Raw genomic sequence first — 144,179 nt, forward strand, 5'->3', positions numbered from 1 at the left:
TGATGGTAACACAATTACTTTTTCACATTTGACTTATTATTCTAACCGAGTTAACTAGGTCAAATAGTTTAGTCTAATGGTTGATTAGTTTGGTTTGCCATCAATGCCAAAGAGGGAGATTGTTGGAAATCTGATTGAAAAAGTCATTGTTGAAGATCAAAGAGGTAGATTGTAGTTAAAAGAATGTTTTTGATCATTGTTTTTCATTGATGTCAAACCTACTATTTGTAGGAATGACAATTGCTTATAAGATCCAAGTACTATCACTTAGTTGATTGATGAAGAGGATTTAATCAACAAGATGTAACAAGAGCAGCTAAGGGAAAGGTTGAGTTATGATATTGTAATGAAGTGCAAGGATCAATTAAGACAATGGTTAAATGATGTATTGGTAACATACTTGAAGATACTGAGGTTGGCCACACATAGAAACATTGGAGGAATAAGTTGTAATAAAGTTGACTACAAAGCCTAAATTAAGTTCATTAGTGGGTGTTGAACAAGCTAGTTGAAGCTAAGAAAATTTTTAGTTGGAGCCAAGCAAATGTAAAGTGAAGTACAAGTGTCGAGTGAAGTACAAGTGCCAAGAAAAGTAACAAGTGCCGAACATCAAAAAAAATTTAGTAGGTGCTGAGTGAAGTATAAGTGCCAAGCAAAGTAATAGGTGTCAAGCATCAAAAAAATTTCAGTTGGTGGTGAGTGAACTTCAAATGCCAAGCATCAATAAAAATGTAGTTGATGTTGAGTAACATAGTATGTGTTGAGCACTAGTATTTCAATAGTACTGAGCTACTCCATTATAGGAAATGTCAAATGCACACTAGATTTGATCTGACAGAGGTGCTACATTGAATTTTGTGAACTAGTTGGAGGATAAGGATGATGAGTTAGTGGCACAAAATTCTATATAAACCATTTTTGGGCAAATTCAAAAGGATTATTCAAGAAGTTTCTAGAAAAAACAAAATATGGGTTAGATTCAATGAATCCTGCCTAATCCATATGAATTGAAATTAAACAAGGGAATAATTGAGTAGGAAAAGAAACTCCAAGACTTCTACTTAAGGAGTCACAGAACAAGAAGCAAGAGCTACTGGAGTGCCAAATTGTGAATTGGTTAGAAGGATGTCAAGGAGAAGACATCTAGGAGAAAAAAGAATAGAGCATAGAAATTGTACTTTGACAAGTGGTTAGAAAGAGATGATTGCACTAGTACATTGAGCATGGAGACTTAAGGAGACTAAGCTTGAAAGGAGGGCAAGCTATCAAAACTAAAGAAACTGAAAGCTAGGAAATGTGAAAGAGTTGAAGAGTGATATGAAATTTACAAATTAAGTTGTATGTTGTAATCAAGTTAAAGACTTTCTGCTACTCTCTAGAAATTGTATTAGATATGAAAATCCTATGGACTTAGGTTGGTTTAATATCCATTTGTAAATCCTTTAATAGGATGGCATTCCAAGTGAATGTTCTAAAGTCCTCTAACCAAGCCCACTTCTAACAAGGTGGTTAAATCCTTTAACTAGGTCACATTTAACAATGTGTTGTAAGCCTTTAACAGGGCAGGCCTTTCATAGGGTATTACTTCAGAAGAGTGAGAATTGAGTAGCATGTTACTGGTGGTTTTCTCTAAATTGGATTTCTGCATAAATCATTGTGTTATGTGTTGATATTTTTATATGTTATGATTGCATGTTGATTTATCGTAACTTGTTGAATAGGGAAGTTAAAGCTTGGATGAATGAATGGTTGAATGGGCTCACTAGACTTAGTGAAAAAGTTTGAATAGGACATTTGGACCTTAAATAACTAATTTCCCCCCCTCTCAATTATTCTATAGCATTTCTAGCAATTAGTTCATGATACAAATTTTCTAGTTGCTGATCTCATGATGGAATTATTAGTTGAACTTCATATTGATCTGTACATTTTGAAGGTATTTTAAGAAAGTTGGGATAAAACTATGCCTTTAATTTTGAAGGTGGATCATGATTTCCTCGCTCGGTTTGGTATAACCATGTAAAATATGGAATTTGTAATAATAATGAGAGTGAAATTTGTGTATAGGGGGGAATATGTATAGTGGAGAATTGTATAGAGTAGAGGAGATGTGACAAGAGAAAATGTGTAAAACAAGTAAAAAAAAACAATTTAAAAAAATCAAAATTCATTCATTTGTGACAAAGCCACAATTTTTAGTTCAAACCAAGTTGCAGATCCAAGCATATGGAAAGGAGGAGTTTTGACAGAAAAAAATGATTAAGATATTTTGGATTTTTGAAAAATCTACACATGATAAGTGTTTTTGTCACTAATACCAAAGGGGAAGATTGTTTACCTATGGAAATACATATTGTCAATTTATGACAAAACACTTAGGTCATCGATGAAGGTTGGTTAATATTGCAACCAAGATTTCCTTCAATCAACAAGTTTCAATGTAGACCAAGAATATTGAGCATATCCTATGTTAACTGAACTCTACCACATGAAACAAGTTTACAATATAAACCAAGTTTGTAGTGTGAACCGAGTTTACAATATTCACCGAGCTCTTGGTATGAACTAAGCATCAAGTTCAAGTTAGCATGCTTCAGTGTCACCTGAGTGCCAAAGTGTTACCTAAGCATCCAGTGTTACCCCAGTGCTTGTGTATCACTCAAGCTCACTATATTTCCTAAGCATTAGAAGAACACCCAAGTCCATAGTGTGGCTCGAGCATTAGCATTTGGTTGACTTGAAGGTATAATTTGGTTATTGTAAAGACATCTCCTATTTGAGTCTAGGGTAGAAGTAACAAGTTGGGTCTCAAAACTGTGGAAGTCGATAGATTAAGATCATGCTCTTTTAGAGATAGGCACCTTTTTTAAAAAATGGGCACCCTTATTAGGCTCAAATGCCTGATCTAAATTTCAAAAATTGGACACCTATTTTAAAAAAAATTGGGTGCCCATTTTTTTAAAATTCAATTTTTTTTTATCTTTGGGGATTTAAAAATACATTTTAAATGTTGATTTTACTTTTCAAAATGAGCACCCATTTTGAATTTCAAATAATGGGTGCTTGTTTCTTACACATGGGGTAAGATTTTTTTCCTCCCACCTCAGATTTCAATTCAGGATACGCTTGGTGAGACCAAGCCTATGCTTTGACCTCTCAAGTCTTGGTTAAGGCAATGAACTAACAAATTAGGCCTTTCCATAATTTTTAGAATCCTTTCAATCAAATTTTTTTATGAAATAAAAACCCACTAGAATCCTCACTATCCTAATTTTAGAAATATAAATTTTATAATGTTATGATTTTATTTACTATTTTTGCATTATTTTTTAGTCAAAGGTGGCACCTAAATGTAAAATAGCAAGGTTCACTAAAACTTCAATAACTTCTTTATTTTATGGTTTCTCTTAAATTAATTTATATGTCATCAATCTACATATAATTCTTGTGAAGTTATTTTTTTTTAAATATAATTTTTGAGAAAAGTGAAATTTTGATCAAATTATGGTGTCTGTACATGAGAGGTTTTAAAATTTACCTTTATGGCCAATTAAAATAAAAATAAAAATTATTCATCAAAAAATTAAGGAAAATTATTTTTATCAATCTTTGGGGTATTAGTTAACTTTCTTTAAAAGGATTTACAAAATATTCATTTTTTTGTGTCAAATTATGGTGATCATACATGAGTATGGTATGCTCCTAAAACAAGCATTTTGAAAAAGTGGTTTTTAAAGATCCATATTGAAAAATAATCTATCATATGGGTACACAAATAATTAAATATTCAAAAATTAGATTCTAAGCACTACAATTATTATTTTTGAAGTTTTCTTATATTCAATCTCTAAACCCCTCAAATTTTGACATCAATTGACAAGAAATTTCAAAATCAAGAAAAACACTTCCACTTTTTGCCAAAAAGTGTGACCCAACTTCTTGCACTTGCCCTAGACTTGGAATGAAAATATAGTTTGATGGATATATAAGGAAGGATTTTTTTTTTTCTAAACATGGAAAAACATGAATCATTGAAGAAGGCACAAGTGAATAAGGATGATGAAAGAGCAATTTGATTAGCAAGTGACCAAGTAGTATTAAGGGGAAAAGTAGAGACTTGTCCATCAAAATCAGGTGATCATATTATTTAAAAGGATCTATTTCAAAAAATAGAGTTGTGAAGAAAAGATTAGCCTCTTGATTCATCATAATAGTTGCATTAGTCAAATACTCTAACCAAGTGGACCTAACAGTCCTTTGTTGGATCTCCTAACAAAGTAATTACTTCATTTTATTGTAAAAACCTTTCACAAGATGGACCTAATAGTCTTTCATACTCCTAACAAAGTAGATCTCGAGAAGTGATCAATTGTAAGCCCTAACAAGCCAACTTTATTAGTACAATATTGAAGAATTATGGGTGTCATCCCCACCTTAGTTTTACCTTCTCCTTGAAGGGCTTCTAGGTTACCAAATATTGTGTCAAATTATTATGGTGTTGACTTCTTTAATGCTTTATGTTCACATGTGATAGAAGAATAGATGATCTAATGAAGTAAATAAAAAGTATTCTAAGTGAAAATTTCAAGTGGTTCCTAATTCACCACCCCCCTGCCCCCCCCCCCCCCGCCCCCCCTTTAGTCACATGTTTGTCATTACATTTCAAACAACCATATTTAACTTGTCTCCAATCCGTGTGAGTCTAAGTAATGGAAGCATTAGTTTGAGTAACAAGGAAAAATCCCATTTTGGGGAGCTTAGGAAGATACTTGATGGGCTCTAACTTTTTATTCATCAAAGATGATATCATTGACATTTACAACCTTGAACCAATCATTGACTTACCTCTCATTCATCCAAACCTCATTGATTAATCCTAATGCTAATAAGAATCTAGGCTCTTAAAATTTTAAAATGATTATGAGATAGCATGTTACTTAAATACCATTTAACCCATAGTATCTTCCACCAGTGAACTAGCTACTAGCATGAAAAAGCTAGACATCAAGTACATTAGTCATAAAATGAAAAGAATAGGAGTTATGAGGGTGAAAATTACTATGTGTCGGTGTTAGAACCAATAAAAACTAAAAATAAAGGGTGTATCCAATGGTGAAAACCTCTCTAGGGTGCCTAAGGATGAGGTACTTGATTATCTCCCTAGCTACTTTCAAGATAGATCTCTAGTGCTTATTGAACCAACACAAGTAGTCAATTTGGGTACAGATGAGGCTCCACAAATGGTACACTTAACTCAATATTTATCACCACAAGAAAAAGAAGCTTACACTAAGTTCTTATAGAAAAATAAGATCAAATTTCCATTGACTTATTCAAATATACCACGTTTTGATACTAATTTTATCATGCATCACTTGTCCATAGCTCCAGGTGTCAAACTAGATAACAAAAATTGAGAAAGATGCTTGAGAAATTTTTTAAAATTTTTTTTATTATGTAATGTTGTATCTAGGAGCACCTAGATGGATGTGCAACATGTAAATATTCCCATGGGATATACTTGATGAGTTGTGTTGTAACATTATGATAATATTTCATGTAATTATTTAATATTGGGGAAAAGAATTAAATTTCTAATACTAAATGTGGAGTCAACGGATTATGTAGCACATGGTTTATGAAATACCACTTAGTGGTTTAGTGGGACTTGCTATTATATAAGAAGCCACAAGGGTAGTTGTTGGAATAAGACAAAAGGCAAAAAGGTAAAAGTTGAGCAATACAAGGCTTGATAGGTTACCCAAGAGAGCATTTGTGAAGGTTGGAAGTATGACATGGGATGTGTAGATTCATACTTGTTCACATGGATTTCTTGGTTGTGGCTATGGCTTTGAAGGCTTCCATGGTTGTAATGAAATGATGTTTTAGTTGAATAATACATACTAATGGATGTTTTTGCTGATGAGGGTTTCCCAAGTGTAGACGCTCAAAAATGGTTCACATCTATGGTTTAATCACATTTTCATACTAACTCATCCTATTTTCTCATTCCACTAATTCTAATCTTTTGGCCAACTTGATTATATCTCAAAAATGTCTATCATCATTCATATCTTCTTTAACATTAATTGCACATCATCAAAAATCATATCAACTCAACTTAGAATCACCTCAAGTCTACTTAGAATCAATCTTAATCAACCTAGAGAGTATCAAAAATTCCAAATAAATCATCTGTCCAATCCTAGGCATTGTTGTGGCTTTCAGTGCCTTGGAAACCTATCAATCTATCAAATCTTATCAATCTAAACTTAGTATTGTCATGGCTCTCAGTATTAGGTCAAAATATCATTCAAATCATCTAATCTTTGACATTGTTGAGTCTCTTAGTGTCAAATAATTGCATTATAAAATGCTTAATAACATTGATAGTGTCTATGAATGTTATTATGATCAACCTTATCAACCAATCTCGATCTTATAGAATTTTACAATGTTAGTTAAATGTAATGTGTCCTTAATTCATGTCATGTGTCCTTGGTATACTATCATTTCTAATCAATCAATCAATTTGACCATGGCTTTGGTATATCTATCATCATCCTAGTCAATCTGCATAATCCTTGCATTTTCATCAAAGGATATTGTTGCACTTATTTAATTAAACTGGCCAATCATCCATTAATTTTCTCTATAGGATTAAATAACCAATAATTTAATCATATGTCATCCCAATTATTTTCATCTTATATTGCTAATTATTCTTCCTAACTAACATCCTTGATTAATTAATTTTATTAATTAATTGATTCATCATTCACAAACATAAAAAAATCTTAATTTCATAAGTCATATTTTCCACCATTAATTCTATTTTTGCTAATTTTTATTTATGTGGAATAATGAAATTTGAATACGAATATTCCACATGATATTGACATCATTGTGACACATGGGCATGACACATCATGAATTCTCCATTTATACTTGATGAGTTGTGTTGTAACATTATGATAATATTTCATGTAATTATTTAATATTGGGGAAAAGAATTAAATTTCTAATACTAAATGTGGAGTCAACGGATTATGTAGCACATGGTTTATGAAATACCACTTAGTGGTTTAGTGGGACTTGCTATTATATAAGAAGCCACAAGGGTAGTTGTTGGAATAAGACAAAAGGCAAAAAGGTAAAAGTTGAGCAATACAAGGCTTGATAGGTTACCCAAGAGAGCATTTGTGAAGGTTGGAAGTATGACATGGGATGTGTAGATTCATACTTGTTCACATGGATTTCTTGGTTGTGGCTATGGCTTTGAAGGCTTCCATGGTTGTAATGAAATGATGTTTTAGTTGAATAATACATACTAATGGATGTTTTTGCTGATGAGGGTTTCCCAAGTGTAGACGCTCAAAAATGGTTCACATCTATGGTTTAATCACATTTTCATACTAACTCATCCTATTTTCTCATTCCACTAATTCTAATCTTTTGGCCAACTTGATTATATCTCAAAAATGTCTATCATCATTCATATCTTCTTTAACATTAATTGCACATCATCAAAAATCATATCAACTCAACTTAGAATCACCTCAAGTCTACTTAGAATCAATCTTAATCAACCTAGAGAGTATCAAAAATTCCAAATAAATCATCTGTCCAATCCTAGGCATTGTTGTGGCTTTCAGTGCCTTGGAAACCTATCAATCTATCAAATCTTATCAATCTAAACTTAGTATTGTCATGGCTCTCAGTATTAGGTCAAAATATCATTCAAATCATCTAATCTTTGACATTGTTGAGTCTCTTAGTGTCAAATAATTGCATTATAAAATGCTTAATAACATTGATAGTGTCTATGAATGTTATTATGATCAACCTTATCAACCAATCTCGATCTTATAGAATTTTACAATGTTAGTTAAATGTAATGTGTCCTTAATTCATGTCATGTGTCCTTGGTATACTATCATTTCTAATCAATCAATCAATTTGACCATGGCTTTGGTATATCTATCATCATCCTAGTCAATCTGCATAATCCTTGCATTTTCATCAAAGGATATTGTTGCACTTATTTAATTAAACTGGCCAATCATCCATTAATTTTCTCTATAGGATTAAATAACCAATAATTTAATCATATGTCATCCCAATTATTTTCATCTTATATTGCTAATTATTCTTCCTAACTAACATCCTTGATTAATTAATTTTATTAATTAATTGATTCATCATTCACAAACATAAAAAAATCTTAATTTCATAAGTCATATTTTCCACCATTAATTCTATTTTTGCTAATTTTTATTTATGTGGAATAATGAAATTTGAATACGAATATTCCACATGATATTGACATCATTGTGACACATGGGCATGACACATCATGAATTCTCCATTTATACTTGATGAGTTGTGTTGTAACATTATGATAATATTTCATGTAATTATTTAATATTGGGGAAAAGAATTAAATTTCTAATACTAAATGTGGAGTCAACGGATTATGTAGCACATGGTTTATGAAATACCACTTAGTGGTTTAGTGGGACTTGCTATTATATAAGAAGCCACAAGGGTAGTTGTTGGAATAAGACAAAAGGCAAAAAGGTAAAAGTTGAGCAATACAAGGCTTGATAGGTTACCCAAGAGAGCATTTGTGAAGGTTGGAAGTATGACATGGGATGTGTAGATTCATACTTGTTCACATGGATTTCTTGGTTGTGGCTATGGCTTTGAAGGCTTCCATGGTTGTAATGAAATGATGTTTTAGTTGAATAATACATACTAATGGATGTTTTTGCTGATGAGGGTTTCCCAAGTGTAGACGCTCAAAAATGGTTCACATCTATGGTTTAATCACATTTTCATACTAACTCATCCTATTTTCTCATTCCACTAATTCTAATCTTTTGGCCAACTTGATTATATCTCAAAAATGTCTATCATCATTCATATCTTCTTTAACATTAATTGCACATCATCAAAAATCATATCAACTCAACTTAGAATCACCTCAAGTCTACTTAGAATCAATCTTAATCAACCTAGAGAGTATCAAAAATTCCAAATAAATCATCTGTCCAATCCTAGGCATTGTTGTGGCTTTCAGTGCCTTGGAAACCTATCAATCTATCAAATCTTATCAATCTAAACTTAGTATTGTCATGGCTCTCAGTATTAGGTCAAAATATCATTCAAATCATCTAATCTTTGACATTGTTGAGTCTCTTAGTGTCAAATAATTGCATTATAAAATGCTTAATAACATTGATAGTGTCTATGAATGTTATTATGATCAACCTTATCAACCAATCTCGATCTTATAGAATTTTACAATGTTAGTTAAATGTAATGTGTCCTTAATTCATGTCATGTGTCCTTGGTATACTATCATTTCTAATCAATCAATCAATTTGACCATGGCTTTGGTATATCTATCATCATCCTAGTCAATCTGCATAATCCTTGCATTTTCATCAAAGGATATTGTTGCACTTATTTAATTAAACTGGCCAATCATCCATTAATTTTCTCTATAGGATTAAATAACCAATAATTTAATCATATGTCATCCCAATTATTTTCATCTTATATTGCTAATTATTCTTCCTAACTAACATCCTTGATTAATTAATTTTATTAATTAATTGATTCATCATTCACAAACATAAAAAAATCTTAATTTCATAAGTCATATTTTCCACCATTAATTCTATTTTTGCTAATTTTTATTTATGTGGAATAATGAAATTTGAATACGAATATTCCACATGATATTGACATCATTGTGACACATGGGCATGACACATCATGAATTCTCCATTTATACTTGACTAAAATATGTCATAATCCATATATTCTTATTCCTTATGAATATCCATATTTGGCTTCCATTTTCATGGATTCTTGGCTTTAAGTGTGTTTGAGGTGTCACATGATGCATCATAGATCCTCCCCCATTTATAGCCATGTTTGACATTCAAGCTTTACACAATCCTACGTTTGGCATCTTGTGTCATATGCATCATGGATTCTCAAATTAATCTCTTGCAATATTGCATATCCAAGGTGACAAGTCAATGCTCTCATCTTGCATGTTGATAATAAATTGAGAATTCTTCCTCTCATTCTATTCCTAAGTCTTAAGTCTTTCAGTCCTTGATCCTTATCTCTCTCAAGCTTAAATCACTTCTTCTAGTATTCTCATAGCATTATCATTATCATAGACTTTTTCTTTATAATTTTGTGCATTAGACAATTGGAGCTACATCACATGGAGAAGAAAGAAGGGCATGAGAGCTACAAGTGAAAGAGAAGGTTTTTAACTTTCTTTTGTTTATTTGGCTTTCATGGTAGACCAAAGGGTATTAATGTATGTTTATTGAGTTTGTGATTTTCTCATAGTATGTTAGATATTAGCCCATTTTCTAGTCCTACACCAGGGTATATCTTGTGTCATATTTTTATGGGTATGTTTGTCTATTCTCTTGATCTAGATTTTAATTACATATTTATTTTAGATTTATTATGGGTTATATGGAAATAGTTATAATTTTTGTTATAAGTTCTCTTACAAGTGGCATCAAGGGTATGGTTTTATTAAAAACATACCTCACCATTGGATCTGGGTTGATGTTTCCATAAATTTTGATATATAATATGCCCTACTTTGGCCATGTGAAGAGAAAATGCAAAGCTTTTTTAGTTTCAGCCCATGATGACTATCAAATTCATTCCCATCATAATTTTTGTCACAAAAAAAAAATTGCAGTTGAAATGGTAAAAGGGTTGTCTTGGTAAAATGGTCATGACTTTCTCCTAGTATATTAGATTTCAGACTTCTTGTAGGTGTTGGAAAGATAATTTAGTGCACTTTCACCTGGTGTAGGTTTGATTCTATGATTTTGAAATTTCGTAAGGTTTTAAGAACCCAAAAGTTAGATTTGTGTATTTTGAGCACAAATTAGGGCATAACATGGGCATACAGAGTCAAATTTTGGACATCGAGTAGTCAACAAAAAGATCTTGGAGATCTCTACACATTAGTTCAGATTTGGTGCAAGTTTGGCATGGTTTATTTGGTGATATATTGATCTGAATAATTTATGATATATATTGACTATGGTAACACTATGAGTTTATGGCATTTTATATTTTGAAGATTTGGATTTGATGTCATTGTATACTTGGGTCATATTTTAGATTGGTCTAGTGATGATATGGTTCTCAACATTTTTTTTGGGTATGTATGATGAATTGTTAGATCTGCAAGTTGTGTAGTGTTCTAACCAGTCTATACTTACAAGTTGCATTTATGGCTTGGTTATGGGTTGTCTTTGTCAATTGATATTTCATTATTGATGCATATTCAAGTTGGTGGCTTGAATTTGGGTTGGCTATGCCCTTAGTTATATGATTTTTTGATATTTATTCATGTAGAATGGATAAGATCATGTTACTAGGTACAATCATGGTGGAGAATTGTGGTTGATTATTTTATGCTGATAGATTGGACACTTTGAGAGTTAAATGCTTGGTTCATGGATGTGATCATGAAACCATGGATTTTGGCATGGAATTATTGGATATGCAAGTACATCCTTGGTTCTTGTTGGTTTGGATTCCTAATTTGGTTATGGTGTATATCTTCTTGTTGAGGATCATGGTTATCTGGTCTCTTTTGAGGAGCTCATGATGTGGACTTTGAGTTCTTTGATGGTTTGATGCCTTAGTTGATTCTCATTGTTAGAGGGTGGTTTATTTCATAATAATTTTAGGGATAGCTTTAATATAAAATTTAGTGGGAGCTTATGATAGTGATGAGGTGGTAGTATAGGATTCATTCTTGGTTGGGTTTGTATCTTCTTGATTTGGAGATCTTGGTTTTACTTAGTACTGACACTTTGGTTGTGTGTGTATACCTATGGGATCTTCATGTAGGAGATGTATCTTATGATTCCATGGGTGACTTGGTACCATGATTGAGTGGGAGTTTTTGGAACTTATATATATATATATATATATATATATATATAGTGTTTGCAGATGTTGAACATTTGTCTTAGATCATGTTGCTATAGAAGCATCTTTAACATTTGCATGGTACACTTATTTTCTTCATGTTGTGTGGACATGGTTCTTCATGGTATGTGGAGATGGTTTTCTTCATGGTGTGTGGAGATGGTTTCATCTTGAGGACTCATGAGGATCTTGGTAAAGGTGTGGTTTATGCTTTTATTCAGCATGTTATCCTTGGTGTCAAGATGGTTTCATTATTATGTCATGGCATACTCTTGATACACATTTATAGTTTTGGCATGGTATGGTATTTTCATATGGAGCATGTTATCTCTTTGGTTGAGATGGTTTAGATCATGTTGTCATGTTTATGTTCCTAAGGCCATGGTTGGATCTTTGACATTGATCTTAGTTTAGTTTCTTGGTATTGAGTACATTGATCATTTGTTGGGTACTTCATGAAATTGCTATGTTATTTTTGGAGTTGGCATGGATTGATTGGCTACAAGTTCTCATGGATACTTAGAAATGCTGGTGATACTGATTTATCTTATGATTAGAGATATATATGTTGGGATGGTTGATGGTTTCAGTAGGAGATTCTAAGGGGAAGTCATCTAATATGGACTTGAGAGGAGATTTTTCTTAGATGATTCTTGGTTGGAGACTTAGATATCTTGATGAGCATTCTCATTCCCCACTATTGGTCTACTCGGTAGTTTAGTACTTGAGAAGTATAGCCTATTGTTTCTCTTAGGTGCATTATCTTTATGTTTGTCTTCCATGTATATAGATCTTGAGCTATGGTACATGAGTTAGTTCTAGATAGTTCATTTGAGAGATGGTTAGCAATGGTTATCTCCATGTGTATATGTTGTGTTATGTTGGTTAAGTTTGGGAGATGGTTTTATATTGGGCATATTCCTTAGATTAGAAATGGTTTATGATTTTGATCTTCTTGTGAGAGGCTTGCATCCATGATTAGTTATATGGTATGGTTTGGCTATTGTTGTGACTTCTTGTTGGGGTTATATGGAGGAGATTATACTTGCATAGTTTACATCTAAAGTTGTGTGTAGAAGCACATGATATAGGTTATAATTTGCATGGTTTCTCTTTGCTCTTAGTTATCTACCTAGATGTTTCATTTCAATTACCTTGAATCTAAGATTGGTTGAAGATTGTGATCACTAGTTTGTGCTCATGTATTTCATGTAAGAGATGAAATGGTTATTTCTTTATATCTTTCCTCAATTGATTGTGGAGAACTTGGGAGAGCATTGGAGATTGTTTATGAGAGTTGTTCTTTTAGGTTATTGGTTAATGTATTATGGATATCCTTGATACTACATGGATTCACTTCTTTGAGATATTGTGAATGGATTGGCTATAGATTTGACATTATCTTTTGTAGTGAGAGCTCCTTGGTATATATGTGGTAGACATTTCTCTTAAGGCTTGTGATTGCAAGTTACATATTGGATATGTTAATGATATGAGATTCACTTGGTATACCTTTGGAGGTATAGATAGTTGGATGGTTTGCACTTGTTGTGGGTGCTATTTCAGCTATGGATATTTTGACAATTATGGTTGCATGTATTTAGCTTTGGATTGGGTGTTTGTGCTTGACAAGTTGGTACAAGGTTTTATGATCTTCTAATGCAACAGGTTGGGTGGCATTCTCTTTCAATGGCTTTTATGTATGTCTAGTAGCAATGACATAATAGGAGGTGGCTTCATTCAATTTTAAGATGCTTGATACTTTGATTTTGTTTCAGGTACCAGGATGGAGCACTTGGTGTACTTTGATCCATGATGGTCGGTGTACTAGGAGGTATTATTTTCTTATTCATTTATGTGGCTACTAATTGACCCTATACAATGTGTACAAGAAGTGGGAGATTTTTGAGATAATGGGTGTTGTACACATTGCATAATATTGCTTACATTTTATTATTTTATTTTATTATCTAATGTTGTATCTAGGAGCACCTAGATGGATGTACAATATGTAAATATTCCCATGGGATATACTTGATGAGTTGTATTGTAACATTGTGACAATATTTCATGTAATTATTTAATATTGGGGAAAATAATTAAATTTCCAATATTAAATGTGGAGTCAATGGGTTAGGTAGTACATGGTTTATGTAACACTACATAGTGGTCTTGTGGGACTTGCTACTATATAAGAAGCCACAAGGGTAGTTGCTGGAATAGGCCAAAAGGTAAAAAGGAAGGAGTTGAGCAAGACAAGGCATGATAGGTTAGCCAAGGGAGCATTTGTGGAGGTTGGAAGGATAACATGGGATGTGTGGATTTATGCTCATTCACATGGATTGCTTGGTTATGTGATTGGCTTTGAAAGCTTCCATGGTTGTATTTCAATAGTGTTTTTGTTGAATAATACATGGTGATGGATACTTTTTAAGGCTAGGATTTTCCCTCAATGAGGGTTTCCCAGGGTATATCTTGTGTCACAATTTTGTAGGTATGTTGTTTATTCTCTTGCATGTGGATTTCAATTACATATTAATTTAAAATCTATTATGGGTTATGTGGAAATGGTTATAATTTATGTTACAAGTTTCCATACACATAGCTTGGGTGTCAAACCAATTAAATAGAAATTGAGAAAGATGCATCCTCACATAGCTTTCCTATTCAAACTAGAATTAGAGATATTCTTTGGTGTAAAATTCATAAGATCTATTGACTATGTTGAATGGATATCATACATTGTACCAATTTCTAAACATGAAAAAACTATTTGACGTCAATAGAACATGCCAAAGGATGACTTCTCACTTCCTAATATAGACATGATAGTAGACATGACTAGGGGTTATGAGATTTATTCCTTGATAGATGGTTTTTCTAGATATAATCAGATTAAGATAGGTCCTAAACATCAAGAAAATATTGCATTAACTTGTGCATGGAGCACTTATTATTGGAACATTATGCCATGTGAATTAAAAAATATAGGAACCATCTATCAACAAGCTATGACAACCATTTTTCATGAAATGATGCATAAAAACATGGAAGATTATGTGGATGACACCTTGGACGAGTATAAGAAAAGAGACACTCACTTAAATGATTTAGAAGTCATTCTAAATCAAATGGAACAATTTCAACTAAGGCTAAATCCTAAAAAATGTGCATTTGGAGTCACCTCTAGAAAACTACTAGGATTCATCATTTTAGAAAAGTAATAGAGGAAAACCTTACAAAATTCCAACCAATCATAGATATGCCACCTTCTAGAAACATTAGTCAAATGAGGAGTCTTCAAGGATGTCATCAATCTATAAGGAGATTCATTTTGTAGTTGGTAGATAGAGCTCAAACTTTCAACAAGAGATTATAGAAAGGAGTCAAATGTGTATGGAATGCGGATTGTCAAAAGAGCATAGATCAAATCAAGAAATACCTAGCAAGTCTTCCCATTTTAATGCCTCCTATCATAAGGAAACCACTTATTCTATACATTTTAGTGAAAGAATTTTCCTTGGGGGGATTACTATCAACTTGATGAACATGGGAAAGAAAGAGCAATATATTAAATTAGTTGTACTCTTGTTTCCTATAAGGTTAACTACACCAACATTGAGCAATCTTGCCTTGCAATTGTGTTTGCTTCACAAAAGTTGTGACATTACAAGCTTGCACACGCTATACACCTTATAGAAAAATAGATCCCCTTAAGTATTTACTAGGTAAGGATACCCTCATAGGTAGAGTTTCTAAATGGATGATGATCCTTTCAAAGTTTAACATATGTAGTATATTGAGTGTAAAGAAATCAAGGGACAAGCCATATCAAATAAATTGGCTAATTTACCAATACAAGATAATGAACCTATTCAAGTTGATTTCCTAGATGAGCACCTCATGTATATGAATGAAAGAACATGGAAGATTTTCTTTGATGCATCCTTTATGCAAAATGGTTCAAGAGCTGGTGTATTGTTTGTTTCTCCTCATGGGTACAAGATTCTTAGTTCTTACAAGTTATTATTCCCATGTAAAAACAATATTGTTGAGTATGAAATTTTAAGAAATGGACTTAAGATGGCCATAGAATGGAGAATCATAGAGTAACTCATCTATGCGGATTCATAGCTAATAATCAACCAAGTTAATGAATATCTAACAAAAAATAAGAAATGGGTGAAAATGACCAAGAAACCAGACGAATGCACCTAAGGCTAGCAAATTACTATGATGGATACACCTCACTACAATCTTGGGCCAATTATAAGGCATAACTCCTTCTTCACTTCACGCTTTGAAAAACCTAGGCAGGTTAACCTTGAGGTCCTGAGATATGGTACCAGTGCATTTAAATATAAATCTTAACCTATTTACTGCGGATGAAAACCCCTATATCTCCTAATAACTCATGTAATAACACAAATCTACAGTAGAAAATTGCAAATCTTATGATATTCATAAGTTGAGTGAGGGTTAATTCTTTTCAACCCACTACAAAACACGAAAAACTAAACTGATTTGATTAAAAGATTTTATATAAATGACATTCATATCAGCTTGCATTTGATCTAGTGATCAGTGCCTTATCCATTAAAACATATAGTCATTACTAGCAAGATGACCTAACTTGTTTGCATTATAATCAAGTTTATCAATTGAAATCCCCAAATCCCATTCTTATGCAATATCCCCTTTATACACCTAGAAACCCTATCAGAATGATGAAGCATTTACTTAACTCCTTGAGTCAAAAGCAACAATAGATTTGACATACAACTCATCTAGGTTGTCTTAAATCAAATGAACCTTATCTATTTAATCTCAAAGTTAATAGCACATGAAGAATTAGAGACAGAATTAGAGAACTCAAATAATTCATGTAAATCCCCCTTTTGTATTTATCCTTGGAAAGACCAAATATAGAAACTGGCAACACGAAATGAAGTTCAAGATATGTCACATAATCTAACATCCATTATCATATCTTAGAAAACAATACATGACATGAACTAAAAATCTGCACATAAACAGGTGTGTGGCCTTCACTACTAGAGCTTAGCTTAATAGATAGGAAGAAAAACCATCAACAACCCTAATTTCAATAGCAAAACATTGGAACCCTATTGGTATTGCCCAGAGAAAACTGCTAACCACCTTGCAAAAAAGAAGGAAGAAACATATAGAAAGGAAGCAATTCTCGGATTGAATCTGCTACCAACATCTATACCCTAAAAATTCCTTCCTAAGAAAATGAAAAGCCTCTCTCTACCTTCTCTCTATAACTACAAATCAAATCCCCATGATTCTGGCTCTTAAAGACATAAAGAATATCAAAAATTTGATACATCATCATAACTGATTTTTGATGTTAGAATGAACACAAGGTAAAAGTGAGAATCAGTTAACTGGCCTTCAAAAGCTAAGAAAATATCTTAGAATTGATTTTCTTCACATCTAGACTTCGAAAAGCCTTCATATCTACCTTTTATCTGATCCTAATGTTCCATGATGAATTTTTCTTATTCCACTAAGAATACCCCAAAAATTACAAAATTTCTTATAACATAAACTGTGAATTGCTGTGCAAAAACTAATCCCAAATCTAGAAAATTCAGCTTCTCCTAGTTCCAACGGTATATTATAGGGCTTATTTTGGACAAAAAATGCCCCCATGGTAGTTTGAAAAAATGAGGTCTAGATTGTGACTTTGGCATTTAAAATGAAAAAATTTAAAAATTTATATAGTTAAAACTATATAAAAATTTTAAATATATTTGAATTTTTCATTCTATGCATTGATCTTCTTCTTCTCTAAATTTTCATTTTAAACTCATTTCTCCTTATCCCTCTAATTTTCCATTGCCATATGTCCATCTTTCATTGGACAATATATTTGAAATATTAATTAATGAATATATATATTAATTAATATCCTTTAATTTGGTTACTTCTATTTCTCATAGCACCATGAACAAATTGAAACTTTCTTTACGCTCTCATGTTTGGACTTCACTTTATGTCTTTATGACCTTAGCATAAGGTCTGGCTCTTTGAAATTTTCATTCAAGACCATACACTGAACGATGCCCTTTACATTCTTACGAGCTTGAACATAGGCTCAGGACTCTTGAAAAGTTGTTTTATGCTCTCATGTTCACATCTTTAGCGTGTCATTAGGAGCCTTCAATTTTCAATTTTCACTCATACGAGCATAGCCCTGAAGAAGCATTGAAACCATCTTATGCCCCTACGTTGGCTTGGTCTCATGCTCTTACATGTCATGAGTCAAAACACATGGACTTTGACTTGCAGGCCCCTCCATATGGCTCGGCTTTAAAAAAGCCTTTGTCATAAGACACTAAGCACTTTGTGTGCATTAGTACTTAAAAGTCAAAAAAACCCCTCACACAGGCAATGTGGGATTATTGCCTTCATCTGTTGCATGGGGATTCCTCTTTTATGCCTTGGATGTTTTCTTTTTATAGATTATCAAACATTCTAGACTAGTGTTCTTTCATTGCCATCGTTTCTTATTACACTGGGTGGTTTCTTCTTTGCATGGTGTGGAGTGTTCTTTAGTTTTCCCTTACGAGTGTATGATTTGGATCCTCCTTTCCATGTGAAGGTTTCTATTTCTATCATGGGAGCTCTTTTAAAAAGGCATGGGCAAAAACCTTAGATTGGTGGCTTTGAACCCTACTTACAGCTTCCAACTTAGAGCCCTCTTTCTACATACTCTATCATAGGGTGCCTCTACAAATGGCATGATATCCTATGCCACTACATATCCTCTTTGAATGTTGATTGTTTCTATCTTCAACATGAGTAGCTCCTACCTGGCATCTCTGTTTATGCTTGTTGCTACTTTGACCTAATCATTGCATGGTCTTCTTCAATACGCTACCTTTAACTAGCATGGAGCATCCCCCCTTTGTATTTAAACACTACCTTCACTACGTCTGAGCTTTATTGCTTTCCTTGGTGTTGAACTCTCTATGTGCTTGCTGCTTGATTTGGAAACTTAACCACTTGCTCAGGGTCAATGTTTCCCTTGCTATGGCTTATCACATTGATGCTCTAATTTCCACCAATGACTTCTTTCTTAACAAGGTGTGGCATCTCCTTATGGCATTGTCTTCATTTAACTAGCAGCTTCTTTCATTGTGTGAACTACCCCTTTTATGCATGGTGTCTTCCTTTCAAAATGAGATGCCTTCCCTAAAATTTGTTGCTTCTCTACTTTAGCTGGTGCTCTCTCCATGCTGCTAACTCCTTTGCCTAGGAAGCTTTTGTATCAAAAATGTTATGAGTTCCCTTCATGATCAGAATTTGCATTTTTAGATGAAGTTTGCTTAAAGCCACCAGCATATACCTGTATCCTTCCATGCAATCACCTATTATTCTATGGAAAACCATGTTTTGGATGATCCCTATATGTTCCATTATGAAGTCTATGGCCATGATGAAAATCACCATGTTGTGCATTCAAATACTACCTTTTTTGAAGAACTATCCACTTGCTTTAGCTGCACCAAATTTCCTACACTACCCTGCCTCTACCCACGTGAGCTCTCCCTTTGTTTTAATCTCCATGTCTCATGGGCTCCTCTTTGTGCATGGACTATTTGGAACTGTTAAGTAGCTCATATGCATTGCCAAAATATGCATTTCACTCTACTATTTTCATGCCTATGATGGTAGTTCAAAAACTCTCCTTTGATGGTGCATATTGTTTTTCTCTACCCCTCACCCTTGCATCCATCATGCATGGGATCTTTGATGGTGTATTATCCTAAAATCCAATTGAAAACACATGAAATTTCCAGTTAGATATCAATTTGTGAGCTCAATCTCTATCACTATTTTTCTACATTTCATCTCATGGGTAGCCATGATGGAGTCTGTAATGCCAACTAAACCCAAGCTTCATCTCCTTTATCTTTGATGACTTTAGCAGCAACATAGTTGGGGATTCCACAAGTGGTGCGAAGTAAACCATCATCCATGACTTGATGAGACAATGCACTAAAGCCAAAATATGATATTTTCAAAATCCCATATATGTCCAGAGGCAGACTTGCTGGCTTCAAATCTATATGGTAAACATTTCTACTGTGGCAATTAATCAACATTATTAATGAGTTGCTAGAAGTATCTCCTTGCTTCATCTTCAATTTTTGAACTTTGAAAGATGTGTGCCCAAAATTATAATGATTACAATCATTATAACCTTTCGAACTTAGGGAACTTTTAATCCTTGATATACCTTATTAATCTGATATTGTTTAGCAGGCCCCAAAGTGGGTCTAAAAAAATTTCATTTTCAAACAACTGATATTCAAAACTGATCCATTAACCATCTGATATTAATTTGATAAAAAATCAACCACTGGAAACCAATTTGAAACTCATTTTACATCTTTTTTCCAACTATCAATTTTGTGCTAGGAGGTCCTTTGACTGGCCTTAAAAACTAATCCAAACACCTAACCAGGTTGTGAAAACTAGCACACTGATTCTTTGCTCTACACACTTGTACCATGTCAAATCTCATCTCATGACAAATTAGGGGTCAAAAGATATTGACTGTCAAAGTTGACCTCTCAGAATTTTCTACAAGAAAATGTGTTAGAAAGAAATAAACTAGGTTTGGATTTGGCTTTGAAAACTAGGCAAATGGATACTTGGGAAAATGAAAATTGCAGCATTGGATCTCTGTCATGAGGGGAGTATGGATCTACAATTTAGGCTCATGATGAATAATTGGGTGCAAATGGCAAGCGGTCAAAGTAGGCTACTTGGAATTGCTGACTAGAAACAATGGCAGAAAGGTGATTTTTGCAAATGAAATTGACCTGGAAAAGTGTGCAAATGGATTTTTCAAGACTTGAAACTTTGCACACTTAAAGTATTTTTAGAGGTGAACAAAGTGGTTAAATTCATTTGATCTCATCTATCATGGATTTCAAGTTATAACATCTTAAATAGGGGTACCAAACAATCTACTCCTTCTGACACCAGTAAAAAGATAGAAATTGTGTTTGGAATCACGTTTGAAAACTGATCGAACAGATTTGTCATGAGGTGAAACTTGAAACATAACAAGTCTCTGACATCTAAAATGTAATGCAAAAGGAATTTCAAGACTTTGGTCAACTGGGTCAAAATTATAACTCATCAAGCAAGGCTTCCCAAAATTCAAAATTAATTGCAAAAGCATGAAAATAGTAACTGACCAACTTTGAGGGATTCAAAATCTAGTCAAATGGATTCAAAATGACTCAAAATCTGAAACATAGGCTCTCTAGTATAGACACTAGACACTCCCAAAGTGGTGAATCACAAAAAATTTCTGAGTGTGAGATATTTAGATGCAAACATGGCCTTCCATCATTATTTGACACTTCACAAAAATGCAGATTTGGAATTTGCTCAAAATGGGACTTCACGAAATGGCTCAGAACGTCAATCTAACTTTATGGAACAAGCGAAGAAGCTTAATGGAAGGTGTTAGAAACATTAAACACCTCATGGGGCTCAAACGTACAACCAAGTATATAGGCATCAAAAGTGTTTATAGGGCTTGATTTCTTCAACGGTGCTCAAAATTTGGGCTACAATTTTGAGTGCCAATAGTTGGGACTCAAAATTGAAGCCCTGATTTTGAGAACCATGGAAAAATCAAGCTCTACAAGTGCTCATTAATACAAGTGTACCTAGTTGTCCTTTTGAGGCCTATGAGATTTTTAATGCTTCTAACACATTCAATATATCTACTTGTCCTATAAAGATAGATCATAATTTTGAGTGATTTAACTCCTATTTTGAGTAATTTCCAAATCCATATTTTTTCTTGTGCCAAACAATGACAATAGGCTATGTTTGCATTTGAATATCTTGCACCCAGGAATACTTCATGACTCACCACTTTGGGAGTGTTTGGTTCCATACCAGAGAGCCTATGTTTTAGACTTTGAGTCATTTTGAATCTGTTTGACTAGGTTTTGAATCCCTTAAAGATGGTCATTTATTGTTCTCATGTTGATGAAAATTGTTTAGAATTATGGGAGGCCCTGTTTGACTTGTTATAACTTTGACATAGTTGACTAGAATGAGATAAATCCTTTTGTATTGCATTCTAGAGGTTAGATACTTGAGATGTTTCAATTTTGATGCTAATCACAAATCCGTTTGATCAATTTTCAAACACAATTCCAAATGCAATTTGTAAAATTTTGCTGGTGTCAATAATTGCAGAATTGTTAGTACCCTTGTTCACGGTGTCATGTCTTGAAATCTATGATAGTTGAAATCAAATGGATTGTACCACTCTATTGCACTATGAAAATATTTTGAGTGTGCCAATTTTTAAACCTTGACAAGTCTGTCTACACACTTTTCTAGGTCAATTCCATTTACAAAAAATTCTTTTCTACCAATGTTTTGAGTCTTGCAAATCTAAGTAGCCCACTTTGACTGCTCACTATTTACGTCCAATTATTCATCATGAGCCCTAATCCTTGATTTATATTTTCCTCATAACAATGAACCAATACCCTAGTTTTCATCTCCCCAAGTGTCAGTTTGCCCAGTTTTCAAAGCCAAATCCAAACTTATTTTATTCCTTTTTAACATGTTTTCTTCTAGGTAGTTTTGAGAGGGAAACTTTGACAGTCAATATATTTTGACTAAGATTTTTTCATGAGATGCCATTCAACATGGTGCAAGAATGTGGAATAGAGAATTATTTTGTCGATTCCCAAAGCCCAATCAGACGTTTTGGTCAATTTTTAAAGCCAACTAACAAGCCATGTTAGCAGAGAATCACAGTTTACAGAAAAAGGTCGAAATGAGTTAATTGGTAGTTAAGTGATGGATTTTGATTTGGATCTCTATCAAATGATTAATGGATCAGTAAGACAATTCAATTGTTTAAAAATGAAAAAAATCTAGCCAGACCCGCTTTGGAGCCCAACTAATTATGTCATATTGATAAGATATTGGGAGTCAGATTGTTTTAAATGGGTAAAAAAAGAGGTTTATAGTGAATCAAGCTGTCAATGAAAAATAAATTATTGGAATTCTTCAAATTCCAAAGATATTCTAAAAGGTTTGATTCAAATTTTTTCCCATTTGAATGGTTTATGAAATTCTCCAGGCATAAGTAATTTGTGATCAAATAAGAATGGCACACATCCTTGATATAACATTATATAAGAGACAAGGGATGCATTATTGGGATGTCGAATGTGTCCAAAATATTGGTAAAGATAAGTTTACAAGTTAGTCAACCCCAAACCCATTAGTTAATGATGTAAGAGATCAGCTAGATCCATTTGGCAATAATAACAAGCACAAGAAGTAGCAACTTTGTAAGGCTCTTGGCAAGACAACGACTTGGTTCAAAAAAACTTTGGCCATTAAACCCATTAAAGGACATTTGTGTTTGATTGGTTATTCAACATGTGGTCAAGATGGTGGAGTGAAATTACCCCATCAATATGTTGATGATTTTATTGCTACTACTCTTGATAGGAACAGTTGTCTACAAAGTAGAAGGAGTCAGACCCTCTTGGAAAGTTTCTAGAACTATTATTAAGATTACTGAGTCACACTCATGTATTCATGATGAAATATTGAAATAGCATTGCCATTTGGGATGAAAAGAATATTTTGTGATGCTGCAAACTATTAAGATGGATTTTCTTTTCTAGAACATCATAGGAAAGCTAGAAGCTTGCTAAACGCTTCCACCCAAGATTATCAATTGGATAGTGATAAAAGGTAGCCAATCAAAATATTTTTGAACTATGATGCAATAGGTCACTCTCTAGATAGAGATTGTCAGAATGTTGGAGATGTTGTTAAGTTAGGAAAACCCACAACAAGTCTTAATCTTGGTGTACCTACCTGCAATTCACATGTTGAGCCTCCATTTCTTGGTGACTGTTGGTACAACTACACTGGTGAACATATATCTAGAGAGGAGCAAGGACTATAGGGTAGGGGAGCTCTATGGAGAGTAGCTAGCCATAATATAAAATAGAGCAAAACGTTCATGGAAAAGGCATTGTTTCTAGTGTTCAAGGAAGAGTGGTAGAGATTACCTTACATACTGCCCTATGATGATGTATATCATATAGATCCATTAAGTGATTTATTTGAGAGAAGGGTATTTAGAGTGTTGAATGAGTTCCTACGTCTCACAATTGGCAAGAGAATGATGGATAGAGCATTTTTAAAGGGAATGGATGGGGGATTAATCCCACATTGCCCATGATTATGCTTTTGTATCTATTTAAATGCTCCCACACTTGCCATTCATGTTGTCTTTAAGACAATGGATTTTGTAAGCCAAGAAATTTTGTACAAGTGCGTAAACCAAATATGATGACATCATCAGATGACATGGAAAAGGAATAACCAATCAACACGTGACAAGTAGCAACAACATCTAAGATGTTGGATGAACTAGGTAGTGACACATGGCAGAGGATGTCAAGTGTGGTGTGGATTATGAGCTGCTAACAAGGCATGGGAGACATAGGTTGTGAAGGCACTTCCATGCATGCATAGTCAACATCTTGCTGACTGTAATGGAAGTAAGTGCCTGGGCATTGTAATACCCCAAAATTGGCTCATTTCCATATTAACCAACTTTGGTTTATTGAACTATTCCTAGGTCCTATTTTATTAGGCACATCTAATACTAATAATTGCTACTTGACCTAGGTGTCAAATGCAGAAAACCATAATTTGCATTAATCATATTATTTATTTAATTCCTAAATATCAACTCAAATTAGCTACATAAAACTATTGATTTAATTTGATTTAATTATAAGTGTTCAAGTTTAATTAAATTAAAGTTACCTCTTTAGCTAATATACAAAAGAATTAAATACATTTAATTTAATAAGATATCTCCTCTTTTTAATTATTGAATTTAATTATTCAATTAGTTAAAGTTATCCATTTATGAGGTCATATTCTATTTTATTAACTCCTTTTATCACTCAAAAAGGAACCAATTAACTCCTTTTATCACTCAAAAAGGACTCAGTTAACTCCTTTTATCACTCAAAAAGAACTCAATTAACTATTTTTATCATGTTGGCTCCTAATTTAACCATATTTAAACAACCAAGTATGCAAGGAAAGAATGGGTCTATGGGTAGCTATCTCCAATAATGGACACACTTCACCAAGAACCTAGGCCAACTATAAGGCTATACTCCTTCTGCACTTCAGGCTCTGCAAAACCTAGGTGGGTAGACCTATAGATTCTTTATATGGTACCAGTTATCAAAGCATACATTGAATCTAATGTAAAGCAAATAAAAATCCTTGAATCTTCTATACTTAACCAGGAATCACAAGCATGAAATAAGTAAGAACATAACTCATGAAACTGGCAAGCTAAGTGCAAGTAGGAAAAATTGATCCTAATCCCTTTTTGTGCAAAAAGGTCTCCTCCACTCCTCCCAACTGCCATAAAAATTCAGCTACTCCTACCTTTAAAGGCACCTAATAGGGTAGTACGTGGGGTGTCCCTTTGAATCCATAAACTCTAATGATAGTTGAGACCAGATATGGGATGATATCTCCCCAATTATGTGAAACTTTTAGACTATGGGGTCTATCCATAGGCCTAACAAGGTGCATTAGTGCCTTAGGAATTCTAGGATTGTCACTCAATATGAGGCACCTTAGTTTGGAAGCAAAGTGCCTATCAAATCTAACAAAACTAGCATTTTATGCTTCCTCAGTCATGTTTGCACTCCATAATTGAACTAATAGTGCTTCCCCATCTTGTTCCCTATTTAAAACCATTTCTTTACTGAAATATGTAACCCCTTTAAATAGAAACATATGCATCAATAGGGAGTACTGACCCCAAACCTTCTCCACCTTGCCCTTTACAATCCCCACCACTCCACTGTGAATGTCATTAGCTAGGTAAGATGCAAAATAAAAAATTATTTCTACACCAAAAAAGGAGATTTGGGTGATCATATACATGAAGCTCACAAGAATAAAATCTTCTTCACCCTCTCTGAAGACTCTACACAGGGTCCTGTATATCTCTACTACCCTGGCATTAAACCATGATTTCTTGAAAGGTTCTTTAGAAGATGATGTTATTGCTAGTAGGTTTCCAATTCTACCTATGTGGGCCTTCAGTGCACCTTGTCTAACTATATCCCTTTTTGACATATATTCTTTTTCGAATTCTATCAAATCAATGGGCACATGATACCTAGTGAGAGGTCCCAAACTGAAAACTTCCCTAATCTCTTCTGGACTAATGGGAATTAAAACTTCACCATCCATTCTTCTCACTACCCTAATGGCTTGATCATAACTCCTCACCACGGCCTCAAGAAGGTCATAATCCATAAACAAACTGGGAACAACTAGCTTTCCCAGATCAAAATTCCATATATTGGCATGTGGGGCATATAATTTCCTTTCTGCAAACCATTTTTTGAACAAACTCAAACTAGTTTGAGAAGTTTGAGCATCCTAGACCCAATTACCCTTATCATACAATCCATAAACTATCCTTAGCCTAGGGTTCAATGAGGTTAACCTTTTAACTTGCACTGTCTCTATAGTAGACTCAGGGAGCAACTCAAGAAAGTCATCATACACATTTTTGAGATAAGATGTAGGAATATGAAAACAGAGCATCCAAAAATGGATGAAGCCTCGATTCAGAATCAAATAAAGGAACAAATGATAAAAGAGTTCCATAATATAACCCCTGAAGAGGGTAGACAGATGGTGAAAGATGCAAACATTTTATTATTTCCCAATTGGGATATTGCTGATGCCTTAATTTTTAATTCTGTGTCAAATAATTTAGGATTATAGGATCCAGATAAAGAGGAATTCTTGGGAACAACATTCAGTAATGACCAAGCTGCTCTTGTTATGTGGTCATTAAGAAGAGGATCCGGGACTACTCCATCACAGCCTAATGATTCAGGACTAATAGGGAGTATCATTGTGAGGAGGATCGCTGATACTTCACATGTACAGGCAGCCCACATGAATGTAGACTATTCTAAATTTTCCTTGGCCACTACAGAAAAGGAAGAAAAGGAAATGATTGACCTGCAGAGCAAGTATGAAGCAATGGTGGATGCCTACAATAAAGAAGTAAAAAGGAGAATTGAGTTTGAAAACAAGCTATTGGGAAAAACCACTAGGCCAAAAACAACATACCTTCGCCCCCCAGTTGAACCTTTTAAATCCACCCCTCTCATAGAAATACTAGATACACCCCAAAGGCCACAATACTACACTACTGAGGATTTTGAAGAAGAAAAAGGAAAACTGTGGGCTTTACATGTAGAATTGGAATCCAGATATGAAGATAAATTGAGAAAAGCTCTCACATATTTGGGGGACAAGATTGAATGGCCACTAATTTATGATCAATTGGCCAGGGTGATCAGTATTTGGAAGGATTTGAAATCTAATAATGAGTCTCTAATGCTTATTTTGAATAAATGGGTGACAAGGGAGAAATAAATAACACTTCTATTTTTCTTTGTCATAGATAATTCTTTTGATCAAATTGAAAAGACATTTGATATTGTTTCTGATCTCACTGATTTTAATAATAAAAGGGTTCATTTACAAAAAGTAATAGTTGGCTACTTTGAAAAGTACAAAAGCTAGAAATTTAATTTGTTTCCTCATGCCTTAGATAAAGAGACTAATTTGAAAAGCAAAGATGAATGGGCAAAGGAACTTGATGATTTATTCTATTTAAGAATGAATCAACTCATTAATGAATTAGGGCATGCATGGTGGGCTGCCACAACAGAAGAAATGGTGAAGGCCCAAATATTCTTTGATTCTTTAAAGCAAGAATTTGTTACCATTAATAAGGTTGATGAATATGTGCTAAAAAGATAGAGGGATATTTTACAGTTCAACTAGCCAGATGATACATTATTTGACAAATGGATGACAGATATGGCTCCTGTTGAGCAGTTTGATGAAGATGAAGATGATAGTGATGAAATGCAAGGTGAGGAGATCCAAATCACTTACCCTGTAACTACTCAGACCCAACTGAAAGAAGAAGACAAGGATAATCTGTTACCTTCAGTTACAGACCTGAGACCACAGGATGTTGATATAACTAAAGAAAGGGAAAAGGTAGAAGTTATTTCCCCCATACAGGATAAAGATGGTGAAAGCCCACAGGTGGAGGTTGACGTGCCATCATCAGAACAAACTTCATCATTGGTTAATTTGGTTGTTGCATATAAGGAAGGATCAGAATACCAACCAACTTAGCAACAAGGGAGCGTGTAACAAAAGGGCCCACAAAAGGAATGTCTGATGTAAAACTTTTGTTGTTACTCAAGTTTTTTTCATCTTGTTACAAGTATATGTAAGTGTCTTTTAAAGGACACCTGTCATTTGTCTTTAGCCTGAAGCTTGTTGCATCTCACACTATTTAAGTGAGATCCCAAGGCTAAAGAATGGTCTGAATTCTATTTTCTAAGTACTATGCTTAGTCTATTTTTGGTCCAAAATTTGAGAGAAAATTTATAATGTATTTTTTTTGTCAATTCTCTAAGAATACATGAATATAGAATGAGTTGTGTTTCTTTCTGAAGGTCATTCTGAGTCTATTGTAAAGGATATACCATTTTCAAAAAAAATGAATACAAATTGTGAACTATCCCCATATCAGTTCTTTCTGAATCTTGTCTCCTTTCAATTACTTGGTTGTCTTGATATTGTATAAGTAAAGGCTTGTGCAATTGAATGCAATCTAGTTAGGTTGTATATCTATTTATCACTCAATGGATTAAATAAAAGCTTTGATGAATGTGATATGGTTTCTTTAGTAGTGGAAAGGGTTTTGAATGATGAATTTTAATAAGAATTGCTGATAGAATTTGTTGTAAGGCAACAAACTAGATCTAAGAACTTGCTATAGACTCTAAACCCCAATGGATTAGGCACTGATCAAGTTGATACAACGAAAGGAGAAATATATCATAAATGATTATCAAAATGCAACATCAAATCAAATTTTACTTCTATTTCCTGTAGATCTTCAAAGCTGGCCATCACTTTTCTGCATGGAATGTTTTAGCTTCAGTTAGCCACTATTGTTAAGAACATCTGTAGATCTATAGAAGATTTCTTTGTCATATCTATTTTATGGGATGTGTTTATCAATTTAGTAACAATTATGTATGTGTTTGAGGAATTTGAAATGAGAATCAGAATGAAACTAAGAATAATCCTCATATAGTTGTTCTAGTTTTGAATCATCCCTGGGTATAGCCACCCTAGTTTTGCAAAGCCAAAAGAGTAGAAAACCATCTATGGTTTTGTTGAAGTTGGGTCCAAATACTTTGCATATACAATTGTTAATAAGAATTGGCTAGTCTTTAGATTGTGTATGTACTATCATTTTGGTATTAAGCATTTTGTTGCTTAGTAGTTTTAGTGCATTTTAAAACACCAACATATCACTCAAAGGCAACCAGTTAACTATCTTTTCATGAGGAAGTTACCTTTATGATTGGCTCTTCTCTTCAATCTTGATTGTCCTTTTTAGTTAATCTCGATTGTCGATCACCTCTTGGATTCTATAAAAGAAGCTCTCCATTCCTCATTCTAGAGGATGAATTTTGGAATTTGCATCAAATTTATGCTAAAATTATTACTCAATTTACTCATATTTGCATAGCTTTATTTCTTTCATTTTAATATCATTTAGATTTTAATATGCATTCATTTAGCATACTATGCTTCTTCATTTCTTAGATTAATAATTGCATCTCTCATCTAGATTAATTTCACTTTCATTTAGCTACATAAATCCTTCATTCTAGAGGTCTAGTTACCTGCTTCTCATTCTAAGAGCAAAGGCATAATCCTTCTAGTTAGAAGGCAACAAGTCACTCTATTAGACTTTTTGAATAAACAATACCATGTTTATTTCATGATGATCTCATAGGTAATGACCATGTTGAAGTGTATGTGTAGATCAAAGGTCCACAATTTTGCATATACATTTCTGATGCCCACCATGGGGTAGGAAAAATCAAATTTTCTAGCCTCATTTATTTTGTTTTCTGCACTTTTTATGATTCTATTTTCCAAATTTTCGCACAAGAAATCTCATTTTCATGTGAGGAATTGAGGATTTTTCCTCCTTCATGGCACTTTCTCATGCAAAAAATTGAATAAATGTGCATTTCCTCATGTGATGCATGCCATTTTCTTGCACAGGCCTATGCGTGATCTTGCACAAAATCTTGCAACAACATATGCAAATATAGTATTTAGAGTTTATAATTTAGAATTTAGATTTATCATTATGCATTTGACTAATGATGTTTTCTGAAGCATTTTTATTTCTAATTTCCTTTTTTTTCTACAACTTAATAGTGCTTTGCAGGACATTTTGAAAAAGCTATAATTTTTTAAAAAAAAGAGTTTTTTTCAAATTTTGACTTTTGAATCTTTCATGGATTTTGGATTTTTTAAAGCTATTTTATGGGTACAAAAAAGAACAAAAAAGGTTAAATTTTATTTTCCCATAGTTAAGCTTCCATTTGACTAATGGTGTTTTATGAAGCATTTTATTTCTAATTTTTGGTTTTTGATAGCTTAACAGTGGTTTGTTGGACGCTTGATGAGGATACCTTTTATCCAAACACCTCAAACATATACTAATTGTGTGAATGTAGGACACTTGTCAAAGATATGCATGATGAAGATTTGTTTCAAATCCACATAAATGTTGTGTCTTCTTTTATTTCTTTTCACACATAGTATAAATCGGGCTTGTGAATTTCATAGGGTGCATGATAGGGGAATAGGGGAGTATGCTCTTTACCACTTGGAGGTCATGACCAAGGGTAAATAAAAAACCTAGAAGCCTCTAAAAGATGGAATCTAAGGGAGGCAAGAAAGTTAATGGTTCTCCCAAACAAAGTCTTTAATGAAGAGATGATGATTTCCTTTTAGGGGATCAAAGTCTTCAAATAGGACAAGATGGGATTGATTAAGCTAACTTAGTGATTAACATGTCTTGCATGTTTGGGCAACGAAATGAGGTAGAGGAGTATGCTCTTTCCCCTTGAGGGAAATAAAAAACTTTGACCCTTAGATCTAAACCACCAGCCTAAATCAATCCTTTAGTGGGTCTTCTATAGTGATCCAACCTCTAGGGACAACTCAAGTGAGCACACTCCTTTTGCTGGAGATTCCACCTCACTATAATAAAGAAGTTATGTTGAGTGAAAGACTCAAAAGCCATATTAATTTCCTCTTCTTCATTCTGATATCACATATCAAGAAGAGGCTCTGTAAATTGCACTGGTTGGTGTTAGCCCTAGTCTTTCTATTCAAGAGTGTGCACTTACAGATGCTAGTGTGGGCTGCTAACCTCGACTTTGCTTATGAAGCCACTAGGGATTAGTATGAATGGAAGCCAAGTAAAAAACTCTTAGTTGCTACCCAATTCACCTCTGAAAGGAGGCAGAATCTTTGTGCAAGGAGGGGGAAGAATCTCTCTTGTAGAACTCACCATAGGCATGCAATTGGGCATTAGAAGGTGGTATATGCACTTGACCCCTACCACAAGGGTTTTCATTCAACATATATGTTATTGAGCCCTTTGAATACACCAAAAATAGAGGCACCATCTAGGGGGTGACATGGTTGTGTGAGGTGTGCACATGCACATAAGTTGTGGGACAAAGGTTTTGCCTTCTCTACCAATTTTCTAGTTTAGGATAAAAGTGTGTTTGTTATTGAGTCTTTAAACATTTTCTATACTTGTCAAACAAAATAAACATCAAGGCTTCCCCACCCCTTTGAGTTGCTTTTTCCTTGGTTGGGTTGTTTGAAACTACTACTTGCTTCCCATGTTTATTTGAAAACTAATTTTCTTGTTCAAAACAACCAAAATGTTGTCCAAAACTTGAAAACAATCTTATCACTTTTCTAAAATCTATCAAAACAACCAACAATCTATCCACAATAGTATAAAACTTGCAAAAATAACTTCAAAATTTAGTATCTACTTGCACTCTAAATCTGATCTATTATCTGAAACATTTTACCTCTTTTCTATCTGCAAACAATGTCAAACAGTGGCTTCTTGTTAGCTAATGACTTGTGACCAACACATAAACTAGTCCTGTCTCTTGTTCACTTTGTCTTTAGTCTTTGGTGCTCGTCATACTCCATGTCATGATAGTCATAACCTTTTTTTATTCTAGCCATTACATAGATGACACATACCTTAGTATACAGTACCCTTATCTTGCTTCATTTTTTAGACTATGTTCTAGTGTGGTCCTTGTTTAAGATTTCACTTTTTGTCCTTGTATATGACTATAGCAACAAGAAGTGGAAAAGTGTTTTATCCCCAAAGACCTAGAAAAGGTAGAGCTAGGGGTACTAATCATGGCAGAGATTTCTCTTTAGTCCATACATAGTCTATCTCTAGTTCATCTAGTGAGGAATCATCATGATCCCCCTCATCTGTTAGATCATCTTGGGTCCATAGAACATTCTCTATAAAATTCCAACAAACCAAGGATCCCTTGTATTAAGAGGATCTTGAAACTAGAAAAGGTCCCACATCTCCAAACAATACATCTCAATTCTTTTTCAAAGGACCTTTCCAATCACAACATACTAAAACTAAACACATTCCAACAAAGGTTGATTATGAACCTAAACATGGTGAACACAACAGAAACCAAGACCAACCTAAGAATGATAAAGAAAAAGACCATGACATCAATAAGGAGTAAAAAGAGGTGGAAATACTTCCTAAACACATAGCAAAGTGTCGTAAAGAAAACACATAGCAAAGTGTCGTAAAGACAAAAACTTTCAAAAGGTCATGGAAATCCTACTCAACAAAGAGAAAGAAAAATACATTCTCAAACTTACCCAAGAGGGAGCTAAGCTACCCCATAATTTCAATGTGGAAACTGTCATCATGCTTAAAGAGGAAACTGAGGCTTCCAAACTCCAAAAACAACTAAAAATTATGCAAGACCAACTGGCTCAAATCATGCACGAGAAAGACAAACCCACAAAAACATACACCTTAGACACTCTTTGTCCATTTCCATTTGAAGTAGAGTTACCTAAGCATGATAAATACTTTTGAACTACCAATTCCCAAGATCATTTGTGGTAATTTGGTGCCTTTTCTATGAAATTTATGCATAATTAGACGTATCTCATGCATTTATTCCCAATAACTCTAGGTGGTTAGGCTATGGAATGGTTTTCACACTTTGGAAAAATTTGGAACTACCTAAGTATGATAAATATGATAAATACTTTGGAACTACCAATCCCCAAGATCATTTGTGGGAATTTGGTGCCTTGTCTATAGAATTTATGCATAATTAGATGTATCTCATGCATTTATTCCCAATAAGTCTAGGTGGTTAGGCTATGGAATGGTTTTCACACTTTCCTACCTAAGTATGATAAATACCTAGGAGTAGAGTTACCTAAGTATGATAAATACTTTGGAGCTACTAATCCCCAAGATCATTTGTGGGAATTTGGTGCCTTGTCTATGGAATTTATGCATAATTAGATGTATCTCATGCATTTATTCCCAATAAGTCTAGGTGGTTAGGCTATGGAATGGTTTTCACACTTTCCTCCTAGTATCAAAACATTTGATGAAATTGCCAACTTATTTGTCCATCAATATTCTCATAACATTCAACACCTTGTTAATATTTGAGATTAGTGTAATCTTATGTAGAAGGTTGGGGAACCTTTCCTCACATTCCTTTAGAGATGGAGACAAATTTATACTAAATACTCATGTAAAATCCTAGAAACAAAGAAACTTGACATCTTTATAGATAACATCCTACCTAATTTTGGGTATAGAGTCCAACTTCAAGGTCCATGCACCTTTGGGGACATGGTCACACAAGCTATCCACATAGAGGAATTCATGGTCAAGAAGGGTGAACTTACTTATCAAAAGGACACAAGACAAGGCTCCACCTCTAACAAGGAAAAACCCAAGTACATCAACAAGAACCAAGAAATTGTACATGATGGGGTTATTAACAATGTCACTCCTAAGCCTACTAAGGCAGCCTTTAATCTCACAAATAGTCTCAATGTGGCCAAGAGTACTGAGAAACCTCCTCTTGACAATAAGACATCTGGGAACAAACCAAGAAACTCATGGGCTACATGCCCTAAATGAGAGTATACACCTCTAGGTGAACCTTTGGATGTGGTTTACAAAACCTTGTTACAAAACAAGCTTATTTCACCATTGGACAACTCTCATCCTTATGATCTACAACCATAAACACCATGGTGGAATGAAACTACCTTATGTGAGTACCACTAAAATAAGGGGCACAAAACTAGCAAATACATAAAATTACATCACAAAGTCTAGGACATGATTGATGATGGTGACATTGTGATCGATGGGCATAACAAGAACTTGGATCACAAGGCTTTCAAAGAGCCCTTCCTAGCTTATGAAAAAGGAGAGAGCTCAAAACCAAAACCTAACAACAAGGTCAACTATGCATACTCTCATGAAAACAATGTGATCAACATGGTTGAACCTATGGATTTTGAGTATTGTGATGTCATTACCATTTAGGGAAAGAAAGATACTACTAAACCCAAGACACCATTTGTCTTGAGGGGCCCTACTTCCAATGCAATGGACAACATATATTCACAACACTATGCCAGTGTTGTTACACGCTCTCGTGCCAAGTTGGTGCTCAAAGGCCCTATACCTTTTACTTTTGATTTTGAACAATGTAAAGAGAAAACCTTTTTTGGTCCATCTAGAACAGGTTCAAAACTCATGACAAATTCAGCAGAAACCAGCTATAGTGTTCTCGATCAATTAAAATGAATAAACACTCAAATCACAATCTTTGAGCTTCTTAAAATGTTGCCTACTCATAGGCAAATTGTGGAAAAATCCCTCACTAAGGCAAAAGTTCCTCAATCTATGGTAGGTCACCTGACCTCACCCTACTTTATGTCCTTCTCTAAGGAGGATGATAAAACACTAAGTCACCCACACAATCAACCTCTACACATTGAAGTCATGATACATTAGACACGTGTTCATCAGGTACTCATTGATAATGGTGTTGGGCTAAACATTGTTTCTAATACTCTACTTAGAAAATTAAATTACTTTGAGGACTCTATTGATCCTCACCATAGGATTACTATCAAAGCATATGACAAAGTTGAACAAAAGTCTCTCGGTCTTGTGGTCTTGCCCCTTCATGTTGGTCCTATAGAAAGGGATGTCACTTGTCAAGTCCTTGACATTCCCTTGGCATATAAAATTCTACTAGGATGGCCCTAAATACATGAGATGCATGTTGTGCCCTCCACATACCATCTATGCATCAAATTCTTGTTTCATGGCTCTGAAGTCACTATTCTTGCCAGTACTAGTTACACCTGCAATATGCTCAAAGATGCTAAGAATTTTGTTCTTGCTAATAGGGAATCTATTGATTATCATTACAAAAAGTTGAAAAAAATTGAGCAGTTAGTCAACTTGAAAGAAACTAGCATGGGTGAGTACCATATCAAACAAGTGTTGTCATTAACATCTCTTCTCGAGTCTCCCCATCATGATGGAAGACCATCTAAGGAAAATAAGCCATTTGTGCTAACATCTCAAACCAAGTATAATGGAAATTTCATCAAGGCTATAGTTCCCTTAGAAGATGAAAGTGAAAATAGATTCATTGTTGTGTGGCTTTACAATGAAGAGACTCTAGTAGACTTAATAGAACAAGCTCATGAGATCACTCTTGAGAAGTATGGTCCTAGTCTAGACTCATGAAGCACTTTGGATATAAGGGAACTAGTCCTATTGGGTGTAATAACAATGGTCTAGTTGATCCTATCAAAGAAATAGCTTGAAGAAATAGAGATATATCTGGTCTAGATTTTAAAAAGGTTCCCTTCCATTTAGGGGCTAACAAATTCATACCAGAGCTTGAGAGTTCATTTAGAAATGAGTCACAAGCTTAGTTTGATACTCAAAAAGATAATAATAATGATAAGGATCCATATCCTTATCCTATTCCTCATGATCTTGCTAAATTATTTGTTGAGCTAGATGACTTTGTTCCATGTGTTAGCACTATGGTTGGTACTAGTGATTCTTCTGAGGACAATACTGATCCACACTATGCCCATTCAGAACAAGGCGAGTCTAGTCAAGTGTTACATATTGAGTACCTACATAAAAATCTAGATGATGAAGGAGAGTATATCCCTATTACTATAGGGGAATTCTATAGCTTGTTTCCATGTAGTACTAATTCTAAGGAATATGAATTTGACTCCCTTTTAGAAGCAACTACAGATAAGGATATTGACCAAGTTCATGTCTATGAAAACCAACTCGAAGTGGGTGAAGCATCTAGGATTAGCTTAGATAAGTTTGATCCAATAAGTCTTTGGTTGATGATGTTAATGCTCAAAGGCATTCAAACAAACTTGTGGATGAAGCCACTCTAGGTCTCAAATTTCTAGTCCAAGCATTTAATGACTATATCATGAACACAGTTGAACCTACAACTACTCTTTCACTCACATATCCTGATCTTATAGACTAGAATCCTAATGCATTTATTAAGTCCCCACATTCTAGAATGACTATGCTCTTTCCTACTACCTGAGAACTATCAAACCTGTAATGTCTTCCACTAGTGAATAGAGCATCAACATGACTAAAGTTGACATCAAATATCTCAGTCATAAAATTAAAAGGAAAAAATATAGAAGGTCTCATGGTGAAAACCACATTGTGGCAGTGTCAAAACCCAAAAAAGTAATAAAAAAAGATGTATCCAAGGGTGAAAACTTCTCTAAGGCACCTGTGGATGAGGTATTTAATACACTTCCAAATCACTTTCCAGAGAGATCATCAATGTTGATAGATCCAACACAACCAATCAACCTATGCACAGAAGAACATCCTCATATGATACATCTAGCATAGTCACTATCTCCAGAAGAAAGAGAAGAATTCATTGCCTTCTTCTGAAAAAAGAGCAAAATTTTTTCTTGGACATATTCTAACATGCTAGGACTAGACCCTAATCTCATTATGCATCATCCAGCCATTGTACTAGGCATCAAACTAGTTAAAAAAAAACTTTAGAAAATGCATCCTCATGTTGCATTACTCATCAAAGCTAAATTGGAGAAGCTTCTGAAAGCCAATTTCATCTATGCAATTGATTATGTTGAATGGATATCTAACATTGTTCTAGTTTCCAAGCACAATAAATCTATCAGAGTTTGTACTAGCTTCTACGATCTCAACTTAGCATGTCCTAAGGATGATTTTCTACTTCCCAACATTGATATGATAGTGGACATGACAGCAGGATATGAGATGTACTCACTCATGGATAGATTTTCTAGTTATAATCAGATCAAAATTGCACCAGAAGATCAGGAAAAAACCACCTTTACATGTGCATGGGGAACCTTCTGCTGGAATGTAATGCCATTTGGCTTTAAAAATGTTGGTGCTACCTATTAGAGAGTGGTAACTACAATTTTCCATGACATGATGCATAAGACCATGGAGGACTACATGGATGATACCTTGGTCAAAAGTAAAAAATGCAATACTCATTTGCAAGATTTGGGACCAATCTTAGATTGCATGGAAAAATTTAGTCTAAGGCTCAATCCTAAGAAATGCACATTCAGCATCACATCAAGGAAACTACTAGGATACATTGTGTCTACAAAAGGAATCGAGGTAGATCCAAAGAAGTTTTAAGCAATTCTGCATATGCCTCCACCCCATAACATCAGCTAGATGAGAGGTCTATAAGGAAGGCTCCAATCTATTTGTAGGTTCATCTCACAGTTGGCAGATAGATCACAACCTTTTACAAAGACTTTACATAAGGGTGTGAAATTCAACTAGAGTCAAGATTGCGAGCAAAGCTTAACACAGATAAAACAATATCTTGCTAATCCACCAATCTTGATGCCTCCTATCTATGGGAAGCCTTTGATTTTGTACATTTTAGCAACTAAAACATCTCTAGGAATCTTATTAGCTCAAGAGGACAATGATAACAAAGAGAGAGCTATTTATTATTTGAGTTTCATGCTAATCTCTTGTGAGAAGAATTACAACATCATTGAGAAAGCTTTATTGGCAGTTGTCTTTGCTTCCCAAAATTTGAGACACTACATGCTTGCCCACACTACGTGGTTGGTGGCTAAAATAGATCCACTAAAGTACTTTCTCTGTAAGGTGGCTCTCATAAGATGATTGGCTAAGTGGGTCATGATACTTAATGAGTTTGAAATTTAGTATGTTGAGTGAAAAGCTATCAAGGGACAAGCAATTTTAGATCAGCTAGTAGATGCACCTATGCAGAGTCTTGTCCTGATGAAGATTGATATCCCTGATGAGTCAATTCTAACACTCACACACCAAATGTGGGTGATGTTATTCGATGGGTCCTTCACACAATAAGGATCTGGTGCTAGATTACCCTTCATAATGCCATAGAGATATTCATTGCCCAAAGCATACCAGATTTTTTTTCCTTGTACAAACAACATTCCTGAATAGGAGGCTTTGATTAATGGCATGAAGATTGTTGTTGAATGGAGATTTGATCAGTTAGATATCTTTGGGGACTCCTAGCTCATAATAAACTAGGTTAATGATGTGTATCAAACAAACGATGAGAAATTGATCCCTTACAAACACATGGTTGATGACCTAAAGAACTATTTTGTGCACATCACCTTCCAAAAAAAATTTTGAGTAGATAACAAAGTGGCTGATATAATGGCTACTTTGGTCTCCTTGCTACAAATGCCCAATAATTATCTCTAACATGAGTTCTTGGTGGAAGCTTTACACTACCCAGCCTATGATACCTCTAATTCTAGGATGATCTATTCTATTGTAGGACAAGAGTCATCTCACTACCATCACATTTATCCCTATCTCTATAACCAAACCATTCTAGACGGTCTAACCTAGAATTAAAAATGTTACCTTATCAGTAATTCTTCATGGTATGTCATTATTGCTGACAACTTGTTTAAGAGAGGTCTCGACAGAACACCCCTTAGGTGTTTATAACTTGAAGAGTACAAACACACATTAATTGATGTTCATGAGGACATTTGCAAATCCCACTTAAATGGCTTGACACTAGCTTGCAAACTCATTAGAGCTGGTTACTATTGGCCTAAAATGGAGCAAGAAGCAATCAAGTATGCCAAGTCCTACAAGTAGTGCCAACTCCATGGGAATCTGATTCATTCTCTAGGCAGGGAGCTAATTCTATATACCACAATTTAGCCATTTCAACAATGGTCCTTCGACTTGGTGGGTTAGATTCACCCATCTTCTTCTAATGGACATAAGTTCATTATTACAGCTATAGACTACTTCACGTAATGGGTACAGGTAGTACCCCTCACAATAGAAAATGGAAAAATTGTAGGTCTTTTTATCACAAATTACATCATATGCAGGTATGGTGTACCATCTTCCATCATTACTAAACTTGGAGGATAGCTCAAAAACAAAGACCTCAAGGAACTATGCAAAAGATTCAAAATCACACAACATTGGTCTTCTATCTATTACCCCCAGGGTAATGGTCATGTAGAGGCATCCAACAAGGAGATCATCAAGATCCTCCATTGCACAATCAAAAAATCTAGGAGGGACTGACATCTTCAAATTAATCTAGCTTTTATGGAATTTAAGACAAGCATCAGGACTCCAATGGGTACAATGCCCTTTTCTTTGGTTTATGGAGCAGATTTTGTGCTTCCAATAGAGGTTGAGATTCCTACTTTGAGAATATCTATGAAAGGCCTTATTACTAATGAAGATGATAGAATAGCTTAGCTTCAGGAGTTAGTAATACTAGATGAACATTGACAAGTGGCATGTGATCATCTGCAAGCTTATCAACAATGAATGTCTAGAAGCTACAATAGGAAAGTTAAACCACATGACTTCCAACTGGGTGATCTTGTCCTGAGAGAGAATCTTAATAATCAACAACAATAGGTCCAAAAAGGGAAGTTTTAACCAAACTATCTTGGTCCTTACATAATTATTGCAATGTATGGATGTGGTGCTTACCCACTTTCTATAGCCGAGGGAGAAGTGCTCAAGGAACTTTTCAACACTCTCCACTTGAAGTAGTTCTATAGCTGATTTGATCTCAAAAGCTCTTTTACATATCTAAATGTCTTTAAAAAAATCTAAAAATTGCAATAAATCCTTAAAAATCATTATCTTGGTGAAAACCTAACAATAGGCACCTTGGTAATACCAAAAAAATTGAAAAATTTCAAAAATAGAAAAAAAAGAGAAAAAATAAAAAAATACAAAAAAAATTGAAAAACAAGAAAGTGCCATTGGTGAAAACTTAGAAATAGGTATCATGGTAGCAAAAAAAATAAAAGCCCTATCAAGGTGGTGAGGACCTGACAAACAGGAACCTCTTATTCCCAATGCTCCATCTTGTAGTGCATCTTCTGGCTCATTATATAGTTGTTTTCTTACTTTAGTTTACTGCTTTTTGCTCATGTATCCATGGATTGAGTCTTGTCATAGCTTGGGGTAACTACTCTCCAGTGTCCTATAATCTCTTTTGTGATAGTCACCAATTGTTTTAACTATGTCTACCTACTATCACTAGTGTCATGCTTTGTTGAGTTTCTCCTCTTAGAATCTTTTTTGTGATAGTCACTAGTTATTTTAGCTATGTCTGCCTACTGTCACTAGTGTCACTCTTTGTCAAGATTCTCTTCATAGAATCTCTTTTGTGAAAATCACTAGTTGTCCCAACTATTTCTTCCTAATATTACTTGTGTCACTTTTTAAGATTCTTGAATGGAAAATATCTCGTGCATCAGTCACCAGCTATTCTGGTTGTGTTTATCTACTATCACTTGGTCCTCTTTAGGTTCTTCACATTGAAGATTCCTCTTTGACCTTAGTCACTAGTCATTCTAGTTGCATTTGTCTGCTATTGTCACTATACTCAAGAGATTTCATTCCTCTATGTTCTCAACATTGACACTTGACATCAATCCCAAAAAAATGAACTCAAAATGATATACTTGTTTAGATATACTAAGCATTTTCTTTGTTTGTTTTGTTTTCACTTCATCATGTCTCCTTGAGCAACTTGATGATGTCATTTTCAACTAGAGAAGCAAGGACTAGGGGCATGATCTTTTCTTTGCTTTATGTTTGTGGTTTAGTTCCAATGATCTAAGGCATACATATAAATGGGGTGTCTACTATAAGAGCCTCCATCTTGTATTGGATGGCCATGTTTGCCTCGACTCCTTTTATATGGATAAATCAATGAGGTTGATTCTTCTCCTTACTTGTTGGAGTGAACTCTTTATGCTATAGTAAATATTGATACTCATCTTGCTAAGTGAATGTATGGGTCACTATGAGTATATATGACAACTTTTGTCTCAAGTTATGGACACAAGGGCCATTGCAGACAAAATACTTATTGATTACTTAGCATAAAAAGGATCTCCCATGCATCTGGTGTGTTTGCATGCAAGAAACATAGTATCCATCCTAGCCTTTATGCTCTGATCCTTATGTTCACTTTCTATATTAAAAGAGACAAATGTTCTAGTGATCCTTATGTTCATGCTGACATTTAATCTTGACAAAACTAGAACAGATGTCCTATTCATATTCTTATGATTGCAATGTTAGTGGGGATTGTACAACATCTAAGATTCACTATACACTCAGTGATGATAATTATTGAATTTTGGTAACCAAATCTAGGATTGCATCTAGTTTAAGATTGTATCTAGCATAAGATTGCATTGCATAAACACATGTTTTGATTGCATATCTACTTACATCCTTTGTGATGAGGAATTGTCAGCATATTCAAAGTATCATTTTTTTTCATGATTGCACAAATGATCAATTAATCACCCTCTTGGCTACTTTAATTACTCTGAATCCATTTTTTGGGATCAAATTCAAAATCTAACACACTTAAATAGCTCAAAATCCCATTTTAAAATTTTGGGACCAGTGTGATTGTATGCTTGTGCAGTCCATTTTTTTCTGACATTTTGTGAATCTTGAAATCTTTTCAAGTCATACTTTCGTCAAATTTTCTAAGATTTCTTTAAAAAGTCAAATCTGGTCAAAATTGGTCTTTTTAGACCTCAAAATCACTTCAAATTGGCTTCTATATTTCTTTTAATCATTCTAATATATTTTAAATTCTTCTAATCATTCTAATCTCTTCTATATTTCTTCTGATCATTCTAATCTTTTCTAAATTCTTCTAATCATTCTAATCTCCTCTATATTTCTTTTGATCATTCTAATCTCTTCTAAATTTTTCTAATTATTTTGATCTCTTCTATATTTCTTTTGATCATTCTAATCTCTTCTATATTTCTTCTAATCATTCTGATCTCTTTTATTTCCTTCTGAACCTTAGATTTCTTTAGTATCTTTTAACATAGTATGCTACATCACATTTTTGGTGTGTCATCTTTCATTTTCACTCCCAAGGGAGCAGGATGATGTAGGACTAGAAAAATGGGTTAAATGCATAACATACTATGAGAAAATCACAAAACTCAATCAACATATGTTAGCACCCACTACTCTACCATGAAAGCCAAACTAATTAAGAAAGCAATAGAAACCCCCTTCTTCGTTTGTAGCTCCCATGTTCTTCTTTCTTCTCCAAATGATTGCAGCTCCAATTTGCCTATAGTGCACACAAGGTTGAAGCCAAAGCCAATGATGTGGATAATGCCATGAGAATACTTGAAGTGTGATTTTTTGAGAGAGAGAGAATGCAACATGCAAATAAGTAGAGACTCAAAGATTCAAAGATTTGGACTTTCAAAACTTAAGCATTCAAGGATTCAAGGACCCAAAATGAGAGAAAGAGTGTTCATTTTATAATCAACACTGAAAGTGAGGGCATTGGATTTGTCACCCATAGATGTGCGATGTGGCAAGAGATTCCTATGATGCATATTACAGAATATGCCAATTGTGAGATTCTATGACACATGGAAGTCAAACTTGGCTAAATGTGGAAGAGAATCTATGACGCGTCATAAGACACCTCAACCCACTTAAAGCCAAGAATCTATGACAAAGAAGCCAAATAGAGACATGCGTAAGAGGTAATAATATTTGATTATGAAAAATCTTAGCCCAGTGTCAAAGGAGAATCCACGAGATGTCATATCCAAGTGTCATGATGATGGAATATTTTATGGAATATTTGAATTAAAAATCCTCTTATTCCATAAAATAAGAATTAGTAGAAAATGGAATTAATGATGGAAAATGGAACTTGGGAAATTAAGAATTTCCATGCTTTGCAGATGATGAACCAATTAATTAATAAAATTAATTAATTGAGGGTGATAATGGGACAAATTAGTATGAAGAAGTGATGAAGTCGTAGATGTGAACCATTTTTGAGTGTCTACAGATGATTACATCATTGAATCTAAAGTTCAACTCAATCTGAATCTTATGTCCTCATCACTTGGGGCATCTTCATTACTCAAGGCATCTTCATTGCTCAGGGAATCTTGTTTCCATGTTATGTTTTTACACCTAGGGGCATCTTGTTCCTCTCTATCTAGAATCATTTGTCATCTATCTCATCTTTTCATCAGCTGATCACATCTTATAACATTTCTAGTCAAAGTTCAATAGACAGGTATCAAGATAGTCTAAATCCCTACTCCTAAGGATCAAGCCTCTCTTTGAGGATGATTCTATGACTCATGATTGGAACATATTATCTTTTATGCTTAGGTATCTAGGTGTTCTATGTAGATCCTTAAAGGTTAAGCTTCATTTTGGAGGAAACCTTTAAAATTCTTATTCAACTTAGGTATCTAGGTGTTCTATCTAGATCCCTTAAGATTAAGTTCTATTCTAGAAATAATCTTTAAAATCTTTTCAATTTAGGTATCTATGTGTCCTATCTGGATCCCTTAAGGTTAAGCTCCATTCTAGAGATAATCTTTAAAAGCTTTTTCATCTTGGTGACTAGGTGTTCTATCTAGATCCCTAAAGGTTAAGCTCTATTCTAGAGAAAAAATTTTAAATGCTTATCAATTTAGGTATCTAAGTGTCTTTGTTGGATTCCTTAAGGTTAAGTTCCATTTTGGAGATAATCTTTAAAAGCTTATCAATTGGTCTTTGTGTCATCAATTTCAGAACCAATCTCATTTCTTGATCTTTGCATCATGCTTTCTAATTTTTTTTGAATTGAACATGCTACTCCCACATTCATTCAAAGAGGGGCAAAATGTAATACCCCAAAATTGGCTCATTACCATATTAACCAACTTTGGTTTATTCATCTATTCTTAAGTCCTATTTTATTAGACACTTCTAATTCTAATAATCGCTACTTGACCTAGGTGTCAAATGCAAAAAATCATAATTTGCATTAATCATATTATTTATTTAATTCCTAAATATTGACTCAAATTAGCTACATAAACCTATTGATTTAATTTGATTTAATTTGATTTAATTATAAGTGTTCAACTTTAATTAAATTAAAGTTACCTCTTTAGCTAATATACAAAGGAATTAAATACATTTAATTTAATCAGATATCTCCTCTTTTTAATTATTGAATTTAATTATTCAATTAGTTAAATTTATCGATTTATGAGGTCATATTCTATTTTATTAAATTAAATATTCACTCAAAAAATGGAACCAATTAATTCCTTTTATCACTAAAAAAGGAACTAGTTAACTCCTTTTATCACTCAAAAATGAACCAGTTAACTCTTTTTTCACTCAAAAAGGACTCAGCGAACTCTGTTTATCACTCAAAAAGGACTTAGTTAACTCCCTTTTCATTACAAAGTTACCTTTATGACTGGCTCTCCCCTTCAATCTTGATCATCGATTTTGGTTAATCACGATCGTCGATCACCTCTTCGATTCTATAAAAGAAGCTCTACATTCCTCATTACAAAGGATGAATTTTGGAATTTGCATCAAATTTATACTGAAATTCTTACTCACTTTACTCATATTTGCATAGCTTTATTTCTTTAATTCTAGTATAATTTAGATTTCAAATATGCATTCATTTAGCATACTATGCTTCTTCATTTCTTAGATTAATAATTGCATCTCTCATCTAGATTAATTGCACATTCATTTAGTAGCATAAATCCTTTATTCTAGAGGTCTGGTTGCCCACTTCTCATTCTGAGAGCAAAGGCATAATCCTTCTAGTTAGAAGGCAATAGGTCACTCTATTAGAATTTTTGAATAAATAATATAATATTTATTTTGAGATGATCTCATAAGTAATGACCATGTTGAAGTGTATGTGATGATCAAAGGCCCCCCAATTTCACATATATAGGTGCCATGTGGCAACAAGCCTTGGTCAGAAGTGACATGGTGATTTTGATAACATGATAAGCTAGTAGTGATGGAGCAGTCAAAGAATCAATAAGGAGCTAACACATGGTAATGATGTGTTAGCATGTTACTAGGTACCACATGGAACCCAGTGGAGGATGATGTGGTATTAGAGCAAGTTGTTCCTGAGTGTACAAGAAGATTGTTGAAGTGTGAGGTAGTTTGTACTAGGACCTTGGTTGGGTGAAGGTTAGCAGAGCAGGAGTTCCTGAGTGTGCAGATAGATCGTCGAACGTGAGGTAGTTTGCACTAGGACCTTGAGTTGGGTGAAGTTTGTGAAGAAGTTCTTGATTGCATAGACAGATCGCCGACTGTGAGGCAGTTTGCACGATGTTATTGTTTTGGACGAGATTTTTCTTCTGAAGACTTGATTATGGAGAAGAGAAAGAAGAAGATGACTTTTGTGATTGGATGGATTCTAAGGATTCCTCAACTAGAGAAAATTAGGGCAAGAAATCAAGAGGTATTAATAGTTGATTTGCAGAAGGAAGTGAATGAATTAGAAGCTGAGTTGCGGAAACAAAGGGCACATCACTAGAAAAGGGATGTTGATAATTCCTTGGATGCAGAAAAGAAAGAAGATCCAGTGGAGTATCAAACATGTGATACAAAAGAAGAGCAAGAGGATGCAGAGGAAATTATTTGCAAACCTAAAGTTGAAGAAGATGAATGAGAACAGGAAGAGCATGAAGATGTCAAATAGGTAAATTCTTATGAATCATGGGATGTTATCTTTAAGATGAGTTTGAAAGATATTGATGATGGTTTGCATGAGAATGTTGTTAGTCATGTGTGGTATGTAAAGAAAGATTGGTATGGTGTTGCTAGGTTGATTACAAGTGTGATTAATTCAACAGGATTGGATGAGGATGAGAGTTATACTTGGATAGAGTTCATTGTGAAGGAGCATTTTCAGCAGCAAACAATTGTTCCAGCTAGGTGTTGGAAAAGAAGAAAGAAAAAAATATATCAGCATCGGATACTTGTTCCAGCTATGTGTTGGAAAAAGAGAGAAAAAAAAAAATGTCAACAGTGGCTACTTCATTTTGTGAATCCATATTCACAAATTTTTTCCTACCATGGGAGTCGGATGCAAGAACATCATGCATCAGCAAAAAAAAAATGTGGAAGATTTGTATGTTGCTTTTCTTGTCCCTATTGAGGTGGAAGCTTGTGGTGAAGATGAAGATGGTTCCATATCTTTCTTTTGACATCAAAGTGTGGGACACACTTTTCTATCTACCAAGGGAGTCAAATGCAGGAGCATCTTGCATGAGAAAATTAAATTATTAGAAAAAAAAGAAAGAGAAAAAAAAGGGAAAAAAAGGGAAAAAAAAAAATTGTGGAGGAGAGAGAAAGTGACGAAAAATGGAAGGAAAATAATAAAAAAATAGAAAAATAGGAAAAATGGAGAAAAGAGGGATTTATATTTTCAAGGTGCATGGGTGGCATAAATAGAAAATAATAAAAATAGTTGGCATTCCATTAATCGAGGTGTGTAGGTGGTATTTTAGAAGTTTGTGGAAAGATCCTTAAATCATGTATTTAATATTTGTTGGGTGCTTAGTTGTATTTGGGTGGGAATTTAATATTTATTTAAAGGTAGTTGTATTTACCTTTTATCTCACATTGGTTGTGTTTGTAATGTCTTGGGTTAGAAGTGCCTATTTAAGCAAGTCTTATTATCATTTGTAATCAAGTTGGAGAAATAGAAGCTCTTCAAGTAGAAGCTCTTTGTATGTAATCTCTTGTAAGGAAGTTCAAGAAATAGAAGTTCTTGCATTGTAAGCTCTTCAAATGTAATCTCTTATAATGGATTTCAAGTATTAATGGATGCTTTATGAAGCATTTTTTGTCATCTCTCTATCTCCATATTGTTGCATTTTTGGTTGTGAGTTGGTACGGGTTGTGTGGCCCATCATCAAATGGCATGTTGCCACATGGTAGAAAAAGTCAAACAAGTTTGACTCAGATTCATGGATAGAGAAGAAAGTCAAAATGTTTTTAAAAAAATCATTTTAAAAATATTTTTCTAGAAGGGCATGTATAGTGATTTTTAAATTAAAAAATGGATTTAACCTAAAGTTTAAAAATTAGGATTTTAAAAATTTTGCATAAAATTTTTAAATGACAAAGTGTAGACCAAACACTCTAACAGAGATATATTTTTTTAAATGGTATTCTAGGCATTTCTAATGAGAAAACATAGCAATATTATATATCACCAGAATCAAGAGAAAAAAAACCTTCCATTTATGGAGTTTATTTTTGCATAGGAAGTTGTCTATTCAAGTTATTTGAGGTTTTCTCCCAAATTCCTAGTTTGTAACCGTATTTAGGTATCAAAGTTCAAAATTTATTTCTAGTAGGCTAATGAGTTGAATGTACACAAAAAGTAGTAAAAGTGTAGTTAGGGTCAAGTTTGGTCACCTTCAAGTTAGTTAAATTGAGATTTTGTCATCATTTCTTGATGCATTCCAAATATTTTGGTGACACAAGGGTTTTCATCATTCCTAAGAGATATTTCCAAGTTTTTTACAAAATAATGATGAAAACTAAATTAGATTTCAATATTAGAAAGAGGAGAGATGTTTCACAACAACAGAGGATAGAATTTCAAGTGGACACATCTTGTCTTTAAATCAAATCTAGGAATTCATTCCTTGTCTATAACTTCTTCTTTCTCATCCATTATAAGGGTTGGTTCCAGTTTTGGAGAAAAATTACTCACTGTTGTGATACCATGTGTGTTCCAATCTTGATTTTTCTCATATTTGTGAGACCAGGGTTCTAGTTTGATGTGTTCTCATCACTGTGACACCACATTATTTAGCATATTTTATTTTGTATGAATAGCAATAGTTAAGATAATATAGCTAGTTTTGATATGTTAGGCATTTGTGTGTTTAAATTTCATGCATCTAAATGTATAGTTTCAAGGAAATGAATACAAATGAGTAGAATCTCCTTAGTTTCAATTTGATTCTCATCTCTTATCTTAGTAATCGAAAATCTTATGTGATTTAAGGAAAAAGAACTCAGACCCATTTGCATCCCCTTAATGTTCTGTGTTTGATATTTTTTTTTGTCAGAACAAAGCGCCATGTAAATGCTCAATGTCTTTGAAAGGGTTGCTAGTTATTTTGAAAAGGATATTTCATGAGAATGAGGTCTTTATGAAAACCAATGTTTGATTCACAAGGGAATAAGATAGATCTAATCTCTATTTGTATGAATTATGTCACTAATATCACAGATGTATGTATTTAATTTGTGGAATTTTCCAATAAATAAGGCACTGATCAGCTACAAGACCAACTTGTTCATACTATTGCATATTTGAGGTTCTGTTGAAATCAACATCATTAATCAAATATCTTTCACTTTACTATTGAATGAGCTAAAAAGGATGTCCTCACTTAGCTTAGCAATTCCTTTGACCATGCTACTAGCTATTCCATGTCTGAGATCTATGCATAAGTGTTAGAAGATTAAGGGTTTTTATCTTCTTTGTTACATTCAAGAATATGTTTTGGCACTAGTACCATATAAGTAAATTTGAGGTACACCTTCCTAGGTATTGTAGAGCCTAAAGTAGAAGAAGGGTCTAGCCTTATAGTTGGCCCAGTGTCTAATAGGGTATGTTGAAGATGGAAAGTAGCTACGACTAGATGTATCTTGTTCTCATCGAGGTAATTTGGAATTATGTTGTTTCAAAACACCAAAAATTATCTTAAAAGTACATGGTTTATACCTTGAGAAGATATTTCATATTTGTCACATTTCAACAAATCCCTTAGGTGGAAAGCAGTTGATGCTATGGTTGCACTTTCTTCACTCCTTTAGTTAGGGAAACATGACTCCATTTTTGAATTCCTAGTGGAAGAGCTACATCACCCTATCTATGAATCCCAAGAAAGTCATGTTATTTTCACCCTTGTTGGGCATAAGTCATCCCATTATGGAACGATAAACTCATACCTTCATGATGGTATTATACCTAAAAAATTTAACCAGTCTAAATGTAGAAACCTTATTCAAAATGCATCTTGTCATTCCCTTATCTCTAGTGATTTGTATAGGAGGGGTCTAGATGGAACACTTCTTAGATGCTTAGAAAATTAAGAATCCAACCAAGCATTAGTTGACATCCACAAGGGCATATGTGGGGAACATTCTAATGGTCTTTTCATGTCCCAAAGGTTTCTTAGGGAGGGGTATTATTAACCTAGGATGTAGATTGATGTAGTGGATTTGGAAAAGTCATGTGAAAAGTGTCAAAAACATGGTAACCTTATACGTGCTCTAGGTAGGGGGCTCATTCCTTCTATACTTCATTGGCCATTTCAGCACTAGGCCTTAGAATGATCTTGTTGGGAAAATGCATCCCAACTCATCAGCTAGACACAATTTCATTATCAATACTACTAATTACTTCACTAATTGGGTAGAGTTTATCCCACTTTCTATTGCCTTGGGTAAGATAGTCTCTCTATTCATTCTAAACCATATGATCTGTTAAAATAGAGTGCCGTCCAAAATTATCATTGACAACAGAGGAGAATTCAAAAATAGGGACCTTAAAAAACTCTCCAAGTACTTCAAGATTAAACAACATTGGTCATCCATTTATTTTTTGCAAGGAATTGGTCAAGCAGAAGCATCAAACAAAGCCATTATTAAGATCCTACATAAAATAATTTGTAAAAATAGTAGATATTGGCACTTATAGATACATATGGCTTTTTGGGCTTATATAATGAGTATTCGTACTCCTATTGGGGATACTCCTTTTGACCTAACATATGGTGTTAAAGTAGTGTTACCTTTCGAGGTTGAGATTCCTTCACTTAGAGTTCCCTTCAAAGGTCTAGTTATAGATAGAGACTGCCATGTCATGAGACTCCAAGAGTTAGAACTTCTAGATGAGAACTGTCAAGCATCATTTGACTATATGAGGGTTATTAAAAGTGCATGTTAAAATCCTTTAAAAAAAAGATTCACCCTAGAGAATTCCAAGTGGGAGATCTTGTCCTACATGAAAATCCTAAGAATCAACAACATAAAGATCAGAAGGGGAAATTTAAACCTAATTGGCTTGGACCTTACATGATTACAACAACTTTTAGGTTAGGTGCTTATTTACTATCTATAGTAGAGACAGAGCAACTCCCTGATCCTATCAATGTCTTACACTTGAAGAAGTTCTATCCATGATGTCTGTTCTATCTGAGGGCATCCTTTGTAGATACTTATTAATCCTAAAAAAAATGATTTATTGTCAAAAATTATAAAAACCAAAAAAGTCCTAAAAATTTGATCATCTTAAAGAAAACCTAGCAAAAAAGTGCCTTGGTGAAAACTTGGAAATAGGAGCTTTGGTAGAAAAAAAACAAAAAAAAATTGTAAATAAGTTCAAAAAAATGAAGAAACAAAAAAATTGCAATAAAATTCAAGTGGTAAAAACCTAGAAATGGGTGCTACTTGAGGCCTTTGCACCTATAATTCTTATCTCATGTCCTTGATACTTAGCCTTTCTCCATCATGCCTTGTCCTTTTTGTCTTGGTTTGGAATTGGTCTTTTTCATTGTCTAGGGGGAATAACTGTGTTATCTTTGGTTTGTTGGATGTGTTAGTCTTTAGGACACCTTACAACTAGTTTTGTTTTTCAACACCACCCCAGTTTTATTTTTCAATACAATCACTAACATTGAGTATTTTTCAACACTTATTGGTTTGTCCTTACCCAACTTTGTCGTGTGATCTCACCTACTTGCAAGCATTTGATCCTTATCCTTAAAAATCAGTATCAGATAACACACTTAAAGTTTTAAACATAATACTTACTACTTGAGCTATGTCATCAGCTTTTCTTTGTGTGTTGATTGTTATTGATTTATGTTGATTGTCCTTGTCTGACAAGTCTCTATGGTATGCATAGCTAGAGGACTTGGGGCATGGGACATTTTTTTTTTTTTTCCTTTCTTCTTGTGTGTGTGGTCTTGAAAATCTAGAGTGTCTCTTGTTGTCCCCTTGAAATACTTAGGATATTTGAGGCAACATCCTTGACTATTTTTGCACAACCATTTTTATTGTCATCCTAGCATCTATGGCTTGATTTTTTGCTACATTAAATTAGATAAGCTAACATTGAAGTCATCTTGACCTTTATGTCTTTGATGCTTATGTTAGAATCTTTCCACGTTCCATCTGATATATATCACATCCATATCTTCATAGTTGTTCTTGTGACTTGTGATGATTGTTTGATTTTTCGATGTCCATTGATAATGGCCAAATGATAAAAATAAGTTTCTTAACATTCTGTAATGCATGATGAACACAATATCTTGTGTTATAATTTTTCTATTGCAAGTGCATCTTTGCATTTTTTTGTAGCTTGTATCGTTAGACTTCATGCTAATTTGCATTTTTAGGTTGCATTACAAGTTTGAGAGGGTTTTCCTTCATCTTTCTTGTGGAATTTTAATCAACTATGATCATGTTTGATCTTGATTTCCTTATCTTATTTCGTAATCTCAATAAAATAAAATAAATTTAAATCATTGATTGATTTTTGGGCATTCTCTTTCTTAAGGAAAATTCTCTTTCTTCTTGCCATTTCTTTCGATCTCTCCAAAATGTCTATCTTCCATTGACATTCACCCCACTTTTTTTCTTCTAATTCAACTTTGGGGCATAATTTTTCATACTTGATGATCTACCTTGGTTTTGTGATCCTTATATGTTTCATCTTACATCAAGAACCTTATGTTTAGTTCTATTTTATCAAATTTATCAATTTTTTGTTTCTCCTCTATCGCATTTTGATTTCGATCACAAGGGGGTAGTACCTATCAAACTTTAATCCTTGATTTAGATTTATCAATCTTTGCTTCAATTGGGGAAACCTTGCTTGAGATTTAACATAGGGAGGCTTGGGAGTAACTAAGGTCAAAGGCACACTCAACTACGCAAACCACCATGTGAGAGTTAACACAACAAAAGAAAACACAAAAGAGAATAGAACCATAGAGGGAGAAAGAATAATATTCTTTATTGAGTCATGAAAATATCAACATACATGCCCAACTATAAGGCCTTATAGGTTACAAACATATACAAAATATATTCATGATCCAATATCTAGCTTGAAATTCACACTTTCCAGTTCTGCTCTTCAATCCTCTCAAAAAACTACCCTAGCTCTAAGCCTAAACACTCTATTTGTACTAGCCAAAATGGCTTACAAATAATTCTATAACATAGAGAAGTGATAGTTAAGGTCTTAGAAAATATTAAATACCCATCATGAAAATAATCCTAACTTTAAAAATACAAGCTAGCCTACATCAGCAATTAAATGTCCAAAAATTGATGTCTGAGAAAAATCACGATATCCCCTAGCTCCAATTGAATTATAACTTGCACTTCAAATTTTTGATGGATATTTAGGTCCTCTACAACCCCTTAAGTTCACAAAGGCTGATTCACTAAATATAAGTGCACATCCATTCCAAAAGTCAAGCACAAAAAACTATCACACAAAGCTACTAGAAATTGATACTCTAGGAGAATTGCCAGATCTCCCAACTTATAAGGAATTACAACTTTTGCATTGGATCATAGATATTATTCTAATCCCTCTTCAATCCTTAAAGTGCACAACCTCTCATTCATTAGGTAAAATTAGTTACATAGTCTATAATAGGCACCCAAAAACCAAAAAAACATATTTTTAGCAAAACCTAGTTTCAACAATAAGGTAAAAATGAAAAACATATAGGATATTAGTGCAACCCAAGATACTCTTGCATCAAAAAAGTAGGGTTGGAAGAAATTATTCTCTTGAATCATTGAGATGTAACAACTTGAGTTGAATCCAACTCAAATTGAGAAATCCATGAAGCATCTTCCATAGGTTTGTTCTTCCACTTCACCAGATATTCATAATAATATTTTCCCCTTGTGCTCTTACCAATTCTCTAATCTAATATTTGTTCAAATTCTTCAATCTTCTTCTTAGGATAGTCCTCTAATACAATAACTTCATCATCTAACTCATAATACTTTTATAAATAAGCGATATTAAATATAGGAGATATATCCATGTCATTAGGTAACTCAATTTCATAAGAATTTCCACTGTCAAACTTATTCAAGATCTTACGAGGTTCAAAATTCTTCATCTTCAACTTAGTATATGTTCCAACAAGAAATCTTCCTTTCTTTAGATGAGCCATCACCTCATCACCAACTTGAAAATCATGATGTCTTCTAGACTGATCAGCATTCTCCTTATACTTCTAGTTACTTTTTTCTATCCTCAACTTCACTTTCTTATGTAAAGACTCCATAAAATCATAAAATTCTTCTCTTGTAGCACTTCTCTTTCCTTCACTAGCAATATCTCTCAAATTTGATATACCTCTAGGTTGTATTCTAGTAATAATTTGAAAAGGTTTCTTCCTTGTTCTCCTATTCACAAAATTATTGTATGCGAATTTAGCTATTGCCAACACCATCTCAAATTACTTGGCTTATTCCTAACTAAACATCTCAGCATATTACCCAAGGTTCTATTAACAACCTCTATCTATCCATCTATCTAAAAATGGAATATAGAAATAAACTTCAATTTAATACCCATCTTCTTCCACCAAGTCTTGAAAAAATAACCAACAAACTTACTGTCTCTATCAGAAATAATACTTCTTGGTAGTCCATGCAATATAAAAATTTCTTTAAAGAAAAGTTCAGCCACATGCTCAGCATCTGATGTCTTCTTACATGGTATGAAATGAGCCATCTTAGAAAATCTATCCACTACAACAAATGTGGAATCATACCCCTTCATTATCATAGGTAATCCGAGAACAAAATCCATACTAATGTCAGTCCAAGGTTTCTCAAGAATAGTAATAGGTGTATACAAACTAGTATCTTGATTTACTCCTTTTACAACTTGACAAACTCCACAACTCTTTACAAGTTTTTGAACATCCTTAAACATTCGTGGGAAATAATACATCTCTTTTAGCAAACTCAATGTCTTATCAATTCCAAAATGTTCAGGTGATCCACCACTATGCTTTTCCTTAATTAGATTCAACCTCATAGAACTTCTAGGAATACACAACTAAATACCTTTGAACAATATATATCTTCTTGAATGAATAACTCACCATACTTACTTATGTGATTGGTCAAATTTGGTTCTCTACACTCTCTCCATGCCTCAGAAAAATTAGGATCACCATCATACAACTCTTTCATTTCATCAAAACTAAGAACTTCAACCTTCATTTTAGTCAAAAAAGAATGTCTTCTACTCAATGCATCAACAACTCTATTAGTAACTCCACTCTTGTGCTTAGTGACAAATGTAAAATTTTGCAAGTACTCAACCCACTCCATATGTCTCTAATTTAATTTATGTTGACTTCCCATGTATTGTAAAGCTTTAAGATCAGTATATATCACAAATCCTTTAGGAATCAAATAATTTCTCCACTTGTTCAATGCTTGGACAATGGCATAAAATTTTTGATCATGCACAGAATTCTTCCTTTTAGCATCATTCAACGTTTAACTAAAGAAAGAAATAGGATTACCTTCTTGACTTAGTATAGTTCCTATTGCATTACCAATTACATGACATTCAACTTGAAATAATTTGTTGAAATTAGGCAAAGGCAATATCTAGGTAGTTCAACAACCTTTTGTTTCAAAGTCTCAAAACTCTTATCAGCTCCATGTCTCCATTTGAATTCCTTTTTATCTCCCCTCATTTTCTTAGTCATAGCATTACAAATAGAATTGAAATTCTTTATAATTTTTTTGTACAAACTAGCCAAACCATGAAATGATCTTATCTCATCTACATTTTTAGGTGTAGGCCATTTCAAAATTGCTTCTACCTTCTCAAGATCCATCTTCAATCCATTAGCTAAAATCACAAATCTCAAATACTCAATCTCCTCTTGCATAAAAGAACACTTTTTTAGATTAATCAACAACTTTTTTCTTTCAACTTATGCAATACTTGTCCAATATGCTCAAGATGTTCTTCTTTAGTCTTACTAAATATTATAATATCATCCAAATAAATAATCAAAAACTTACCCAAGAATTTTTTAGAACTTCATTCATCAACCTCATGAAAGTGCTAGGTGCATTAGTCAAACCAAAAGGCATAACCAACCATTCATACAAACCATCTTTTTTCATGAAAGTAGTCTTTCATTCATCACCTTCTCTAGTTTTGATATGATGATAGCCACTCCTCAAATAAATCTTGGTAAAATACTTTGCTCCACTTAAAAAATCCATTATGCCATCCATCCTCGGCATAGGAAACCTATATTTCACTATGACTTAATTAATAGCTTTGGAATCAGTACACATTCTCCATTCTCCATTCTTCTTAGGTGCTAATATAGCAGGTACAACACATCAACTCAAACTTTCTCTGATCAAACCTTTTTGCAACAACTCATGCATTTGTCTATTAAGTTCTTCATTCTCTATAGGTGTCAATCTATATGGTTCTTTGTTTGGGAAACTAGCTCCAGGAATTAGATCCATAAAATGAATTATAATTCTTACTAGAGGTAAACCATCAAGAATATCATCAGCAACAATATCTTTATATTCATTCAGCAATTTTACAATTTCTTCTGGTACTCAGTCATACCAACTTTCACTGCTTGGTCATTACTACCAACACTCGGTCCTCTAGGAACTATAGCAAAAGAAACTTGATTCTTCTTTACTTCCTTTTCAAATTTCTTCCCATTAACCATGTAACCTTTTATTGTAGTACAACTAACCTCATCTAGGCTTTTAATCAAAGGTAGAAATATTTGTTTCTTTCCATTTACCTAGGGTAAATTGATTCAATCTTCCATCATGCAGAGGAAAATATTATATTGCCAAGATTTACCAAAAAAAATATGAAAACAATCCATGGGCATAATATCACACAAAACTTCATCAAAGTAATGTCTAATTTTGAACTTCAAAAGGCATTGCTCACTTAATAGTATCTTATGCCCATCTTTGATCCATGAAACATGATAAGCTTTGGGATGTTTCAGCCTTTGCATCTGCAACCTTGTAACTAGCTCTTCTACTACTAGATTTTTTAAACTTCCACTATCTATGATCACCTTGCAGCATTTTCTAGCCATCTTACATCTAGTCTTGAAAAGACATCTTCTAAGGATAAGTTCCTCATCACTTCCCTTATTGCATAAGGTTCTTCTCACCATCAAATTTTCTCCAGCCTCAAGTCCACTTGGTCAACTATCAATGTCTCCTTGAATCACACCATTTATATTATTCTACCCACTTTCAAAAGGCCTGCATTCAAAAGATCTATGTCCTTCTTTAACACATCTGAAAAAATTACAATGGAAACTAGCTCTAGGATAAGAATTACCTCTTCCTCAGTAAGATGCAATACCTCCTTGGTATGAACTACCACCTTTCCTCTTGGTCTTATCTTTGTCATCATTCGTCCATTTGGATTTTCCCTTTTCCTACACAAATATATCAAATCTACCACCTTCACCATAAGATCTACCTCTGCCTCTCTGGAATCTACCACTTCACATCTTTTTCTTTGTTCATTCTTCTTTTTAACTAAGGCCAAAGGAACACTCAGCTACCTAAACTACCATGCAAGAGTTAACACAACAGAAGTAAACACAAAAGAGAGAAGCACCATAGAGAGAGAGAATAATATTCTTTATTGATTCATGAAAATATCAGCATACATGCCCAACTATAAGGCCTTTTGGGTTACAACCAAATACAAAATACATTCATGATCCAAGATCTCGCTTCAAATTTGCACTTTCCAATTCTGCTCTTGAATCCTCTCAAAAAAATTGCCCCAGCTCTAAGCCTAAACACTTTATTTATACTAACCAAAATGGCTTATAGATCATTCTAAAACATAGAGAAGCCACAAGTTAGCTCTCAAAAAATATTGTATTTCCATTATGAAAATGATCCTAACATTAAATACACAAGTCAAACTACATCAACAATTTATTGTCCAAAAATTGATGTCTAAGAAAAATTGTGATATCTTCTAGACCCGATTGAATTAGAACTTGTGATTTGAATTGTGGGTCGATATTAAGGTACTCTAAAACCCCTTAAGTCCAAAAAGGTTGATTCACCAAGGATAAATGTATATCTATTCCAAAAGTCAAGCATAGAAAACTATCACACAAAACTACCATAAATCGATACTCTGGGAGAATTGCCATATCTCCCAACTTTAAGGAATTAGAACTTGCATCTTGTACCATAGATAGTACTCTAGGCCCTCTTCAATAATTTAAGTATGTATACTTTCATTCATTACATAGAAAATTAGTTACTCTATCTACAACAGGCATTGAAAAACCAAAAAAACATAGTTTCATCTGAACATAGTTTTAGTAGCAAGGTAAAAATTGAAAACATGCAGGATAGTGGTGCAACCTAGGATGCACTTGCATCAAGATTCTTATCTTAGACATGTCACTTTCCTATTTAAAAGGTTATTGACCTTGTGTTTTTCAAATCAAAATTGCATCCTTTGTCTTATTATTTTCCCAATCAACCACACATTTGGGTTGTTTTGAGATCCCAATTTGACCTCACACTTCAACTACATTCTTTGACTACATGTGTCCCTAATTAACCACACATTAGTCAAAGAGGGGAAATGTATGCACCCTAAAATGCTCGCCTAAACTATGGGCTCCCATTTATCAATTTATCAATTGCCTAAATCAATGCCTTGCAATATTTTATCAAATCAATTCAAATCATTTTTCTTGATCTAATTATAATTAATTCAATTATTTCAATATTTGGTAAGGTTTGATCATTTTATCCCAAGTCTTATTTAATTAAAAGAAAACTTCTCTTTTGATTAAATAAAATAATCTCATTTAATTAAAAGAAAATCCCTCTTTTAATTAAATAAATAAAATCCTCACTTAAATATCTTTTTGTGATAAAAAATGAAATAAAATAAATAAAATTTATTTTTCTCTACACTTAAATGCACATATTTCTAAGTGGGATTCTTTTTCCCTCTTTCCACTTTCTTGTCAAAAACTTCTCTTTTTTCATTGGTGGAGTTTTTTCTCACATGGATCAAACCCTATTATCTCATATTTGTTTTGAGAAGCCTCCCACATCCACACTTGACTATATAAGGAGCCCTCTCCTTCTCATTTCATAAGAATAAGGTTAGTGGATATAGTATTATTATGTTCCAGGTTTGGAGAGAGATTTTGGAGGAGTTTGAGAATTAGGGTTTATGCCTTAGGGTTTGGACATTGGAGCTTCATGACAACTTCTCTCTTTTTGGCTTCTTCTCTGATGCATACATGGCTTCCATCATCATGTTTCATCCTTGCATTTTCATATTATCTTAGAGTCATATTTTCTTTCATAGATTAGATTTCCTTTCTTTCTTTGCTTTGCATTTTTATCATTTAGATTAGCTTGCATCTTAATTTAAATGCATATTTGATGATCATGGAACTAGCACTCTTGTTTTCTAGTTTGAATCTCTTGTTTTATGGTGTACTTGCATGGACACAAACTAGGTTAAATTGAAAGCCTCCATTATAAACCCTTGCACTCCATGAATAGAAATCTATGAGTGACCATTTGAGACCTTATTCTTGAGCAATATTGGATATATTGACTCATAGAAGTGTGTCAACATTTTAGTGCATAGTTTCAATAGATTAAATATACATATAATAGACGTCCTCTTTAATGTGAAGCCACAAGGTAAGTCTATTAATGTGCAATCTTATCATCTCTTGCCTTATATATAACTATAAATTATAGTTATCTAATAAGAAGTTATTTTTGTACTTTTTTTAATTCCATATACTAGGCACCCATGTTTCATAGTCATAACGTGAAAAGGTATAATATCCTATGAGTTTTGTACAAAAATATTTTATGTTCCAAAATGAGTTTAAGAAAAGTGTTTGGAAATTTTGGTTGGCTTAGCAATATTTTCAAACTATTGTAATCATAGAATATGTAAGAATTAATCCTAACTAGGTTTGTATGTCCTAGGATTCCAGATATTAATGTTGAAAAGTATAGTTTTATCTTGAATAGTGAAAGAATTAATGTTAGTTTATATTAGTTTAATAGGATTTTCCCAATATTGGGGTTATATACTAGACAAATATAACCTTTCTCAAGTTCTGTGAAAACTCTCCTCTTCCTATCACCACCAAGATAAGTATTTCTCCTAAGTGTTTTATGTTACACCTATCCCTAGTTTTTTAACATTTATGAGAGTTAGGGCTTTATGATTCTAATTTGTTCTACTTGCTCTCCCTAAGAAATTTCTTGTTGTGAACTTTATGATAGATCTACTACCTATTATCCTTTGTGCCTTAAGAGGCATCCTAAAGATTACATGTCAAGAAGGTCTAGACTATTCCATGTTTTCCTCCCTCTTCTTCTAAGCATAGTAGGCTCTGTAACTCCTAGTCTAGCAACCTTGAGCTCTTATATCAAATGCAATACCTTGTCAGGGAACCCAAAAGGACAAGAATAAAAGCTAATAACTTTAATAGATAAATTTTTTAATATCCATTACTTTTATTTTTTATGTAATAAGAGCCCTAACAGGTTCCCTAACATTGTCCTTAAACATTTTTCTTAGTTTCCAAATTCAAGAATAATGTTTACTTGTTCAACCAACTCAAAAAGTAGTTCCCATATATTTCTCATTTAATTTTGAATTTTAAAATTCTATTACTTGATTTTTGTATTAGTTTATGTCTACTTATGGTTTCTTACTTGATACAATAGTCATCTTAGTACCCATTTCTTTATGTTAGCCTATATTCCTATGCATTACTTACTTCTATCATTCATTTTATAACATTTTGAAGGGAATGTGGTTCTTTTGTTCATCATATGTATTATATTTATCATCATTTGAATAATATTGAAATATACAATTTCATGACATCATTATTACTTAATTCATCTTTTCAAATAATACAATATGTTTGCATATCCCTTCATTTATCTAAGAGATACCCTAAACCCTTTTACATATGTTTTTACACTTCATGATATATAGATATACATATAAACTTTACATAACATCATTACATATATTTCCTCCAAGGAAATGCATCGTATAGGCTTTAATAAATAATCTTCAACTACTACTCAATAAGGATACATATAAAGTCATCCATAAAACTTGAACAATGTCATGAAAATATTTTACCAACCAACTACATAGAGCCATAAAAGATCCACTCCCCCAAGATAGGAGATAAGACCATTTATTGCATAGGTTCTAAGACAATATAAGCCTTATATCCTTAAATAAAAAGTAAAAACATAACATAAATCCAAATGAAATCATAATGAACTCATACAAAAAAAATGGACAACCAGAGGCAAAAACATGTGTGAAAAGTTTGACCACATCTAGATGACATTTGTCATACATTCTTATAGTGTTGAGATCAACCCCCTAAGACAATGACCATCATGTCATACGAAATTTCTTCTCCCCAAGTAATCCAAAACTATATGTGCAATGTTCCATAGCGCAATCTTATAATGTTGGCACCAACCCCTTGAGCTAAGGACCATCCTACTATACATAATGTCCTTACTCTAAGTAGTTCAACATGCACAATATCTAATTATCTTGACTAATGTAAATTCAAAACCCCATAACCAATTAATTTTATTAGTATTTCCACTTGATTACACAAACTCACATGTAGAGTTAAGCCTACACATGGCCCTAGTTCATATTGCATAGGATTCTCTAGTGGTGATTTCTAGGCCCTAGGACCTATGGTGAGCCACTCACCTAGGATCTCTAACTAACTAACCAAAATAAACCAAAAAGTCATATTGTGATTTAGGGACCAATGACCTAGGGTCACATATCCCCAGTCCAAAACCCTAACACATACATTAAAGAATATTCACATGAAATGAAATCATAAAATCACAACAGTATAATAAACTTTCTTTTCCAATGAGCTACAAAATCCATAAGCCTATAGTGACCAAAAAAAATATTTTGGAACCCAAATCAATTAGTCAGGACATAAAACTACTATAGGGCACATTTATAGAGTTTTTATACACCTATGACAATACACTAAACCCTAAATTATTACATAAGAAATAAATTACAAAAAAATATATCTCAATCACTTTGTTAAAAAAGAATGGAATATGTAGCACATTTCAAAAAACTAAAATGTATCTAGTCCAAATATAGAGTCATAATACAACGTCATGTTGAATTGTTGATTCATGTTTTGAGTAAGACTAAAATTTCTTTAAAACTTCCAAAATTAATAATCTTTATTTCAAATCCTATAAGGTTGAAACTTATCTCAAAAGGTGCAAGAAGTATAATATAAAATTTAATTTAAAGTACAATGTATAGTTAAATATTCATTTTATATTTTACCCTATGGTTGAAATCATACTTTGGACTTTGAATTTCACCTATTTGAAAAGTTAACACTAATATTATGTATCTATTCATTAGAACTACCCAAATGTTGATTGTTGATGCACATCTATGTCATATTGTTGTGCTTTTGTTCAACTTTCTAAAATAGTACATTTAGTAAGCAGTCTTACACTTTTGTCCAAGATGTTTGGCAATTAGAAAAACTACACAATTGTGTAATATATATGTCCATCTATTCCGTAATGGTACCCATTTGTATAAAAAAATTGGAAGAATGGAAAAATTGGGGATGTACAGTGTTTTGCATATGTGGTGTGTTCCAGTACATATGTGCAATCTTCTTGTGCATTTGTTCTAGAAAACACAAAAAAAAGCATAAAGAGATGTTAAGAATTGGACTTCCAAGTTGAATCTAGATATGAAAGGGTATTTTGTCTCATTCCTTAACTGGTTCCCTAGTCAAGGAAAACTCCTAATCACATCTATTCCTTGGTTGGGATTACAACCCATAGAAAACTCAATTCCAAAAGCCATGACAAAGCTTAACAAAACATCATGTACCATTTATATCCCCAATTGAAGAAATGTGAGAATTCAAAACATATCTATTTACATCGATGAAGTAGTAAGTATTAATTTCCATTCTTTCTTATAAAGGTTTTCATTATCCATGAGATTGTTAAGGTAGAGAGAGAGAGAGAGAGAGAGAGAGAGAGAGAGAGAGAGAGAGAGAGAGAGAGAGAGAGAGAGAGAGAGAGATGAGGATGCAAGGAGGCCTACTTGAATTGTAGTCTTGTAGAGTTACAAATGCCTAAAGGTTTCCCACTTTTTTTTCTTCCCCCTTGTTCTCCTAGGATCTCCTAATAAGTCTTCCTCAAGCCCGGTTGAAACTCCAAGAATAATTAATTTTAACTAATGCATATTTCTCCAATTATTTCTAATATCTCTGGGTTCTCGGGAGAACCTTGGATTTATAGGAGTTGGGATTCCATTACAATAGTTGCAATCATTGCAACCTACCTCACTTAAGGTTTGATTAAATAAATAAAGCCTTTTAAATTATCTTCTATGTCATAAGGCTTTCACCCAAAGAGGTCACATGGTCCAATGATCAAGTCACTCCCTTCCTCCATGAAAGGTCAAGAGTTCAAGCACTGTATCCTGTTACTACTTCTCATTTGTCATCTTCACCTTATTTTCCAACTTATAACTCATCTCTCATACCAAGTTTCTCAAATAGTGTGAGTTTTGAGATGGTGGCTATTGGGTTTAATAGGTGGGATGTCAAGTGTTTGTATCTCAAAGAATGTTTTAGTGTAATTATTTAGTTCTTTTCTCTTTATGTCATTTGTCTCAATTATTATTACTCTTGTCTATTTTTATTTTACTTTATTTATTCACAAAGATTGTTAAATTAAAGTAAGACTTATAAGCCATTGTATCTAAACTATTGTCACTACACAAATAATAAATGTATGCTTATTTGGGCATAAATGTACATAACCATATATACTTAAATAAGTATACTAGATTTGGTATCATTTAGGTGAAGGTATCATTTAGCATAGACTAGTGGATTTGTGACATGTACAAGTTATCCACCTCATATGGATCCTTGTCTCTAGCTATTGTGATGTTCACTAATAGCTTGATCTTTTGATGTAATGACAATGGTGATTCCAAAAAGTGGTATCAAAGTGTTGGGTTAAGGGTCAAAATCCCTCCAGTCATGCTAATGGGGAGATTTTGAGGAGGTTGGTGCCTCCATCCCCTCTAGGTGAAGGCATTGTTCAGCATAGACTAATGGATTTGTGACATTTCTTAACCACCTCTCATGGATCCTTGTCTTTGGTTGTTGTGACATTCATTGATAGCTTGAGATTTTGGTCCAATGGGAATGGTGATTCCAAAATTATATATATATAAAGAGAGAGAGAGAGAGAGAGAGAGAGAGAGAGAGAGAGAGAGAGAGAGAGAGAGAGAGAGAGAGAGAGAGAGAGAGAGAGAGAGAGAGAGAGAGAGAGAGAGAGAGAGAGAGAGAGAGAGAGAGAGAGAGAGCAATGGATTAATCAAGTTAGTTTAATCATAAATTAAAGAATCCATAAACAATATGTCCAGGCATGATATTGTATTTGAATTCTAAGCATATAAGAATAGTTCAAGGCACAATTTTAATGACACATTAAAATAATATACTATGATCAATGTCTGATACAAAAAAAGTTCTACACATTGTAAGAAAGTCCAAATATTTTTTCAAGAATAGAGATACTTCTAAACTACTAAAAACCTAGTTGGTTCATCAAATAAATCAAGACCCTATACAATCTTATAGGAGGTTGTCAAGTAGATAGATATCAAAAGTCATTAACACTAAAAATATAATTAAATATGCCCTTACAATTTCTTCATTCATTCAATCCTATGTACATATTTGTTAAGCTACGTCTTATCTTCCAAAATGATCTAAGTGTACTTATATTATCTCTAATACCCTATTGATACTTGTTAGGATAAGAGGGGAATCACACCATGGTTCTCCCCTTATGTAGATTTGGTACACATATGTAATGACCTTTGTTTGTAGGGTTCAATCCAAAGGCCTAGGAAAAGATTCAGGGACAAAGTTGAATAAACAACTCAAGGTTAAAAAAAAATCATGTTTAAAATGAAAAAAAAAATAAAAAATTTATAAATCCTAAAAAAAGGGCCCGTATTAGTCTTCAATTAATTGATTATATTGAGACTCTCAAACAAGAGAAACATGATAAATTTTTTTGATTTTTTATTTGTTGTGTAAAACTATAAATAATTGTATTGATATTTTACGTTGAAGTATCAATTATTAGATGTTTCTATCATTGATAATTTCTCACTAAACCAGTTGTACCTAAACTAGGTATCATTTTTAGAAAATTCTCACATTTAATGTTCAAATACAAACTTAGTAATCATTGAATATGTCAAAAAGAATTGGAGCTGGCAACATTTCAATGATTTAGAGGGATGCTCTAATTGGATATTCTTGGTTAACATATTGTTCAAAGTTATGGACTACCTCAAGCAAGCATGTGATCTACAAAGACAGTGCATATGAGATTAAAATAATCCTATTCTATAGCTTTTGAAGATAGCATTTGCAAGTGTCGATGACCACATTGAGGGTAATGACCTATCAGTTAAGATTCAATAGAATTATATGAAGTTGTTCTTAAGGGACTCTATCACTTTTAAAAAGATGACATGCCTCAAAAAAAAACTGCAAGAGAATTTGATGTGGAGCTAACCTTTTTTTCATTGAAGAAAACTAATTTAAAAACTTGAGATATTGTTTAATAATATAAAAGTGGAAAAACATGGTGTGAGTATTAATTACTTGTCTCAAATCATGTTCATTTGGACATTAGCATATCAATACTAGACTATCACCACAGAAGCATAGTAATATTCCTTTTTATCATCTTCCAAATTTCTTGATTGAACTATTTAAAAATTATTTTAGGAGATTTAACTTTGTCATTTTCTATAGAAAGATGATGTCATTAAAATCTACTTTAGTGACCTCATTCACATTGTTATTTGTCTTAATATGTTTTTATAAAAGTCGGGCACTATTTAGTCCTCAATTTTGTAAAAATAGTAGAAGTGCCTAAGAGTTTCTCAAATATATATTTCATACCTAAAAAATGAAAAAAAAAATTCAACAATATAAAGAAATAAAATTATCTACAATATTGATTACAAAGACTTCATTGTAAAAAAGACTCTTTTATAATATATCCCTCTAAAATACATAATATTATGCTAAATGAATTGACAATTACTTTTAGAAAGCTAAGAACAAATGAATAATGAATCATGTACCATAATTAGAGTAGAAGAACAAACTTTCTAATAGGAGACATTACATTGTGCCCTTAACTTTTTCACATATAGTAGACTGTCATGAAACACTAAACTAAAAAGTTAGGGATTTTTAAGGATTTCTGACATCCTAATAAGGGGAGAAAGCTTTGAGCATTGTTAGTCATAGAGTGAGCTTAAAGTCAAATTCCATGGAAACACTAAATGAAAATAATTCACTACAATGTAGTGCCTAAGACGTTCTCAAATATATATTTTAATAGAAATGTACCCAAAAAATACTTCAACAATAAAAAGAAATAAAATTATCTATAATAGTCATTGCAAATACTTCATTGTGAAAAAGACTCTTCTATAATATATTCTTCTAAAATACCTAATATTATGCTAAATGATTTGACAATTACTTTTAGAAAGCTAAGAAAGAATGAACAATGAACCATGTACCATAATTAGAGTAGAAGAATAAACTTTCTAATAGGAGACATTACATTGTACCCTTAACTTTTTCACATATAGTAGGCTATCACGAAACACTAAACTAAAAAGTTTGGGAAGTTTGAGGATTTCCTACATCCTAATAAGGGGGAAAGCTTTGAGCTTTGCTAGCGATAAAGTGAGCTTAAAATCAAATTCCATGGAATCCCTAAATGCAAGGAATTCACTACAACGAAAAGCTTGGCAAGAAGGCAATGACCTATCTATTAAGATTCAGTAGAATTATATGAAGTTATGCTTAAGGGACTCTCTATCACTTTCAACAAGGTGATATGTCTCAAAATGTAACTACAAGAGAATTTGATGTGGAGATGAGATTTTTTTCATTGAAGAAAACTAATTTAAAAAATTGAGAAATTGTTTGATAATATACAAGTGGAAAAATATGGTGTGAGTATTAATTACTTGTCTCAAATAATATTCATTTGGACATTAGCATATCAGTACTGGACTAACACTATAGAAGCATATTCATATTCCTTTTTATCATCTTCCAAATTTCTTGAATGGACTATGTACTAGATATGTTAGGACCTTTACCTTTGTCATTTTCTACAGAAAGATGCTGTCATTAAAATATTCTTTAATGACCTCATTCACATTTTTATTTTTCTTAATATGATTTTATAATACTCAAGCTCTATTTCAATCCTCAATTTTGTTAAAATAGTAGGAGTGCCTAAGAGGTTCTCAAATATATTTTTTAATAGAGATGTACCAAAAAAATGACAAAAAATCATTAAAAAATACAAAGAAATAAAATTATCTACAATAGTCATTGCAAATACTTCATTTTAAAAAATACTCTTCTATAATATATTCTTCTAAAATACCTAATATTATGCTAAATCAATTAGCAATTACTTTTAGAAAGCTAAGAACAAATGAACAATGAATCATGTACCATAACAAGAGTAGAAGAAGAAACTTTCTAATAGGAGACATTACATTGTACCCTTAACTTTTTCACATATAGTAGCCTATCATGAAACACTAAACTAAAAAGTTAAGGAATTTTGAGGATTTCCTATTTCCTAATAATGGGGAAAGCTTTGAGCTTTTCTGGTTGTAGACTGAGCTTAAAGTTGAATTCCATGGAATCCCTAAATGCAAATAATTTGCTACAACAAAGTGCCTAAGAGGTTCTCAAATATATTTGTTAATAGAAATGTACCCAAAAAAAGACAAAAAATGATTCAACAATACCAAGAAATAAAATTATCTACAATAGTCATTGCATATACTTCATTGTAAAAATGATTCTTCTATAATATATTCTTCTAAAATACCTAATATTATGCTAAATGAATTGGCAATTATTTTTAGAAAGCTAAGAAAGAATCAACAATGAATCATGTACCATAATTAGAGTAGAAGAATAAACTTTCTAATAGGAGATATTACATTGTGCCCTTAAATTTTTCACATATAGTAGGCTATCATGAAACACTAAACTAAAAAGTTTGGGAATTTTGAGGATTTCCTAAATCCCAATAAGGGGGAAAGCTTTGAGCATTGCTGGTCATAAAGTGAGCTTAAAGTCGAACTCCATGGATTCCCTAAATGCAAAGAATTCATTACAACAAAATGGTTAGCAAATTTGTTTAAATTTGGACACAATACATTGACAAAGCCGATCTAAGTGCACTTTACTTTAGACATGTACTTGGTAAATTTGAAGAAATCTTAACCTAACTCTTAGCTTTTAAACTAATATTATTTTTCATGTACTTCTAGTTATAACTAGTTTATAATTGCTATTATAATCAAGAAAAAAATGGACTTAATATAGTATTTTATTTTTTTTATAAGATTTTATTGTGAGATAATTTTTAGTAAATTAATTATTAAAATAAGATCAATTATCATCCTACATCTTTCATTTTTAATTTAAAAGGAAGGGGTTTTATCTAGAATCTAATAAATAATTTGAGACAATCAATTTTAAAAAAGAAATAAAATTTTCATTATTAATTTAAATTAATTAAAATAAGGAATATTAAATATATTAGTATTAATTAATAATTAAATAAAAAATTATTAAATAGAGAATTTAGAAAAAATATCTCTTTTTTAAAATACTAGAATAGCTTTTATAATTTAGTTAACAATAAAACCTTTTTTTTATATTGGTAAATGACCGAAGCCTAGATTAATTATTGTTATTTTTTTAAATTATTTTTTTATGTGTTAAGCAAATTCAAACCCAAGACCTCCCCTTGAGAGGCTCACAAGTTACCATTCTGTTGTAGGCTCTTGACTATTATTAACAATAAAATGTTACATAATTGTTTATCATGGTTTAATTAATTTTCTTAAATATTTATTTTTAGAATTTGATTAATTTATTTAGTTTAAGATTTATAAATTTAATAGTATTTTCCAACTACATATCATACACCTTCATTTTATGAGTAAGTAAATGTCGTTAGGTGTTACTTGTTTTATTTAGGTCATCTTATATTTAGATCTTGTGGTCAATCAATTCTAAAATATCATACTTTTATTACTTTTCTTTAAAAAAATTTAGAATTTGATTAATTGGTTTAGTTTAAGATTTCAAAATAAATTTAATAATCTTTTCCAACTACATATTATACACATTCATTCTGAGTAAGTAAATGTCACTAGGTGGACTTGTTTTATTTAGGTAGTCTTCAATTTAGATCTTATGAGAAGAGAGTAATCAAAATTATTATTTTAAAAAAATCATTCATTCAAGTTTTAAATAATATTTTTAATATTATTAGAAAAGAGAACATGCTTGTGCATGTTAATTATTATAATAGTAAATAAAATTTATTAGAAATACTAATAAGAATGATAGTATATATATGTGTGTGTGTGTGTGTGTGTGTGTGTGTGTCTATATATATATATATATACATATATATATATATATACATATATATACATATATATACATATATGTATATATATATATATATATATATATGTATATATATATATATATGTATATATATATATATGTATATATATATATATACATATATATATATATATACATATATATATATATATATATATATATACATATATATATATATATATATATGTATATATATGTATATATATATATATATGTATATATATGTATATTTATGTATGTATGTATGTACATATACATATATACATACACACACAGACACACACATATAAATCAATCATAGGAAACTACAGAATATTAATATATATTAAAATACATCTGAATTTAAAATAAAAATTATCATCTTTAGTTATAACACAAACATGTTTGTTAATAGAAACTAGAAATACTAACTAAAATGATAATATAAAACACATCTCTAATAATTATAAAAATACAAATGATCAACTATATGGTTCAATCATGAAAATACTAACCTAATATCTCAATAAACATCTACAATTATAGAGAACTGAAAAACAATATGAAAATGTACTTCAACATATGTTAAAAATAGTAACTATAACAATACAATTTACAAAAATATATAGAATATTAAAAGACATGAAAACCTAATTCCAAACTAAATTCCTTACTAATGAATTTAAAATATTAAAAAATGTTTGAAATTGATTCATGTTACCATGCTATGGTAGAAGCCAAGAAGGTATGCATTTTATGAACTTTTATTTTTCTTTTGTTAAAATTGTGAATTGAAAATCATCATTGTGCATTAGAGTATAATAGGAGAAAATTATGTTGGAGCAATCTACTATATAACTCCAAATCAAATAGTTGGGTAAGAGTTGTTCAAATTTTTGGGAATAAAAATGACTGCTAGATTGCCTCAACCATGGCGCCTCCATTTGTGGAGGAAAATACTAGATGGTATTGATTGAATTGGAGTCCTTGGTTATATTGGATGTTTTTTTGTTCCTTCTAACCATCACACTCATGCTCTCATAAGATAAAGACCCATCATGGTGACCTCTCATTCTACCATAGAAAAGTGAGAGACTCTAGTTTCTACATTCTCTATGTGTGCCACAAATTCTTAATTGAAATATAATTTAAATGCTGAAATGATCAATAGTAATGAGATTTCATTTTCAAAAATGCAATGTTTTTCTAGTAATCTTTCTTAATTCTATTTCCTTGCCTAAGATGGGGGCTGGAACTCTAGAGAGCCCTTTTTTTGGTAGTGTTCAACACACAATGCACATCATTGTATTTGTAATAAATATTGAAGAAAAGACCACAACAATCCTCGATCTTAAAACCAAGGCATTTTGGTGTATAACATGACTTGAAGTAGGAAAAATACAAATGCTATTATTTTATTCCATGACCCTACTCCAAATGCAAATTAAACTTTCCCAATGGCATATTGCTATTGTGATTTGTTGCCTATATAGTAAATAGTTGCATATGGAATAGACAGGAATCTTCAGCTGGGATAGTTGCAAAAAAAATCACTCAAGGGTATAATTCCACATTCTTCTTAATACCATTTTTTACTCATTAAAGATGATGAAGAGCCAACCACCACTAGTACCAACTCACAACCAAAAATGCAACAAGATGGAGACAAGAGAGATGACAAAAATGCTTCATAAGGCTTCCATTAATACTTGAAAATTCATTATAATATTCTCCAAATGAAAGGACTCCAAATTCTTACAATATAAGAGAGATTCCTCACTAAGAGCTTCTACTTCCCCAAACTTCTACTTCTCAAGCTTCCTTAAAAGAGATTACATTTGAAGAGCTTCTACATGAAGAGCTTCCATTTCTTGAACTTGATTACAAATGATAATAAGCCTTGCTTAAATAGGCACTTACCACCCAAGGCATGATTTATCCACAACATTCTAGAATCTCCACAACCTTCTACAATATCTACAACCTTCTAGAATTTCCACCTAGATACAACTAAGCACCACTATGTGGCCCAATAATAAAATTACATTTCTTTTGTGGATCACAACAAATATTAAATGCATGATTTAAGGAACTTTCCTCAAACTTTTAAGATGCCACCTACACACCTCGATTAATGGAATAACAACTATTATTATTATTTTTCTATTTATGCCACCTATGCACCTTGAAAATAGAAATTCCTCTTTTCTCCTTTTTCCCTTATTTTTATTTTTAAATTATTTTTCCTTCTATTTTTGTCACTTTCTCTCTCCTCCACAATTTTTTTTTTTTTTCTAATAATTTAATTTTCCCATGCAAGATGCTCTTGCATCAGACTCCCTTGGTAGGTAGAAAAGTGTGTCCCACACTTTGATGCCAAAAGAAAGATATACCACCATCTTCATCTTCACCACAAGCTTCCACCTCAATAGGGACAAGAAAAACCAACATGAAAATCTTCCACATTGCAGGAGCATCATGCATCAAAAGAAGTCCTTGAATGCTTAATTAAATCTTTCTCATGATGACTATGGAAATTATGTTTATCTTTATAGTGATATCCATTCTTGCTTAATTTTCTCTATGTGGCTTGCAAATCTGTAGAGGGTGTAGTGGACTTCAATGTAACATAGTCTTGTAATAATTATTTTTCTTGTTTAGTATGTAATAGAAGTTTCTACCATGTCACAACAGTGAATCCATCACATGCCCTTTTTGACCTTCACTCTTTGTCTATGGATAAGGGTTTCTCACCATTTACCTTAGAATGTTGAATTTGGTTATATCTCACTATTCTAATGCACATGGATGATTTTCCCATTCAATAAAAGCTATCCTCAAACCCAACCTTCTCTGTCTTATTATGAGAGCCATGAATTTACTTAAAAAGTGAGTGAACAAACCTAGCCCACTAGGTGACTCATAACTTATGAGGCATAGATCTACTTATAATAAATGGCTCAAATCTAAATAAGTTTAATGGCTCAAACACAGTCCATAATTAAATCAATACTTCAATGTGAAGATTCCAACCTTGTTCTTGAAGTTTAGAAGTGAAATTAAAAATCCATTTTTTAAGACTAGGAGGAAATGGGTAAATTACCAAGATAGTGAAAAGAAATATCAAACATAATGATGGCCTTAGTAGCTCCAAACTGTCAATTGCAAATCTTTATGATAACTTACATAGAGCCAAAAAATAATCATGGAACTCCCTTAAACAAATAAAAATATTCATAAAGCATTGCACCCAAAATCTAGACACCTAAAGAAGACAAGCTCTAGATGATTCAAAATATATTTATAGCATTTTCCAAGAAGAAAATTATTTACTATCACAATGAGTACTCTCATGATGAAAAATCCACATGTTCAAACTACTAAGTTAACCATTCAATTCAATCTATCTACATTAGGTTAGTTACAATGAGATATACTAACATAGCAATCCAAAAAATAACAATGCTCGCAATAGCATGATCGACAACTTCAGATCAATTAAATGGCTTTTCTATGAGCTTGAGGATGTCAGAGATAGGGTTTCCCAAATGGAAAAAATCAAGAGCAAGACAGGTGCTGAAAGCCAAGGTGACCAGAATAGATGGGAGACTCTGATGGAGAGGAGAGTAAAAAATATTGAGAACTACAATCACAACCTGGCTAGTCAAATGATCTCCCTCCTCGTTTCGATCAACGACAACATCCTCTCTCTCTTGGATAATCTCAAAGACAGGAACCAGATGGAGGAAGATGATAAACAGAATAGAGACAAAGATAGGCTGGATGTGGATAAAGCCAAGGACAACACTATGGAGTAGGATTTGACGAATGCCCAGGATCATAAGGTAGAAGAGCAACAAGAGTGCGCCGAAGCTGCCCAGACCATGCTCGAGATGGAGAAGTAGTCTGCTAGGTTTGGTCTCTGTCCTTTCGTTTTTGTTTCGCCTGGCTTTGGCTTTTTGTCTGGTCTACATTTTTTCTAGTTGATTCTCTGGCCTTTTTAGTGGGCAGCTATTTCGGGCTGGGCCTTTGGGAATATTTTCAGCCGTAAGGATTATGATTTGGTTGGGCGATTTTTCGCTTATTTTCAGCCTTTCTTGTTGTTAAACTAATGGGTTTCAGGACCCCTTAAAACCTGTTTACCTTATCAAAAACATAGCAATCCAAAAAATTTATTGATGACGAAAGTATAAGTTACATAAATCCACATGTTCAAACTACTAAATTAACGACCATTCAAACCATATAATAAGAGCAGTAGAATAGTATTCCAACATAGCAATCCAAAATATTTTCCAATGGCCAAAGTATTAATTAGTTACAAAAATGACATGTTCAAACTACTAATTTAGCAACCAGTTCGAAAATATCTACTAATTTAGTAACAATTCCCTTAATGCCTATTGATGGAAAAACTTTGCCATGCATAGTTAGAACTCTTCTTGCAATAGTGCTAAATGTTTGGAATAAACTTCCATCTCAATAAGCTATTTTGTTTGCCACAATTGATCGAGCATTTTAGCTTATGTTTTGCTCAGTGATGGCAGCTCCCTCCTAGAGCTTATACCATTAATAATCATTGAGAAATTGAACCTTTTCATGGCTCTAGAAGGAGGTTGGAGTAGCCCCTTCATCATCTTCTCCTTAGCAACTCCAACATCGATAAGTAGGAGATAATTCCCATAGCAAGTCAAGTTGTGATATTGCTATTAGGATTTAACTGTGCAATTTTGAAAATACAAAACACCAAACACAATGTGTTGCAGTACAATAAAAATATATATTATATTTAATTCACCGTGATTTGAAATGAATACATAGTGCCTTTTTATATGCAAGAGTACAATATTCTAGAGAAATTTAGCATTAGCCAACAACACAAAATATCTACATATTTTTTGAAAATACTACAACAGACTCAAACTTTTGGAAAATACTTCAACTGACACAACCTAAACCCAAACCTAATAATCTAGAAACATCTAATGGTGGATGATTAATTCTTAGTAGAAATTACTATTTCTAATACTCCCCCCTAATTTCTACTATAAAATTTTGTCGTATACAAATTCCAATGTGCCGTGTAATCTTTATATATGTTAATGCATGAGTGGTGTCTTCCAAGGCTACAACCTTTAATTTCTACAAACATTTTGTAAGCAATTGGTTGCCAATGATTTCCTCTTTCCACTAGATCCACTAATAATCTTGCCTCATTTGTCACAAATGTCTATAATCTTTTACCTCTATGATGCTTTGCTCTAATTTGTTTTGCAATGTTGTTGCATTTCTTCTTACACTTGAACATTTGTACCTGAATAAACATTTGATCATTCTTGCAATTGTTTGCCAATTTGATCTATAGCTCCATCCACAATCCATTTTGATGCAACCTTTCATAAAATCATTATTGCACTCTTTATTCCAACATGTCTTATCACAATGATTTTTCAAGCCACAAATATTACAAGGATGTATATCCCAACATCTATCCTTTGTATGCCCTTTCCTATTATAGTGTGCACATTGCAAAATCTTTATGCTTTCAATTGATTCTCTTGAACCTTTATTTATCATTTTACTACCTACATTATATCCAAGACCTACATATTGTGGCCTGACTATAATCTCAATCAATTTCTTAATCCTTGTTCATCCTTTCCTAGATCTTTACCTTTGAAACTCATTCTTTCCACAATCTTCAAGCCAATACTATTATTATCATAACAAACAAAATCTACAAACAACTTGTCATTTACTTTCTTATGCTTTTCATCACAAACACTTTCAGCTTCAGCAAAATCACTTTTTTAAATCCCATAATCACTCAAATCATTTGTGTCAAAAGATACATTGTATACAAATGGTCTCACATTCAAACATTCTTTCTCTTGTTTCAAAGTAGACAATTCCTTCTTTAACATACTATTTTCCCATTCCAATTTCTTCACATTTTCTTCTAAAACTTTGTTCTTTTTCTTAGCATCATCAAACAAATTTAAATTTTCTTTTAATTCTTTATTTTTCTCTCTAAGCTTGCATGTTTCCTTCACTTGCCAATTATGTACTTCTTTCACAAATTTTAGTCTATCCTCTAGCTCTTCCATTATTTCTTTATATTTACTAATTTGATTTAAAAGTATACAATTTTCTTCTGACCTCTCTCTAATCATTGCAAACTTTTCTGTCTCTAGTTTCAATAATTTTTCTTTTAAGCAATCTATCTCAAGAGTCAAATTTATATTTTCCTTTAACACTCTTTTACCTTGTTTTCCCATTTTAATAATCTCAAATCTATCAAATGAAAGTCCAAACTCCCTCTTAAAATAAAAAGCTGAAAACCTTTGTCAACATCAACTATTAAAATAAAATTTCAAGCTTACCATGTTCATATTTATACTCCTCATTAACAATAACCTTTATCTATTTTCATAGAATCAATGTAATTGCAAACACTTTAATGGTCTCTTCCACCAACTAGTGGCTCCAAAGCAATGCTTGCTCTTTCTTTTGATACACCAACAATTCTTTGGATAATAAATTACTTTCCTTCAATGAAATTTGAATTAGCATCTTTCTAACTCATAACTTCCACATGTTGTAACCCATTGGCAAACAACAATTTATGACCTTCACTAAATGACCTTCACACATTGTCTACACAAAAATATTGCTTTCTCTTTTATCACAGTTAGCAATTTTGTTCAACCTAGTTGGATCTCACAATAACTTTATATCCCCTTTTTATACTATAATCCTCCTTATGCACAATCCTTCTTAGCCCTCTTCTTAACCTTGCTCTAATTCCAATCTATTGGATGGGCAAAGGCATAGGAAAATACAAAACACTAAACACAATGTGTTGCAGCACAATAAAAATATATATTATATTTCATTCACTATCATTTCAAATGAACACATAGTGCCTTTTTATAGGCAAGTGTATAATATTCTAGAGAAATCTAGCATTAGCTAACAAGACATAATATCTACATATTTCTAGAAAATACTATAGCCAACTCAAACTTCTAAAAAATACTTCAACCAATACAACCTAAACCTAAACCTAATAATCTAGAAACAACTAATAAAAAATGATTGATTCTTAGTAGAAATTACTATTTCTAATAGTTTCATGAGTAGTGATTCAACATGACTCCATCTCTTATGAGAATAAATGCAACACTTAGCACTCATTAGATCTAGGTGATGCTCACAAGGGTGAAGCACCAGGACTTCATAGGAGGTCACCCATCCTAGTACTACTCCAGCCTGAGCATTCTTAACTATGAATTTTCCTCCATGGTTAAACCCAAATATTCAACCCCATTTGCAAGGTTCAAAATATTTGAAACATGCGGTGCTAAATTTGGTCCAACAATATTATACTGCTTCTGCTTCAGTGCAACTTTTTGAGTCTCATGGTGATGATTTCTCATCATTTGTGGAATCACTCTCCTTAGATAGAACATCTTCTTCTCTCCCACCATCATCACAATCACTCTCCTCCTCTTCAACCCTTTAAGAGGTATGAAAGATTTCCTCCTCTTCTTTCTTCTTGGTCTTTATCACATAGTGCACATTGGAATTTTGCCCTACCTCTACCCCTTCCCCTTCCTCCTCATTGGAAGCCATATTGTGCACCTTCTCTAGAAGAAAAAATTCATTCTTCTTCCCAACTTCCTCTATACAAACAACCTCCTCCTCATCCTCCTTATAATCTCCCCAAATTTGGTGGGATAATTTGTACAAATCCCCTTCATGCATAGTCTTAAAGCCAACAAGACCTTTACCCTCAATCTTATTCCTAATCCACTTATACTTATTCTTAAGACCCATAAACTTGGTGTGCAACTCCTTGTGATTTCATTCTTTACTCAAATCCTTCTTAACCATGTCATAGAAAGCACCCAATTTTTAATGCAAACCCTTACCATTTTTGCAAAACCCTAGAAGCCTCTTCAAAAATGCAATCTCATCATGTTCATTCCAAATAGTAACACCTTTCCTTACATACTTCTCATTGTGAGCTTATTCTAGAACCTCCACTACTTTGCCCCCCTTCTTCTTCTTCTTTGATGAATTTGGTTTGTCGGCCCTTTCTTCTTAGGACTCCCTTGGGAACTTCATCAAAGAAGAGGGTTCTAGTTTTGATGAGCCTCTTCTCACTTGTTTCATTGATTATGATGGATAGATTCTCTTTGCATTGCCTAAATCATACAATGACTCAGTAGTGGGGGAAGAAGAATTAGAATGCCGAGAACTAGAAGATGAAGGCATTTTCTCTGATGCTGGATTTTTACTATAAAATTCACATTCACTCCCATTCAATGAATTAGAAGAGGGAAAAATTACACAGTGAAGAAATTGGAAAGCAACAAATTGTTAAGGATTTGGGAGGCAATGCACAATGTAATGTAGGTCTTCAAATAGTCCATGTGTCCTATGCCAATACATCTCTATTTTATATGCACAGCTTTCTCATTTACTTTGAAAATGACATTTATCAAAATTAAATATAATATATATTGAAACTACACTTTTTTAAGGCTCTCAATATCTAAAAGGATGAGGTTGGGATCATGCCTTGGGTGAATTTGGCAAAATGGATACCCCTCAATCCTTAGTTCTTAACCAAAGAGACTAGACAAAAGAGCTTAATCTCCATTAAATTTTTTTAAAAATATAAAAAATAAAAACAAAAAAATACTATATTTTCTATTTACTTATAATATATCAAAACTAAATTTTTTATTTAATTTTAATATATCAATGTAAATAACTTAAACAAATAAAAAGTTAATGTACTTATTATTATTTTAATCTAAACATAGTACTATTATATTTTTTCCAAAAATATTTTAAAATTATTTAACATTTTTTCTTTGAAGATTGAATATTAGAAATTTTATTTTTTAAAACAAATACTGACTTCCATAATTATCCTTTTAATGAAATCTTTGTTAAGTGTCAATTGTAATTTGAGAGTACTTAATTAAGCCATTTTATCAATAGTTTGTATTAAAATTTTAAAATTGACAATCATAAGATCATATAAGTGAATACATTTCACTCTCTAATTTTAATTTTGGAGAAATATCATTCTAAATAAAATAATTTTAACCAAGTGTATACATTTCACTCTATGACTTTAATTTTGGATAAATATCATTCTAAATAAAATAGTTTTAATATGGGTAATAAACTTAAATTGACTTTCATCTACTACATTACAAAAATAAAAGTTAATTTGTTCATCTATTATCTACCCTTCAGGTAAAAATCAAAATCTCATGGAGTTTATGTTCTTTATAGAGAACATAATAGTGATTTCATCAATTTTTTCTTTGACAAAAATTCAAAGGCCCACACAAGCCATCTTAAAAATTTAACTACAATCTATAAATGCATTATTATTTAAAAACTTAACATATTAATTATAATGAACATGAGATTAAAAAATCATATTTGTGTGTGTGTGTGTGTGTGTGTGTGTGTGTGTGTGTGTGTGTGTGATAATTATTGTCTATATATATTGATAGTCGAATATGTTAAAAATGGTTGTATAGACCAAATTGTTAGTTTTCAATTCGAAGTATGCAAAGGAATGAACCTAAAGAGAGGGAGAAGTAATAGATACTAAAGAGGGAATATGAGACACAATAGCAAAGAGGGTTTGAAGAAGGACATATAGATAGAACCCAATACATTAACCAAAATCCCCAAAAATAATCTCATGAATACAAGTATAGAAGACCCCAAAAGATCTAGTAATTGAAAGAAGTAGCATTGTGAGAAAAATTTACTCCAACATTTCATCCCTTGGATGAGTAGTAGGAATATTTTTCGATCCTCTTGAGGAAGAAACAATTCCAGTGGTGCTTGAAGAAGAACCTAGGCAATAGTGAAGAGAGTAGCCTCATCAATCCAAAGAAGATGCACCTACATTATTACATGAGTATATTAATGAAAGAAAAAAGTGCATAGAATTTTAACTTTAGAACCTTGATTATAGAACATTCCATTTCATATGTACAAATAGTCTTGTTCAAATAATAAAAATCAAGTGTGTCCATGGTGGATTTAGGTGCTATATAAATAGAATCATAGGGAGACCTTCTTCCAAGATATTTCAAAAGAATGGCACCATCCATAGGGGTCAAGCTTGACCATGACCAATACTTTTACATGGCCTCCTACAAAGTAGTCTCAAAAAGAAACCCAACTCAAATGACCTTGTTTGCTAAGACCAAAAGATCAACATCAAACTAAACAAAATCCATGGCATTAGATAAGAAAATTGAATCCAATTGATGAGGGTATAGAAGCCTCTTTTATCTAGGAGATAGCACCTCATCACCTAAAGAGATCCTGATACTTGATGCAAACAACTCACATTCAATATGAGAAAAGGTGTTAAGAGCATCATAGGAGATGGAACTTATAAATGGCTATAGGCCTACCTCTAGATGCAAAACAACACAACAATTCAATTTAGAATGCTCCATCTTCTTTGAAATGCATTACGAGTAGAGAGGACCTTCCTTGTTTTCATAGAAAAATTGTGTTAGGCTCATGGTATATAAAATGCAAGGCACACAGAACTCTTAGGATACACAAGTGGAGGAAATCATATAGTGAAATGGGATGAGAACATAGAAAAGTATGAGGAGGTAAAATGTATAAAATGACACCAATGCCTTAATTAAACTACATGATACCAAATCACCTAGGATATTAATTGCCCAAAAACATGTACTGAAATGACAATGTGGCAAGTTTTGGAAATAGAGTTAAGTAAAAATGGTGACACGAAATAAATGAAAGAAAATTTTTATGGAGATTTGAAAAGATTTACTAAGTGCAGTAATCAATGTTAATAAATACCTCCTTGCATGACACAATAATCGTGAATGCAAGTGGAAAAAAAAGCAAGTGAGAGTAGAATTAAGGGAATGTGAAAATATCCCATGCTAAGATCTATCAAATTTAAAATTAAAGCCACATTGTGAAAAGAGAAAAGATTTGGAAAGTGACTTCCTTAGCCTCAACCACAAAATTTTCTAGAGAATCTACCAATTTATTGCCTTACCTATATGTATGGCCAATAATAATGTTTGGAAATTTTGAAATAAAATTGTACACTTGTTGTAGAATATATATGCACTTTTCCAATTAACTAAAATTCCATTCTTGGTAGTGTGAATAACTAATGTTGAATCCCCTTCAATGTGCAAGTTGGGGATATTTAGATCAGATGCAGCCCTCAATCCAAATAGTTAAGCCAATGCCTCTTCTTGATAATTTTTTGTGAAGTGAATTGGAATTGTTGAGCTTTCTATCAAATTTCCCATCTCATCATGAAGAGAAAATCCAACCCCAAATCTTCCCAGATTATTATGAGATGATCCATGAAAGTTTAGTTTTACAAATAGAATAATAGAGGGATACTATTTAACATCCTTTCTATAAATATAATAACAAGCAAAGAAATTGAATCAAAGAAGATGAAATACATGATAAAATAGATTTATCGTGGTTCAACATAACTTTCCTATGTCCACACTCTAGTAGGGAATTACTTTTATTAATTAACTGATATATTACATGGGTTGCACACATCCATTATATAGAGCTCTATGAATACAAATAGTTGAGGGAGAGCGAATAGTCATGTGACTGTTGGAATTCATTACCCAACAATCTCCCCCATGAAATCCAACTAGCATAGCCATGCACAAAAACATCCGCTACTTCCTATTTTGAAGTTCAATGAAGAATGAGTCCTTAAGATGATCTCAAGGCCTCAAGTCTTTGCTCTAGCACACTCTGAATGAGTCCTCTCCACATTATATCAGAGTTATAAATATCTCCATGTAGTCCATACATCTACAAATTATTTGCAGGATTCTTGATTCTTAGTCCATCATTTGACCAAAGACCTATGCACATAAGAGAATCTTGTTTACTCCTAATCACAATGGTGAATGTCAAGTCATCACCAAATTGGATGGATTCATCCTCTAGAGTTTTTATTTGTGTGATTGTAGTGATTTTGTTCAGAGATTTCATATTCGGTAGGGATATCCATGGCCCATCATCTACCACATAATGTCAAACATCTTGCATACCATTTGTATTCACAATCAAGGATTTATTTTCCCCTTCCTTTATACTTTCACCTTCTTCCAAAGGGAACTCTTTGTTTCCACTTTCATCTTCTACTATAATGAATATCTCCCACTCCCCTTTATTCTCTTTCATAATAGACATATCATATGCCCGTTCATCTTCTTCTACTAAAAACTTCCCATGCTCTTCCAAGTATTCTAGTTGGAGCATCCTATGAACTTTGGATGAAAAATTATTTTTGTTATCAAGTTTGGAACCAAAAATAAGAGAATTCATTTTATAATATGTCAACACTAGATATTTTACAGACTCACCGGTCTTATCTTCTCTCTTTTGCTTCCGCAATTCTTCCATGACAATATTGTTATGCATGTCTGTGCACTCAAGAATTGCATTAAGCTCAGATTTAAGAGTTCTTAAATCTTTTGATTCATCTTAGGCTTGTTTTCCCAACCATCCCACCAGTGCACATGGTGGATTCTTCTGCTCTTAGCAAGCAAACCTCATTTTCTACCAAGCCCAAATTTCCAAGAAATTTGTTCATGATAAAATCAACATCATTGTCTTCCATCTCTACTCTAGCCTCACCTTAGCTCTAATACCAATTTTAAATATAATAACAAGCAAATAAATTGAATCAAAGAAGATAAAACACACAATAACACAGATTTATCATGGTTTGGAAAACCTTGCCTATGTCCACACTCTAGTAGGGAATTACTTGTATTAATTAAATAATATATTAATGGGTTGCACACAGCCATTATATAGAGCTCTACAAATATAAATATTTGAGGGAGAGAAAATAGTCATGTGAGCATTGGAAATCATAACCCAACACTTTCTACTATTACTTTTTTAATCTATAGCCATACCTCCTACAGATGGAATTCTGAGTGAGGATCAAACCTTTATTTATCACTATCCCAATTGGTAAACCAATTGAATGGATGGCTTGCTTTGAGATTATTAATGTTCACTATATCCACAATACTCCTTTTTAGCTTATATATGAAAACTTGGAAAGATAAGGGATTTTGTCGAAACACATTATTGTTCTACTCCCACTAGATAGCCCAAATGATGCATGAAGGTATAACAACCCATATGAGGAGAATGTGAAGCTATCAACAGTAGTGGCCACAATTCAAATAGTGACCATAAGCTATTTGGAAGTGGAAAAAGGGTATGCAATCTATGATGAGCCCATTTCCAACACTCATTTGCAAATTAACATTGTAAGAATAGGTGGTCAACAATCTCATCATTCATCTTACATAATAGATATTGGAATAAAGGGGAAATATGGATTTTTTCTAGTGTATCATTGGTAATTATCCTTTTTTAAGAGCCTATCACATGAAACATTAAGCCTTGGGAGAAATCAAAGAATTCTAGCAAAATCTGAATAGAACTTTCTTATTTTTTTCTTGTGCATTGCTTTTAGAATCTCATATCCTCCCTTAAATAAATATTGTGTTGATGGAGAAGGTACCCATTTGATAATATCATTTTTATCAAAAAAGAAGATAAATATCTTATTCAATTCTTCCTTAATTAACTTTTGATAAAAAAAACTAGAATAGAAAGAGCCAAAAAATCATGCCATATTACCCTTTTTCTTGTCTAATCCATAGTAGAAATGTAATTAGTAAATTTTGACCCATAGTCCTCGATGTAATAACATCAATTTCTCTAAAAATCAAAGATGAAATGAGAGGAGGAAAAGTGGACCAAGATTTAGCCCAGAAGCTGACATCTTGACCATTATTACTTCCCAAGTTACATAGTTGAGCAAAAATTTTATGGATTGAGAAATAAAGTTCCACATTATAGATCTAGAAGGTGGATTAGCAACCATGAATATGAGAGACATTATTTTTGTCCAAGTATTTTTCTCAAATTATCCAAACCCAAAGGGAGTCTTTGGTAGAGTAAATTTTCCAACCAAGTTTCACACCAAAATCTAGGTTTCTCATATGTAAATCATGGAAACTTTCTTTTTATATATCTATGTTGTCTTTCCAAATGAATGAAGATATAAACTTCTCCATTTCATTAATAATATTGTTAGGAGCTTTTATTATAGAAATAAAATAGTTGGGAATGGTGGTCAAGCAAGTGTTAACGAGTACAAGTCTACTAAAAGAGATAACCATTGTACTTTCCATGAAGTAGTCTTAAATTTAAGCCTATCAACAAGGGACCTCTAGAAACCTACCTTGTTTACACCCATGAAGAATGGAATTCCAAGATAAGAGATGGACAAGAGAGCTTCTTGAAATTTGGGAAGAGCAAAAATCTAGACTTTGATAGAGTGCTTAAAGTATTGAAGACAAGTATTGTGGATTTTGTCTAATTGACTACTTGTTCCCAAGGCTAATTCATATGAAGAAGGAATATTTTGAAATTTTTAAATCTATGTGACCTCTCGAATGGAAAATAAAAGAGTGTCATCTAAAAATAGTGAATGCATAGAGTGATTGCAAAATGAGGGATGGTGATACCTTTCCAAGTACTTGTATCATGGGAAAAATTGATGGACCTTCTTAATGTGTCAGCTATTAGGATGAACAACACTAGAGATAATGGGTTCCCTTGATGAGCACCTTGTGAGCTTTTATAAGGATCTCTTGATTATTCATTAATCAAAATAGAGAATGAAGGACCTCTAATGCAAGCCATGACCCATTTGCACCATCTTCAATCTCCATGCAAAAGAAAATCCTCTTGTTGAGGAGAAGTTGTTGAAATCTGAAATAAATTGCCTTAGTGAAGATTTAATACACAATATTGCATAGAGAAATGGGTTTGAAATCAAGAAAGGTTCAAGGATGTGAAATCTTTATATAATCAAAGTTATATTTGTTCTATTAAAATAACTTAGCATAAAACCAATTTTTCTAGTTTCCTCCAAAGATATAAACAAGACAAACCCAATAAAACCCTAAGTTTTCTAAGAGAATACTATAGTAAAACTATTACAACCAAGGGCCATATCAAGAGGAAGTGATAAAATCACATTCTTAACCTCATCTAATGAAAATATTCTCATAAGAAGGATATTATCCTCATCAGATATAATCAAAGGGGATGATCTTAACATGAACTCTACATTTGAATGAGAAGAGTCTTAATAAGGAATATGTGTGGGGGCTAACAAATCCTTAAAGAATGAATGTCTTTCTTTGCAATGTCAATGGGGTTGGATAAATGAGCTCCAGAAGTTGTTGAATGAATGTAAAAAAATAATTATTAGATGGATTTTTAACCTTGCTAAAACATGAAAAATTGAGGTATTTATGTCCCCTTCTTTGAGCCAAGTATCTCGAGACTTATCTTGCCATAAATCTCCTCCTTATGAGAAAGTTCAACCCATTCCTCTTGGGTATCCTTCTATTGTGTGAACAAAGAGACAGTGAGACCCTACTAGATCATTATATCATTAATATGATTCAATATGTGCTCAATTTTCTTCCTCTCCTTAAAGATATTCTTAAAGAATTCATTATTTGAAATTTATAATTGTAATTAGATTATGGTTAGAGTTCAAACTAGGATTAAAAGTTATATTTAATTCATCTTTAGATCTAGAACATAGATATAATTACATTTTTAAAACCATCTAAACATCTAATACATCTTTAAATGCAAATATATCAAGAAGGGGAGGAGAGGGATTAAACTATAATTAACTATATAATTACTTGAACATCTAAACATAAATTTAAATGAATAGCTATCTTATATTTACTTATTGATATATATTATTTAAAGAAACATTAATATATTGTTTAATTTAAAAGCAAAGAGATTGATACATAAATTTATCAAGTAATAATGGTTATGGAAAGTGATTTATTCATTTCCATCATGGACTTTTATGAGAAGTTCATTGCTAATAATACACTACTATATTTGAGCTCCAATTGTAATAGTCACCCATTAGATGAGTGATAATATCATGAATTGACCCCCATTGGATGAGTATCAAACTTTTGCTGCATGGGCTTCTATCATAATTGTGACAGAAAAAGTCATTATAATTTGGACATAAAATAGGGTGAAGAGTTCCTCTTCATGCCATCAGATGCATAATGGTATACCATCACAACTACAATGGCCTATAATTTTAGTCAACTATCACAGGTTCAATAACATTTTTGTAGGGATGCAACTGAAGGGGCATTGGTGACATGCATGTGATGATAACATTGTTGGAGTGATGCTTAGCCATCATGGTTATTGATGTACTGGTGACAACATGAGACATTAATGTTTTCAGAGTGACAGTTGCCTACCAAACAAGCTGTCACAATTTTGATAGATTGCTGAATTATCAAAAAAATATAATTATTTTCAAACCTCTCTACAGATTACATAATCCTGCTCTACACAGATGGCTTCCATACTAGCTTCTATACAAATGTCACGAAGATCTTCTCCATTCAAGTCGTGATAAAAGTTGAAATAATCGTAGGTATACAATAATTAATCAAAGAACAATTACCAACTTCGTACACTACAACTAAATTTCATAAATAAATGAGTTTGACTATGGTGTCCTTATGAATTTCTTGAAACCAAGAGATTCACATAGTTAGTTGTCATGAAATCATAGGTTAATATTGAGCTTCACTTGGTTTCAATAATAGTTTAATATTCTCTACTAATTAGTGCCAACCACATGAAGGTGGAAGGTTATTTGTACACCCCCCTCCCCTACCCCCCACCTCTCCCCCAACATCTAAATTCCCCACTAACATCTAAAACCTTTAAGAAATGGTCAATATTTAAAGTATAAGAAAGGCTCCTGACTTGCAAAAGTGACATCATTTTCCCATCTTCTAGTGTATGTCATTTTTTCATCACATCCAAAATAAGATTTTTTCACTCTAACTTGAGAATACACATGTAGCTATATTTTGTATGCATGTGCAATAGAAGAAGCTGAAAAAACCTAACACATTTACATTAATTTAATAGGTCTATGCAAATGTCAAACAAAAATGCAAAATTGTTAGGTTTTTTTAACTCTGCCTAACGTAATATGCATATGAATTGAGATTGCATATTGAACTATGGCATTCTTTTACATTACCTAAAACCAATAGATTCACATAGTTAGTTGTCATACAATCATAGGTTAATGTTGAGCTTCCCTTGGTTTTGCGAATATTTTAATATTCTCTACTAAGTAGGGCCAATCACATGAAGGTGAAAGCTCATTGGCCCCACCCCCCTCCTAACATCTAAATTCCCCATTAACATCTAAAATCTTTAAGAAATGATCAATCTTTAAAGTATAAAAAAAGGTTCTAGACCTAAAAATGTGACATCATTTTCACATCTTCTACTGCATGTCATTTATATGTCACATCCAAAATAATAATATGTCACTCTAAATCAAGAATGCACATGCATTTTCATTCTATATGTATGGAAAACAAGCACAAAATGACTACATTTATTTAATAGGTCTATTAAATTTTTAAAATTATAGACCATCCTAATCACTATAACTCTAGTTGTTAAGGCCAAGAGAATGTATGTGATGGTCTATAACTTCAAATGCCTACACTACTACATTTGGGCCCAAATTGTGATGACATGCCATCATGATCATGATGACCACCCATCGCCTGAGTGACAGTAAGAGAAATTGGCCCCTATCAAATGATAATCAGACCTTTGTTATTGTAAATTGTGACAACAAGGTCATCCATCACAATGATGATAGAAAAAGTCATCATAATTTGGAAAAAAAATGCGCAAAGACTTCCTCTTCACACCATTATATTTTTAGAAGTTTATCATTGCAACTACAATGCCATATATTTTTAGACAACCATCGTAGTTTTGATTGCATTGCTATAGGCCTAATGGGAATCCATCGGAAGGTATGTTGTAGTAGCAAATATGTCCAATGGTAATGCCATTAGAGTGACCACCATCTGTCAGTGGTGTCTATTGTAATTACAATGGCATGCGGTAACAATGTTTTTCGAACAATGATGGTCCATCTGACAAGCCTTGCAATTACGATAGATTTTTGTATTATCAAGAACAAAAACTTAAGATGGTCCTATATGTGCTATATAATTTAAGATTTTTGCATTGAATGAGCTATTTGAAACCTACAATAACTTTCATATGTCTAGGATAGTACTAGACATTACAACCATGATGTCTTTAGGGAATGAATCTAATTAGAATAAGGAAAACTTCTGGGAGAAAAAGAAAATTAGAATTCTAACTCAATAAGGGGGAAAAAATGTAATGAGATTGAATATGAAATGCAGCCAATAACATACTTATGGAATATCATGGCTCTAAAATTAGAATTAAATCTAGATAAATTTTGAGTGGAAACATTCTACAATATATCAAATAAAACCTCATATTATTGTGCCAATATTATACATCCATATCTAGGATGACAACTATGATGAAACGGGACACTAAGTAACATAATTAACAAAACAAGTGAATTGTATAAGGATGTTTGCAGATTTATATATCTACAATCAATAATTGCACCGTACAAATTACAAAGCACGTGATATATGACAAACTATAAAGAGATCCCAAAGGGGGACATTACAATCATATAAAAATAGGAAGAGATACTCCATTATACCCAATTGATGAAATTCATGCTTGCTGATTTGAATATCAATTAACACTCTTACATAGGTAATAACATCAATGTTAGCCATGCAAGCTCCAAATTTGTGATCTAAATGAAGTACTAGTTAGAAAAAAGTCTCCTTCAATATAATTTAAAGAAACAAGTCCAAAATCTTATAGAATAATATAAGGGATATTATAGGCAAGAAATAGGGTTCCTCTTGGAAAAAAATCTGAAGACCAATTTTACATTTATCACTCCTTATCAACAATACATCTAATTAGAGTTGCTTCCTTGTTTGAAGGCACTAAACAAACTTTCATTCGAAAATGGAAATTGTTGTTAGTGAATTATAGTCTAATAAGGATAGGTATATGGTTGGCTGAAACTATTACAGGCAGTGGTTTGATGCTTTGATAGCAATGATTTCAATTTGATGGAAGGTTATGTTGATACATTATCGAAGATCAATGAAGATATACAAGAGCGGTTGGATGCTGGTGTACTAGGCTTTTGGGAGTGACCTATCGATATTTGTTTGCCTAGATTATTTTAGTTTGTTCAATCACTCTATGTTTATCTCAAGAAACTAGCACTTAGCTCTATGAACTAGTATATTGAGTGTATGCCTAAAATTGTAGTGCCTACCCTCGTTCACATCTTTTTTGGACATATTATTGCTATTATTATCAGACTATGATAGACTAGTTTTATGTTGATGGATTAGTGGTATTGTTTTGACACTATCAGACATTATGTTATGGATTCAGTGGTTATATGATGAAATCATTTAGACTTTACATTTCATGCATACATGATGATCATTATACTATTTTCAGTTATTATTGATGATAAGATGGTTGGTTTATTATCTTATGTGTTTTATTATGGATACTTACCCCATACTTGCATGTGTATGGTGTGTGTGTTTTCTTATTATATGGCATTTCTGATATGGTTAAGGAAGGGAGTCATAGTCACCTACTTAGTCAGGATCTACACAATGCACCACTTCTTGCTATTGTCTATTTAGCTTAGCATTATATATATTGTATGTACATGCATAGTTTTTTTGCAGGTTGCAGGTACCGGGTATCGACTTCCCTGAATTACTAGGATGAGCGTACCCTATTATACTATCTCAATGATAAGAGAAGGGAGATAAATTCTCAAGTCCAAATCCTGAACCTTTAAACCATTTGTCCTAGTGAGTTAGGACAAGTATCAGAGTTGAGTACCCACTGAATGTGTTGGATGACATATTTCATGATTTTTAACTCTTTAGATTGATTTTGAGTGATTTGTTCTATGATGGGTTTTCATATTTTATCTTGGAGGTCTATGGTGAATTTTCTATCAATTAAGTCTTAATAAATGGATCTAATTAATAAATTAATTATTTGAGAAAATTAATATAAAATATCATGATCTTTGATATTTTGATTGTAATTAATTAAATGTGAATTATTGAGGGAAAATGAATTAAATAAAAGAAAATTAGAAATTAAAATGAATAATAATAATAAAGTAATAAATAAATAATAATAATAAAAAAGTTATAAAAGTTAAGATGAAAGTTAAAAATATTTAGATAGAAATTATATAAAAGTGGATTGGAGTTATAAGCTTGCATGGGAGTTAATGCACTTTTCTATTTCTCATGTATCAACAACACGGGGGTTAGTGCATTAATTAGGCACATGATGTCTACAACACTAAGGCTCATCTTGAAGGTTGGAAAAGACCCATGCTTAGTTGGTGACACCTTCTAGCTATTTCTAGAAACATTCTAGAGGTTTTCTGAGAGCTCTTTATATTCAAGCATTCTTAGAAGCTTAGATATAGTGTTTGGAGTGCAATTGGAGCATTGGAGGATTCGAGAATTCTAAAGGAGGGAGCTTGCTCTGCGGGTTTTTTGAGGAAGAGCGAATTAGCATCAGAATCTGGGTAGATTATTGTGATTTTACTTATGCTATTTTTGCATCTTGCATTCCCTGTCTTCTTCGTGTCTTCCATATGTCTTCTGAGGAATTTCATATTTTTATTGTATGCATTCTCAATATGGGCAATTGAATTTATGTGAAAATCTTTATATGCATATATCTTAAAGAAAATGGGGCTAGGGTTTAAATTCATAACCAAACCCATTAGATTATTTATTGGATAAATTTGAAGATCAAAGATTCAAAGGAAATTTTTGAAAATTAGAATTTCTAAGTAAACTGTGTATATTCTTGAATCTGCATACACATATACGTATATATCATTATATACATATATATATGTATGTGTTGTGATGGTGATAAACTCTGCATGTATATATATATATATATATATATACACACACACACATATATATATATATATATATACATATATATACCCATATATATATATACATACATATGTATATATATATACATGTATATATTTATTTATATAATAATCGAATCGCAATAGAGTTTCATGTTAATAGTATTTCATATCGCATGGGAACATTTTTATAAAAAATGTTATTGAAAATTGTGTTAAAATATATATATATATATGAAGTTGGGCAAGTATTATATACCCCACCCACTGCAGGCTTGCAAGACCGTAGTGAACCTACGGTGCAGATGTATTGGGCCGCGCAATTTTAAAATTGCATTGCGATTTGAGTTTGGTTTTAAATTATGTAAAGTTTTATTTGCAACATTATTTCATATGAGATTTGGATATGAATCTCGATTTTGTTGCAATATCATTAATTATTAAATGTTATTATATATATATATATATTTACTTATTTATGTATGTATATATATATATATATATATGTATATATAATTAATTATAAATTAATATTATAAAGTTCTAAATTAATGGATCACTCTTTTAATGATTTAAAATATTGGTATTGACTTGTCAATTATGAAGAGATATTAATAATTAATTTGATTAAACTCAGTTTAATTAAGATTAGTTATTAGAATATATAATCGAATTTTTGATTCATTGAGAGTGTCAATTTTCAAACAATGTTATATAAACAAAATATTATTAGATCAATTAGAAAATTGAGTCTAATAGTTTTGGGGAGAAACTTTTATCTATCAAACAAATACATGGGTTAGAAAAAACATGAAATTTCTCCACTTAATATAATTTGGAAAAACCTAAACTGAGACTTTTAAATTCAAATTTGAAAACTTAGCAAAACCAAAACATGTGTTTACATTGTGTATTCTTTATGCTATTGTTTTGGGTTTTGGGTTGACTAGTGTTGACCAGTATAGGACGTCTACCAAAAGCTTGGTGGTTATGTGATTGTGATGTCATGATGATGTTTTAATCTCGATCTTTATAAACCCAACCATGGTTTGTGATGGAATGCTCTATGTGTTGGATGTGATTACTAATTGTTATAGTTGAGATTCTTGTGTATGAGACTCTTGACCTAACCATTATTTTGGTCATTGATAAGTTATCCTTGATTATTTTCTAGTTGCCATGATGGGATTGAGATGTGGATTTATTCTTGATGATGTCATGTTGTGACATGTTTGACTCAACCATTTTTGGAGTCTTTGATCAGTATGATTGAGATATATATTTTGGTTATTGAGAACCATTGGATATTTGATTATCAGTGATACTTTAGTTTCTAATAGAGAGCTATTGTGTTCATGATTTTCTATGGATGTTAGCTCATGGAGATTTGATGCTTTTATGCATATTTGATTATTTTATGGATTATCTTTTGTAATTTTGAGATTTATGGGTCCATGAGCATTAGGGTAGGATATCTACATTTAGTGACGAGAAGTGGCTTGCAATGGGGGTTGAGGCCCTAAGAGGCTGCCAGGGTAACTCATTGTAAGTTGGATTAATAAGTGATAACATTCACACCTAATACTAACTGAATGAACCTAAAAAGATAAGTGTTTTGTTCTCGCCCATGCCTTGAGCACTTGTATAGGCTAGGATGGGAGTAGTGAGATACATGGTTGCGACCTTGCATTTCATAGTATGCCTCGTCAGTATGAGAGGATACTAGTGGCCGCATGAAATCAGTATGGACTCGTGGAGTTTAGCTAACTGCCAGGGTAACTTGTATGTGATAATTGTGATGACACTTTCCCGCTTGCATAGTAGGTTCCTACATGTCATTGTGTGCCTCTGGGATTAGATGTCAGTTTTGTGATTGGAACCTTTGAGTTAGTATACTTTTAAGATTCCTGGACTTATGGAGATTTGTGCTATGTGATTTTGATAGCCTATTTGGGACTTGAGATTATCTCCTCAGCATGGTGGGAGTGGACCACTTTGGTACCACGCGGTCGGGAGGTAGTATATTTTCCACTCTTATCATTTTGAGATTCATTAAGACATCGTGGTTGATGTGTCCTTCATGATGGTGGATATGTATCCTTTTTCATTGATGATTAGCATATGTTAGATGATGCTATCTTATGCTTTTATTTTCATGTTAGATTACTTCTACATATGATGTTGTATTTATTAGGAGTGACATTCCTACTATGTAATATCAATGATCTCTTTGGTGATTTGGAATGTTATGAATGGAGGGATGGCTAGGATCCATGATGGTCTAATGATACTATTGACAGTTGGGAGGAACCGTGCACTTAGTTTATTATGTTTGATCTTTATGATGGATGTATATGTTCTCTATGATGTTGTATCATGTGATTATCTCTACTTTGATGTATTATGGATTAGAATAGGATGATGTACCTTATTATACATATGTATATTCTTTGAGATTGTCATACCCTATGACATGTACAATGGATGATTGTGCATTCTAGAATTTAATTCAGAAAGGACATTTGTATATTGGACTTATCATTATTATATCATGTGGATGATGTACTAGATGGATTCATGTATGTAATTCAATGTTAAGGGATCTTTAAGAATGTAATCTATTATTTATGTTATGTTTAATTTCAAATGGACAATGCTATTGCTTCCGTTAATGTGCATAAGTTATATGTGATGTTTACTTCTATGGGAAAAAAAAATGCTGCTAAACTTCATGAAATTCTAGGTTAATTCTTTGGATCCCTTGGTGGGGCATTACAAAAATACTACTATTATCTATGGATAAATATCTTCAAGGAATGTTTACTCTTTCTCATGATCTGGCTATTGAAGTGAGGAAATTGGTATGTGTTGTATTGGTTCAACTTCTTAAGGCTTAGCCTTATTCCTTGCAGCCCCATATGAGAAATGTAATTGTATATACATGCTAAAAGAAAATCAAGATGTTGATGAAGAAGTGGTTCTCAAGTCATGTGAATTCTGATTTGTATTTTGTGAACCTCATCTTCATCCACAAATATTGAGGGAGCTTTTATCACACTTGATTGTGGTTCTATTGTCAAACATGTGTATGCAGATAATGATGAGGCACTTGCTGATGCAGAGGCTGGTGAAAATGTTTTTGATAGGGATCAAGATTTGAAACCTAGTTTTTTTATTCACAAACACAAGGGCATATGGAACTTATGATGGATAAGAGGAAGAAGATATCATCAATTAGTGGAATTTGAGAAAATGTAGTGCTACAAAATTTGATGGTTTTTCTTGTGTCTATTATTGATAGAAAGTATCCATTGGAGTGAAGCATTACATGTTGGACTCTTTCTTAGGATAATAAATGGATTTTTGTTAAGGTACTTACTAGTCTTCTTAGACAAAATTTAGACAACAACAAGATAGTTTAGGAGGTTTCTTGCTCTTCCTTTTCTACCCTTGAAAGTCTAGTTTCAAGGAGAAATTTTAGAAATCTTATTTTACAATGTTTTGGAGATGAGGCTACTGATGGTTGTCAAAGTGTCATTGCACTACTTTGTAATTTTTCAAAATTTTGTGAATAATGCATTCCAAATCTGGTTGATTTCCTAAATGTTACCACAAAACTACAACTAGCAAAAGTGAAGAAATTTTTTTTTGTTGCATTTCTCATTAGATTAGGCCTCATGTTTGTCCATTTCTTATATTTCTCTAGGGATCTCTCTTTAATCACATGACAAAACTTTACCATTTTTCACTTAAACAATTTTTTGTTTGTTTTGAAATTGTGTAAATAATAGTAACACAAGGAGATTTTGACATAAATAATGTGTGATACATTTGCAATAGTAAAAGCACTGAAGCAATTAAATATTACTTGAATCTTACAATGTAAAAGTGGCATTGGTCATTGTTGCAATAGAAGTTCAATAGTTCATTCAAATTTAATCAAATAATCAGTTATGTATCCAATGCCAAAGCTACGATTTTGTAAATACCAAACAAGTCACTAAATGATGTAGGAGCATCTAGAGGTGTAAGGGCAATCCTATGTCAACCAAAAAAAATGTATGTAGACTTAGTTTTTGTTTCATGTTTTTTAATTTCTGGATACCCATTTGGGTCAAATAAAGGTTCCAACTCTCACAGTTCCACTATCAGTGTCCTAGGATAGAGTATTTGAACACCTTGGGACACGTGTAAATGATAGAAAAATAGGAGTATGTAATTGAGCCATCATTTTGGTGAAATAGAAGGTGTAAATTGGTTGGATGAATGTAATTTAAATTTAGAGCATTCCAGAAAAAGAATTAGGTCAGAAAGCCCCACGATTTGAAAGTTATTACAGTTTTTCAATTTTTGGAGACCTCCTAAGATTGTTTCAAAGTCAGGTTAGGGGCATTAAATGACCTTGAATGGGACCAAAAAATGGGGGATGAGAAAACCTAGTCCATAGGGCTATAGAGTGTTTTGAGAGCTTTCCAATAATGTAAACGGTTCGTCATTCGAAGCTACAATTCAAAAGTTATGCCTCCTGAAAGTTTGGTTACCATTTTTGGATTCTTCTAGATTTGTACCAACTTCTAACGCAGCTTCTGGAGCCTTCTACTTGGTCGGTGGATGCCTACTAGCACTTTCTAGAATGTGTTCCTAATTCTTAACCTTTCAAGGTTTATTTAAGGATATTTCTGGCATTGTAAAAGGCAGTTCAGAGTGGAGTTTGAGAGGAGGTACTGAAAGGAGAAATTATCTCCAGATTTATGCTATTGTAAGCCCATAGGGCATGTTTTGAAGTCTATTTTCTCTATACTAAATGTATTAGCTTATTTAAAAAGTTAATAAAATTTCCCTTTCTTGTCGTGTCCATTCTGTGCTTGGGTTGTGTCCCCATCAAGTGTCCCCATCACTAAATGGGTCAGAATTTTTTATAAATCAATCAAAGGAAAATCATGATAAAATTGGTGTAAATAGTAGGTAAATTGATGAGGTGAGAGAAATTAGTTCTAGATACATGTAAACTACATGGACCTTGAAGCAATTCAATCCATTCTATATGTCCTAAACTAGAAGGGCCATATACAATGTAAACAAGCACATTCTATATCACTAGAAAAATAAGACCATCCATATATGTTCATGTTAATAGTGTTGGAAATATTCAATACTAAGCTAAGCTACTAAGAGGGAGGGGTGAATTAGTAACTTCTAAAACTTCAACAATTTCAACTCCTAATCCAATAATCTAATTCATATATAATCCATCACATATAATTTGATCTAATTGCATGCATAAGAAATTGAAAATATGAAAGCATTCACAATAGTGCGACACAAATATTTAGTGACCTAGAAACCTTCCAAATAGAAAGTAAAATTGGGGCTAGGATGATACCCACAACTTTAGTAGTGCAGTATAAAGTTATCTTGTTAAAGCTTGCATTGATCACTTCTAATGATTTTCCCTATTAGGAGCAATAAGGACTGCTAGGTCCACCTTGCGAAAGGATTTACAAACATGAAATTAAGTATACACTCAATAAAGATATTTAAAAAATATTGTTAGGTCTATCTTGATGAAAGGATTTGACTGATCCACCTATTAGGATTAAATAGTAGATGATCTATGATCTACAGCTTAGTTTTATGAATGAGATTCCTTTAAGTACTAATCACCTTACTATGATAGATATGACTTTTCTACTCCTTATATTGTTAAAGCCTTTGTAACTTTCTCTTTCTTCTTTTCTTTCATTTCATTCACATTTGCATCTTCATCATTACTCACACTTGGATATGATACAATACACTACATATACACCAATCCAATTAAACAAATTACAAAGTCGGCTACAATACAAGTCAACATTGGCCATAATACAAGTCAACACAAATATTACAAAGTCAGCCCACATGAAGACATTCAAGTTCTAAAGACTAACTCAGTGAGGTTTTGATATATGACATCCATTGCTAATGATTGACATCATCATGCACTTTGTAGAAATAGAAGCTCGTCCCATGTTGATTACTTCCAAGTAGTCTTGAACTTAGTCTGCATTGATGACTTGGTAGATGTTGTGAAACTCATCATACAAACTAAGTCTCTTGATTTGCATTGTATGAATTGGTAAACACTATCACTTTGAGCTTGGTATAAACTGAGTTACTTGGTTAACACTGAGTAGCTCAGTTAACACTAGACTCGCATCACATACACTACAAACTCAATGAACATTGGACAACTTGGCTAGCAATAGTATACTTGGCATACACTCGATGTGTGGTTTACACTGCTGATCTTCACTATAACTATGACTACTTGGTAACAACTAAGATTTATCCAAAGGACTCAGTAGCAACTATAGAACTTGATGACAAATGAAATACTTGGCAATCACTATGAACTACATAATGAGCTTGTTAGTTATATACAATCTAAATAAGTGTGTGTCACTAATAACAAACTTGAATGATATGTCAACAAATAATTCATAATTTTTTTTTGAGCATTTTGAAATATATTATGTAAGTTTTTTCTTTTAGGAATATTTGAATCAAATTTTGTAATTCATCATCATCATGAGTTATGGAATGAAATTCTATGATTTGATGTCATGATGAGCTATTCAATAAAGAAATGAATTTAGGATCAAACACTATGATTAAATGCCATAATAAGCTATCCAGAGTCAATTATAGATGATTAGAAATATGATACAAAATGTTGAGAAAACAAAAAATCACATTATCTAATTTAAATATATTCAAACTTAAACATAAACTATAGGAATAAAAATGTACTGAAAATTAAAGTTTAGACCACAAATAAAAAATTGTTAGTTCCTTTTTCATGTTGATAAAATTTCATTCTTATTGTTGTTTCATCTCATGGATCATGTCATACACTGTTTGTCAAAGCTACTTCAAATAAGAACATGAACCCTCTCAAAACAAGCAGATTGAGTGAATTACCTTGTAAGGGAAAGAAAATCAGCACTATAAGCATACATTTATTTTATCTTGAGGCATTTGGCCACTCCAACAACCTTAAATGGGAGAGATCTCAATCATGAGAGCTCTCCATGTAGTGATAACATCTGATCTAACTCTTTTCTATGTTGTGATTTATGCCTCCACGTAGGCATCTACAAATATACATTTATAACCCTCACAAATCACATTTAAAAGATACAAAATCAGACCTTCACTCATCAATCATAATTTCATCACAATATATGATCACCACAAATTACATTCAAAATTAGGCCTTGCATGCATGATAAACCATATTTTCATTAGTAATTATAATATCAATAATATAATAGCTTAGAGAGAAATAATTTGAGGCAATTCCATAGAAATCCATTCTTTTTAATACTTCATAAACAATAACCAAATTTCATAAATTAGTGACTTTGACTATGGAATACTTTTTTATTTCCTAAAACTAAGAGATTCACACAGTTAGTTGTCATGCAATCATAGGTTAATATTGAGTTTCATTTGGTTTCACAAATAGTTTAACATTCTCTACTAATTATGGCCAACCACATGACTTGGTGGAAGTTTATTTGACCCCACTCTGCCCACCCTAACATCCAAATTCATTATTAATATCTAAAATTTATTCATTCTATTAATAAATTTCTAACATTAATGAATTATCACATGATAACATTCACTAACACATAAATTTCATTAGAACATTCACATTAACATTAAAACATAAGATTCATTAGAACATTCACATGAACATTCAATAAAACATAAGTCATGATCAAATAAGTTACATAAGTTCACATGAATAATTTTTCTTTTCTTTTTTTTTTCTTTTTTTGCCCTTCCCTATATTGTTGTAGAGACATATTCATGTCATCATTGATATGTCTTCTCACTGGTAGACATGCACTCACTGTCCTTTGCAAAGGAAAGTCCTCTATAATAACAAATAAAAGGGTTAAATTTTTAAAAGTTGAGACTTTAAAGATTGTAAAGAACATTTTAGTGCTCTTTACCTTGTTATCTAATCAAATACTCCCTAGTCATTGATATTATTCTTTATCCATCTCATCATCAAGATCATCATCATTATCAACATTGTCACCACTACTATCCTAGTCATCCTCATTTTTATTGACATCATCACCACCACCACCATCATCATCATGATTAGTAGAAGTATCATCATTGTGAACAATAGCATCATCATTTGCATCAAGAGCATCATCGATTAACTCTAGATCATCATCCACTTCTTCCTCTTCCTCGGTATCTTATTTTTCCATTGTATTATACTTTATTGACCTTCCCCTTGGATCATGTTTAGCAAAAAATGACCACACCATTTTATGTATAACCTTTGACTAAAACACCTGCTCACATTGGCTTGAAAGAACATAGGGCTCATCTCGAACTGGGTCAACCAACCTTGTATTAATCATTGGAAATCCATTCTCATGCTCAATAACAATTCTATTAGAATCATTTTTATTGAGTTGTAGTCTATACCATTTAATGATAAAGAGAGCTAATTTGAGGGAATTAAAATCGTAATCAAGTATATCAACCAAAATGTCATAGTATTGATTTTGAGATTCTCGATGATGTACATCATTTCTAGATGAAATGTTGGTCATCTAGAAGACTGCACTTATCCCAAAATCACAAGTTCTTTTTGTGTCATATAAATCTCTAATGAGAAATTTATAACCATTACATAAAATAGTCTCGTGGTGTTTCACCTACAATGATGTCAAACATGCATAAATTATTGCATCACAAGTTCAAAAATATATGGTTGACTAACAAACTTATAAGCACCTAGAAATCTCTTAAACCATATGCTAAATCTATTTCCTTTTGTGTAACATTGGGATCTACATTATAATTTTCTTGTTTAACCAAATAAGATAAAAATTCCCATTTTAAGATCTATGACTAAAATTTTGACATTGTTCAATCCATACTATCATCCAATCTTTGATTGTTTGCAACAAAATAATATATTACATCCCACTATTTATTAGCTATAAAAAAGTAAATAGATGACTTACAACAAACTTATTTTGAAGATTAAGAATTAATTAACTAAAATAACATCTCATAAATTATTTCCTTTCACTTTCCTAAATCTACCATTTCCCACCAAGTACTCCACTTCAAATTTTTTAATGGAGCCGAGAACCCAAATGCAATCTATGTGGGTCTTTGTTGCAAGATTAGGAAGATAGTGAGTAATGTACACCATCATTTGGTATATCATTTATCCCTCAATCATAGAACCCTTAGGACATGTTCTTTGTCAAACCAAACCCTTCAAAAAATTTAAGTGTCTTGCAACCATTCACATTGACCTAGGTTGTACAAGTCCACACAATTCAATCTCTTGAACTAGGTATATGAAGTAGTGTTCTTGTGCATTGAAAAAAGTTGAAGGTAAAATTTTTTTCATTTCACATATTAGTAGACAATTTTTTTTCTTTGAATATTTTATATATTCTTTATGGATTTCTTACCTCATGTATTCTTTGAGATCATATATCACTACTTACCTCATGTATTTTCTAAGATCATATATCACTTGTTTGATATTATTGTCAAAGTTTTTTGGGAGTGATAGGGGTAGCACATAATGCAACAATTTTCAACTTATCATTTCATTCTTTTCTAATGTAATTCAATGAAAATTGAATTTAGTTTCACAAATATATTGTAAATAAAAAAGATCGCGACTTACCTTGATGAAGGTATGCCAATCACGCATTTTCAGCCCTAGGAAAAATTCACTTTTCTTTGATATGAGATTGCTTATATCTGTAGCAAATCCTATAGGAAATCTCATTTTTCATATGAATTCTATTATGACGTTACTTTTCTGCTCTGTTAATAAAAAATGAAGGACACTTGCATTTATTCGGTCTTCGTTGCTATTTGATTCAATAATATTTTTCGTTGCATGATTGGAATCATGAATTGCACTACTTCAGCAAGATTTTCTTTGTCATGTCTTAGATCCAACATTTTCCACAATGTCTCTAGTAAATTCTTTCCAATATGCATAATATCAAACAAATGTACATTTTTTAGTTGTTCATATTAGGGAGGGCTACTAAATTCTCTAGGATAACATTTTAGTCCCTTTGGAAAGTGGTCAATATTGATGCCTTGATGACTGAAATTCTATTATATTCCAACTGCCATAGGTGAGGTGTCATTCTTTGTTGATTTGATGTAGTCTCTTTTTTCCCATTGAAAAGATGTTTTTCAACACTTTGATACTTATGATTTATGTGCAAAAAGTGTCTATTCTCATCAAACACATGTTTTTATTAACTTTTGGAATGATGATAATTCATCTTTGGACCACACATTAGACATGTAAATTTTCTCTTTGTGTGAAGACCTACAAGATAATGATATAATTGGATTAAATATGTTCATTTTTGGAATTCATATTATCGTGTACAACTAGATTTCAGCATAACATACAACAGAAATGTGTTAACCCTAGGACATCATGAATATTCCACACAAGAATTTCATGAAATTGAAATTATTTTTATCCAATTGGTCTAGAGATATCATACATAGTGAAACCATTCCATACATCAAAAACTCATAAATAAGAGGAACAATATATACATTCATATCTTTCACTTGGTACTTACCTAGTTGAATGAACAACATTAGTTAATTATTATGGTCATTTTACTCTAAGAATTATAATTACATGTAGGTAACAATAAAATAATAAAATACCTAGAATAATAATTATCAACATCATATGCTCCCTCTTTATTGATATCCATGGAGGAATGTTACTGTTGATAACAAGAACAAGCCACATTGTTTAAATGGATCTCATCTCTCCAAATGGATTAACATCATTAGTTGCAAGAGAAAGCTTGAGATTTTTAGTTTCTTCTTCAAAGTGTGACCACTTTTCTTTTGTGTACATAAATGTTGAACCATCTACAAGCATTCAAATAATGTCATCTTGACTTCTATTGTGTGCATGGTAATCCATAAATTATGCCAAGCTACTACACATGAATAATCATTTAGGACATCAAATAATGAGGATGTAATGTAGAACCTTGCAAAGCACCATTTTTGTCACTTGATCATCTCGATATCTACTTGTATGGAATTCAAGTAATTATGTTGCAGTTTCATGTTCTTTATGATAAATTACATGATCACCAAGACAAGCATCTATTGATTGATACTCCATTCCAATATGTTTCATAGTGACACATAATTCTTGGTATGAGTGAGGGAGAACATTTTATGTTGGTAACAAATAGTCACCTATCAATCTACAATAAAAAAATATAAGTCATTATTATAAATAATCTTAATGGTACATATTTTAACTTTTATATATTATAATGACATATATCAAAAGCATGTATGACATCATTATGTTGGATAAACCATTCATAACATTTAAATTCACTAAAAACAATACAATAAAGAGAAGAGTTGATTGGGATCCTGCATAAAGGGTCCTACTTGCCTTTTCAAGTAGAGGTATATCATGGATGGCCTCAATGTCATCCTCATCACAATCATCATCATCATTAGCAATAAAAACAACAACAACATCAGTACCAAATTTTTCATGGATCAATGCATTCATACCATCATCTTCAAATTTTTTTTTTGGTGTATGATCATCATCTTCTATGCTCAATCATAATCTTCTCCTTCAATACTCACGCCTTTATGTTCCTCCATATTCGCACCTCTATGTTCCTCTAAGATGTGTTCATCCATATCACATACTACCCTAAGGAGATTGACCTATATAAAAATGATGATAATCAAACCAAGGTTATGTGGTTCATATGTATATTAATTGTGAAAACAATATAACATACAACTTGCCAATGGATGATAATCAAACCCCCTTTAAGTGTGACCATTCTATGTACAATGTCTTTTAGCTATTTTGATTTTGAATTTTCTTATCTTTAAACTATTACAACTCTTGCAAGGACAATAATTTTTGTCATCACCTTCTCTTTGAAAGTTAGACAACAATCTACTGATTGTCTCCCTATTTTGATCAAATTCCATTGTATTATCTAAAATGAACCTTCTTCATGGGAATAATGTATTCTTATAGCCTTATTGAATTGGTTGTGTATATCTACAAAAGTATTGGACACGTTGCACTTAACAATTATATCTACACATAATGTTTTTGAAAGAAAAAATTGGTGTAATTAATGTGTATATCTCCAAAAAAATTGGACATGTTATACTCAATGTTTATATCTGCACATATGGTTTTGAAAGAAAAAATTGGTTCAATTAATGCGTATATCTACAAAAATATTGGACATGTACTTAATGTTTATATCTGCACATATGGTTTTGAGAGAAAAATTTGGTGTAATTAATGTGTATATCTACAAAAATATTGGACATGTACTCAGTGTTCATGTATGCACATATGGTTTTGAAAGAAAAAATTGGTGCAATTAATGTGTTTATCTACAAAAATATGGACATTTTGTACTTAACCTTTATATCTACACATATGGTTTTGAGAGAAAATTTGGGGTAATTAATGTGTATGTTTGCAAAATATTGGACATGTACTTAATGTTTATATCTACATGTATGGTTTTGAAAGAAAAAATTAGTGTAATTAATGTGTATATCTACAAAAATATTGGACATATTGTACTTAATGTTTATATATGCACATATGGTTTTGAGAGAAAATTTGGTGTAATTAATGTGTATATCTACAAAATATTGAACATGTTGTAATTAATGTTTATATTTGCACATATGGTTTTGAAAGAAAAATTTGGTATATGTATGCCTCTTCATTTTGATTTTGTTCAAGGGAAGCCCATGAATGGTAATAGAAAACAAGAGTGCATTTTCTATGAGTTTACAATTGTTCAACAAAAGTAATGTTTTACAAAAAATGAGCCTCGTGAGTTGTGTTGCAACTTCTTCTTGGATTTCATTTTTTTTTCTTTATTCAAAATTCTTTTTAGGTGTTTTTTCACTCTTTACTATTTGATGGTGGATAATCAAATATGATTTAGAATTCTTTAGTGTCTCTTTTAGCTCTATAATGTCATGATAATTGATAATGAAGTGTAATGATAGATTCTCATCATCATTAGTGATATATTTTTCTTTTCTCATTAAGTGTGAATCAATGCCTTTTTTCTTTCCTTCAACTCTTTATTATTCTATTTAGTATGATCTAAATCTTTTTTCATTTCTTATAGCACTCTATTATTCTAATGATAAATCACTCAAGATTAAAAAAAAAAAAAAACAACTATCACACTATAGTTTGTCATTGGCCAATATAATAATATCAAATATATACAATCTATAATATTTATCCTTCCTATTTCATGGTGTAGGAGCACCTAGGTAGGCTAAATGGTAGACCTAGGGCTTCTTTGGTGTTTTTGGCTTGTAGTTATGCTATCCACATCACTAGATTAATAATAAGATCAACTTGGTCCTAAGGTGAGGTTAGATAGGTTGGAAGAGCCCCATAATGCAATGTTGCTCCTAATTGCTCAAAATTGCTCATCTAGCTCAATAGAGCATTTTTGGGTTTTGAATGCCAAATAGGTTAATTAAGTGTTTTAGGGTCATTATTAGGATTTTTGGATCCATCTTGGGCCTTTTGGAAAGTTTGGTAGCAAGTCGAGAAAGTTTGGGTAGATAATTTGCAAAATTGCAAAAATTGTTCATTTCTTGCAAAGTTGTTATTGACAACTTTTACAACTTTAATGCAAAAAGAGAAACTTCTTTGTGGAAGCCCTTCACCCACTAACATAAGTAGGAAACATCCATGCCAAGACTATCTAATATCAAACTTAACCTCTTCAAGAGGTTGGAAGAAGGAGAAATGACAATGTACATATTGTAATCAACATTTATTTTCTTACAACAATTTCTCGCTTTGAATGTTTTTTCATGCTCTATATGGATCAGAGTTAGAGTTTTCTAAGTTAGAAGTGTTAGTGGTGCTTTTATTTCCTTTCTATTTTTAGTGTTTTTTTTTTTATAGAGATTTTGTGTGTTCAAATAAATTATTTTATAAGTTAGTAGGTTTTTGTTCTGAACTAGGCAGCAACGCAAAATGGAGTCTTAGGGCCATTTCTGTCATGCCCAAAAATATAAGGGGCAAAACACACACAATTTTTTTTTATTTTTTTTGAAACTAAGATTCAATAAGATAATGTGGTCGACAAAGGTTTAGATGTTGATCTATGATGGAACCAATTGTTTGAGTAGTTTAAGATTCAGATAGCCATGGGTACTATGAAGCTAGATGGAAGATCACCATTGATAAATAACAAGGCTATGACTTAGTTTGATCATTTCGTAAAAGATATTATTGGGGTGAACTAAAAGTTTCTAGCAATTCAATTAATTAAATTAAATGACTAGCCCTTTTCACTAAGGTCCTAATCCATCAATTTACTTGATAACTTAAATGTCATTACGATTTTAAACATTTGACATTAAGAGAATTTGATACTTAGAAGATTAATTTAAAATCCAACTAATCCACACTTGCTAATTATTCTTTAAACTTTAATTCAAAAAAAATCTAACTAGCCTTTAATGTCCGTACCATAGAGATAAACATTATCATCAGTTATACTCTGTACGTTGTGATTTTCAAATTTATTCCTACATTCTCATAACGATCTAATTTATATTAATCTATTATTTATAATTAAAATTGTGACAAGAATTAATTCAAATAAATCTATAAGTTAAACTAAGCTTGATTCAAAACTATTATAACTTTAAGTCGAATATTAAAATCTCAATATAATGATTAATCTAACCAACTCATAAAAATATAAAACTAATTAATAAAACATTGAAATTATTTTAATAGAAAATATTCAAATTTCAAATTAAAACTTTTAAATTAGAACTAATTTAATATTCTAATGGCTAAGACACTATTTTATACTAACTTACAATATCACACTACTTCCTAAAATTATTAAAGACTCCTATTATAATTAAAGATTAATGCCACTCTTAATATAAAATATTAACAATCTAAAACTAACTAATGAAAATGATAGGGTAAACATAACCTAAATTAATCACACGTCAAACTTAACTAGCATCTAAATTAATTTTGATGCTACATTCAATTTAACTAACTTAATTTAAAAGCATAAGGGAAACATCTAAACTGACTTAATCTAAAACTTAAGACTACCCTAAACCCACCACTAACTTAAACTTAACAACCTTTACATCTTAATCTTATCCTATCATATACCTCCCTAGGCTAGTCCCATACCATGTGACACATGTCACATCACATCTCCTCAACACTAAGTGCCTCCTAAGACCACATTCCACGCTACCCAAGGCAGTTAAAAGCACAAGTTACAAAGGGGATTATGAAAGGTTGGAGTGCCAGGTCTGAAGGTATCATAAAGACAAGAGTAATGGTTAGTCTATTCACCATAGTTTCCTTTTTCAAAACAATTCCCACACCCTTTCCAAGCACTGGTAGTACCATCCCGAAGACCTGACCATGGCATGTGATCCAAGTTGGTTGGTGGGGATGGAAGTTTCACATGTGCATGGTCAGTTTAATATGTATTAAAAAAAGATCAAGCTTCCCTTTTTCATAATCGCTCGCTAACTTGGTGGCCAAACATAAATTGCAAAAAGGATAGGCATATCCCAACACACCCAACTCATCATGCACAGGTTCTTTTGACACGGGAATGGCTTGAGAAGTGGAGGAAGTCTTGACCACGCCAGAATAGGGGAGTGGTGCATTAACTTTATAAATTTTATTAGGTGAAGGGTTAACTTAGGTAAATGTGTGTGTGTGTGTGTGTGTGTGTGTGTGTGTGTGTGTGTGTTTTCAACATATAAGCCCTCTCTCCTCTTTTAATATTTTCTTTTATTTATGTATTTAAGATTAGAACATTTAATGAGTTAGGAGGATGTTGAGAGAATCTTTTTATGATTCTCTGTATTCTAAGAAGGAGATTAAAATTTCTTCATACAAATTCTAGAGAGTGTTTTCACTCCTAGAGATACATTTTTTGAAGCCAATTTCTAAGTGATGATATTATTTTTGCCATATATAGATATAAAAAATAATAATTTTTTTTTAAACCTAAGAGTGAATTCTATTTGAGGACAACATAGATTTCCTTTGAACAAGTATACAAATGCAAGGATGTGAATAGGATTATTCTTTCTTTTCCCCTATAATTTATGTTTTATCAATCATCATATACAAGGTGTATGTTTCTTTATTTCGGGATTCAAGGTGATGCATAATTCCTATTCAAATTTGATTATGTCAATTATGAAATTTAACGAGAGAGATAACTATGTGATCACAATGTACGATTTTTATTTTATCTTAACACTTAAACATTGAATTGGAAACCTCAACATATCAAATTGCTTTTCATTAACATAATTGAAAACTTAAAAATTCATAATTCAAAGACATTATCTATCATTCTATTTTCTCACATTCATATGAAAAATTTGAAAATCACATGAGAGCAATACAAGGAGGTTTTCATAATCTTATTCTTTTTCTATTATTCATCCTAGTTCAAGGCTCCATCGGGAAAGAAACAGTAAGAAAACCCGATGTCTTTGCCAATACATCAAAACTCAAATACATTTTACATAATATTACAATTCAAATGAAATCTCTACAAAATCCTTCACAAGTACTTTCTTCCAATACCTTCAAAACTTCAAGGAAATACAAGGAGAAGATGAGAGCTGACTCGGGGTGAAACATCACAACATCAAAAGCAATTCAAGCATACACCCCAACTTGGTTTTACACAATAGATCCAAGCTAATGGGGACACAAACCAAGAACAAAATGGACACAACAGAAAAGGGAAATTGTATTAACTGAGAAAATAAGCTAGTACAAATAGTACAAAGAAAATAGACTTCAAAACATGCCCTAAGGGCTTACAATAGCATAAATCTAGAGATAATTTCTCCTTTCAGTACCTCCTCTCAAACTCCACTCTGAACTGCCTTTTACAATGCTAGAAATATCCTTAAATAGACCTCGGAGGGTTAAGGACTAGGAGTACATTCTAGAAAGTGCTAGTAGGCATCCACTGACCAAATAGAAGGTTCCAAAAGCTACATTAGAAGTCAGTGCAAATCTAGAAGAATCTAAAAACGGTAACCAAACTTTTGGGAGCCATAACTTTTGAACCATAGTTCCGATTGATGAACTGTTTACATTTTTGGAAAGCTCTCAAAGTTCTCTATAGCCTTGTGGACCAGCCTTGCTCATCCCCCATTTTTTGTCCCATTTTGAGGTAATTTAATGCCCCTAACATGACTTTGAAGCATTCTTAGGAGGTCTCCAAAACTCGAAAAACTACAATACCTTTCAAACCGTGGGGCTTTTTGACCTGATTCTTTTTCTGGAATGCTCTAAATTAAAATTACATTCATCTAGCCAATTTACACCTCCTAGTTTACCAAAATGATGGCCCAATTACATGCTCCTATTTTTTCAAAATTTTCTAGCACACTGATAGTGGAACTGTGAGAGTTGGAACCTTTATTTGACCCAAATGGGTATCCAAAAATGAAAACACATGAAATAGAAACTAAGTCTAAGTACTTTTTTTTTGGGTGACACAGGATTGCCCTTATACCTCTGGATGCTCCTGCATCAAACACCTAGGGTAGATTAAAAAGTGACCCTGTCACTTTATGAATGGTAGAGGGAATCCTAAATGGGAAACCTTGACTGCTGAAATCCAAGTTGAGTCCTAGATTGGTCGTCCTTTCCATTTGACCAAATACTCTTCATACTACCTATTTCTGGTACTCCTACCCACACGATGATCTAGAATGTCTTCTATCTCCTCCTTCTTAGAAGCAGGAATTGGACATGGCTCTAACACCAGCTCCTCATCTACACCATCATCATGATACTCTGTTAAATCTGCAATGTTGAAAATGGGAGAAATGTGAATACCATCTAGCAGCTTCACTTCATATGCATTTCCTGAGTCATGTTTCTTCAAAATTTTGCAAGGGCCAAATTTCTTCATTTTCAGCTTGTTGTAAGTGCCAGCTGGAAATCTTTCTTTTTGTAAGTGCACCATGACTAGATCCCCTAGTTGGATATTCCTTATGTCTTCTCCTTTGATCAGCCCTAGCTTTATACTCTTGATTCATCTTTGTAATGTGTGCTTGAACCTCCTCATGTAGATGCTTGATATGTTTAGCAAATTCCTCAGTTTTAGCACTTATCCTCTCCCCTTGTTCTATCTTTCTCAATTCTGGTGCAGTCCTTGGGCTATTCCCATATACAATTTGGAATGGTGATTTTCCAGTACTCCTATTTATAAAGTTATTGTAAGAAAAATCTACTTGTGGTAGAATCAAATCCCATCCCTTGGGCTTATCCCCAACTAAACATCTCAACAAATTGCCCAGACTTCTATTTACCACTTCTGTTTGGTCGTCAATCTGTGGGTGATGCGTGGAACTAAATTTTAGGTCTATTGTCAAATTCTTACACAATGTCCTCCAGAAATACCCCACAAATTTAGTATCTCTATCAAAAACTATACTCCTTGGAAGACCATGTAGTCTTACCACCTCTTTTAAAAACAAGTCTGTAATATGGACAACATCATGAGTTTTCAAGCATGGAATGAAATGTGGCATTTTGGAGAACCTATCAACCACCACAAATACTGAGTCATTACCCCTTTGTGTCCTTGGCAATCCAAGAACGAAATCCATACTTATGTCCTCCCATGGCCTTGATGGAATAGGAAATGGCTAATATAGGCTAGTATTATGACTAAACCCCTTGGCAACTTGACAAACTTGGCAACTCTGTACAAACTTCTTCACATCCTGTGAAATTTGAGGCCAAAAATAATGTTCTCTAAGAATGGCAATGGTCTTATCTCGACCAAAATTCCTGCCATCCCTCCACTGTGTTTCTCCTTAATCAAATTTTCCCTCATGGAACTCCTTGGAATGCACAATTGACTACCTTTGAACAACATGCCATCCTGAATCAAATAGTCTAACCACTTGGTTCTATTTATAGCAACAGGTTCTTTACAAGCTTTCCATGCTTCAGACAAATCAAGATCCTCAGGGTACAAATTCTTGAGTTCATCAAACCCAACTACTTCAACCTACATTACTGTAAGCAACAACTGTCTCCTACTTAGTGCATCTGCAACCCTGTTAGATTTTCCACTTCTATGCTTCAACACAAATGTATAACTCTGCAAGAACTCTACCCACTTCATATGCCTAAGATTCAATTTACCTTGGCTATTTAGGTACTATAATACCTAATGATCAGTATACAAAACAAATTCCTTTGGCAATAAATAATGCCTCCATTTCTTTAAGGCCTGAACTATTCCATAGAACTCTTGATCATAAACAAAATATTTCTTCTTTGCATCATTCAATTTTTCACTAAAATATGCAATAGGCTTACCTTCTTGGCTTAATATAGCCCCAATAGCACTGCCACTGGCATCATAATCCACCTAGAAAACCTTTCTAAAATTTGGAAGTGCCAACACAGGTTGTTTTGTCACCTTCTTCTTCAGCAATTCAAAACTTCTTGCAGCTACTGCAATCCATTTGAACTCTTTTCTATCCCCTCTTATTATATCAGTTAGGGGTGCACATATGCCACTAAAATTATTAATAAACTTCCTATAGAAACTAACTAGACCATGAAATGATCTTACCTTAGTAGAAGACCTTGGAGTAGGCCATTCCAAGATGGATTTTACCTTCTTTGGATCCATTTTGAGACTAACTCCCTTTTTGCAAAGATACACTTCTTCAGATTAATTAACAGTTTCTCTTCCCTTAGCCTTTCAAGGACACTACGAATATGCAATAAATTTTCTTCAAAAGTCTTGCTGAAAATTAAAATATCATCCAAATAAACAATAACAAATTTTCCCAAGAACTTCTTAAGTACCTCATTCATGAGCCGCATGAAGGTGCTTGGGGCGTTTCGTCAATCCAAAGGGCATGACTAACCACTCATAAAGACCCTCCTTGGTCTTGAAGGTTGTTTTCCACTCATCTCCTTCTCAAATCTATATCTGGTGATAACCACTCTTGAGATCTATCTTTTTGAAGTACTGAGCTCCACTCAAGCAATCCATAAGATCATCCATCCTTGGAAAAGGAAACTGGTACTTGATGGTTATCCTATTTATAGCTCAAGAATCTATACACATCCTCCACTCTACATCCTTCTTTGGTGTGAGTACTGTAGGTACTACACATGGACTTAGGCTCTCTCAAATCAAGCCCTTCCTCAATAGCTCCTGAACTTGTCTATTTAGCTCCTCTGTTTCAGTAGGAGTCATCCTATGAGCAGCCTTGTTAGGCAAACTAGCTCTTGGAATCAGATCTATCCGATGACTAATTTGCCTTACTAGTGGTAATCCATCTAGAACATTATCAGAGATAATATCTCCAAACTCCCCTAGTAAATCTAAAACTTCAAGTGGTATTTCACTTCTACCTTCTTTATCTTTCCTAGGAATCAAGGCATATCACATATGCTGATGTTTCATGCCATCTAAAAACTTCCTTTCATCAACAAGACAAATACTAGCACTGCTACATACCTTTTCAGCTTTCTTTTTTATGGGCTTCAATTTTTGGCGAACTCCATCCTTTATCAGAGAGTATGTGTTTGCATGTCCATCATGTACTGCATGTCTATCAAACTGCCATGGTCTACCCAAAAATAGATGGAAAACATCCATCGAAATAACATCATAGAGAACTTCATCATGGTAACTCCCAATTTTGAATTTCACTAAACATTGTTCACTTACTAGGACGTTATGATCATCTTTTACCCAAGCAATCTGATAGGGATGGGGATGTTTCTCACTCTTGAGCTTCAGCTTAGAGACCATCTCTTCTGATACCAAGTTATCAGTACTACCACCATCAATGATCACATCACAACATTTATCCTCACACTTGCATCTGGTACAGAACAAACTCCTCCGTTGTCCTGGTTCAACTCACCACTTAGTAGGACTCTTTCATTTCCCAAGTTCTCTCCTCTTTCTACATCCTCTAAATGTGATGATTGTGCATCCTCATCCACATGAGAAACCCTAGCTTGGCCCTCAACTCTCCTATCTATCCTTCCTTGTCATTAAGGGCATTCAAAGGCACGATGACCTTCTTAATACCTTCTTAATTGCAATGGAAAGAGGTACCACGGAAGCCTCCTCTTCCTTGTCCATGTCCTCTACCTCTTCCTCTCTGATTTCCAAAGTCTTGATCATGGGAGCGGTGGAAACCCTCATTCCTCTAGTTCCTGCTTGTACCCACATCTTCATTTTTCTTTTGATCTTCATTGCAATGCTTGTACCTACCTTTGGAGGGCTCTAACCTCCTCAAGATTAATGGCTCTAGCCCTTCCTCCATGCTCTCTTCATGGAGGCATCTTCTTAACTCAAACCCACAACCACACAGTCCTAGTGCAAACTACCTCACAGTCAGCACTCTGTCTACACACTTAGGAAAACCATCTCTGATACCACTTGATGGAGACACAACCCAAGAATAGAATGGACACAATAGAAAAGGGAAATTGCATTAACTGAGAAAATAAGCTAGTAAAAATAGTACAGAGAAAGTACACTTCAAAACATGCCCTAAGGGCTTACAATAGCATAAATCTGGAGATAATTTCTCCTTTCAATACCTCCTCTCAAACTCCAGTCCGAACTACCTTTTACAGTACTAGAAATCTCCTTAAATAGAACCCAAAGGGTTAAGGACTAGGAGTACATTCTAGAAAGTGCTAGTAGGCATCCACCAACCAAATAGAAGGTTCCAGAAGCTGCGTTAGAAGTCAATGCAAATCTAGAAGAATCCAAAAATGGTAACCAAACTTTCAAGAGGCACAACTTTTGAATCGTAGCTTCGATTGACGAACTGTTTATATTTCTAAAAAGCTCTCGAAGTGTTCTATAGCCCTATGGACCAGATTCACTCATCCCCCATTTTTTGGCCCTTTTTGAGGTCATTTAATGCCCCTAACCTGACTTTGAAGCATTCTTAGGAGGTCTCCAAAACCCAAAAAACTGTAATAACTTTCAAACCGTGGGGCCTTTTGACTTGATTATTTTTTTGGAATACTCTAAATTACAATTACATTGATCTAGCCAATTTATGGTTTACCAAAATGATGGCCCAATTACATGCTCCTATTTTTTTCAAGATTTTCTAGCACACTGATAGTGGAACTGTGAGAGTTGGAACCTTTATTTGACCCAAATGGGTATCCAAAAATGAAAACACATGAAATAGAAACTAAGTCTAAGTACATTTTTTTTTGGGTGACACAGGATTGCCCTTATACCTCTGGATGCTCTTGCATCACAAGCATCGGACCTGACTAGGGGGGAGGTGGATTTTCTCAATGGGATACGTCAATCACCATACCATAACATAGCCTTTTCAGGGCTAAAGCATCAAGAACTTCCATTCTTCTATAAGCCCTTTCGAGACTATTACCACAAGGATTTTCATTCCTTTCCATATTCAAGAATTCACAATATCAACAAGGTATGTGATGATAGGTAGGGGGCCCATACACCCTACCCTCTTTCCCTCCTCTCACCATGAAAGGAGACTCTTTACTATTGAGGTCCAACTAAGACCCTACCCCTATATATGGCCACTTCTTCCCTATTCAAGGCTAAGTAATGTCAAAAAAATCCCCATGAAATCCCCTCAAAAATAAATCATCAAGATAAGCATAAGAATGCATCAAGAACAAGTTAAAATCCCTCCAAATCAACCCCAACACACAAGCAAGCAAAAACAAAGAACAACACAATGCCTTATAGAAGATTCAAACATGAACAACATGAAGAACAATTCTAAAAGAGTGAAGAAATCCTACCTTCACAAAATGTTATGGTAAAATGATAAGTTGAGAAGAGCTCTTCCCCTTTTCTTCCTTTAATCTTCAAACTTTCTCTAAAACTAGAGATTGGGTAACAACCCCAAAACTACTCCAAAATGCCTCTAACTATGATCCTTAACTCAACTAGGCTTCAAGTAACCTCAAGATGGAGTTTTGAGTCAAACTCAAGTAGAAGACAATTCCATTTTTGCAATCCACCAAAAGTAGGCTTTTTGAGTGACCCTAAAAGTCAACAAGGAGGCTAAAGGGGTGGAAAGTACTCCCCACCCATACCCTTACCCCTAGGGTGCTTAAGTTTAATGTTTTTAGGCCTTAAAGACTTAATAAAACTCAACAAAAGCTAGGAGAATTTTAAAACCAATTAACATCCTTCAAAGAAAGATAATGCCAAGATAGCACAATTAAACAAGGAGTTTAGTTATGTCTTTCCTTGAGTTTTCCCGGCTAAATTTCCTGCACACTCATTGCACACATTAGTAGTTCAAGAAACACATGTATATATGTAAAAATATGTATGAATAAATTCATGTAAATTAAAACATCCATTTTCTACAAATCAATTGTTCATCTCATTTTATTCATTAAAATTGGAAAAATCAAGGTGTTAGTTCTGCATTCATTCACTTCATCATCATGCATGTTTATAAAGCATTAAATGATGAAAATAATTATCTGAAAATAAAGCATCACACGTCATAAATAGCATAATAATGTTCAATGCATTAAATAATGTTCTGACATATCAAGACATGAGTATCAAAATAATAATGTATCATCAACGCTAAGATGGGTCAGGGCAAGGCCTCACAATTTCCCATTGTACAAAATGTACAACCTCTTAAGATTTGTAACTATAATCCTTTTACATTATGTATAGCAAAGGACAGCCCATGGGAAGCACAACAAGCATTTTTAGTGGGATGCTCTAGGAAAGCAAACGATATTTGGTTAGGGATCAAAAATTTGAAAAAGAGCATTTGGAGTGGATTGAAATGTCTAATTCTTCAATCCAAGAACATGGTGAGTAATTATATGCTGAGGGATAACTCTAATCCAAAGGAGAAGTCTTGGTAAGGATTTTTAGGAGGTTAAAAACATGAACAACACCAAAACCCTTAAAATCCTCAAATTAAGCCTAAAATTGTACTTGGGTTGTATGGACAAGTTGGGGGCTTAATATTACCAAATATTCAAGTACTCCAAAAAGGGTATCTATAAAGATGATTTTTTTGGCCATTTTTAAGGGATCTTTTAGAATATCTCAATTCTAGTGCATTTTGAGGGCTAATTCTTGTAGCCTTTTTCCAAGCACCTAAGCACAAATTGACCTGTGGATTACAACTTGAGTAGGGTTTTGCACTTGTTTTGTGTGTATTATGTTGATGAGTAACCTAAATAATTCCTAGTTATTCATTTGACCAAATGGAAAGGTCCAAGGAGCATTGGGTTTATTTGTGTGTTTGTGGGAGTTTGAGAAATCTTGTACTAACATGTTGATGTGCACTAGTTGAAGAAGTGGGATCTCTTTGATATAATCCTTAGAGGCATAGGGTGTGAAAGAAGCCCTATATGATTAGGTGGAAGAAATAAGAATACCCTAGAGACTTTAGGGTATGTGAGCAAGATTGGTTGTCACATCATTTCCTATTTCTTTAAATCAACATTTTTCATTTCCAACTTATTTTGATAATAGAACACCCAATATAGTAAAAATATTTATTGATAAAAATTATTTATAGATCAATGTAGAAACTAGGTACACAAATAAAGATATTAATGCTTGGTCAAGAATAATGATATCATTGTTTCACAATGTTTATTGCTAATGTATTTAAATCAAATGCAAAGCTCTCTTCCATTAGTCATTCATCAATTGTCCTATCAAATATTGACAATATATATTATTTATCCCTAAAGTAGATTATGCAATTTTTTAATCTAATTTTCTCTTATTTCTCTTTTTAACTCTCTACTATCTGATGAAGTTTCACATGTTTGAAAAACTCCATAAGATCTCTCCATTTTTCTTACATACAGATTTGTGTTGCAACTTGTGTTGTAGCTTCTGCAAGGGAATGAGGTTTGTGATTATGAAATTTAGATAGAAGTAGAACTTTCTTCTTCAATTCATTTCAAGCAACTCTTCACTAAATTTATTCGTCCACTAGTGAGAATAGATGCTACAAATTCCTAGAAGCCAAGGGACCCTGAACCTATACTACATTTTTTGGAGACATGGGAGAATTTACTACCATATTCAGTACTTCATAACATTCTAGATCATATAGGATGCCCAAATTAACAACAACAATAGATACTTGGGATCCTCATAGGGAGAGTGACAATACATGCAAGGTTGTATCATTGGCTTCCATTGTTGGGCCAACATATGAAGCCTTTATATCCAACCATTCATTATAAGTTGGGGAATGTACTTCATGCCTGGCATGTAAGTGACGCATCTACATATGCAATTTATCACCTTGGAAAACTATATTTGATCCTGCTAGCTAAGAACAACTGATGGTTCATTTTATTGTAGCTGATTTGATGAAAGTTCTATAGGAATTTGTAATCAACCTAGCTAATCAAAAACTAGACTAATTTAACTAGGCTATGGATTGTTTCTTTCAAAAAATATCTACTATGATATGTTTTTGTAAAATTTCTTGCGAACTCTACCCATTGTTTGTGGTATGCATTATTTTTGTGCAGGATCTTGAGCTAAGTCACTTAGCATGGGTTGAGTGAGTTTTATTATTTGGATTTTGGAATATGTATGTAGTTGGATCAATTCTTCTTTTTTCCTAATATGTGATAAGTACCTCCAAAAAGATTTCTCTGTATATGTAATGACTACAAGTTGTTCAATTTTTTCATGTATTGCATTTGCATTTTCTTTGCCATTACTTATATGATTGTTTCAAGGTTAAGAACCACTTCAACATCTTTTACATGGTTTAGCGGTAATTTCATTGTGGCAAAGGCTTCTAAAAGGGAATGAGCCTCATGATTATGGCATTTCTACAAAATCACAACTTTCTTCTTCAACTCCTTTCACTCAACTCTTCACTGAAGTTATTCTTCCAACAATGAGGATAGCTACTACAAATTCCTAGGAGCCAAGGGACCCTAAGACTATGCTACATTTTTTGGAGACATGGAAGAAGGTACTAACACATTTAGTACCTCATAACATTCTAGATCATATAGGATGTGTGAGGCCTCGCCCTGACCCTTCATAGCCTTAGTTGTTACTTTATCATTTTGATACTCACAACTCGAGATGTCGAGACATTATCTAATGCTTAGAACATATTATATTATTTCATGTTGTGTGATGTTACTTCCAGATATTTAATGTTCATCATTGAAGGTTTTAGGTATATGTATGTTGATGAATTAAGTAAAATGTAGGATTAACACATTGATTTTGGAATCTTTATGATTAAGGATATAAGTAGGATGAAAGAAACCCTGATTGATGTATGTTTCAATTTATGTGATTTCTTGATACGTATATACATTTGTGCATGTGATTTTATGGGACTACTGATGTGTGCAATGAGTGTGCAAATATTTCAGTCGAGGAAACCAATGAAGGAATGGAACTAATCCGTATGTGCTAATTTTGAAAATCTTGTTGTTCGTAATTCAAGTGTTTTATTGTGAGATGTGTGAATGTGTCTTTCTATGATCAGTAAATATTAATGTTCGTAACTATGTTCTTATAGTGTCACTTGGCACTCGTGAGTTTTCTTATTTTATTCAGTGTGCTATTAGGGTTAGTTGTGTAACCTTTGGACCTATGTCAAATTAAGTTAGTGTCTTTTGCTAATTGGGTTCTTAATCAAGTTTAGTCACCCTTAATACAAATTAGTGCTTAATCTGCATTTTAGAGTTGACAGTTGGTCCTATTTAATTCCTAGCTTTTGTTTGGCTCTAAACCTATTCCTAAGGCTTTAAAATATGAAATATTTATACCCAAGGGGTATGGGTATGGTTTGGGGGTCTTTTACAACCCCTAAGCCCCTTTTATTGACTTTTGAGATCACTCAAAAAGTCTCTTTTTGCCTTTGTGCGAAAATTGACTATGGCTACCATGAGTTGCATCACCTCAACTCCACTTAGTGGTTAACCATAGTGTGGGTTGAGTTAGGAGCTTCTAGATTTTTAGGTGGGTGGGATAAGTTATTGCTCCTTTAGGTAGTGAGTTTGAGGCTTATTTAGAGGCCTTTCTTGGAGTAGTTTAGGTTGTTACCCAATCTCTACATTTAGAGAGGAGTCTTGGAAGCTTGAAGCAAGGAAGGGAAAAGCTCTACTCAAACTTGTTCATTTTCCATTACCTCTTTGTGTAGGTAGGAATTTTCATCTTCCTTGTTTAGATTTCATGTTTGTTTCATGTTTATGCTACATTGTTGTTACTTGAATGCTTGTATGATTGTGGGTATGTTGGGAAGATTTGAAAACCATGTTATTTTGAATGATTTCCTTTTATGTTTATGTTTGAATTTTGAGATTTTCTTGCATGGGTGTTTTGGTATTACTCACCCTTGGATAGGGCAGAAGTGACCAATTTTGGGAAAGGTCATTTTAGTTGGACTCCAACAGTGTAGAGTCTCTTCTCAGGATGAGAAGAGGAAGAGAGGGTAGGGTGTTATTGGCCCCTACCTATCAGCACAAACCACATATGAGTTTTGGCATGTAAGAATGGAAGAATAGAAGTTCTTGATTTATAGCCTCGATTGCGCACTTGGTTTGGTGTTTTGTTTGACATCTCTTGTTGGAAAAATCCACCTTTCTCTAGTTTTGATTCATTATGAATCCTATTGTGAAAGCCTTGTATGAATATGCATGTTTTATTTGTTTCTTGGTCATGCTTGTGGTCACCTGATCAGATATTGTTCCCTCCATGGTTGTAGAAATGTGTTGCAAAAATTGTTATGAATCCCTTGATGAGGGTCATGAAGAAAATTCAATTAAATTGTTGTAATTTTGGGATTGGAAATCCTATGTAATTGTATTTTAAAACTTTGTTGTAATGGCAACGATTCTGGGTTTTCTTCCTGGTTCTTTCCCGGCTGAGCCTTTGAATTAGGTTTACAAATAAAAATTGTGAATGAGTATATTGTTTAGCATGAGATTTAATCATAAAAATTTTAATCAGATGAATGCACATAAGAAATAAGATCATATGATGATGGTTTAATTAAGAAAATTTTTAATTTTTCCTTATATGTTAAATATGAAAATTATGTTAGGAATGAAGGTTCAGTTTTCATGATCATTAGAAACAAAACTATTCTTGCATTATTGTTAAAACAGATAATTCAAAATCTTTGTATATTAAGTTTGTAACAAGTCCTTATAGATTTTCTTTGGAAAAGAAAAATTTAACCCTTCTTGGTAATATGTCAACTATAAAATTTATAGTTAGAAAAATGACACAAAAAAAGAAAAAAATATACAAGAGAGTAAAAGCCCTCTAGATTTTGTATGGGCTTGTGTTTTATTGTCATAGTGCAACAGAGAATATTCTTGAAAATATTCTTCAACTTAAAGTGTTTTTTTTGTATAAAAAAAAGTAAAATAAACAAAGAAAATACTTAATATATATCAGTATCCTAAATGCTCTAATATCCTACCCATAAACCTTTAACAATAACTAACCCCTCCCCACCCCCTTCTTACTTTTTCCTATGTGACAGCGCTCAATGAGTAGATTTGAATTTAAAACTAGTCCTTCTCTGCCCTACACCTAGGCATCAGATTTTCACATATGGGGAGTTGGGGTGTTTTTTTTACAAGATAAGAATTTATAATAATATCCAAGGGGAGATGTTGTCTTGGTTAGCGCTGAAGTTTTAAACCAAACCAATTGCAATTAATGTTGACGACATCCTTTGTTTTGTTGGTGGAAGTACCTATATTCCTAGGCATTGATGGAAAAGTGTCATCATGATGTGATGACATCACCTGCCAAGTCTCTCTTTTTGGATGTTGCTTTTGTTTGGAGTAAAGTGGATTCTATTAATTTTACTTTAATTTTACTCTTCTCCTCCACCTATCACCATGGAAGGAGACCATATTGTGTTGACTTGTTGTCCCATGTACTTGGGCTAGGTCTTCTTGGGGCTATGTGTTGCAAACCTCGATATGCATAGGGAGGTTTGGGAATTTCCCCAAGCTCTCCTTTGGGTGGTAAGTGGAGGGTTAGAGCTTAGGAGTTGGGGTATTTGATTTATGCATGGTTAGTTTAGTTGTTTTATATTAGTTAGTATTTAAAGTTTAATTTAGTTTAAAGATTTAGTTAGAATTAGTTTAGATTAGTTTTAGTTTTGTGTGTTAATTGTTATTTAATTTAGTTTAGTTTTAGTTTTTGTAATTGAGATTAGTATTAGTTAAGTTGTTATTAATTATTATGTTTGTTTAGTTGTTATTTGTTTTAAATTTTAAAATACATTTAGTATTATTAGTTTACTTGCATGTTTTAGTTAGTTAGTTTAATTTTATTTAAAATTTAAAGTTAAGTTTTATTTAAAGTTTAGTCACTTATTTTGTATATGGTTAGATCCAATTTAGAATTAGATAGTTCAGTTTTAAGTTAAATTAGTTATTTGTTAGTTAATTAAATTTATGACTAGTTTAAGATTCACAATTATAACATTTAATTTAATTATTGGTTTTAGTGTTTTGTTTTAATTGTTATAATTGTTTAGTTTGTCCTAATTAAATAAAGTATAGAAAGGTTAATTACCTATTCAAAATAAGTTTGAATGAGGGATTTATTTGATTAGATTTAACAATTAATTTTAAACTCGAATTCATGTACATAGTTATTTAAGAAATTTTTGCATATCATTATAAGTTAATGTAATATCATAACTTTTTTTGATGTCAAATTAATAACAAGAGTATTAATTTAACAATATAGAGAACCTTACTTAAACTGTGATTGCAAACTTATCAAACTTAGAGCATTTTAATTATACTTTAAAAGAAAATTATGTGTTTTTTTTTCCCTCGTAGTTTGGGCATGACATTTTGGTATCAGAGCCCGTGTTTCCACACTAGGAACCTTAAACCATTGTGTTTCCTAAACTTAAACTAAACATTAAATTGTGTAGGAGGCAGAGGTCATAGGGCAAGAGGTGGTAGAGCGAGATAGGAGGATGGACCACCTCCACCTCCACCACCACCTAACCTAAACCAAGACATTTTGGATGCACTTTAGACATTGATCAGTCTAGTTCAGAAGAGAGTAGTACCTGTGGTACAGCCAAGTTAGCAGATTTCTGTACTAGAAGCAGAGGGGCCCAGAGGAGGTGGGCCCAGAGGCAGAGAGAGGACTAGGAGTCTCCCATCAAGATAGTTAGAGGGATAGGGTGAGCATGAAGGTGAGTCAATACACCAGAGAAGACCCCCACTTGACAAACCTCCTAAACATATAGGAGATGACATTAGGGAATTTATTCGACTTGGGCCACCATTATATATTGGTTCCACTTTGGGGACAGTAGCAGAGGCATGGTTGTAGAGCCTACATCAGTGCTTTGGGTTATGCCCTTTTGGGAGTAATCTAAAGGAATGCCTAGCAGTTCATCAATTGAGAGGGGATGCCTCCAACTGGTGGCATCAAGAGGAGATCATAGGTGGAGTGAGGATGGATACCCTCACATGGGAATCATTCCTAGAAAGATTTTGAGAGAGGTACTTGTCAAAGCATTTCTAACAGAAATAGATAGAGGAGTTCCATTCTCTTTATCAGTGAGGTCTTACAGTGGCTCAGTATGAGAGCAAGTTTCTCGAGCTCCTTCCTTATGTGGAATACATGAAGGATGAGAAACTATGGGTACATTATTTTATCATGGGTTTGAATTTCTCACTTCAGGGTCCAGTTTGGATGGCCTTCCCTACCACCTTCAAATAGGTAGTGGAGATAACACTAGTGGCAAAGGATACTCGAGGTAGACATGAATCACGGGATCGGTCTCAGAACCAAAATTCTACTCGACAAAAACCCCCTTAGAAAGGGAATCGGAACTATACACTAGGGTCCTCTAAGGGCCAATAGTCTCAACAGTAGTAGTAGGAACTCTCACAGGGTTACCAGGGCTCTGATCCCAAGTAGTGGCAGTCATAGTAGGTTCAAAAAGTACATACCCCATAGCCACAGTCAGTGCAGACTCAATAGTCTTCCAGGGGTGGATACAATGGGTCTAGCAGGTCAGGAGGCTCATAGTAGTCTGGATCACAGGATGCATGATCTTATACCTGAGGACCATGCTACACTTGTGGTGGCATGGGTCACATAGCTAGGTAATGTCCACAGGGATAGTCATCTAGTGGTCAGAGAGGGGCTTTTTCAAAGCTGACAGTTGGAGACATGGGCAGATCCCATAGAGTTTTCATAGTGGTAGACAACCACTATACTAAGCATCAGGCTATAGTTATTGAGCCTACAGGTGCAGGTGGTTGGCCAGTTAGTGCTAGAGTTTATCCATATTATTTCCCAACAAACCCTAGCTCCCCGAGGTTGAGAGCTGGACAAAGTTAGGGTCTAATGGGAATGTTATGATGAGGTCAAATTTTTTTTTGGGAGGATGTAGCACAGATGCGATCTCAATACCCTTATCTTTTGATGAACTCTAGGAGGAAGTTCATGCCTAGTGGGGAAGGATGTGAGGCCTTGTCCTGACCCTTTGTAGCCTTAGTTGTTACTTTATCATTTTGATACTCACGACTCGAGATGTCGAGACATTATCTGATGCTTAGAACATATTATATTATTTCATGTTGTGTGATGTTGCTTCCAAATATTTGATGTTTTTCATTTAAGGTTTTAGGTATATGTACGTTGATGAATTAAGTAAAATGTAGGATTAACACATTGATTTTGGAATCTTTATGATTAAGGATATAAGTAGGATGAAAGAAACCCTAATTGATGTATGTTTCAATTTATGTGATTTCCTGATACGTATATACATATGTGCATGTGATTTAATGGAACTATTGATGTGTGCAATGAGTGTGCAAATATTTTAGTCAAGGAACCGACGGAGCAATAGAACTAATCCCTATTTGCAAATTTTGAAAACCTTCTTCTTAATTCAAGTGTTTTATTGTGAGATGTGTGAATGTGTCTTTCTATGATTAGTAAATATTAATGTTCATAAGTGTGTTCTTATAGTGTCACTTGGCACTTGTGAATTTGCTTATGTTCTTTAGCGTGCTATTAGGGTTAGTTGTGTAACCTTTGGACCTATGTCAGATTAAGTTAGTGTCTTTTGCTAATTGGGTTCTTAATCAAGTTTAGTCACCCTTAATCCAGATTAGTGCTTAATCTACATTTTAGAGTTGATAGTTGGTCTTATTTAATTCCTAGCTTTTGTTTGGATCTAAACCTATTCCTAAGGCTTTAAAACATGAAATATTTATAGCCAAGGGGTATGGGTATGGGTTGAGGGTCTTTTCCAACCCCTAAGCCCCTTTTATTGACTTTTGAGATCACTCAAAAAGTCTCTTTTTGCCTTTGTACGAAAATTGAGTATGGCTACCATGAGTTGCATCACCTCAACTCCACTTAGTGGTTAACCATAGTGTGGGTTGAGTTAGGAGATTCTAGATTTGTAGGTGGGTGGGATAAGTTATTGCTCCTTTTGGTGGGTGAGTTTGAGGCTTATTTAGAGGCCTTTCTTGGAGTAGTTTAGGTTGTTACCCAATCTCTACATTTAGAGAGGAGTCTTGGAAGCTTGAAGCAAGGAAGGGAAAAGCTCTACTCAAAATTTTTCATTTGCCATTACCTCTTTGTGCAGGTAGGAATTTTCATCTTCCTTGTTCAGATTTCATGTTTGTTTCATGTTTATGCTACCTTGTTGTTACTTGAATGCTTGTATGATTGTGGGTATGTTGGGAAGATTTGAAAACCATGTTATTTTGAATGATTTCCTTTCATGTTTATGTTTGAATTTTGAGATTTTCTTGCATGGGTGTTTTGGTATTACTCACCCTTGGATAGGGCAGAAGTGACCAATTTTGGGAAAGGTCATTTTAATTGGACTCCAATAGTGTAGAGTCTCTTCTCAGGATGAGAAGAGGGAGAGAGGGTAGGGTGTTATGGTCCCCTACCTATCAGCACAAACCACGTATGAGTTTGGCATGTAAGAATGGAAGAACAAAAGTTCTTGATTTATAGCCCTGATTGGGCACCTAGTTTTGTGTTGTGTCTGACATCTCCTATTAGAAAAATCCACCTTTCCCTAGTTTTGATTCATTTTGAATCCTATTTTGAAAGGCTTGTATGAATATCCATGTTTGATTTGTTTCTTGGTCATGCTTGTGGTCACCTGATCAGATAATGTTCCCTCCATGGTTCTAGAAATGTGTCACAGAAATTGTTATGAATCCCTTGATGAGGGTCATGAAGAAAATTCAATTAAATTTTTGTAATTTTGGGAGTGGAAATCCTATGTAATTGTATTTCAAAACTTTTTTGTAATGGAAATGACGTCGAGTTTTCTTCCTGGTTCTTTCTCGACTGAGCCTTTGAATCAAGTTTGCAAATAAAAATGGTGAATGAGTATATTTTTTTAGCATGAGATTTAATCATAAAATTTTTAATTAGATGGATGCAAATAAGAAATAAGATGATATGATGATGGTTTAATTAAGAAATTTTTTTAAGTTTTCCTTATGTGTTAAATATGAAAATTATTTTAGGAATGAAGGTTCAGTTTTTGTGATCATTAGAAACAAAACTATTCTTGCATTATTGTTAAACCAAATAATTCAAATTCTTGGTATATTAAGTTTGTAACAAGTCCTTATAGATTTCCTTTAGAAAATAAAAATTTAACCCCTCTTGGTAATATATCAACTTTAAAATTTATACTTAGAAAAATATGACACAAAAAAAACATTATACAAGAGAGTAAAAGGCCTCTGGATTTTGTATGGGGTTGAATTTTATTGTCATAGTGCAACAGAGAATATTCTTGAAAATATTCTTCAACTTAAAGTTTGTTTAAAAAAAAAAAAGTAAAATAAACAAAGAAAATACTTAATATATATTAATATCCTAAATGCTCTAATATCCTACCCATAAACCTTTAACAATAACTACATACCCCCCCCCCCCCCCCCCTTCTTACTTTTCCCTATGTAACAACGCTCAATGAGTAGAGTTGAATTTAAAACTAGTCCTTCTCTACCCTACACCTAGGCATCATATTTTCATATATGGGGAGTTGGGGTTTTTTTTTTTTTAAAAGATAAGAATTTATAATAATAACCAAGGGGAGATGTTGTCTTGGTTAGCGCTGAAGTTTTAAACCAAACCAATTGCAATTAATGCTGATGACATCCTTTGTTTTGTTGGTGGAATTACCTATATTCCTAGGCATTGATGGAAAAGTGTCATCATGATGTGATGATGTCACCTGCCAAGTCTCTCTTTTTGGACATTGCTTTTGTTTGGAGTAAAGTGGATTGTATTAATTTTACTTTAATTTTACTCTTCTCCTCCACCTATCACCATGGAAGGAGACCATGTTGTGTTGACTTGTTGTCCCATGTACTTGGGCTGGGTCTTCTTGGGGCTACATGTTTTAGACCTCAGTATGCATAGGGAGGTTTTGGAATTTGCCCAAGCTCTCCTTTGGGTGGTAAGTGGAGGGTTAGAGCTTAGGAGTTGGGGTATTTGATTTATGCATGGTTAGTTTAGCTGTTTTATATTAGTTAGTATTTAAAGTTTAATTTAGTTTAAAGATTGAGTTAGAATTAGTTTAGATTAGTTTTAGTTTTGTGTGTTAATTGTTATTTAATTTAGTTTAGTTTTAGTTTGATGTAATTGAGATTAGTATTAGTTAAGTTAGTTATTAATTATTATGTTTGTTTAGTTGTTATTTGTTTTAAATTTTAAAATACATTTAGTATTATTAGTTTACTTGCATGTTTTAGTTAGTTAGTTTTAATTTTATTTAAAATTTAAAGTTAAGTTTTATTTAAAGTTTAGTCACTTATTTTGTATATGGTTAGATCCAATTTAAAATTAGATAGTTTAGTTTTAAGTTAAATTAGTTAGTTGTCAGTTAATTAAATTTATGACTAGTTTAAGATTCACAAGTATAACATTTAATTTAATTATTGGTATTAGTGTTTTGTTTTAATTGTTATAATTGTTTAGTTCATCCTAATTAAATAAAGTATAGAAAGGTTAATTGCCTATTTAAAATAAGTTTAAAAGAGGGATTTATTTGATTAGATTTTACAATTAATTTTAAACCTAAATTCATGTACATAGTTATTTAAGAAATTATCGCATATCATTATAAGTTAATGTAATATCATAACTTTTGTCGATGTCAACTTAATAACAAGAGTATTAATTTAACAATTTAGAGAACCTTACTTAAACTATGATCACAAACTTATCAAACTTAGAGCATTTTAATTATACTTTTAAAAAAAAATCATGTGGTTTTTTTGCCCTTGTAGTTTGGGCATGACAGGATGCCCAAATTAACAAGAACAATAGATACTTGGGATCTTCACAAGGAGAGTGTGCCAATACATGCATGGTTACATGCTCAGCTTCCATTGTTTGGCCAACATATGGAGCCTTTATATCCAACCATTCATTATAATTTGGGGAATGAACTTCATGCCTAGCATGCAAGTGATTCATCTGCATATGCAATTTTATCGCCTTGAAAAACTATATCCTATCTTGCTAGCTGAGAACAACTTTTTGTTCATTTTATTGTACCTAATTTGATGATAGTTCTACAGGAAATTGTAATCAACCTAGCTAATCAGTAACTAGACCAATTTAACTAGGTTATGGCTTGTTTCTTTCTAAAAATTTCTGTTATGATATGATTTTGTAAAATTTCTTGCAAACTCAGCCCATTTTTTGTGATCTACCTTACTTTTGTGCAGGATCTTGAACTAAGTCACTTAGCATAGGTTGAGTGAGTTTTATTATTTTATTATATGGATTATGTAATATGTATGCAGCTAAATAATTTTTTCTATTGTGCTAATATGTAATAAGAACCTTCAAAAATCTCTCTCTATATATATAAAGACTAGGTTATGCCTTGTTTCTTTCTAAAAAATATCTGCTATGATATGTTTTTATAAAATTTCTTGTGGACTCTACCTATTTTTCATGGTTTGCATTATTTTTTGTGCAGGATCTTGAGGTAATTCATTTAGCATGATTTGAGTGAGTTTTATTGTTTTATATTTAGATTCTAGAATATGTATGCAACTAAATCAATCTTTTATTGTGAGCTAATATGTAATAAACACCTTAAAAAAGCTCTCTTAATATATAAAGACATACATGTTTAGAAAGAAAAAAAGAACATTTACATAGATACCTCTCCTCTCCCTTCAAGAAAATCACAAAGAAAGGGCACAACATGATAATGAAATCATAGAGTTGTAAGGGCATGTCAACAAAATATAGAGATCATAAGGGTACAATAATGAAATGCACCAATCATAAGGGCATGACAATATTCATAGCTCTTTACCATTGGTTAAAGCTCTCCACCTCTTTTAGAGCTCTCCACAATCAAAATAAATGGGGATTTAGTTATGTTGTACAAGGGAATGATACAATAATGAAATCACAAAGCTACAAGGGCATGATGAAATGTAGAGATCACAAGGGCGCATCCATGAAATGCACTTATCACAAGGGCATGAAAACATTCATACCTCTTCACCCTCATTTGGAGCTCTCCACTTCTTTCATATGTAGCTTTCCACAATCAAAACAAATGGGAAATGATTTATATCATGTTTTTTTAATGCTTACATAGCTAGTGTAATTGTGATGTCAAAATTAGTATTGTAACAACATCAAGGACAATTGAAAAAAAAAAAATTGAGCACAAATTACACCATCATTGCAAATTGTCATCGCAATTTGACCCTAGGTGTACTAGTGCTAATTAAAGACCTCTAAGAAAAAATGCTAACCTATTGCACTTCTCAACTTCATGTAATGTCATATGCATATGAATTGAGATTGCATATTGAACTATGGCCTCCCTCTACATTTCCTAGAACCAAGAGATTCCAATAGTTAGTTGTCATGAAATCATATAAGGATAATGTTGAGGTTTACGTGGTTTTGAGAATAGTTTAATATTCTCTACTAACCAAGGCCAACCACTTGAAGGTGGAATCTCTTTTGGGGAATGAACTTCATGCCTAGCATGCAAGTGATGCATCTGCATATGCAATTTTATCACCTTGAAAAACTATATTTTATCTTGCTAGTTGGGAACAACTTTTTATTCATTTTATTGCACCTAATCTAATGATAGTTCTACTAGAATTTGTAATCATCCTAGCTAATCAATAACTAGACCAATTTAACTAGGTTATGGCTTGTTTCTTTCTAAAAATATCTACTATGATATGATTTTGTAAAATTTCTTGCAAACTCGACCCATTTTTTGTGATCTACATTACTTTTGTGCAGGATCTTGAACTAAGTCACTTAGCACAGGTTTAGTGAGTTTTATTGTTTTATTATATGGATTATGGAATATGTGTGCAGCTAGATAAACTTTTCTATTGTGCTAATATGTAATAAGCACCTTCAAAAATCTCTCTTTATATATAAAGACTAGTTTATGCCTTGTTTCTTTCTAAAAATATCTGCTATGATATGTTTTTATAAAATTTCTTGCGAACTCTGCCTATTTTTCATAGTCTACATTATTTTTGTGCAAGAGCTTGAGGTAATTCATTTAGCATGAGTTGAGTGATTTTTATTGTTTTATATTTAGATTCTAGAATATGTATGCAACTAGATCAATTTTTTGTTGTGAGCTGATATGTAATAAGCACCTTAAAAAAGATCTCTCTAAATATATAAAGAGATACATGTTTAAAAGGGAATATAAAGACATACATGTTTAGAAAGAAAAGAAAAGAACATTTACATAGATACCTCTTCTCTCCCTTAAAGAAAATCACAAAGCAAGGGCACAACATGACAATGAAATCACAAAGCTGTAAGGGCATGTCAACAAAATATACAGATCATAAGGGCATAGCAATGAAATGCACCAATCACAAGGGCACGGCAATATTCATAGCTCTTCACCATTAGTTAAAGCTCTCCACCTCTTTTAGAGCTCTCCACAATCAAAATAAATGGGGATTTGGTTATGTTATACAAGGGCATGATACAATAATGAAATCACAAAGCTATAAGGGCATGAAAATGAAATGTAGAGATCACAAGGGTGCATCCATGAAATGCATTGATCACAAGGGCACAAAAACATTCATAGCTTTTAACCTTCATTTGGAGCTATCCACCTCTTTTGTATGTAGCTTTCCATAATCAAAACAAATGGGGAATGATTTATATTGTGTTTTTTTAATGCTCACATAGCTAGTGTAATTGTGATGTCAACATCAGTATTGCAATGACATTAGGGACAATTGCAAAAAAGAAAAAGAAAATGAGGACAAATTACACCATCATTGCAAATTGTCATTGCAATTTGACCCCAGGTGTACTAGTGCTAATTAAAGACCTCTAAGAAAAAATGCTAACCTATTGCACTTTTTAGCTTCACCAAATGTCATATTCATATGAATTGAGATTGCATATTGAACTATGGCCTCCTTCTACATTTCTTGGAACCAAGAGATTCCAACAGTTAGTTGTCATTCAATCATATAAGGTTAATGTTGAGGTTCACTTGGTTTTGAGAATAGTTTAATATTCTACTAACCAGGGCCAACCACTTGAAGGTGGAAGCTCTTTTGGCCCCACCAACCCCCCCCCCCCCCCCTTGCCAACATCTAAATTCCCCATTAGCATCTAAAATATCTAAGAAATGATCAAACTTTAAAGTACCTAGAGTGTCCTCATCACCTCCTACTACTCTTACAAGAAGTCTATCTTCATTCCTCACAAGAAATTCATCACAATTCTTTATTCATTCTTATACATATAACATAGGTACATCCAAGAATATCCTCATTGCCTCCTACATAAAATGAATCCAATATTAAAAATTGCCCACTAAGAAATAATAGTTCAAGTGAAATACACACATGAAAAATGAGAGAGAAAAAGAGGAATATAATTACCAATAGGCTTTTCCATCGCATCTTTGGCCATACTATGTGTTGAGTGAGTTTTATCATTTTTATATTGTGCCAATATCTCTTTGTTTACACTCACACACACACGTACATACATAAATATATAGAGATCACAAGGGCAGAACAACAAGATGTAGAAATCATAAGGGCACATGCATACATATATAAACATATATACATACATACATGTATGTATATATATATATATATATATATATATATATATAGAGAGAGAGAGAGAGAGAGAGAGATCTTGTTTAAGGTGCTCAGTGACATACCTCAAGATTCTCCAAAAAATAATGTAGACTAGGAAAAATGGGCAGAGTCTACAAGAAATTTTACAAAAATATATCATAGCAGATATTTTTAGAAAGAAACAAGCCATAACATAGTTAAATGGTTCTAGTTGTTAATTATATATGTTGATTACAAATTCTTGTAGAACTCTCATCATATCAAGTACAATATAATGAATGAGATGTAGAGATCAAAAGGGCACAACAACAAGATTTAGAGATCACAAGCGTACAACAATGGAATGCAGTGATTGCAAGGGCATGAAAACAAAATCTTAGATCTGTATTGATATATACATACATACATATATACATACATAAATACATACACACACACACACACACACACACACACAGATATATATATATATATATATATATATATATAAACATACATACATATATCTACATTATTTGCATGGTTTAGAGGTAATGTCATTGTGGTAGAGGCTTCTACAAGTGAATAAGCCTCATGATTATGGTATTTACACAAAATAAAATAGTAATAATTAATGTCATGTTTTCTTTTCTTTTTTCTTTATTTTAAGCAGTTCTGCATATGGCCTATAGTAATATATGTATTACATCTACATTTTCTTTTCCATTGCAACAACAATAGTAGGCATTTGGTATCCTTGTAGGGAGAGCATGCCAATACATGCATGGTTACATTTTTGGCTTCCATTGTTGGGCCAGCATATGAAGCCTTTATATCAAACTATTTTTTATAAATTGGACAGTATGCTTCATGCTTGGCATTCAAGTGATGCATCTACATATACATTTTTATCACCTTCAAAAATTATATTTGATCCTACTAGTTGGGAACACCTAATTTTTCATTTTATTGTACCTAATATGGTGAAAATTCTAAAAGAATTTGTAATCAACCTGGATAATCAACAACTAGACCCATTTAACTAGGTTATGTCTTGTATACATACAAACATACATACATATAAATAATAGTAATATATGTATTGCATCTGCATTTTTTTGTCCATTGCTTATAAGAGTGTTTCAAGGTTGAGAACCACTTCAACATCCTTTGCATGGTTTAGAGGTAATGTCATTGTGGAAGAGGCTTTGCAAGGGAATGAGCCTTGTGATTATGGAATTTACATAGAAGAAAAACTTTCTTCTTTAACACCTTACACTCAACTCTTCACTAAAATTATTCTTCCAATAATGAGAATAGCTACTACAAATTCTTCGGAGCCAAGGGACCCTAAACCTATGCTAGACATTTTCTAGAGACATGGGAGAAGTTATTACTAACTTTAGTACTTCATAAAATTCTAGATCATATAGTGATCTACCCAAATTAATAGCAGTAGTAGATACTTGGGATCCTCATAGGGAGAGCATGCCATTACATACATGAATACATCATTGGCTTCCATTATTGGGCTAGTTTATGGAACCTTTATATCTAGCCATTCATGATAAGTTGGGGAATATGCTTCATGAGTGTCATTTAGGTGATGCATTTGCATATGCAATTTTATCATCTTGGAAAATTGTATTTGATCCTTCTAGCTAGGAATAGATGATTGTTCATTTTATTGTACCTAATTTGATGACAATTCTACAAGAACTTGTAATCAAACTAGCTAATCAGCAAGTAGACCAATATAACTAGGTTATGGCTTGGGCATTTTTTATTCCCATTTATCATATGGTTTCAATGTTGGAGGAAAAAGAATTTCCAAAGTGGAAGAAGATTTTTTAAAACAACAAGTTCTTGCACAATTTGGAGATAGATGGGTGATTGTATCAATGGAGTAGCTAGTTGAGATGCACCATAACCAAATTGGAGAAAATCAATGAGAAACCAAATATATAATGAAGAGAAAACTTGAATGCTAAAATGTTGAAATTAATGTTATCAAGGATCAAACACCTATGCCATAGTTACAACACAATGTGAAGTTGATTTTAGCTATGGTAGAAGTAAGTATTTAGAATTTTGATTAGAATTTAAGGCATGAGAGAGAGTCTATGGCAATATATCCAAGAAAGTGTTGTGGTGGGTACTCAAACCATTGATGAACCAACATTTTGAATCACTAATTTCATGTTCAAAACCTTTGGCCTTTTAAATGTGAACTTTGATTTTGATTTGTGGTCCATTGATTATTATGAACCAAAATACAACTAAATTTTCTTGGGGACATCTAAAAGCATCTACACAAATTGATATGAACCATTCAATCTAAATTATAGAGCATTTGAATCTCAATACTTTGATCCAAGCCAAGAGCCTTCTAAACATTGAAACCACTAAGCTATGAAGGGTACTAAAATTATCAAATTTATGAACCTCTTTCAACCAATGGAACCATTTTGAAATAGGTTCAACAAGGTTCAAAACCCAAGAGAGACTAAGATATAAACCCAAAAAAAGGGATGCATGCTATCATGGTGTAGGAGGAAGATGGTTGACTGAATGAGTGATATGGCAAGTTGCAAAAAATTAGGGTTTCAATTGCAAGTAGTTTCATTAATTTTATAAGGGAATCAACTTTGAAAGCAGGACGATCAAAATTGTCATGTCCATCCTTATGATAGATGTGTCTATCTCATAATAGAAGATTACCTCAAGTGACAAGTGAATTATTAAATGTATGGAAAATCATAAGAATATTAGCCTATAATATTTTTGAAGGACAAAAATATAATAAAATTATAATTTGGTGGAAAAATTCATGAGCTATGTGGCTCCTATTAGGATTAACCTCAAAAAAAAAAAAAAAAAGTTACATGCAAATATAACCAATACCAAAAAATAGTAAATTGCATAAAAGAGAACAAAAGACACCAAGATTTAATGTGGTTCACCCAATCCTTGGGCTATGTCCACCAACAAAAAGTTCAATATTGTTATTATCTAGTAATTACAACCTAATTACAATCTGTAATCCCTTACAACTCAATACCACCGCAAGAACCTACAATATCACCATTCATAATGAAATCACTAACCCTAAGCATTTTTATACAAGCTTTTGCTGCTTACAAAATTAGGGCTAGAATAATAGAAAAAATAGTAGTCAATGCCTTTTAAAATATAAGGGCATTTTTGGCTTCAGGGATGTTGCCCCCAAAAACCCCTATGAGGACATTGCCCCTCAACCCCACCCTGTACTATGATAGGGAGTGCACATAGGGTGCAACTCTAGAACCCCGCAGGGGTGCTACCCCTTGACACCATTTTGGGGCACTACCCCCAAACACCCATAGAAATAATCTCAAGGAAAATCATTCCAAATAAACCTCTAAGTCTAATTAGGCTCCACATCACAATAGCTCCATATTGTGGCTATTCCATTATTGAGTAGTGGAAAATCTTCACATTAAATATGAAGATCTTGAAATTAAATAAGATGTCTACCAGATATCTATATTTGTGTTTTAGTGATTACAAAAATACAAACTAAATTTAAGAAAAATAATAGTCTTAAATGTATATGGCTAAATAAAATAAACAAGAGTACTAGTTGTAGCTATATAATTCTAGTATTAATAGTTATGTTAAACAAAATGTTCAATAAAACAAATATGAACATAAATGGATCATCTTATTAATCCTATTATTACTTAATGTGACTATATTTAATCATTACCTGGACGATATTATGCATAAGATCTTTACTCAAGCACCTAGAGATAATATAATCTATAAGTAAATATTTCTACATACTTAGTTTATTATGAATAATTTTTAATGAATGCTAGGATAATTTATTGTGTGAATTCAATACATGAATGATTAATTTAATTTAGCACGAGTACTATGCAAGTGTGCATGTATGCATGTAAACTAGTTTACGTAGTGACCTAATATACATACATACATACACATATACATGCAATCATCATAATTAGTTATCCTTGAATCTAAAAAAAGTTATTATATATGAACAAGAACAACATTTTTAGAAGGAGAGAAATTTTTTTTTACATAAGTACCTCTTCTCCCCTTGAAGAGAATCATAGAGAAAGGGCACAAAGATCACAAGAGCACAACACACAATGAAATGGAGTGATCACAAGGGAACAACAATAGAATTGTGTATATCCACTGATCCCCACCAATGTTCAGAGCTCTCCATGATCATTCAAAGCTCTCCAACCTCTTTTGAGCAAAACACTCCACAATCAATCAAAAAAAATGGAGAATGATTAATTTCATGTTTTATTTTCTTTTTTGTTTGTAATTCATTATCCACAATCCACAAGATCTCTTTGTATATACATACATACATACTATTGGATATAATTGATTAACTCTGTGTTATCTTTTATGTTACACAAATGTCATACCAATTGAAAAACAATGATTACCAAGATCACTTGGTCAATGAAGATAGTTTTCCTTGTCTACCAAGCATTTACAAGTTTACTCTGAATAGATGACAATGTCTACCAAGCCCACTTAGGCATCGAAGAAATTTAGGCAGAAAAGAATGTTAATCAAGCTCACTCAATTAATGAAGGGAAAGTTGGACTAATTTAGTATTCACTAAGTTTGCTCAGTTGCCAAAGGATTCCTACAAGTTTTCAGTCTTAACTGAGCTTCTGTTGGTTAGCATAGGAAATTGTTCTAAAGTTAGTTTCTATCGAGCAGGGTCAACTTATGAAGGATTTTTCTTATTTTGGCATATTAAGCTTAACTACTTTATATATTGATTCTAGCCAACTATGATGATGAATATTGGTTATGGTAATTTGAATTTGGGATGACTTGACAATCTGGAAGGTATAATAAAAGGTCAAGTTGAGATTTCTAGTGTGTGTGCAAGTGTGTTGATTGAATTGAAAAGAAAAGAGAGGGAGCAAACTTGAAGGATAAGCAGGTATCCTTGTGGAGTAGAAAAGTAATATTCAATTAGGGAGGATCAAGTTTAAGTAGAAAATAGATCTAGATTCAAAAATTCAATTGCATCACAATCAGATCATTTTATTTTACTCTCTAACCATTGTAGCAGTGATCTAAAATCTCTTAATAGACTTAGTTTAACAGCCAATTGTAAATCCTCTAAAAAGGTGGCAGTTCCATTGAATTCTTTTAAGACCTCTTAAAGGGCCACTTCTAGCAAGGTGATTAAATCCTTTAACAGTGTCACACCTAACAATGTGTTTTGTAACCTTTAATAGGGTTGGCTCTTAATAGGGCTCACTTTAAAAGAGTGAAAAATAGTAACTAGTTACATTGGTGGCTTTTCTCAAATTGGGTTTCCACATTAAATCCTAATGTCTCATGTGTTCATGTTATTTCTCTTATTCTTTCAAGTTAGTTATTGATAATGTTTTAAGATTTGCTAAAAGTAATTCACTCTGCATTTATCGAGTTACAACAATTTTTGTTTGTTTACTGAGCATCAACAACAATTAGTTTTCTCAGTCTAAATTTTATTGTTGACATCTAAGGGATCTTGGATTTATTTTAGTGGTAATTGATTCAGCCCCCACCCTCTTAGTTACTCCTTCTGTATTTTAAAAAATTGGTATTAGAGCTTTTGGTGCTTGTAGGAAAGGTTTCAAGGACTTAAGCTAAAGATCAGGGTGTCTTACAAGAGAGATCCCAAAGCTAAACATAGACAACATTTTAGCATGGTAGGGATTCATGAGACTTCATCTAGCCACCATTAGTATTTCAGGCTACAAATACCTTGATGAAGAATAGAAAACTCCTACTGGTACATTATCTATTAGAGATTTTACTGAGAAAAAGAGTCATAACATCATGATGATTGATATTGCATCTACTCTTAGCTATGATGAATTTGATGAGATCAAAGACTATAAAACTACTTTTTATATGTTAAAAAAGTTAAAGGATATCTATGGTGGTGATGATATTGTAATGAGAGCTAAAGAAAAAAGCCTTAGAGGATGGTTTTATTAGATGAGAATGAGAGAAGATGAAAATGCTGCCAAATATGTAGAAAGAATCAAAGCTAGTGTTAGTACAATCAGAGCTTTTGGAGGAAAAATCAAGGAAGAAATTGTTTTAAGTAAAGTTCTTAACACTTTTCTTCTCATCTATGAAATCAGAGTGTTTTCTATTCAAGAAAACAGATGCAATTCAAATAGCAAGCTAGGCTTGGATGTCCTTGTAGGAAGATTGAGAGCTTTTGAGCTAGACAACTTTGACAATTATGCTCTTTCCAAAAATGTTGAGTCGAAATTTGAAGATAAAATTTCAATCAAAGAAAAAGGAAAGAAAACAAAGGATAATCACTCAGAAAGTGAAAAGGAAACAAAGGAAAGTTTTGATAGTGATCTTGAAGTTGTTGAAGCTTTACTTGCAAAGAAATATTCTAGATGTAGAGGAAAGTACAAAGGTAAAGTTCTTTTAATCTATTTTTCATGTGAATAAATTGGTCATATTGCTACTAGGTGTCCAAAAAAAGAAGAAAATGATGAGAAGAAGAGCCACAAGTACAAAGGCAAGAAGGAATCCAAAAGTCACAAATCCTTCAAAGACAAAGGTAAGAAAACTTTTTTTATGGCTAAAGATTCTGATAACAATGAGGATGAAATAGTGTACATTTCTATAAAAGAGGACTCTGATGAAGAAGAAGAAAAGATGGCACTTATCTTTCATGTTAGTAAAATTGATACATGGATCATAGATAGTGGATGTTCACAGCATATGACTAGAGACAAAATAAAACTTCAACACTAAACACTATGATGGAGGTACTGTAAGGATTGGAAATAATGAACCTTGTTGCATAAAAGGGAAAAGTCACATCCCATTAACCAATGAACTTGTATGTGACAATGCCTATTGGGTTGAAGAACTGAAACATAACCTACTAAGTGTGGCATAGCTAATCAACATTGGATTCAATGTAGAATTCATGCATGGCAAGGCAAGACTACTGGATGAAAAAGGGAATCTTATTGGATTTGGCAAACAAATAAGAGGTAACCTATTTTATCTTGATCTTGGTGATTGCTCATGTTTTATTTCTTAAATAGAGGTAGTGTAAGGATTGGAAACAAAGAACCTTGTTGCATAAAAGGGAAAGGTTGCATCTCATTAACCAATGAACTTGTATGTGACAATGCATATTGGGTTGAAGGATTGAAACATAACCTACTAAGTGTGGCATAGCTAATCAACATTGGATTCAAGGTAAAATTCATTCATGGAAAAGTAAGACTACTGGATGACAAAAGAAATCTGATTGGATTAGGAAAAAAAACAAGAGGTAATCTATTTTATCTTGATCTTGGTGATTGCTCATGTTTAATGGCACAGAAGACTATGTCATATAAACTTTGATAATATGGTCAAGATAAGAAAATTCAAAAAGTAGGAGGTATCCCTAGTTTGAAGAAACCATATTTTGGTTTATGCAAAAATTGTTAGATTGGAAAAATGGTAAAGACTAGTTTTAAGAGCAAAAACTATCAATCTAAAGATATCTTTAAAATTGTGCATAATTACTTATGTGGACCTATTGGCAAAAAAAGCTATAGTGGAGAAAATTTATTTATTCTTTTTGTTGATGATTACTCTAGAATGATGACTATTATGTATCTTAGAGAAAAGTCAAAAGCATTTGAGAAATTCAAATGGTATCTAGCAAGAGCAGAAAAAGAAATAGGAAAAAGAGTGAAATACTTAAGATTAGATAGAGGTGGTGAATTCATCTTCAATGAATTCAATAATTTCTACATTGAAAGAGGAATCAAAAGGAAAGTATCAGCCCCTGGCACTCCTGAGTAGAATGAAATAGCTAAAAGAAGAAACATATCCATCATGGATTGTGTAAGGACTCTAATGATTGAAAATAATGTTGCTATCAAATATGGGAAGGGAGCCATCAACACTACAATTCATACTTTGAATCGAGTAGAGTTGAAGGACTCAGATAAAACTCCTTGTGAATTATGGTATGGCTACAAACCCAATGTAAGTTACCTAAAAGTATTTGGCAGCAAATGTTATATCTTGAAAGAGTCTAAAAAAGAAAAATTTGATGTGAAAGGTGATAAAGGTATATTCTTAGGATATTCCTACAAAAGTAAGTAATATAAGTGTTTGAATTTGTCTACTCATAAAATCATAGAAAGTGCACATGTGAGAATTGATGAGTTTGTAGAAAAGAGTGAAGAAGAAAGCAAAAAAGGAACCAAAGTATTATAAAAGATTTGTTTACTTTGAACTTGATACATTGCCAGGCATATTTAATAATAAGGAGACTTCACCTCCCGAGTCTTCCACATTTATCAAGTTGTAAGAAGTACAAACTAAGTAACAAGGACCTAAGCCACATTTTAAATCCACTAAGTCAGTGCCTACTGAATTTGAATGACCCAAGCCTAAAGTTGAAATTCAAAATGAACATAGTGCAACTCATTCAAAAGGCAAAGAACTTGTATTAGCCAAGTATGTTAGAAGGAATCATGCACCTGATCAAGTTATTAGAGATAAATTAGAAGGTACTATGAAAAGAAGAAAATTAAAAGGTACATGTTTACTTATTGATTTTGAACCAAGAAATATTAATGATGCTCTAGAAAATGCAAGTTGGATTGAAGCAATGAATGAAGAAATAGAACAGATAGAAAAGAACAAAACCTAGACTCTTGTTCCTAGGCCTAAAGATAAAAATGTGATTGAAACAAAATGGGTATTCAGAAATAAGCTAAATAAAGATAGACAAATATCAAGAAACAAAGATAGATTAGTGTGTAAAGGCTATTCTCAAGAAGAAGGAATTGATTATGATGAGACTTTTGCCCATATTCCAAGATTAGAAGGTATTAGGACCCTACTTGCATATGCAGCTCACAGAGGATTCAAAGTATATCAAATTAATGTTAACTATGCATTCAAGATGAAATTCTTAATGAAGAATTCTACATTGAATAGCTATAAGGTTTTGTTGATCCTAACAAAAGGGACATGGTTTCTAAATTACACAAATCACTATATGGTCTCAAAAAAGCTCCTAGAGCATGGTATGAAAGACTAGATAACTACTTGATAAAGATTGGTTTTCAGAGAACAAATGATAATAGTAGTATGTACATCATGGAAGGACTAGATAACAAAATTGTGTTGGAAAAAATATTTGTGGATGATACTCAATTTATAGGAAATGATGACCTATGCAAGGCATTTTCAAAATAAATGAACAAAGAGTTTAAGATGTCTATGTTTGGTGAAATAAAATTCTTTGTTGGATTGCAAATACAACAGAACAAAAATGGTAACTATATCACTCAATCCAAGTATATAAAAGAGATACTCAAGAAGTTTGGAAAGGAAGATTCAAAACCAGTTGGTACGCCCATGTGTATTGGACTCAAGCTTACCAAAGATGATGACTCCAAAGAAGTAGATCAAACCTTATACAAATCAATGATTGGAAAATTATAGTATCTAGTTCACACAAGGTTTGATATTACCTTAGCAGTTGGGATAGTGGCAAGATTCAAAGTGCTTGACATAAGAGGTCTACAAGTGAGGGTGTTAACCAATTTCAAAAAATATGAATGCTGAAATGAAAGTTGTCGATGATCAAACATCTATGCCAAAGTTACAACACACTATGAAGTTGATTTTAGATAAGGTAGAGGAAGATATTCATAATTTTGATAATCAAAATTTAAGGCGTGAGAGTGAAGGAGAAGGAGTGGCTTTAGAAAGAGATTGCACGACAGAAACAACAACTAGACAACACAGAGAATATTATGGGTGTGAGATCTCACCTCATCTGCCCTAGCATAGATGACTTTTTGCATTATGATACTTCTAATTCAATATTTTGATACACTTTTGAGACTATAGGTTTATGTCATTTTTAATATCTTCATTTTGATGATCCGCACTTATGTCTGCACATTAGGACCTAAATGATATATTTAATGATTACATTCATGTTCTAATCTATTGCAATTGCTTTGATAGAAATTGAGTTGTAGAAATACTCGTAATGTGAAATTGTAATGTTTAAGTGGAAATTAGAGTTAAATAATATATTATGATATGCACTAGGACCTAATTCACATGCCTAGGGACTCAATAGTTGTGGATTCAATATTTCATCACTAGGGTGAAATAGATTATGAGATTAATCAAAATGTTAACCTGATCATGTTAACTAAAGATTAATATTAATATTTAGGGATTGATATTTTAATGTTTTGAATGTTTTATATGAAAATGATTACAAAAGGGAAAGTTAATTGGACATGATGAAATGTGCAAACCTAATTTTGAATGTGATAATGACTTATTGAACTCATTTATATATTTCTTATATGATTTTCTTGGACCATTGATACTCAAATTTAGTGTGTAGGAGATATAACTGTGGAATTAATTGGGGAATCAAGACTCAAACCCATGTGAACATGACATAGTTGAGGTTGGATTTGTGGAAATATTTGGACCTCGTTGTAATGTGTTTTTTCTATAATGTGAATGGTATGTATGTAATAATTGAATTCATGTATTATTAGATACAAGTCACTTTAAATGTAATGTAGTGTTTTTGTGTCACTTGACACTTGTGTGGCTTGGCATTTCAGATTTTTGGGCAAAGTAACCTGACCTAAACCTAACCCCAACATAGTACCAAAGTTAACCTCACTTTGGAATAAGTCCCTATCCATTTGAAATTCGAATTCCAACTTACCATTAAATTTTAGGGATCAAAAAGTGGTCCAATGGGGTCATTTTGGGGAAAAATAAGTGCCCTCGTGATAGTAGTATGGGTTGGGGGTCTGAATTTAACTTTTAGTGGACCTAGGTGACCTTGGAGACCTTCCTAACTAGTCACTTTCATAGAATTTCGAAATTGAAGAGTGCACATGTTTTTCCCCACTTGGTCAACGTTACAATTATACAAAGGGACAAGGGTACTAGAAAATGGAGGCTTATTGTTAGGGCCATTTTTAGCTAAGAGAGAACTTAGAGGTTTTTTAGGGGGCTTAGGGAGAATTACTGAGTTTCTCATCCACTTTCTAACTTTAGAGACTCTTAGGGTTTGAAGATTGGGAAGAGATGGGAAAGCGAGTTCTTCCTCAACTTTTCAACACCATTTTTGTAAAGGACCAAGGTTGGTGCTTCTTTCCCATGGAACTTTGTTCTTTCATTTTGAAGATGGATATATGTGTTGCATTCATGAGCATGTAAGAAATGAGAATGCCATTTTAGGCAAATGTATTATGTCATTTTATCTCATGTTGTGTTGTGTTATTTTGTGTTGTGTTGTGTTGTGTTGTGAATGGAGTATTGGATTTCATATGTTTCTTGCCTCTTATTTTCTTTTCTTTTGACATGAGTATTGATTCATGGGTGTTAGGACTTTTGATCTAGAAGATATTTTGATCTTCTCTAATTTTTTATTTTAAAAAGAAGCACTTTCAAAAAGAAGCAATTACAATAGTTGAGTGGGGTTGAGTTGTTTAAGGATTATAAAAGAAACAAAGAAACAAAAACAAATGTGAGACAAAAAAATGGACTTCTTATTTACACCATAAATGTGGTATTACAAAGTTCACAAGTACAATATGCCAATCTACATGGGTTCCTTCATTGCAATAATCTGCAAGACAAGCTGTGAACTATCACCCAAAGCTACCTTAGACATTGTTTAGGGTTTTCTTAAATAGGAAATTTTATGCCACCCGAGAAGGTTATAGAAATTGAAACTTAATACCTAGGGCCAACAGACCCTAATGATACATATAGAGTTGGCCAAATACATCTTTGACAATTATTTTAGATATTTCAGGTAGCCCAACTTTGAAAGGCTATAACTCACGAACCATTGCTCTGATTGGCTATTATAACCACTTTTTAGAAATGCTAGATCCTAATCTATAGGCTTTGAAATACTGCAAGTGCCCTTCCATCGAGTTTTCAGACCTCATCTCAGTACTCTAAGGACTCTAATGGTGAGCTTGAAGATTTTTCTGCAAATTTTTCCATCAAAAATTAGCAATAACTTCTCTAATACTTAAGTTGGAGCAATGAGATTTTTATGGTAGGCTTACAACTCTAAAATGAACCTTCATGTAGAAATTAGGAATATTTCAATCTCCTATGACAAACTTCCAAAAAATAGCAAGTTTCCATAAATAGTAACCTCCCTATCTACAAGTCCTTATTATAATAGAAAAGATTAAAATGAGGAATATTAATGGGTGATAAAAGATTTCTCTTACACCCAATATTTTCATGCATCAAACACCTAGGGTAAGTTGAGAAGTGATCCTGTCATGTATTAGGTGTTTAGAGGAAAACCAAGATGGTTAACCTTCTCCTCTGCTAGCCATGATGAATCCTCAATTGGATTCCCTTTCCATTTTACCAAATATTTTTCATAAGTTCTATTCCTAGTACTTTTACCAACATGACTATCTAGTATCTCCTCAATCCCCTTTGTAGCTAAACTAGCTGCTAGAATACTCCATTGTACTTCTACAGCTGTATCTCCATCACCTCCTTCATAATACTTTATCAAATCTAAAATATTAAATACTTGTGAAATATTCAATTCAGCAAGTAACTCCACTTATATGCATTTCTAGAATCACGTCTTTTCACTATCTTGCATGGTCCAAACTTCTTCATCTTTAGCTTATTATGTGTACCCATTTAAAAATGCTCATTTCTTAAATGAACCATGAATTCATCTCCAATATGAAATTTCTTATACCTCCTTTTCAAATCTACCTTAGCCTTATATTGTGTATTCATCTTTATGATGTGCTTTCTCACCTCCTCATGGATGTTCTTCAAATGTTCAACAAAATCTTTTGCTTTAGCACTTCTTATCTTGCCTTTATCCAACTACCTTAATTTAGAATCATTTTTAGGACTACTCCAATTTACAATCTAGAATGATGATTTATCAATATTCCTATTGAGAAAATTATTATATGCATCTTAGTTAGTTTCCCAAACTGATATTCATAGCATTTGTCTGTCCATCAGTCTATGGATGATGTGATGAACTAAACTTCAAATCTATCTTCAACTTCTTCCACAATGTATGCCAAAAATACCCAAAAATTTTAGTATCTCAATCTAAAACTATACTCTTTGGCAAACCATGTAGTCTTACCACTTCTCTAAAAAATAACTCTGCTACATGAACAACATCACTAGTCTTCTTGCAAGAAATAAGATGTCCCATCTTTGAAAACTTGTCCACCATTAGAAAAATAGAATCATTTCCACATTGAGTCCTCAGTAATCTAAGAAAAAAATCCATGCTAACATCCTTACATTAATTATCTGGTACAAGTAATGGTAGATACAACCCTATATTCTTCTTTACTCCTTTTTCCATTTTACATACTCTACAACTTTGTACAAATTTCTTCACATATTGTTGCAACTATGGCCAATAATAATTTTTAGCAACCAAAGCTATGGTTTTATCTTTGCTAAAATGTCCAACCGATCCTCCACTATGCTTCTCCTTGATGAGATTCACTCTCATTGAACTTTTGGGACTGCACAACTAGCTTCCTTTGAACAACATACAATCTTGGATTATTAAATCCAACCACTTTGTCCTATCATGTGCAATAGGTTCTACACACACCTTCCACACTTCACCAAAATCAAGATCATCTAGATACAAAGTACTAAGTTTTTTTAACCCAACCACCTCTATATGCATTTATGTCAACAAAATTTATCTTCTACTAAGAGCATCTGTAACTCTGTTAGACTTTCCACTCCTATTTTTCAAAACAAATGTATAACTTTGCAAAAACTCAACCCACATCAAATGTCTTTGGTTTAATTGTTCTTGACTATTCAAATATTGCAAAGCTTGATGATCAGTACATAAAATAAACTCCTTATGAAGAAGATAGTGTCTCCACTTCTTCAATTCTTGAACTATAGCATAAAATTCCTAATCATAAACAAAATATTGTCTTTTGGCATCATTCAATTTCTCATTGAAATAAGCAACAGGTCTACCTTCTTGGCTCATAATAGCTCCTATTGTAGTACCACTAGCATCAGAGTCTAATTGAAACACCTTGTTAAAATTAGTAAGTGCTAACACATGCTACTCAATAACTTTCTCTTTTAGCAAATTAGAACTCTTGTCTACTCCTATAGTCCACTTAAATTCTTTCCTATCCCCTCTCATTGTTTTGGTCAAGGGTCCACAAATACTGCCAAAACCTCTTGTGAGCTTTCTATAAAAACTAGCCAAGCCATGAAAAGATCTTACCTTTGTCACACTCCTTGGAGTAGGCCATTCAAGCATAGCCTTCACTTTCTCTAGATCCATTTTTAGACCTTCTATTGAGACTACAAATCCTAGGTACACCAACTCCTCCTTTAAAAAACTACACTTCT

The sequence above is a fragment of the Cupressus sempervirens genome, chromosome 2, assembly GCF_028749045.1.
Source record: "Cupressus sempervirens isolate cs-2001-9-10 chromosome 2, ASM2874904v1, whole genome shotgun sequence".
In the NCBI taxonomy this organism is placed as follows: Eukaryota; Viridiplantae; Streptophyta; class Pinopsida; order Cupressales; family Cupressaceae; genus Cupressus; species Cupressus sempervirens.